This window comes from Hyperolius riggenbachi, chromosome 6 (assembly GCF_040937935.1).
Source record: "Hyperolius riggenbachi isolate aHypRig1 chromosome 6, aHypRig1.pri, whole genome shotgun sequence".
Taxonomy (NCBI): Eukaryota; Metazoa; Chordata; class Amphibia; order Anura; family Hyperoliidae; genus Hyperolius; species Hyperolius riggenbachi.
In genome coordinates, this window is record NC_090651.1 from 357,177,807 (window position 1) to 357,296,132 (window position 118,326).

Consider the following 118,326-nt stretch of genomic DNA (forward strand, 5'->3'; position numbering starts at 1 on the left):
CAGAGCCGACAGCCCCCTCAGCCAGCACAGAGCCGACAGCCCCCTCAGGCCCACACAGAGCCGACAGCCCCCTCAGCCAGCACAGAGCCGACAGCCCCCTCAGCCAGCACAGAGCCGACAGCCCCCTCAGGCCCACACAGAGCCGACAGCCCCCTCAGGCCCACACAGAGCCGACAGCCCCCTCAGGCCCACACAGAAGCGACAGCCCCCTCAGCCAGCACAGAGCCGACAGCCCCCTCAGGCCCACACAGAGCCGACAGCCCCCTCAGGCCCACACAGAGCCGACAGCTTTCTGAAAAACAGCCGCAAACTTCTCATTAAGAAAATGTACATCAAATGGTGAGTACAACATTTCTTATATTGTCGTTTTCTTTCCATTTCCAACACCATGTTAACTGTTACTAGAAAAACGTTAAAAGTTTTACATCGAAATTTTGTATGCATGTGTTCCGGCCCTCGAGATTTTTCTTGATTTGAAGTTCGGCCCTCGGGCCAAAAAAGGTTGAGCACCACTGCTTTAAGCCATGAGGGCACTTACAAGCCTCCTGTGTATCACCCATGCTCCTACCAGCAGGACATGCTGCACTACAGACAAGCATGCCAGAAAATAATTACTAGTAGTAGTACCGTATATACTCGAATACAAGTCGACCTCGCGTATAAGTCGACTCCAATATTCAATCCTCTTAAGCTGGAATTTTTTATTGACTCAAGTATAAGTCTACCCAGCAAAGTTAATGGCTGCACTTGGGGTTAATCACTGCACTGCATACAGTATTGCAGCCATTAACCCCACCTGTCCTTTAAGTGCAGCCAATACCTCCCTCCAGGGCCCCAACTGCTGAAATTATTCACTCCCTTTTATGCAGCCCAGTATTCCCCCCCCCCCCCCCACCACCACCCTTTCCTTGGTAATTGTTGTGGCCAGGACTTTCAGACCTGTGTTTTCTTGGCATTTCCTTTCCTCAAAGTATCACTTACCACTGGGTAAATTGCTGCAAATGGGAATGTCACTATTAGTACACACATTAGTCTGTGATTAGTGTCGTCAGTGACTCGTGTATAAGTCGACCCCTATACTTTTATGAAGCGAATCAGACCTAACTTGAGTATATACTACAAAAATCACAATTGGCAGTAAATTCTAATTAAAAGTAAATTTTTATTAACATTAAATTATAAAGTGGCTTGCTTAGCAATTACAGCTTTTTTCCTTCATTGTATCACAATTTTAATCTGGGTCAAAATTGCCCAGTCAGAATAATTTTTTTTCGATCCCATAGCGGCCAAAGACGCAGCAACTCGCTGATGTAATGTTACCTCGTCCACATGTGGCGAAAACCCTGCTGACGCAATATATATAGCATCAACCTTTAAAGCGGACCCAAACCAAACATTTTTTAAATTCTAAATATTTAGTTGCACCTCTCTGACACATACAAAGATAAATAAACACTCCTTCAAGCCTATGAGCATTTCAGTGCATGCTTTTCACCCTTCTCTTTCCATAACTAGGGTTATACAGGTGGCAGTCATTAGCAATTCCTCCATTGCCGGACACCATCTACTCCACCAGTTTGCCGCATTCTGTCCCGGCAATATGAAAGGAAGGGAGGGGTTCCACCAATAAATGTAAAATATTTTATATTTGTCATCATGCAGCTGAAAAAAAGGGCATTTATTTATTATTATTTATAAAATAGATTTTATTTCTGAAATCTTGTATTTTTCATTTGGGTCCACTTTAACCACATAGCTCATAGAGAGGGTCAATAGCATCCTAATAAATGCAGCTTGCACACATTGTGTGGGCACAGGACGGCTGCAGGGGGCCGGCAGAAGCCCCAGGTAAGTTAAACTTACCTTTTTAAAAAAAAGCAAAACAAAAAACACTTTAGGTTCCCTTGAAGGGGGTGCCCTCATGCTGCACGAGTCCACGTCAGTGATATTGCTCATTGGATTGCTGCGTGTGTGGCCAGCATCATTTATAACAGTTGATTAGTGTGAAATGTGCTAGACAAGACATACTGGCAGTGTCGGTGTTTTGGGGCTGTACGTTGGTATCTGAGGCAGAGAGTCACTGAGGGATCACCATAATCATTGGCTGATAGATTACATCTAGGGATGGCCACTGAGATGCTAATCCGGCAAATTTGATTGGTCCATTTCCAATCTGCATAAAATTAGCATCATCTTGAAATCATTACCATCTCAAAGACCCACCTCTTAATGACAGAGGGATGTTCTAGCGGAAGTAGTTGGGGCAGTCGTGGGCGACCAGATTCCAGGCATTGTTGAAGGCTGTGACCACGGGTGGGAGGAGGGGACCAGCCTCTGCTCCGGCCATGTTCTCTGAAAGCTGCTCCATGCTGGACATCCCCAGGATCACGGCGTCTCCCCGACTCCCCTAACACAACAACAGACTGTTAGTAATGGTATAATGCAGAACTAAGGGTCACACTGTGTTCATTGCAACAGACAATATCATCAAATGCAGATGCAATGATATTCCTATGTGGCTATCACATTGATTGCAATGCGGTGTGGCGGGTTCAGTAGGGATAAAAAAGCGGAATGCAGTGTGTTTACAGGACAATGTGCGCGTTTATGCCTTACCGTATTGTCGCACTGCACCATTAATGCAAATTTTTGGATTGCAACGTGAAAATATGGTCCATTGTTAGGGCTGGTGCACACCAAGAGCGGCTCAGAGCAGTTTATAAAACGCTTGCAAGCTGAAAAGCGCTTGGCTAATGTATTGCAATGGGCTGGTACACACCAGAGCAGTTTGTTTTTTTCCCCAAACGCAAACTCGGGGACTGCAGCATTTTGTAGATTTCTGAGGCGTTTCTGCCTCAATGTTAAAGTATAGGAAAGTGGAAAACCGCTCTGAAAAATGCTAGATCAGAGCGGTATTCCAAGCATTTTTTTGCTGCAGAAGCTGTTCAGTAACAGCTTTCCTGTAACCAAATATAAAATCTGCTACACAAAAACCCTCAAAAACGCTAGGCATGCTTAGAAAGTCTCTCTAAACATGCCTAGAATCGCTCTGAAAAAGAGCTTCAAAAACCGCTAGCATTTGCGGATCGGCTAGCGGTTTTTAGTGTGCACTGGACCTTAGACGTGGAGCAGAAATGCAGACATCAAATCAACAAACGTCGATTCCAGAAATACCTTTGATGACTATTGAATAAAGCTATTTTTTTTTAATGCTGTATTTTATGGCACACATTACCACAAGTACTACCGGTAGGAGCAATTTCTTTCTTCACACAGCTCTGTCTCTGTGTTGTAAAATCATCCTTCAGACACCTACAGTCTACAGATACAAAAAGTGTCAGCTCTGCAGGACAGACAGTGTTTCTGCACAGGGGGGTTGCCATCAACTCCTCAGTGTATAGTCTAGTAATCACCTAGCTAAAAGAATCTTATTCTGGTTGTGGTAAAGCCGTGTACATGCGTTTGACGCGAGTCGACCAATAACGGCACAGAGAAGCCAGAGTAGAAGTATTTGTAAGCTGTGTGAGGAGTGAAGGATGATTTTAAAGCAGACAGAATTGTGGGAATAAAAAAGTGCAGAGCACTAGTGGTAATGTGAACCCTAATACAGAATATTAAAATAAAAAGTTGTTTTTATCGATAGTTGTCCTTGAAGTTTCTTCGTCGAGAAACGTATACAGAACTGGATGAGAACCGTACCTGTAATTCTGTAGAATGCATGAAGAAGAAAGTTAACATTTCGAAACCTTGCAGTAAACCGTGTACAGTTAGTCATCAAAGGTATTACGGGAATCATCGTTTGTTGGATTGAGGTCTGCATTATTGCATTGCAACGTAATCTGCATAGTGTGAAAGGAGACTAAAGTCTGTCAATAGCGCTGTAATAGATGATGTAGCCATGCTAGCGCACTTGTAGTATAGACAAAAACTTTGTGCACGCGATCAAACGCACAACAGAAATCTTATTGGAGGGACCCACCTGCAGCTGGGAGTGGTGGTACATCCAGCGCAGTGCGGCGGAGGTCAGGCTAGGCCGTACATCATCGCTGTACATCTCCTCCAGGGACCGCCGTACCAAGTCTATGGCCTCGAAGTGATACTTCTTCCAATATCTGTTCCACAAGACAAAAGACACAGCAATGCTGCCTCCGTTAGTGTTTGGTGAGATCACAGCTTCATATCCCTGCCTATACCCTGCAGGAAATCCCTATATACTACCGTATAGGTCCTCCTGACCCTGTCCGCTTGTTCAGTGCTGAACAGCGGCAGTCGGGAGTTTTCTGGCTTTCACAAATGGATATGTTGAAATCAAACACCAACACTACCCAGGGCTGCCTGATGTTCCTGGGTAGCGCACATGGATATGCACTGCTGAAAGCAGCACAGTGTCAGTGTGTCCACTCCGTCCATACACCCGCTTGTCCGCAGTCGCCCGAACACAAACGAGGAACAACGGGACGGCCTAAAATCTTTAAAGGGGCACTATGGTCAATCAGGGTTATATCAGTACTAGATAAAATTAAGCAATATATGTGAGAGAAGTAGCTATGGAAAATAATGGATTTGAAAAAAAAACTGAGCTGAACTTCACTTACATAATACAGTGTTCCAACAATGGTAAAAGACAACGATTATCGTCTATGTAGATTGATCCATCATGGCGATTGGTTCAGAAAATAATCTGTGTTCGTTTGTTTTGAAAGATACACAATCTTTCCAAGGAGGCCCATTTTTAAACTAGTATGCTGTGTTGCCACGTGTTATGCTTCCCCGCTGCATGGGCCATGCAAGTCTTTAGAGACTTGCACACTGCACACGATGGAACGCTGTGCGCCGGAAGTATCTAAATTGCTGCATTCCCAATGCAAAATCTATCCATTGGCCTCTGGGGAAGCTTTTTTCAAAGCGAAACAGCTGTCAGGCCTCCCTCACCCCCACTGTAGATCCTGATGTGTCCTAACACCATGGATTAAAAGCATTTCATTTTGCAACCCCAGTGCCTTGCTATTCTTCTTCTACAATTCCCAATGCAAAATCTGCAACGCATTACCACATGATCCATGCCTACCGCACAGATTATGCAGCAAGGCAAGTCAATGGGCGCTGCAGGAAGTGTGAATGACGGGAGCGCGGTGCGACGGGGCGTGCATGTGCAGACTGACGGGAATCCCAGTGACTTACTTCCTGCCCTGGGGTAGCACTCCTATTCACATATAAGCACAGCTGTATTGCGCCTGCATGAAAATGCAGGAAGCAGGAGCCGCACTCGCACAGGTCAGAGTTCTCCCCAAAAATTATTTCCAGCCGGGTGACGTGAAAAAGTACCCGGGTGGAGCGAGATGAGAGAATGCAGGGCCGGTGCTTCTGTGAGCAACTATGCCTACAGCAGAGGAGGAGGTGAGCTGATAACAGCCGGGTGCTCACCAAAACTAGCAGGGTGGAGCACCTGGCTAAAAGAGCCTGGGGAGAACACAGCAGGTGCAGCACAACCACGCTCATACTTAACCACTTAAGGACTGCAGTCATAAAACCCCTTAAGGACCAGAGCCTTTTTTTCCATTCAGACCACTGCAGCTTTCACGGTTTATTGCTCGGTCATACAACCTACCACCTAAATGAATTTTACCTCCTTTTCTTCTCTCTAATATAGCTTTCTTTTGATGCTATTTGATTGCTCCTGTGATTTTTACTTTTTATTATATTCATCAAAAAAGACATGAATTTTGGCAAAAAAATGATTTTTTTAACTTTCTGTGCTGACATTTTTCAAATAAAGTAAAATTTCTGTATACATGCAGCGCGAAAAATATGGACAAACATGTTTTTGATTAAAAAAAACCCATTCAGTGTATATTTATTGGTTTGGGTAAAAGTTATAGCGTTTACAAACTATGGTGCAAAAAGTGAATTTTGCCATTTTGAAGCATCTCCGACTTTTCTGACCCCCTGTCATGTTTCATGAGGGGCTAAAATTCCAGGATAGTATAAATATCCCCCAAATGACCCCATTTTGGGAAGAAGACATCCCAAAGTATTCACTGAGAGGCATAGTGAGTTCATAGAAGATTTTATTTTTTGTCACAAGTTAGCGGAAAATGACATTTTGTGACAAAAAAAAAGGGAAAAAAAAAATTCCATTTCTTCTAACTTGCGACAAAAAAAAATGAAATCTGCCACGGACTCACTATGCTCCTCTCTGAATACCTTGAAGTGTCTACTTTCCAAAATGGGGTCATTTATGGGGTGTGTTTACTGTCCTGGCATTTTGGGGGGTGCTAAATTGTAAGCACCCCTGTAAAGCCTAAAGGTGCTCATTGCACTTAGGGCCCCTTAGCGCAGTTAGGCTGCAAAAAAGTGCCACACATGTGGTATCGCCGTACTCAGGAGAAGTAGTATAATGTGTTTTGGGGTGTATTTTTACACATACCCATGCTGGGTGGGAGAAATATCTCTGTAAATCACAATTTTTTGATTTTTTTACACACAATTGTCCATTTACAGAGATATTTCTCCCACTCAGCATGGGTATGTGTAAAAATACACCCCGAAACACATCATACTACTTCTCCTGAGTACGGCGATACCACATGTGTGGCACTTTTTTGCACCCCAACTGCGCTAAGGGGCCCAAAGTCCAATGAGTACCTTTAGGATTTCACAGGTCATTTTACGACATTTGGTTTCAAGACTACTCCTCACGGTTTAGGGCCCCTAAAATCCCAGGGAAGTATAGGAACCCCACAAGTGACCCCATTTTAGAAAGAAGACACCCAAAGGTATTCCGTTAGGAGTATGGTGAGTTCATAGAAGATTTTATTTTTTTGTCACAAGTTAGCGGAAATTGATTTTAATTGTTTTTTTTCACAAAGTGTCATTTTCCGCTAAGTTGTGACAAAAAATAAAATCTTCTATGAACTCACCATACTCCTAACTGAATACCTTGGGATGTCTTCTTTCTAAAATGGGGTCACTAGTGGGGTTCCTATACTGCCCTGGGATTTTAGGGGCCCTAAACCGTGAGGAGTAGTCTTGAAACCAAATGTCGCAAAATGACCTGTGAAATCTTAAAGGTACTCATTGGACTTTGGGCCCCTTAGCGCAGTTAAGGTGCAAAAAAGTGCCACACATGAGGTATCCCCGTACTCAGGAGAAGTAGTATAATTTGTTTTGCGGTGTATTTTTACACATACCCATGCTGGGTGGGAGAAATATCTCTGTAAATGGACAATTGTGTGTAAAAAAATTAAAAAATTGTGATTTACAGAGATATTTCTCCCACCCAGCATGGGTATGTGTAAAAATACACCCCAAAACACATTATACTACTTCTCCTGAGTACGGCGATACCACATGTGTGGCACTTTTTTGCACCCCAACTGCGCTAAGGGGCCCAAAGTCCAATGAGTACCTTTAGGATTTCACAGGTCATTTTGCGAAATTTGGTTTCAAGACTACTCCTCACGGTTTAGGGCCCCTAAAATGCCAGGGCAGTATAGGAACCCCACAAGTGACCCCATTTTAGAAAGAAGACACCCCAAGGTATTCAGTTAGGAGTATGGTGAGTTCATAGAAGATTTTATTTTTTGTCACAAGTTAGCGGAAAATGACACTTTGTGAAAAAAAACAATTAAAATCAATTTCCGCTAACTTGTGACAAAAAAATAAAATCTTCTATGAACTCACCATACTCCTAACTAAATACCTTGGGGTGTCTCCTTTCTAAAATGGGGTCACTTGTGGGGTTCCTATACTGCCCTGGGATTTTAGGGGCCCTAAACCGTGAGGAGTAGTCTTGAAACCAAATGTCGCAAAATGACCTGTGAAATCTTAAAGGTACTCATTGGACTTTGGGCCCCTTAGCGCAGTTAAGGTGCAAAAAAGTGCCACACATGAGGTATCCCCGTACTCAGGAGAAGTAGTATAATTTGTTTTGCGGTGTATTTCTACACATACCCATGCTGGGTGGGAGAAATATCTCTGTAAATGGACAATTGTGTGTAAAAAAATTAAAAAATTGTGATTTACAGAGATATTTCTCCCACCCAGCACGGGTATGTGTAAAAATACACCCCAAAACACATTATACTACTTCTCCTAAGTACGGCGATACCACATGTGTGGCACTTTTTTGCACCCCAACTGCGCTAAGGGGCCCAAAGTCCAATGAGTACCTTTAGGATTTCACAGGTCATTTTGCGAAATTTGGTTTCAAGACTACTCCTCACGGTTTAGGGCCCCTAAAATGCCAGGGCAGTATAGGAACCCCACAAGTGACCCCATTTTAGAAAGAAGACACCCCAAGGTATTCAGTTAGGAGTATGGTGAGTTCATAGAAGATTTTATTTTTTGTCACAAGTTAGCGGAAAATGACACTTTGTGAAAAAAAACAATTAAAATCAATTTCCGCTAACTTGTGACAAAAAAATAAAATCTTCTATGAACTCACCATACTCCTAAGTAAATACCTTGGGGTGTCTCCTTTCTAAAATGGGGTCACTTGTGGGGTTCCTATACTGCCCTGGGATTTTAGGGGCCCTAAACCGTGAGGAGTAGTCTTGAAACCAAATGTCGCAAAATGACCTGTGAAATCTTAAAGGTACTCATTGGACTTTGGGCCCCTTAGCGCAGTTAAGGTGCAAAAAAGTGCCACACATGAGGTATCCCCGTACTCAGGAGAAGTAGTATAATTTGTTTTGCGGTGTATTTCTACACATACCCATGCTGGGTGGGAGAAATATCTCTGTAAATGGACAATTGTGTGTAAAAAAATTAAAAAATTGTGATTTACAGAGATATTTCTCCCACCCAGCATGGGTATGTGTAAAAATACACCCCAAAACACATTATACTACTTCTCCTGAGTACAGCGATACCTCATGTGTGACACTTTTTTAGCAGCCTAGTTGCGCAAAGGGGCCCAAAGTCCAATGAGCACCTTTAGGCTTTACAGGGGTGCTCACAATTTAGCAACCCCCCCACATGCCAGGACCGTGAACAAAGCCCACAAATGACCCCATTTTGGAAAGAAGACACCCCAAGGTATTCCATGAGGGGCATGGTGAGCTCATAGAAAAAAAATTTTTTTGTCATAAGTGAGCGGAAAATGACATTTTGTGAAAAAAAACATACAACAATTTCTGCTAACTTGTGACAAAAAAATAAAATATTCTATGAACTCACCATGCACCTCACGTAATACTTTGGGGTGTCCTCTTTCCAAAATGGCATCATTCGTGGGGTCTGTCCTGGCATTTTAGGGTCTCTGCAATCATTACATGTATGGCCAGTATTAGGAGTTTCTGCTATACTCCTTATTTTGGGCATACGGGTACTGCACTCTGGGCTGAAAGGAAAAATGACAGTCAATCAATCAATCAATGTGGATGAAAAAATATCTGCCAAAAAAATGTGAAAAAAAAGAGGGGAAGGCGTCTGCCAGGACATAGGAGCTGCCACCCAAAAACGTCCACCCACTCAGCTCGTATGCCCTGGCAAAGCCGATTTATCCATTCACACCGATCGATGTGGATGAACAAATCATTGCCAGAGTTCTTTTTTGATACAAAGTGCTTGCCAAAGCATAGGAGCTCCAACACCACCCCTCAGCTCATATGCCTCGGCAAACGTATCTTTTTTACTGCAGAGGAGAAATCTCGTCCTGCAGCGCTGCATGCACCGACTTGTGTGTAATCTGACAGACACACAATGCTTCTGTCAGGATGCACCATCAGTGCTGCAGCTGGTTGGTCGGTCGGTCGGTCCACCTGGAAGGGTAAAGGATGGAAAAAAGAGAGAAAAACACACACAAAAAAAACAAGCAAGCAGCAAAGCAATAACTTCATTAACATCAACTTTTATAAACTTTAATGAACATTTTTAACCCAAACATTAACATTGGGAACCAAACATTAACTTTTTTGCTTACCTGTTTTTTTTATTTGTTTTTTTTTTTTCTTACCTTTCTGAGGACAAACCTCTCGTCCCCCATGGGACAATATGCAAAGTGCAAATCGCACAGAGATGTGGCGAAGTACATTATGCACTTTGTCCCAAGTGAAAGGAGAGGTTTCTGGCAGCACTGTGTATTAGGGTCTCTGGAAACCTGATGTCTGGGTTCACACTGCATATTGGCGTATCCGGTGGGTCGCGCGCACCGCATCGCCCCAAACAGACCTTCAGAGAATACCGCTAGAGTAGCATTCGACAGTAATCGCATTCGGCCTAGTAAGTAACTGCGTCGCCGTAGACTAACATGACTTCCAGGCCGACCCAAATTGCCACAGAAGCCACCCAGTAACGTAGGCAGTAGGCATGCACTAGCGTTAAGTCAAGCACTTCCGGCGTAGGGGGGGGACCGCAAAGTGTGACTTTCGCTAGGCAATTTTCCCTAACGCATCACGCCAGTGTGAAATAGCACAGAGACCCTTGTGTGCCTACTGCTATGTTTGGAGTTCCCTACTCTCTAAAAGTGTATCTGCTCATGATACCTCTGGAAACACTCCCCTAGGCATAGACCAGGCTGGTCAGGACACATGGGACAGTAAACAGAGGTGTCACGCCTTGTTCCAGCCCTGCTGCAGACACGACAACGTTTTCTTGGGGTGCGTTGATTTGGGCCACACGGAATGGGAAAGGCGTAGTGCCTTTCATGCAGCCGGCTAACTGCATTTTGGGGTTGGGCCACGGCACCTCCTGGATACAGGAGTTCCATAACGATGTCTTCCTGGAATTTAAGGAACGCTCCAGTTCTCCCAGCCTTACTGTAGAGAACAAAGCTGTTGTAAATACCCAATTGAATTAGATAAACAGACACTTTTTTATACCAGCGTCTGGTTTTGCGGGAAACTAAATAGGGCCCTAACATCTGGTCATTGAAGTCCACCCCTCCCATGTAAGCATTATAGTCGTGGACGGCGAGAGGTTTTTCAGTGACCTCAGTTGCCCGTTGAATTTGGACTGTCGTGTCTGTGTGAATGGTGGACAGAAGGTAAACGTCCCTCTTGTCCTTCCATTTCACCGCGAGCAGGTCATCTGTACACAAGGCAGCCCTCTCCCCCCGTGCAAGCCGGGTACTAACGAGCCGTTGGGGGAAGCCCCGGCGACTAGGCCGCACGGTGCCACAGCAGCGGATCCCTTCTATCTTTAAATGCTGATAGAGGGCCACACTTGTGTAGAAGTTGTCCACATAAAGATGGTACCCCTCCTGGAACAAAGGTGACACCAAGTCCCACACAATCTTGCCACTGCTCCCCAGGTAGTCAGGGCATCCGACCGGCTCCAATTTTGAGTCTTTTCCCTCATAGACCCTAAAACCATAAGTATAGCCTGTGGCCCTTTCACAGAGCTTATACAGTTTCACCCCATACCGGGCGCGCTTGCTTGGGATGTACTGTTTGATGCCAAGGCGCCCGGTAAAATGTATGAGGGACTCGTCTACACAAATGTGCTGTTCAGGGGTATAAGCATCTGCAAATTTTGATGACATGTGGTCTATGAGGGGCCGAATTTTGTGGAGCCGGTCATAAGCAGGGTGGTCACTCCGATGACAGGTTGTGTTGTCATTGAAGTGCAGGAAGCGCAGGATCATCTCAAACCGTGTCCTGGACATGATAGCAGAGAACATGGGCAGGTGATATATTGGGCGCGTAGACCAATAAGACCGCAATACATTCAATTTGACTAGACCCATGTTAAGGAGAAGGCCCAAAAAAGTTTTAAGTTCGGAAACTTGGAGTGGTTTCCACCGGTAAGCCTGGGAATAGTACTTATTCGGGTTGTCGGTGATGTATTGTGTGGCATAACGGTTGGTCTCAGCCACAATTAAGTCGTAGAGATCCTCGGTGAAGAACAGATGAAAAAAGTCTAGGGCCGTTACTAGATTATCTGTCTCCACCTGGACTCCAGACTGGGCGGTGAAAGGGGGCAGTACGGGTGCGGCGGAACCAGGGGATTGCCAATTGGGATTTGCCAGCACCTCTGGAAGACTATGGGTAGTACGGGCCCGTTTTCTTGGTGGCTGCGACTCGGGTCTTAATGCACGTGCCACCGAACCAGTTTCAACTTCCCTTCTGGTGCTCACCACTTCACCAGGGTCTACGGAAGTACTGGTGCCAGGTCCAGGAGATGCTGCGCTGCTGGTGTATGCCTCACCATGAAACCTCAGACCAGCGCTAGCACCACTCTGCTGCCCTTGAGGCAGATCCTGCGCCACCTGCGGTCCAGTGACATGGGGTGTGGTACGCCTGGCTCTAGCCGGGACCTCAACCTCGTTATCGCTATCGGTCAGCGAGCCACTGCTGTCCACAGGTTCGTACTCTGACCCAGAAGATTCGTCGGATGAGATGTCCCAATCGTCCTCATCCGACTGGGCCATGTACCTGAGAACCTCATCATCGGAATACCCCTTTCTTGCCATGGTGGGCTGCTAAATTTAGGGGGTATTCCTCTGAGACTACCCAGGAAAAAGAGCACCTACCTAGCAAAAGGGAGTACTTGCGGAGCAGAAAGCTGTGGTCACTGAGTTTTGGAAAAAAAAAAATCAAAACTGATCTTTACAGTGCCACAGCTATTGTACAGTGTTTTTTGCAGTGATCAGAAAAAAAATTCTGTCACTGCGGTGGGGCAGGCTGAACGCAAGTGCAGGCGAACGATCAGGCCTGATCGGCAAACACTGCGTTTTTAGTGGATCCTAATGACCCCAATATAGATCTGTGTGCGATCAGTAATGATCACTTACAGATACTATATAGTACCAATGCTGATTAGCGACAGTGATGACGCTAATCAGCGACTAATTAGTGACTGTGGTGCGGTGGGCTGAGCGCTAACTGACACTAACACAGGGGCCTAGCTAACTGGCCTAACTGTTAACACTAGTGATACTAAAAACACTATTTTTAGATCACTAGGATAGTGACCGGGGGGGGGGGGGGGAATCAGGGGGCAATCAGACAGCAATGGGGGCAATCAGAAACAATCACAGACAATCAGAGGGCAATCAAGGCAATTACAACACAATTAGAGCCAATAAGAGTGATTAGAGGGCAATCACAGCCAGTCAGCGCAATCAAAGCCAATCGCGGGGCAATCGAAGCCAATCACAATACAATCGAAAACCAATCACGGGACAATCGAAGCCAATCACGGGACAATCGAAGCCAATCACGGGACAATCGAAGCCAATCACAGCACAATCGAAGCCAATCACGGGACAATCGAAGCCAATCACGGGACAATCGAAGCCAATCACGGGACAATCGAAGCCAATCACAGCACAATCGAAGCCAATCACAGGACAATCAAAAACCAATCACGGGACAATCTAAGTCAGTCACAGGGCAATTGAGACAATTGGAGCCAATCAAAGCACAATCAAGCGTTACAGACAGGAGATTAGATATACACAATGGCAGGGGGGTGATCTAGGGCAGGGTGGAGTGATCAGAGGGAGATATAAGGGCAGGGGGGAGGGTGATCAGGAGCCTGCAGTGACAGGTGGTGACGGGGTGATTGATAGGTAATTACAGAGGAGAAAATAAGCAAGCAATGCACTGGCGGGGGGTCTGTGGGCGATCTGAGGGTTCGGGTGGGTGATTGGGTGCCCGCAAGGGGCAGATTAGGGTCTAATCTGATGGGTAGCAGTGACAGGGGGTGACGGGGTGATTGATAGGTGATCAGAAGGTAATTACAGGGTAGAATATATGCAAGCAATGCACTGGCAAGTTGATCAGAGGGGGTCTCAGGGCAATCTGAGGGGGTGGGCGGGTGATTGGGTGCCCAAAAGGGGCAGATTAGGGACTGATCTGATGGGTAGCAGTGACAGGTAGTGACAGGGGGTGATTGATGGGTGATTGATGGGTGATCAGTAGGTGTTTAGAGGAGAGAAAAGATGTAAACAATGCACTTGGTAGGTGTTATGAGGGTGGGCCTGTGGGCGATCTGAGCGTGTGGGTGGGTGATCAGATGCCCGCAAAGGGCAGGTTAGGGTCTAATCTGATGGGTGGCAGTGACAGGTGATGACAGGGGGTGATCGATGGGTGATTGACAGGTGATTGACAGGTGATTACAGAGAATAGCTGTATACAGTACAGGGGGGGGGGAGGTCTGGGGGGGGGTCTGGGGAGGATCTGAGGGTGTGGGGGGGTGATCAGGCGCCTCCAGGGGGAAGTTTAGGACCTGATCTAAAAGATAGCGTTGACAGTTAGTGACAGGGGGTGATTGATAGGTGATTAGGGGGGTGATTGGGTGCAAACAGTGCTGTCAGGGGGTGGGCAGGGGGGGGTCTGATGGGTGCTGTGGGCGATTAGTGTGCAGGGGGGGCAGGATCAGTGTGCTGGCATTTGGACTCACAGTGCTGCCTTCCTCTCTGGTGGTCGATCGAGCGCTGTGACCACCAGGGAGGAGGCAGCGTGTATAATACGCTTTGTTTACCTAACAAAGCGTATTATACACTTTCAATTGGCCATTTCAAAAAGTTGCAACCCGCCGGCGCTGCTGATTGGCCGGCGGGTTGACGTCACATGTGGGCGGAGCCTAATGCCGGCGATGCGCGCGCAGTCCGCGCGCGCGATCGCCCGCAATCCCCTCCCCCAGGACCCGACGCCATTCTGCGTTACGTGGTCCTGGGGCTGCCACTTTGCCGCCGCCAATATGAAGTAGGCGGTCGGCAAGTGGTTAAAGACGGACGCTGCCCAGATCTTCTGGAGTGTCCCAGGAAGCGGCGACAGGAGCGAGGAGGACTCGGGAAGCCTCTATACTAGGATCCAGAGGCCTGCCTCTTCTTAGGCATTTCCCTTTTGACTGAAGCTTCAGCTTGCGTTCACTTTAAGTGCAGGGAATTTTGCGTGACCTGCAGCTTCGTCAGGAACACAGAGTCACCCTCCTGCCTTTAGGCTGCTTTCACAGTGGGAGGATACAGGCGCAGGTTAGAGCAGCCTGTAACGCAGCCCAACTCACAGCAATGAAAAATCAATGGGCTGTTCACAGTGCCCATGTTGCGTTACACAGTAACGCTGCACGTTCGTTTGAAGTGCAGCATGCTGTGCGTTCTAGCGGCTTAAGCCGCGTTAGACTGTTTGCACATGCTCAGTATGGGTGTTTTTATTTATTTTGTGGGCGGAGAGGAGGCGGGGAGAGGCCGCTACGTAGCCAGGCACATGGCTACTTTATATTCACTGCACTTGCAGTGTTTACATCCAGGAGCGGCCGCTGATTGGCTGGCGGGACCACGTGATGCGGAGAGCTCCGCTCACGTGGTCTCCGCAGTGCATCCCACAGGCGCACCAAGAGCTGCTTCTAACGCGGCTCTTGGTAGCGTCCTGCTCCAACACCACTAGGCATTGCGTTAGGGGCACGTTATGCGACCATAACTTCTCCTAAACGCAACGTCCTGGTGGGAAAGAAGCCTTAACGTGGACCTGAACTCTTGCACAGGACAGAAGGAAAACAGAGAAAAATGCACCCTGTATGTATTTAGAGAGTTTACCCTGTCTAATTCCCCATCTGTGGCTAATCACAAGCTGTAATTCGATCTCTCAGCTGTGCCAGCTCCGGAATCTCGACAGTCCTTGGCATAGCAGCTGATATCTAAACACAGGATGTTAACCCTTTGTTTGGTTCCATGAAAGCAGGAAGTAGACACACTGCACATTTATTGCAGGAGTTATGTTAGCTGTAACAAAGAACTGTTCTTCTTTAAAGAGAACCCAAGGTGGGTTTAAAGAATGTTATCTGCATACAGAGGCTGGATCTGCCTATACAGCCCAGCCTCTGTTGCTATACCAAACCCCACTAAGGTCCCCCTGCACTCTGCAATCCCTCATAAATCACAGCCGTGCTGTGAGGCTGTGTTTACATCTGTTGTGTCAGTCTCAGCTGCTCCCCCACCTCCTGCATAGCTCCGGTCCCTGCCCCCGTCCCTTCCCTCAAATCAGCAGGGAGGGAAGGGATGCAGGCGGGGACTGGAGTTCTGCAGGAGGCGGGGAGAGCAGCAGACTGACACTATAGAGATAAACACAGCCAGCTCTGACAAGCTGTTTGTCAGCAGCGTGGCTGTGATTTATGAGGGATTGCAGAGTGCAGGGGGACCTTAGGGGGGTTTGGGATAGCAACAGAGGCTGGGCTGTATAGGCAGATCCAGCCTCTGTATGCAGATAATATTCTTCAAACCCACCTCGGGTTCTCTTTAAAGGTTATTATGCTGTTGCTTATATTTTAGAGCAGCAAGGAATTTCTGCGTTCAGGTCTGCTTTAAAGTGAACCTAAACTAAAACAATAAAAAATAAGCAAGTTTCACTTACCTGGCTTCTACTAGCCCCCCGCAGCCGTCCTGTGCCCGGGGGGGGGGGTCACTGAATGATCCTCTGGTTCCCCACAGCTCCGTAGTTTAGATTTGATGCATGGCCAGGGTCCACGCGCCACCTGATCACGCTCCTGTGTATGGGAGCACTCTGCGCATACGCAGTGCGAAAAAGGTCTACTGCGCAAGCACAGAGTGATCGAGGATGCACATGGCCAGAGTAGCACATGCACAGTGGCCCGTTGACTTGCCAGTCGGCTGGCCAGAAGAGGGTCGCTGTGGGGGACTGGAGAAACACTTTGTGACAGCGCGAGCACAGGGCAGCTGCAGGGCGCTGGTTCCTCTTTTTTTTTTGTTTCAGTTCAGGGCCACTTTAACTGGGACAAGATCCTCTATGACGGGACTATTACTGCTGCTTTGCTGCTTGCTGGGGTAACTCTGAGCTATAAAACAAAGTTCTAAGCTGTTGTGCAAGGGGAGAGTCCAGAGAGGAGATGCGGATCACCTGTTCCTGTAGGCTTCAGCCCAGCTGTTCCCAAAGAATCTGCTCGGTGCCTGATCCTTCTCCTTGTCCTCATAATGGTATTTCCCTGTCAGAAGACCCCCTGGAAACAAGCAGAAAGACTGTTCATAAATTCAATGCAGACCCAAAGCCTGCTTGCAAGGGACCGCTTGCCTCTCCCTCCCCTCTCCATAGGGCAGTGCATGCAGTCTCCTGGCTCTCCTCTCCTCTCCATAGGACAGTACATGCAGCCTCCTACCTCTCCTGCTCTCTCCATAGGACAGTACATGCAGCCTCCGGCCTCTCCTCCCCTCTCCATAGGACAGTACATGCAGCCTTCTGCCTCTCCTCCCCTTTCCATAGGACAGTACATGCAGCCTCCTGCCTCCCCTCTCCATAGGATAGTACATGCTCCCTGCCTTTCCTCCCCTCTCCTCTCCATAGGGCAGTACATGCAGCATCTCCTCCCCTCTCCATAGCACCGTACATGCAGCCTCCGGCCTCTCCTCCCCTCTCCCTAGCGCATTACATGCAGCCTCTCCTCCCCTCTCCATAGCGCAGTACATGCAGCCTCTCCTTCCCTCTACATAGGACAGTACATGCTCCCTGCCTCTCCTCCCCATCGCACAGTACATGCAGCCTCCTGCCTCTCCTCCTCTCTCCATAGGACAGTATATGCAGCCTCCTACCTCTCCTCCTCTCTCCATAGGAAAGTACATGCAGCATCCTGCCTCTCCTCCCCTCTCCATAGGACAGTACATGCAGCCTCCTGCCTCTCCTCCTCTCTACATAGGACAGTACATGCAGCCTCCTGCATCCCCCCCCCCTCTCCATAGGACAGTACATGCAGCCTCCTACCTCTCCTGCTCTCTCCATAGGACAGTACATGCAGCCTCCGGCCTCTCCTCCCCTCTCCATAGGACAGTACATGCAGCCTTCTGCCTCTCCTCCCCTTTCCATAGGACAGTACATGCAGCCTCCTGCCTCCCCTCTCCATAGGATAGTACATGCTCCCTGCCTTTCCTCCCCTCTCCTCTCCATAGGGCAGTACATGCAGCATCTCCTCCCCTCTCCATAGCACCGTACATGCAGCCTCCGGCCTCTCCTCCCCTCTCCCTAGCGCATTACATGCAGCCTCTCCTCCCCTCTCCATAGCGCAGTACATGCAGCCTCCTACCTCTCCTGCTCTCTCTATAGGACAGTACATGCAGCCTCCTGCCTCTCCTCCCCTCTCTATAGGACAGTGCATGCAGCCTCCTGCCTCTCATCCCCTCTCCATAGGACAGCCTCCTGCCTCTCCTCCCCTCTCAATAGGACAGTACATGCAGCCTCCTGCCTCTCCTCCCCTCTCCATAGGATAGTACATGCAGCCTGTTGCCTCGCCTCTCCTCCCCTCCCAATAGGACAACACGTGCTACCTCCTGCCTCTCCTCCCCTCTCCATAGGACAGTACATGCAGCCTCCTGCCTCTACTCCTCTCTCCATAGGACAGTACATGCAGCCTCCTACCTCTCCTCCTCTCTACATAGGACAGTACATGCAGCCTCCTGCACCCCCCCCCCCCCCTCTCTCCATAGGACAGTACATGCAGCCTCCTACCTCTCCTCCTCTCTCCATAGGACAGTACATGCAGCCTCCTGCCTCTCCTCCCCTCTCTATAGGACAGTGCATGCAGCCTCCTGCCTCTCATCCCCTCTCCATAGGACAGCCTCCTGCCTCTCCTCCCATCTCAATAGGACAGTACATGCAGCCTCCTGCCTCTCCTCCCCTCTCCATAGGACAGTACATGCAGCCTCCGGCCTCTCCTCTCCTCCCCTCTCCATAGCTTAGTACATGCAGCCTCCTGCCTCCCCTCCCCTCTCCACAGGACGTAGTACATGCAGCCTCCTGCCTCTGCTCCCCACTCCATTGCACAGTACATGCAGCCTCCGGCCTCTCCTCTCCTCCCCTCTCCATAGCTTAGTACATGCAGCCTCCTGCCTCCCCTCCCCTCTCCTCTCCATAGCTTAGTACATGCAGCCTCCTGCCTCCCCTCCCCTCTCCATAGGACAGTACATGCAGCCTCCTGCCTCTCCTCCCCTCTCCATAGGACAGTACATGCAGCCTACTGCCTCTCCTACCCTCTCCATGGGACAGTACATGCAGCCTCCTGCATCTCCTCCCCTCTCCATAGGATAGTACATGCAGCCTCCTGCCTCCCCTCTCCATAGGACAGTACATGCAGCCTCCTGCATCTCCTCCCCTCTCCACAGGACAGTACATGCAGCCTCCTGCCTCCTCTCCCCTCTCCATAGGACAACACATGCAGCCTCCTGCCTCTCCTTCCCTCTCCATACGACAACACATGCAGCCTCCTGCCACCCCTCTCTTCTCCTCCCATCTCCATAGCACAGTACGTGCAGCCCCCTGCCTCTCCTCCCCTCTCCATAGGACAGTACATGCAGCCTCCTGCATCTCTTCCCCTCTCCGTAGGATAGTACATGCAGCCTCCTGCCTCACCCTCCCTTCTCCATAGGGCAGTACATGCAGCCTCCTGCCTCTCCTCCCCTCTCCATAGGACAACACATGCTGCCTCCTGCATCTCCTCCCCTCTCCATAGTACAGTACATGCAGCCTCCTGCATCTCCTCCCCTCTCCATAGGACAGTACATGCAGCCTCTCCTCTCCTTACCACAGCACAGTACATGCAGCTTGACTGAGACAAGCATACATGAACTGTCACTGCCTGCCAGTATTCTGCTGGATGACACAATCACTGAGATACACTTCCCACTGATAATAGTCTATCATGTATAGAAGCCTCAGCAGTGTTGGTGTCTCTGGACAATACACGGTTCTCCAGTGATCCGCTCACCTGCCAGCGGGTTGTATGCGTAGAAGCGGATCCCGAGCTGTCGCAGGCAGGGGAGCAGCTCTGTCTCTACCTGTCGCGTGGTGGCGTTGTACATGCCCTGGGAACACAACAATTACCATTAGTGACACACAAAGGCCACCACCAAGGATCACATGACGTGTCACCTGACAGGAAGCATCAGAGACCTGGCTGGTCAGACAAAGATATCAGGATTTTCTGATACTGTCTGAGGAACTGAAGTGGCCATACATCAAATGAGGAAGGGGGGGGGGGGGGTACTTAAAGGAGAACTGTAGAGAGAGGTGTATGGAGGCTGCCATATTTATTTCCATTTAAGCAATACCAGTTGCCTGTCTATCCTGCTGATCCTCTGCCTCTAATACCTTCAGCCATAGCCCCTGAACAAGCATGCAGCAGATCAGGTTTTTCTGACAATTTTGACAGGTATGTCAAGATTAGCTGCATGCTTGTTACTGGTGTGATTCAGCCACTACTTCAGCCAAATAGATCAGCAGGGCAGCCAGGCAACTGGTATTGCTTAAAAGGAAAGCATGGGGGGGGGGGGGTACCTAGTACACAGTGGGCATCACACAGGTTAGCATGGGGGGTACCTGGTACACAGTAGGCTGCACACAGGTTAGCATAGGGGGGGGGGGGTACCTGGTACATAGTGGACAGCATACAGGTTAGCATGGGGGGGTACCTGGTATAGTGGGCAGCACACAGGCTAGCATGGGGGTACCTGGTACACAGTGGGCAGCACACAGGTTAGCATGCAGGGGTACCTGGTAGACAGTGGGCAACACCCAGTTATTCTGTTTGCAGATGCAGTAGACCTCCATCACCTCCCAGGAAGCGAAGTTAGAGAGACCCAACTCTTTGAACTTGCCCTGGAAGACAAAACAGCTGGTTAGTAGAAAGTCAAACATTAGCAGGTTTACTCCCTAAAGGATACCAGGGATGAAACTATTAGGGGAAATGGGGTGGAGCAGGCATGTAGGGGGACCTGTCCTGATGGCCACCGCACCCCTTTCTCCTCTGCACCCCTCCTTACCTATATCACGATTACAACATGCACAGAGCGCTCCTGGCTGCGGTTGCGCACTGAGGGACGCGTGCAAGCCAGGCTTGCACCTGCTCAGTAAGACCAGACTCCGGTAACCGAAAGAGGCTGCCTTTAGGTAAGAAGAAGGGGGGGGGGGGGGGGGGGAAGAGGAGAACGGGGAGAGCGGTGGCCATCAGGACAGGTTCCCATACATGCCTGCACTCCCTGATTCTCCTAATAGTTTCGGCTCTGGTATCCTTAAAGGGAACCTGAAGTGAGTGTGATATGGAGGCTGTCATATTTATTTCCTTTTTAAACAATGCAGATTGCCTGGCTGTCCTGCTGATCCTCTGCCTCTAATACTTTTAGCCATAGATCCTGAACAAGCATGCAGATCAAGTGCTCTGACTGAAGTGTGACTCGATTTGCTGCATGCTTGTTTGCTGAAGGCAAAGAGATCAGCAGGACTGCCAGGCAACTGGTATTGTTTAAAATGAAATAAACACTAAGGGCCTGTCTCCACTCATCAGTTTTTCTGTGCATTTTCTACACAGGAAAACTGAAACCAATGTTAATCAATGGACTAGTTCAAACTTGAATGCATTTTTATAAGCAGAAAAACAACTGACAGCAATGCAAAACTGTCAGGCAACTCATGAAAAAAACTGACGCACAGAAAAACCGACAAGTGAAGAAAGGCCCAAACAGAATCATTTATAAATGAACATTGTAAAAAAAATAGGCACTTTTATTCATTACATTATTTTCACTACAGTTCCGAATCTGCCAGAAATCTATTAGCCCAACATGTCAATCAAATTTTGATAGATAATACGAAAAACAATCAGAATTATCGATCAGACAAGACGGAAACTTTCTGTTGATTGGCGGTGGGGCAGGTGGTCAGTCCATGGGTCATAGCACTGCACTGCATCCATCAGCGCAACACTACGGTTTGATTGATTTTCAATAGATTGCCTGCTAAAATTGAATAGCGGTGTGGAAAACAATTTAATCAAAATCTGATCATAGAGTGATCGATTGGTTTGCCACATCTGGGAAAAACCTTTGAGTGTATAAATAAAGGTATAAATAATGATGTTTTATAAAATAACATTGAAATAATACAACATTGATCATAATCAAGAACAACAACGTCAAATAAGACATTCCATCCTTCTCCCAACCCACCACCCTCCCACCTATTTATGGGCACAGATGACGGGACATGGAGATCACATAGGTGAGTAAGTGAAGATTGCCTGTGTACCCCAGAGTAAGGGCTGGTGCACACCAAGAGCGCTTCTGAGCTCTTTTAAAGTTGCCAGTGCTTTGAAAAGCGCTTGGCTAATGTATTTGAATGGGATGGAGCACACCAGAGCAATGTGATTTTTTCCCAAACGCAACCGCGGGTCCTGCAGCATTTTTGCTGATTTCTGAGACGATTCAGCCTCAATGTTAAAGAGACACTGAAGCGAAAAAAAAATTATGATATTATGATTGGTATGTGTAGCACAGCTAAGAAATAAAACATTAAGCTCAGATACATCAGTGTAATTGTTTCCAGTACAGGAAGAGTTGAGAAACTCCAGTTGCTATCTGTATGCAAAAAAGCCATTAATCTCTACGACTTTCAAAGTCGTGGAGAGGGCTGTCTTCTGACTTTTATTATCTCAACTGTAAGTGAACAGTTTTCTTTTTATCTGCCAGGAGGAGAGGTCATTACTTCACAGACTGCTCTGAAAGAATCATTTTGAATGCAGAGCGTCGTGTAATCTGCACATATTAGAGAATGATGCAATGTTAGAAAAAAACACTATATACCTGAAAATAAAAATATGAGAATATTTTCTTTGCTGCTAATCTTCTAGTAATTATTCATAGCACACAACCAATTCATTATATCATATATTTTTTTTTCGCTTCAGTGTCTCTTTAAGTATAGGAAAGTGGAAAATCGCTCTGAAAAGCATGTTTGTTACAGAAGCTGTTTGGTTACAGCTTTACTGTAACAAAAAATAAAAAGTGGTACACCAAAAATCGCGAGGCGTGATTAGAAAAATCGCTCTGCACATGCCTTGAATTGCTCTGAAAATCACTTCTACAAGCGCTGAGTGTTTATATGCTAGTGCTATTTGGAGTGCACTGGCACTAAGGCAGAATGAGAGGGCTGGAGGGATTGGGGGCTGGGGAGGTGTGGCAGTGAACAGGGTATCCTAAATGTGGAAATCTCACCTCCAGGTACAGCTGCTGTATTACATTTATGACTGCATGGCGGCAAAAAGCATGTTACCTGTGCAAAGAAAACAGACATTTCCCGCATTTAAAAGACAGTTTTCCCTTTGAAACTTTAAAATCGATTTTCTCAAAAACTATAAGCTCTTTTTGCTAAAAAAAATTTTCCTCTTGTACCCACTCCCAAGGTGCACATACCCTGTAAATTTGGGGTATGTAGCATGTAAGGAGGCTTTACAAAGCACGAAAGTTCGGGTCCCCATTGACTTCCATTATGTTCGGAGTTCGGCTCGAACACCCGAACATCGCGGCCATGTTCGGCCTGTTCGTCCCTTTAAGGACCAGAGCCTTTTTTTCCATTCAGACCACTGCAGCGTTCACGGTTTATTGCTTGGTCATACAACCTACCACCTAAATGAATTTTACCTCCTTTTCTCGTCACGAATACAGCTTTCTTTTGGTGCTATTTGATTGCTGCTGCGAGTTTTCGTTTTTATTATATTCATAAAAAAAGACATGAATTTTGTTAAAAAAATGACTTTTTTGACTTTCTGTGCTGACATTTTTCAAATAAAGTAAAATTTCCTATACATTTGAGCGCGAAAGTTATTCTGCTACATGTCTTTGATTAAAAAGAAAACATTCCGTGTATATTTATTGGATTGGGTAAAAGTTATAGCGTTTACAAACTATGGTGCCAAAAGTGAATTTTCCCATTTTGAAGCATTTCCGACTTTTCTGCCCACCTGTCATGTTTCATGAGGTGCTAAAATTCCAGGATAGTATAAATGCCCCCCAAATGACCCCATTTTGGAAAGAAGACATCCCAAAGTATTCACTGAGAGGCATAGTGAGTTCATAGAAGATTTTATTTTTTGTCACAAGTTAGCGGAAAACGACACTTGCAAAAAGTTTCCATTTCTTCTAACTTGCGACAAAAAAAAATGAAATCTGCCACGGACTCACTATGCTCCTCTCTGAATACCTTAAAGTGTCTACTTTCCAAAATGGGGTCATTTGTGGGGTGTGTTCATTGAATTGTCTATGTGGACTTATGTTATGATACTTTTATTGAAATCGGCCTCACCCACTTCTTATTAAAAAGCCAGAATGTGCTGCAATAAAGGGGAGCTATCAGACTGTCTCGTGATTTTATTTATACAATACAATACAATAACATTTCTATAGCGCTTTTCTCCCATAGGACTCAAAGCGCTTAGGCTCACTCAGATTCAGTAATTAGTAGGATGAAATATTCACACAACAAAAGTTATAATTCTGCAAATGCCAAACTGAACAGGTGGGTTTTCAGTCTGGATTTAAACACGTCCAGGGATGGAGCTGTCCTGATCTGTTGAGGTAGGGAGTTCCAAAACGTAGGGGCAGTGTAATGAACAGCGGAGATGCTGCCGCGTGGTCTAGTGACAGGGCGGCTATCTCCGTGTTCAGACCGGCGGTTTCTGCGCAGCGACGCGTCTGGCTTGGCTGGACCTTCTAGTTCACACAGATGGAGAGCTACGCGTGCGCGCGCCAGGCGACAGGACATTTATACCAGCAGAAGGGGAATCAGCTGATCAGGCCGATCAGCTGATCCCAGCTGGACTCTGGATTGGCTGAGTGGCTCGGGCGGAGCTGCACAGCACTGCAAGTATATATAGATCTTGCTTGTCAGTTTCTGGTGGTCTGCCGTTGCGAATACTTGCGTGTGAGTATTTAGACCTCAGTCAGATCCTACAGTGTGTTAGAACTAGGTGGACCTGGGAATTCACACTTAGCCAGATTACGCTATTGTTATACTGTGTTATACTTTATACCAGTTCCAGGGTGTTGTGACAACGGACCTCACACCCAAGTTTAGGATTACTGTGTCATTACTGTGTTATACTTTAGACCAGTTCCAGGGTGTTGTGACCAAGGACCTCACACCCAAGTTTAGGATTACTGTGTCATTACTGTGTTATACTTTAGACCAGTTCCAGGGTGTTGTGACCACGGACCTCACACCCAAGCTTAGGATTACTGTGTCATTACTGTGTTATACTTTAGACCAGTTCCAGGGTGTTGTGACTACGGATCTCACACCCAAGCATACGATACTGTGTTATTCTTTAGACTAGGTCCTGGGTGTCGAGACCAAGGTCCTCACACCCCAGACTAGGATTGTAATTTTTATCTGTTATTACCATTTGCTCGGGTGTTGCCGACCTGGCCTGCCCGACCCTTCTGGCTGTCACTCATCCCTTGAGTGTTCAGTCTGTCTGTACTACCCGTGACACTATTCCACCAAGTGTCAGTTAGCTGCAAGGACCTCTTGCTCATCAGAGAGTCCTTCCTACAGTACAGCCAGTGGCCTCTCTCCCATTGGAGCCCCTGGCTGCAGTACAGTCTGATTTCCAGTTACCAGGGAATCACTGGCTGCCAGATTATCTCTATCTCCTCTCTCAAGGAGATAATCGCTGCACAGTCCAGGGCCACCTGCCCCTCAGGTGGTTCCTGGCCGAGCTGCCCTTATCGCCCGCCTCTCGGGAGATAGCCTACAGTTACACTTAACACTTATACTTCATTAGGTGTCCAGAGGTTAGCCATACTTGTATTATTGGTGATTCTGCAGATCATCCATAATCAAGTATACATCTGTATTGTTGATGATTCTGCAGATCATCAATAATCAGATTCTCACTGTGTGCTGACACCAATCGTTACAGGCAGCATGACAGAAGGCTCTGGGATCAAAAGTTTCCAAGTGGATTCTGGGTATGACTAGATTATTAGAACCTGTGGATCTAAGAATGCGGGGATTGCTACGCAGCTGCAACATATCTTTCATGTATCCAGGGCCCAGATTATTCAGGGATTTAAATGACCGTAGGCCGATCTTGAATAGGACCCTCCAGGGCCGGCCTTAGGTTTTACAGCGCCCTGAGCGAAACCTGATTTTTGTGCCCCTCTTCACGCATGCGCGCACACACGCACTCACACACACACAGGCCCATATGCAATTCACCTTTTCTCCTGAGATATCTCCTAGGACAGTGGTTCCCAACCTTTTTGACGTCGTGACACATCACGCCAAATGCTCAGATCTCTGTGATACGTCACGTATGTATAATAGGAAAATACTATTAATAACCACGAATGGAGGAAAGAGTGCTTTATCCTGAATATACTTAAAAATGAAGGCTAGAACCTTTCAGGAATATTAATAAATACAGTCAGTGGGACAGTTAGCCCCCCACCCTTCATTTAGAATGATAGCACAGCACCAACAATTTGCACCACGCGTTATAGCCGCAGTGCGCCCCCCCAACTTCCCCCCCCCCCCCCGATCTCATGTGTAGGTGCCCTCAATATAGGTTGCCAAGCATAGGTGCCCCCAGTATAGGAAGTCAGTTGAAGGTCTCCATCGCCCCCATAGGTAGCCAGGCGTAGGTGCCTCCAGTATAGGTATCCAGGTGTTGGTGCCCTCAGTAAAGGTTGCCAGCTATAGGTGCCCCCAGTATAGGAAATCAGGTGTAGGTGCCCTCAGTATAGGTCACCAGCTATTAGGCGCCCCCTTGGAACCCGGCGCCCTGAGCGACCACTCTGGTCGCACAGGTCAAAGGCCGGCTATGGGACCCTCCATTCTATAGGTAGCTAGTGAAGGGAGTGCAGGACTGGCATTATGTGGCAGTGACGGGGTTGGTTGGTTAGCAGTCTGGCAGCAGTATTCTGTATCAGTTGTAGGCGGTACAAGACCTTTTTTGGAAGGCCAGTGTAGAGAGCATTACAGTAGTCCAGTCGGGATGTGATAAAGGCATGGACTAAGGTTGGCATATCTTCTGGGGGGATGAGGTGCTTGATTTTTGCAATGTTCTTCAGGTGAAAATAGGATGATTTCACCACAGCAGAGATTTGAGTTCTGAAGTTTAAATTCCCATCAATTAGAACTCCCAGGCTACGCACATGATCAGAGCTGCGTAGATCCGTGCCTTCTATTCCCAGTGGTGAAGACTGCAAGTTAAGTTGTTTTGGTATCATGCTCTGCCTTCCAATCGGAAGGACTTCAGTTTTGTCTGCATTTAGTTTCAGCCAGTTGTCATTCATCCATTGCTGTAGTTCACGTAAGCAGGCGTTTATAGTTAGAGTTGGGTCTGTCACACCAGGCTTGAAGGAAAGATATAGTTGGGTGTCGTCTGCATAGCAGTGGTATGTCAGGCCATGTTTTTGGATTAGTTTTCCAAGCGGTAACATGTTAATCGTGAAAAGCAGGGGAGAGAGGATTGAGCCCTGGGGCACCCCATACTTAAGTGATACAGGGGTGGACAGGAAGGGCCGCATAGACACTTTGTGGGTTCTGCCACTCAAGAAGGATTGGAACCACTGAAGAACTATGCCTACTATTTCTACTTGCATCAAGCCCGGATTTACATCACAGGAGCCTATAGGCACAGATGTCCTGGCACCCTAGACTTCACCCACAAACCCCCACCAAACCGCACTGCAAGTGCGCTGGCTGGCCTAGCTGTCATCTCTCCCTTAGTTTCCTTGGCCGTCAAAGCTAGCTAGCGTTGCCCTTGACTGAAGAGAGATCTGGTCAGTTGAATGCTGTGACCTGGGTAAATAAGCTCTTTTCCTTATGCCTCCATGGCAGCACTGATGGGTAGTTGCTCCGCCCACTAACCCCATTGGACAGGTAACTAGATAAAATTAACTCCCACCCCTGTACACCAGTCTATGTTTTTCATCCTCACCTCGGACAGGGAAGACTTCCGGTGCAGAGGCCTGCCACAAATGTGGTTATCCATCAGGTTCAGCCTCTCCTGATGCGGACCCTGTGACTACTAAAGGTAGCCCTGTGGTAGCCCCAGTTCTGCTGGTCTTGGGGGGGCTCGGAATGCTGCATGGCTGTCAGGATAGGGGATTAATAATCTCTATTGCGGCATGTCCCTCTTAAAAATTTTCATGGCTAAATGCTATGTGCTTGTGCGGATCCACTTTGTTTGATGTGTAATCATACCTGGGGGCAGTGTTCATTGCTCACGCTGCTCCTGCGGGGTAGCGGGGTGACGTCTGGCGCATGTCGCGCTGGCTGAGAAGTGGGGCGGCCGTTGATTCCTTCAGCGCGTCGTCACTTCCGGTTGCGCTCCGGCAGCCGGAAGTGGTCATACTTCGTCCTCGCGGCCACGCCCACTTCCTTGAAGCTGCTTTTTCAAGCCTGCAGCATCGGCGTTCGGCGTCCATTAGGCAGAATCCTTCTATCTGCGAGGATCTGGACACTGATCGCGGCGCTCAATTGCGGAGGTCGCTCTGGTCGGTAGGTGGGCGTCAGGCTGCGGGTCAGGGGGAAATATAGTACCTTACTTTTTTTTTTTTTCTCTCTGGTTTGCACTGCATTCTTTTTTTTTTCTCTCCTCTCCTCAGACACTGTCAGCAAAATATCTCTAGGGGGGTCAGCATGGATCAGGATGCACAGATCACAGACCAGCCTCAGGATGTAAGGTATGATGCACCAGGTGAGTATTATTATGGACCATACTAAAAGAGTGCGAAGAACTAATAGACACTACTATGTCTCCTGACAGCCCCAGAAGACTACAGGATGCCATCGCCCCTGCAAACCTGGATCATATATATGACGGAAGCTATGCAGACAACGAACAGTATAGGAGCCGGACGGATAAAGACTATGGAGAATATAGAGACCATAGAGATCTACAACCGCACTATTCAGAGAGATCACGCTCATCCAGAAGGGATTACTATTATAGATCCTACTATAGATCTAGGAGCAGATCACCAGGGGACTACCACAGAGAACATCGCCATCATAGACACTCCTCCAAAGGTTGCCGAGCCTGTGGGAAGAGACCTATGCCAGACAAGCTGCTTTGCCAGTCATGCTTTTCACAGATGGCGGCGGAGCAGCAACAACCAGTGGAGGTGTCAGAGCTTATTAGGAAAGCGGTGCAAGACTCAATGGCGGAATACATTGCCAATAGGCCGCAGACATCGTATACGGAACCCCTACCATCTACATCACAGGAAGAGGGACTAGAAATTGAAGAAACAGATGGATGTTTTGATTTCAGTCTGGTAGACCCATATATTACAGCCGTGAAGCAGGCGATCGAATGGGAAGACGAAGACAGTGAACCTCAAAAGGCCACTAAACAGAAGACAACTTACTTTAAACATCTAAAGAAATCGACAGCTACGTTCCCGTTTATGGATGAAATTTCTGATATTATCCAGGAGGAGTGGAACAAGTTGGAGAAAAAGTCGAACCTTAATAATAAATTCTCTAAACTCTACCCGCTTCCAGAAGATAAATGCGGCAGCTTCGACAAGGTACCGGTGGCAGATGCGGCAGTTATGCGTTTGGCGAAGCACGTCCCACTACCCATAGAAGACGCGATCTCCTTCAAGGAACCAATTGAGAGGAAAATAGACGCAGATTTAAGGAAAGTATACGCTGTAATTGGATGCGCCATGAAACCGGCAGTTGCGCTAACCTCAGTGAGTCGTGCTATCAGAGCGTGGGCCGAAAATCTTGAGACCGCTATAGCATCCGATACAGACAAAGAATCATTAATCAGATCACTTCAAGAGTTTAAACTAACATCAGACTTCGTGGGTGAGGCATCATGTGACATTATCCGTTCCATTGCCAGAACACTACTACACTCTGTGACAGCCAGAAGAGCGCTGTGGCTCAGGTCCTGGTCGGCGGATGCCAACTCAAAGCAAAACTGGTGCAAAATTCCCTACGATGGCAATAACCTGTTCGGTGAGAAGCTGGATACTGCAATATCCCGTGTCACAGGTGGGAAATCCGGACTGATCCCACAGGACCGTAGGCAGAGGAAGACCTTTAATCAGCAGGCCCGCTCCCAGCAATCCAGATTCCACAATGCAAGAGCCTATAGACCTGGGAAAGATTATCGCCGGAACTGGCAAGGAGGTCAAGCTAACTTGGCAAGAATAAACAAACAGAAGGCCGCCCCCCGCTACTACAGCCACGTCAAAGGGGTTTTGACGGTGTATCCATCCAGATGAGTCCGGTAGGGTGCAGACTCCAAAAATTTGGGTTCGTCTGGGCGGAGCACATTCGAAATCCCTGGGTGGTGAGAACAATAATGGAAGGACACCGTTGGAGCTTTAAAACGCAACCTCCACACAACCTCTTTGTCCCTATGCGAATTCCCAGTTCGCAAGTGAAACGGTACATATTACATCAGTACATACAAGAATTGACTATGAAACAGGCAATAGTGACGGTTCCGCAGTCACAGAACGGCAAGGGCCTATACTCTCCACTCTTCTTTGTGACAAAAACGCGTACAAAAATACGCGTTGCCGCATATCTACGCGTGCGGAATGCGGCAACGCGTATTTTTGTATGCGTTGCGGTCCGCAATAGTGCTAATTGCATTGGTGAATGCGTCCAATAATACGCATGGCGGCCGGCGACTGGTGAGTCGTCAAAAACGAAACTAAGTGACAGCAGGGATCCAGAGGATTCCAGAGCGGCGCGAAGGGCACAGGACTGCTGCAGGGGGCTGGTAATAGCCCCAGGTAAGTGAAACTCTTTACCCCCCGTTCAGTTAAGGTTCCCTTTAAGTTGATTTTTCTGCACCTGCAAAGTGCTCCCCCTTGTATTTATTTTTCAGCTTTCTAGTCAATTCCCATCAGTGCTGCCATGGAGACATAAGGAAAACGGAAAATTCTATACTTACCTACCGGTAATTTTTCTTTTCCTGATGCATCCATGGCAGCATGGGAGACCCACCCCTTTGCTCGGTGAGGTCGAAAAGGTACTAGACAGGTGTACAGGGGTGGGAGTTAATTTTATCTAGTTACCTGTCCAATGGGGTTAGTGGGCGGAGCAACTACCCATCAGTGCTGCCATGGATGCATCAGGAAAGGAAAATTACCGGTAGGTAAGTATAGAATTTTCTGTTATTTGCACTCTGCTCAGGACTTTGCAAAAGTAAGGTGGGAGTGAGGCACTTGGGAAGGGAAGTCAGCTGCCTTTCCATCATCAGGCGCCTGTAGGCATGTGCCTACAGTGCCTTATGGTAAATTCGGCCCTGACTTGCATGCATGATTGATATTTGATATATTGCTTTACCAATTTGTAGCAGTGAGACTGGTTGGGGTATTGGAGACTCCTTTAACACTATAGTGCTGGTGTTTTTATACTTCGAGCAGACCTGTGTTCCAAATGAGATCAATAAACCAAATGTACTGTATGTACACACCTATTGGGTAATAATGAGGACTTGTCGCTTTTCAGTTTAGATTTTTTTGTGGAGTCGGAACAAAAATCCTCCGACGACGTTTATGAAACCTGTAACTCTGATTTCAGGTACCCACAATTGCTTTTAACGCTTTATCCTTATGGTGCCCATACATGGTAAAAAAATTTACGATTAGATAATTTGTTTGATTATTCCGTTAGATTGAAAATATAAAGATTTTTCCAACATGTCTGATAAGATTTTTATTAAAGAAACAAGATTTTTTTGAAATTTCATTTGAGTCGATCATTTTGGTCAAATAAACGGGAATAAGGAATGTTGTACCATGTATGGGTACCGTGAGTCTGATACTTACCAGGGCTATGGAGTCGGTAAAAAAGTCATCCGACTCCTCCGGTTATGAGACCACCGACTCCAGGTGCTCAAAATTACTCTGACTCCACAGCCCTGTTGTTTTCTATCTCTTGTCGGGTAACAGAAAGTAACCGATAACAATTTATGGAGCTGCTGCCGCTATACATTACCTCATCCGGCCGGCACGACTCACCCGGTTTCCGCTGTCTTCTTCTCCACACTGGGCTTCGGCTGGCTTGAACTTCCTGTCCAGGGAAAGTTTAAACAGTAGAGGGCGCTTTACTGTTTAAACTTCCTGCAGGGACAGAAAGTTCTGTGAAGCTGGAGGCCGGAGCGGAGAAGACAGCAGTGACAGCGGGGATTGGCGCCGGCTGGAACAGGTAATGTATTGCCACTGTATTGCGTCGGTCGTCGGGCATTTTAACACCGCTATGGACGCACTCCCGACCCGCCGGCGATCGAGAAAAAACTTCCGCACGGACGAATCGATGGGAACGATTGATTTTAGCGGGAAATCAATCGTTCTGTCAGCGTTTGTGGGACGATTTCACAGCAGATTTGATCATGGTGATCGAATCTGCTGTATATCTGAGGGAAAATCGTTATGTGTATGGGCCCCTTAAGGGACACTTGCCCTGTGTTTACTTTCCTCAGAGTATATGGTAGAAACAATTCGCCTCCCTGGCATTCTGATAATGCGCAGCCGCACGGCTGTGCATGTTTTTTTTACACTTAATTTTTTTTTTTAATCATGTAGCTAGCCTAGTGCTAGCTACATGATACCCCCCTCCCAGCGGAATCCCACCCACCCTTCCGATCGCCGCCGGCGATGATGGCCTTCAGGAGATCCTGTTCTGAACGGGATCTACGTCAGGGCTTCCCCCGTCGCCATAGCAACGGCCGGAATGACGTCATAGGGAGTCCCGATCCACCCCTCAGCGCTGCCTGGCACTGATTGGCCAGGCAGCGCACGGGGTCGGGGGGAGGCGCTCGTTACGCGGCGGATAGCGGCGCATCAGTGGCGAGCGGCGGCGATCGTCTACAACACGCAGCAAGCAAAGTGCTTGCTGTGTGTTTTAAGAAAAAAAAATTATCAAAATCCGGCCACCAGGGCCTGAGCGGCACCCTCCGGCGTCTCTGGACGAGCTCAGCTCGTCCAGAACGCTAAGGAGGTTAGTTCCCTTAAAATGTTCTTCCTGCTCCCAACAGTCATTTTACCATATGTATTTCCAACTGTGACAAGAAATGTGACTTGCTACTATGGGTAACAAACACATCCCAGATAGGAGGACCTGGACTGCCGCTTTTTCTGTATTACAAGAAGACCCATTCTTGGCTAACTGAAGACCAAGGCCCACAAATCCTGCCACCAGCATCACATGAGCATGAGATGGTAGATATTGGCCAAAGAGGACAGGAACAATTTATGACAAAGCTGGATTTGATTGGTTGAGTCAAGGTGGCCATATATCAGGCGACTTGGCGGCCGATCGACCATCCGATTAAATTATTAGAATCAAATTGGATGAACATCCGTTGCGGCCAAGTGCATGCCTGACCGACAATGTGACCAATTTTCGGTAAGAACGGCCCCATAGGGTTTAATTACACTAGCACTTTCAAAAGCGTTAGCGTTTGAGCATTTTGCCGAAATCGCCGCCAAAACTCTCAAGTGTGAATGGGGCCTAAGGACTGGGTCACACGGTGGTTGCAGCATTTGTCTTTCAAAAATAATCAAGTGCTGTCCATTTAAATGATTGGAAGCTCTTTTTTTTTTTTAAAGTAAATGTGAATTGTAAAAAAATAAATGGGGGTAATAAAAATGAACCACATACTTACCTAAAGAGAGAGAGGGCTCTAGGTCCTTTCGAGCTCTGCTCTAGCGCTAGATCCCCAGTAGCAATATTCAACCTATTTGGTCAAATACTGCTCTCTCTGCTGCGAAGGAGAAGCCTGAGTGCTCCTGCAGACAGGCCACTCCATACTGTGTGAGCGCCCTCACGCACGTGCGCATGCGCAGTATAGAGCCACCTGGCTACAGGAGGACTCTGCTTCCAAAGACTTATGAAGTCCCCCACAGCAGGGGAATACAAATAGGGAAGCCAGTGCTGCAACGAGGGCACCGGGAGAGGAGCAGGAAAGCTCTATAGGACCCAGAGCCTTCCTTTTCCTTAGGTTAGTATCTGGTTCATTTTCTTTTTAACGCTTCCCATTAGCTGTAAACGATAGTACCAACTTTTCTTGTCCAGGTAGGCACTGCGGGTACATCACAACGTCTCGTCGTGTCCAGGATTGGCTATATTCAATGTTTCAGTGTCACTCTAGAGGGTTCAAAAAGCAATGACAAAATGATGGTAACCGATGCTTGACGAGACTCCGAGATTAAGTAATAGAATAGATTTATACATACCTGGGGCTTCCTCCAGCCCCATCTGCATGGATCGCCGTCCTCAGCCTTCTCTATAGCCGGGTCCGGTAACTTTGGCCAGTGGCGGCCAGTTTTACGCATGAACAGCGACTCCATCCCTCCAGCACCTGCCTTACGCATGCGTATGCCCAGTACGGAGGGAGCACGCTGCACTTGCTCAGACTGGCCGAAGTTACGGGACATCTATTATGGGTCTCTTTAATGGCGCATACTCACGGGCTACAATTGTAGCCGCAACATGCGGCGTGCGCGTGTTGCGGCGACAGGTCGCCCGTGAGTATGAGGCACAACACGGGCGCGCGCCCCGAACCGTCACCGCTGTCGCCAGGTGATTGAACCGGTCAATCGCCTAGCGAGTTGCCGCTGCAACTTCGTTGCAACTGTCGCTAGTCCGCGTGTGTATGCGGAGTAGCGACAGCAACCCCATAACCGGCGCACTAAGTTTCCGGCGGGGAGGAGGAATGTCGGCGACAGCTTCCGTCGCGCCACTAGTCCCTCTTCCGCAGTGTGTATGCGGAGGGACGTGGCAACGAGCTGTCGCCGAACTGTCGCGCACATGCTCCTGTGTGCTAGCGACATGCAGTTTGGGTTGCCCGTGAGTATGGGCCATAAAGCTTCTCTGCTTGTTTGCATTAAAGGCTTCTAACATTGCCAGAAGCCCATGTGAGGAAGCCCTAAACTTGAAATGAGAGGGGTATGAAGGCAGCCATTTTTTAGCCTTTTAATCAATACCAGTTGCCTAGCAGTCCTGATGTATTTGGCTGCAGTAGTGTCTGAATAACACACCTAAAACAAGCATGAGCTATTCTTGTCAGAAACATATGAACGCATGCTTGTTCAGGGTCTATGGCTAAAAGTAGGCAGAGGCTCGGCAAGGCAATGTGCATTATTTCATCGTAAATAAATATGGCAGCCTCCATATACCTTTTACTTCAGGTGTCCTTTAACCGCTTCAGGACCAGCATGGTTGGAATCTATGTCCTGCTTGTGGCTGCACGGTTCTGACAGGACGTAGATTTCAACAATCGTCACCGTGTGGTCCCACTCACCCTCAGAGCTCTGTGAGCCGGTCAGGAGCCGATTTCATTGGCTCCTGACCCTGTCATCACTGTAAGCCCATCCCATTGGCTTACATTGATGGACAGGGTCAGGAGTCAATGAAAGCGGCTCCCGACTGGTGCACAGAGCTGAGACGGCAGAGAGAGTTGCCTGTGGCGATGGAAGAGCTGCGATTCGTCGGGAGGCGGTGTTTTACGGTATCAGCTGTCTCTGGTCCTTAACCCATTCAGGTTCCGTGGTTTTCACGAGAAATGTTCACCTCCCATTCATTAGCCTATAACTTTATCACTACTTATCACAATGAACTGATCTATATCTTGTTTTTTCCGCCACCAATTAGGCTTTCTTTGGGGGTACATTTTGCTAAGAGCCACTTTACTGTAAATGCATTTTAACTGGAAGAATAAGAAAAAAATAAGAAAAAAATGGAAAAATTCATTATTTCTCAGTTTTCAGCCATTATAGTTTTAAAATAATACATGCCTCCATAATTAAAACTCACGTATTGTATATGCCCATATGTCCCGGTTATTACACCGTTAAAATTATGTCCCTATCACAATGTATGGCGACAATATTTTATTTGGAAATAAAGGTGCATTTTTTCCATTTTGCATCTATCACTATTAACAAGTTTAAAATAAAAAAAATATAGAAATATTTCATCTTTACATTGATATTTAAAAAGTTTAGACCCTTAGGTAAATATTTACATGTTTTTTTTTTTTTTTATTGTAATGTTGTTTTTTTTTATATAGTAAACATTTTATTTGGGTAGTTTTGGGAGGGTGGGGGGTAAACAATAGATTTATAATGTAAATGTGTGTTGATTTTAATTTATTTTTATTTTCAGTTGTAGTATTACTTTTTGGCCACAAGATGGCGGCCATGAGTTTGTTTACATGACGTCACTCTAAGCGTAACACACGCTTAGAGTGGCGCATCGGAAAGGGAACGGCCAGAAAAGGCGCAGCTTCCGAGAGAAGCTGTCGCTTTTTCAGCGGGGGAGAGGAATCAGTGATCGGGCACCATAGCCCGATACATTGATTCCCTGGCTACCGAATCCGCGGCCGGGAGTGCGCGTGCACGCGCGCGATCGGCCGCGGGGGCGCGCGGTAGCGCACATGGTTCCTGGACGTAGTTTCTACGTCCAGGAACCAAAATAGGCTAAAGGACTTCCGAGGCCAAAATCTGCCCTCAAAACGTAAAAAAAGTTAACTACCTGCAGCTCTAGGGCCAACCCCCCACGTAACAGGCAGCGTGAATCGGAGGGTTGGCCCTAGAGCTGCGCAGCCACAGTAGCGGCTATGCGGACTGCGCAGCCGTGGCCAGCTCTGGCGGCCATCTTCATGCAGGCTGCAGATACCGACCCGGACCATGGGGTCGCAGCCTTTCGGGGGGCTATTGAGCAGAGGGGACCAGGCGATACGGCACGGAGGGCGCGGACGGCGTCCTCCGTGCCTTACAAAGTCATGCAGGTAGTTAACTTTTTGTACGTTTTGGGGGCAGATTTTGGCCTCGGAAGTCCTTTAAGAGGCCAGAGTCTGCCGGTACGGAAGGACTCCTCAGAAAATCAGCTGACCTCCAGCAGAAATGACATCCACATTTATTAGGGATCATTGGCAATAAGTGCCCATCAGCTGATCACTTCCATTGTGGATGCCTCTAACTCCATTTACATTAATGAAATGCAATGAGGTAGTGTGTGCGGTGGGGGTGATGGATTCCTGTCTCACACATAAATCGTCAGCTTGGCTCTGACTTGGGCTATTGCTGGGGGAAATTTTGACACTTGGTGGGGGAATTGCTATATCTGTATTTATTATTTTGTGCACGATCTTCTCCTGACGATGCCCCTTATGGGGGTGAAACAATTGTTGAGAGCACTGTATACACGTTACACTTATGCACCCACTGTATACTTGATACCCCAGTATCCCTTCCGTGAAGGGCAGTTACCTATACCTTTGACCCCTATGGGGTCTCCTGTGTCTGGCTGCCTACAGATATGACCTGTGTGTGACATACATTACCCCAATATCAGGGGGAGACACACTCAGGTTGCAGAAGAAAGTTGTGATTGCTATAGGTTATATTTAATTTGAGGAAAACAGAATCGTGACACAAGCCTTTTTGGTAACACTGGGGAAGAGATAGCTGCACCCAACTGTAATAAGTCGATCAGTGTGTGTGTGTGTGGGGGGGGGGGAGCAGCAAAGACCCTCGTTCCTCAGTGTACGCATTACCATAGACTATCTATACGGTTTATCATTCCTCACAATTTTGTACAGGAATTCCTACACAAATCATGGCAAGAGAAGTGACGGTTTATGTGTGGGACAGGTTAAAAGGCAACCATTGTTTTTTGATACATATGGTCAAGCCCTTTGGGCAAAGTATAATCATTGATTTATTACCAGTACCCCCATTCGGTGGTGTGGCAAGGTGTGATGGACTCACCTGTGCAGGATGGGCCCACTGCATAATTCAACATTGTGACATAATTTGAGGCATATTTAGGAGCTGCAGGTGATCGCGGCTCACAGTGAGTAACATGCCAAGGTCAATACACCTTTGAAGAGGTTAATGGCTCTTCTAGCTGATCCACAGCCTCAGATATCAATACCCCGACTAGGGGATTGATATCTCAGGCTATGGACCAGCTAGAAGAGTCATTAACCTCTTCAAAGGTATATTGACCTTGGCGTATTACTCACTGTGAGGTGTGACCACCTGCAGCCATGCTGTTCCTAAATATTCCTCAAATTATTCACTTACCAGCTCTCAGCATTCCAGTGATGGGATCTTCATCCGCCTGTCCAGTGTCCTGAATCTATGGCTACAGCAGTGCCTTGTGTGACTTGTTACGTGCTGCGGGGTCACATGAGGAGCCGCTGTAGTCAGAGAGGAAGCAGGAAGTCACATGTGGCTGGCAATCCCATCGATATTCTGCTGAGAGCAGGTGGTTGATGCAGTGCCGGTGCAGCACATACCCGGCATCCTGGGGATCATATGCTGCAGCGGACAGGGCCAGATTTGTGACTTTTTTGCCACCCAAGGCCGACTATCACCACACCCTCCCCCATACACAAACACATAATTTATATGTATCATTTCACCTAACCAGTTTACATAATTTAATAGCCACTCCACCCATAGATTAAAAAAAATAAGTTATGATTATGTGGCCAAGGCTACAGTCTAGAGTTACCTGCGCTCAGTTCTACAAGGCGCCCTCCCCCCTCACAGCTGAGTTCAGGGGAGGCGCTATTGTGCAGCGTTAAAACGACGCTGTATCAGGCTTAGGCAGCGACGATTGCGGCGTAGTTTTATCTACACGTGGTCCTGAAATGGTTAAACAGACCACAGACCACAGTGTTATAATTTAAGTAGGCCTCAGTTACTTGGCCTGAGTTTTATGTAAAAGGCTTGTCCGCAGTGTATGCCTTTAAAATAAATAGAGGTTTTGTGATGCAGGCAGAGGCATCTCAGGGTCTGCGTGTAGCAGAGGATACACGCAGATACTGAGAACATGTTCCTAAGAGAAGGCCATCGGACTACTCTGACCTCAACCACAGGAACAGAAAACATTGGCCATGTTTACTAAACATCCACGGTCCTGCATATAGGCCAAATGCCTCATTGATTATTAATCAAGTAGGTGTGTATGATGACACCACAAGTGGGTCCACCAATAATCTGGTCTAGGGGGTGGCAAGATGATGTCATATTTAACTCTTTCCTAGTCGGTATTAAATCTGGAGCGAGCAATGGAGAACTCACTTCTGCTTCTTCCTTCTGCACTAGCTCGCAAAGCCGACTTGGACCTCTAAGCATGTTATTCCTTTCTGTAATCTGATATAATGTATGCTGTACATAGGTAGTCTAGATGTAACATAGAGTAGATACAAGAAGACCTGGGTATATTCAGTAGGAAGATACTCAAGCAGCTGTAACACAACATGGAAGTCTGCTTTGCCAGGAGATGAATGTATCTATCTGTATTCCTGTTTCCTGAATAAATAACGTAAACATTGAAGAAGCCTGAGAAAGTCTATATCCTGTTTGCGGTGTGGAGAGTCAAGTGATCTCACAGTCTGTGAGACGATGGTGTCGAAGCAAGGTGATAAGAACAGTTTATAACAGTGGCGCTGAAACCCTTCCCTGCCTAGCAAAACAGGCAGACGGGGCCGGGGCCGAAGAAGTTTTCAAGATATTCCACAGCAAAACAAGCGGAATAGATGGACGCGGACTGTAAAGCTTATCAAGCTGATACTGATAAGCTGGGGTGCGTGTGTGGGAGCCGAGCACACACGGGCTGCAATTCGAGGGAACCAGCGGCGACACTCGTGGATGTTAAACTTTGACTGTAAGTGCACATCAGTCATAGCCTAAACCGGATCGCAGGTGACTGGAACGCTCCGAGGCCGGCTGGCAGCTGCCGCTGGATATCGATCCGCTGAGCCAGTGTGGGTACACAGAGATGACGCTCAGGAGTTCCAGAGATCCACTCAGTGTCGTGAAAAAGTTGCCATAAGCTGGTCGAATTCGCAGGCTTACGAAGTCCTCTGCTCAGGCAAGTATGTTTTACGTTGTTATGTTGCATTATCTTTATTGTATGAGAGGAGGATAATGTGTTAATGTGTACAGTCTGTGTTAATTGCAGCGTGGAGGCTGCGTGCTTCATTTTTTTTTTGTTCCTCCTATGTTGGTTTTGTTTTTTCTCCCCGTCCAGAGACTGGGAGTGATGCCAGCTGTGTTTTCGCCTAGCAGAGAGCGCCCCGTGGAAGAGATAGGGGGGGGCGGCTGTCGAGCAGGTGGAGGGGGGAGAGAGGGGATAGAGGGAGAGAAGAGGAAAGCGAGTGTCTTTCTGTTTGTGAGATGTTCTGCACGTTTCTCGCATTTCCAGTCGGTGCTGCTGCTAACATGTTTTTTTCAATGTCTGTATTGTGTTGAAGTTCTAGCTGGGATGTTAACAGTTAAAACAGTTACAGTGGTTTGGAGTCGTAAAGCTCGCTTGGGCGGTTCTTAGTTATGGCTGAGATAAGCTGCAGGTGATTTGTGGAGAGAGGGAGTTTTCCACGTCCCAGGGATTTCTCCTTAGGTTTTTACGGACATCCAGGAATGTATGATTTTTTTTTTTTTTTTTACTCTGCATTGTGGATAGATGCTTTGTAATTATGCATAAAATGTTTGTTCTGTTTGTATTTTGTTTTATCTCCTAAGATATAGGAACGAGAGGCTGCTATGGGAGCAGCCATCTTAGCTGGCAGTCCAGGACTCAAAATGGCGGCAGTGGAGAGAGCCCGCCCCCGAGAGTCATGGCCCCCACACGTCATGGCAGGGGGGGAGGAGGGGCTGGGGGATCCACGTCACGTCAGGCTGTGCTCGCGGCTCCGGGCAGAGCAGCTGAAAGGGAGGGGGGTAGAAATACAGAGACATGCTACGGTGTGTCTCGGGTCTCAAAGTATTTCCCCAGAGGTTTTCCCTGAGTCCGTGGAAAGGAATGCCAGGATACGTGCAACAAGCTATTACTGTATGATTAGCAGGAGCACGGATAGGAAAAGTGTCCCAGCTAGGTGCAGGGACACACGTAGCAGTGCAGGTCAGGAAAGTGTCTGTACTGAGTTGCTTACTGGATTATTCCTGTAAGTGGGGCACCTTAATGGGTGGTGCAGCATGAGTTCCCAATAGAGTATAGGGGGGGACTGTGCATCAGGGGGGTGCCGGAGTTGGAAAAAAGGGAGTTGACCAATTCTGGTTTCCGTCGCCGCTGCTGCAGAGTGGTAGCGATTTTTTCCGGTTTTTGTAGTGGACAGGGCCAGAGCTTGACTGGGAGGTCTATGCTGGGCTGGGGCTGTTTTTTTTTGTGCGTTTTTTTCGTCCACTGATTGGTCAAATATGTTTTTTCCAGCTCCAATCAATTGTAGCACAAAGAACAAAAACTGACCGCAGTTCTTGGGGCAATTATACAGATGATAGAATTGCCATGTACAGAGTGACAGTGTATCAGTACGCTGTTTGCCATGTGACTACCTACCATGTGGGCATTCAGGGATCTGCATACAGGCATGCGACGCTGGTATGCTTAGCCCTGCACCCTGTGTAGTTTAAGTGCAAAGTGCTCCTTCCGACAGGGAGGCAGCCGTTTTTTTGTGAAGTCTGGGGGTAGTGGCACGGCAAACATTGGTCAGGGGGTACAACACACAGAACTTCTAGCAGAGCTGGTATCGCGATGAAGTTCTAGATAAGTAAATGCGATAATAAGTAAGAGCATTGCAGGCTCACCTGCAAAGCAGCATCAGGTGTGGCATCCGTAATCTGGGCATGCGACGGCCGCGCATGGACAGATAAGGGGGGATGTGGAGTGAGCTGCAATGGGGTGAGAGCTTCCAAAGGTGAAGCGAGCTTCCAAAGGTGAAGTCCGCGGGAGCATATTGTAAACAGGTAAGTACTGAGGATAGTACTGAGGTAGGGGGGTGAAGTTTAACTCCAATCTACCAATAAGAGTAAACAGAGTTCATGAGAACCATAAAACAACGAGATCAATTACGGTATATATTGATCATTTTAAAGGGTAAAGAGTACAAGCCGCATGGCGAATCCCAAATCATTAATAAGAATTGATTTGTTTGTATTTCGATTTCAGGGGTTTGGCAATATGGAATGGAGACAGCTGCAGTGCTGGCAGCAAAGCTGGAGATGTCAGTCGGATAAGCGAAAGGTTCCAGATGCCAATCTAAGTTTGGAAAAACACGAGATTCCTGAAATTGGAAAGAGACTAAAACACGAGATTCCTGAAATCGGAAAGAGACTAAAACCCGAGATTCCTGAAATTGGAAAGAGACTAAAACACGAGATTTTGGAGATCAGAAAGAGACTAACAAAACTGTCTGAGCAAAGCATAATGCAAAGTGCTAATGTTTTTCTTTCCCAAGGTGGTGCTTTTATAATGAAGAGTACCGTGCTGATGGTGATCCTAGGTTGCCATTTCGTCCTAGGAGAACGAAGAGAGGACATTCTCATGTATAATAAGGGGTTAATGAGAATGCAAGGCCCAAACATGTTGATGTTGGGTGACAAAGGTACTGATCCTTTCACACCTCCCTCTGATTGGCACAGATGGACCATGCAGGGACGGAGGAAAAGAGCACTTGTGCCAGGAGAAATCAAATTTCATGGCACAATGTGGGTGAAAGGTCTGAAGGGTCAGGTGTGCGGGCAGTGGGAATTGAATGGCAGTGTAAATCTGCTATTGAGTACCACACTCCCAGAATCGACGCACCGATCCAAAGGTTTGTTAAAAGGTACATTGCAGTACAATGGGTACATGCAAAAGGTGGAGTGTGTGATTCAGGGGTACCTTGTCTTGGTTATGCAGAGTGAGATGGTTCCAGATTGGAGAGGAACGAGCAGGAGGCGTCAATTCTCTTACCAGAGAGACGCAGGGGACAACATCACACTCTGGAGCCACCAACAGAGAGTGCCTCTGAAACAACTATACACACGTAAAGGCTGGAAAGCCGAGGGTGGGTGGTTCTCGAAACAAGAAGTAAAAATCGAGATCAAGCCACATTTCCAGGTGACAAAGAGGGTGGGGAGAGCGGTCCCGGGGGAGGGAAAGCCCACACAGGGAACCCCATTCACACCACACGGGTCACAACAGGGGACGATATTACACAGTCCATATGCAACAGCTTATCCTCATGATAGTTGGGTAAGTGAAGAGGTACTCTTAATCAAACGATTGCAGAGAGTACAGTCTTCCCGACCTCAGGTACATAGTGTGCCTCAGGACATAAGGGGGGAAGAGGTCCAATCAGGACAGTTGGGGACATATTTTGTCAGCGAGAGATTGGACAAGGGGAGGTATATTAATTTTTCTGGAGAAGGATCTTTTGCATGGCAGCTTCGAGATGTTTGGGTGAACAAAGGGAAACGGTGCAAGATTCCTTTAGGCACCGCTACTTCCTTAGTTCCCACCTCAACCCGTGTCTTACACCAGGACCTGAGAGGTCAACCTTTTTTGGTGCTAGACGGGGAGGTGAAGCAAGTAGAGTTGTCCTCATGCGGGCAATTCTTGCAGAAGTACCTGCGTTGGCCGGGGCAAGTCAAATTTAGTGAAGAAGCCTGCAGGATCAATAACGCAGAATGCGAGGCTACCATTCAAAAGATCCACCCTGAAGCCCAACCGATAGTTCCGGTGGCTGAAGGAAAGGTTTGGTTTTTTAACATAAGTTCTAATGATACATTCAAGGTATATTCTCATAATTGTTCCGATAAGGGGGAGTTTCCAAGGGGAACATATTGTGGGAGCGGAGATCCCATATGGATCCAGTCATCCAGGTTGGATGACGTTGTTTCTCAAATTGTTAAGAGAACTCTAAAGTGCAAAGTTTCACGGGTAGTTCCCGTCCTGAAAGAGAACACGACATGGGACAAAGGGGAACAGGGTTTGATCCAAGACGACCACATTTTGTTACAAAGGTTAAACAAACAGTACGCTAAGTTAGAGGTAAGATTTCACCATGATACAGGTGATCTTAACAAGGTAGAACACAAAAATGAGCAGGTGAGTGCCAGTCCGACCTGGTGGACAAGGGTTCCGGTGATGTTCCAGAGACACTCGGACTGGGCCTCTGCAGTTCCAAAGTTCTTTCTACACCCACTGGTCGTCTGGATGGGGATGACAACTTTAGGCATCATTATCCAGGTGAGGTTGCGTGTTAAAATTACGTAAAACAAATTAACCTGGTCCAGAGATTGGTGCCTCATAAACAATCTCCTGAACCGATATTTTCAAATTAAGGGATATACAGGGTTACGGGTATAGGTTTAGTAGTACCTGTGATGGAGCTGATTGTATAAAGGCGCTCTTTTATAAGGCACCTGGCACTGCTCCCTTGAGTAACAACCAAACGAGTTTCACTTTTCTGTGGTCATGCAAGTTTGTGAGTGATACGGAAGTGACGCAAATGCTGAGCATGTGGTATAGAGGGACTTAGAAGTAGGGCCTCCCCAGAGAGCCTGGTTACAGGAAGACCAAGAGGTCTTGCTCTCTCTCTTCCAGGGGTAACCGCCTAGAGCAGAGAAGTTGTGTGAGCACGAACATCGAAAAGTGAAACCTAAAAGAAAAGAAACCAGGTACTGGGAGGTTCAGACGCTGGGATCTGCGGGTCAAGCCGTTTTAGGGGGGATTGTTATAATTTAAGTAGGCCTCAGTTACTTGGCCTGAGTTTTATGTAAAAGGCTTGTCCGCAGTGTATGCCTTTAAAATAAATAGAGGTTTTGTGATGCAGGCAGAGGCATCTCAGGGTCTGCGTGTAGCAGAGGATACACGCAGATACTGAGAACATGTTCCTAAGAGAAGGCCATCGGACTACTCTGACCTCAACCACAGGAACAGAAAACATTGGCCATGTTTACTAAACATCCACGGTCCTGCATATAGGCCAAATGCCTCATTGATTATTAATCAAGTAGGTGTGTATGATGACACCACAAGTGGGTCCACCAATAATCTGGTCTAGGGGGTGGCAAGATGATGTCATATTTAACTCTTTCCTAGTCGGTATTAAATCTGGAGCGAGCAATGGAGAACTCACTTCTGCTTCTTCCTTCTGCACTAGCTCGCAAAGCCGACTTGGACCTCTAAGCATGTTATTCCTTTCTGTAATCTGATATAATGTATGCTGTACATAGGTAGTCTAGATGTAACATAGAGTAGATACAAGAAGACCTGGGTATATTCAGTAGGAAGATACTCAAGCAGCTGTAACGCAACATGGAAGTCTGCTTTGCCAGGAGATGAATGTATCTATCTGTATTCCTGTTTCCTGAATAAATAACGTAAACATTGAAGAAGCCTGAGAAAGTCTATATCCTGTTTGCGGTGTGGAGAGTCAAGTGATCTCACAGTCTGTGAGACGATGGTGTCGAAGCAAGGTGATAAGAACAGTTTATAACACACAGCATTAAAACTTAAAGAGAACCTATAACAAAAAAGTTCCCCTGGGGGTACTCACCTCAGTAGGGGAAGCCTCAGGGTCCCAATAAGGCTTCCCCCTCTGCTGTAGCTGCAGGCAATCCAGCGCTGGATCCCCCAAAGTATCCTGCAATCCACGCTCGACAAACCTTCCCTAGCTCAAGCGGGCCGCTGTTGCAGCTCTCCGCACGGATATAGGCGAAAATAGCTGATCTCTGTCGAGTCCGCTCCACTACCCAGGTGCAGGAGACTTGCGCCTGCGCAGTAGAGCGGCCTGACAGCGATCACGTATTTCCGCCTATGGAGAGCCAATACTGCGCCTGCGCTGGAGCCGGGAAGGTACATATTTACATTCCTGCTGTTCGGGAATGAGCGAGACCGCCGTGGGACACAGGAGGACGGGGGAAGCCTTGATAGGATCTGGAGGCCTCCCCCTACCGAGGTGAGTACCCCCCAGGGGAACTTTTTGTTGTTACAGGTTTCCTTTAAGCATTAACATACCTTTGTTTGTATGTACGCCACAGGTGCGCTTTAAGCCAAGGGGGAACTTACAAGCCTCCTGTGTATCACCCGTGCTCCTACCAGCAGCATCCTCTATAGCAGGACATGCTGCACAACAGTCGAGCATACCAGAAAATAATTACTACAAAAATCACAAATAGCAGTCAATTCTAATTAAAAGTATATTTTTATTAACATTAAATTATAAAATGGCTTGCTTAGCGATTAAAGCTTTTTTCCTTAATTGTATCACACTTTTAACACAGTGGGGGAGGGGTGATATTGGGTGCACACATTGGGAGAGAAGTATATAAATGGGGACACACAATGGGGAGGGATGATATTGGGGGGCACACAGTGGGAGAGGAGTATCTTATTGGGGGGCACACAGTGGGGTATGATTGGTCATATGGTGATGCACGGTGGGGGAGTAGGGGGGCATACAGTAGAGTAGAAGGGGTGATATTTTACTCAGTAGGGGAGGGCTATATTACATTAGTGGGTAGGAGCTTCTCTTTCACCAGTCGAATTTGGCAGCCTGGTCCTTGTACATAGTTACCTGCTGTCCTGCTTCTTCATACACAGCTGAGTACGCCGCTGTGGTGTCTGATTTAGCTACGTCGTCTGATTTAGCTACCTGTAGCTAAATCAGACAGCACAGTGTGTCCGGAAAAGCTACTCTGTCTGAATTAGCTACAATGGCAAAAAACAAACCCTGTGTATATGCTGCATAATGTTGTTTGCCCTTGAGTGATAGGTTACAGATCTTATTTATGTAATAATTATTATGTTGGATATGAAATAGCCAATGTATTGTTCTTCAAGTTCAGCTCATTCTTCTTATTATTATTAATATTGTTATTATTAGCGCTCCCCATTTTCTATACGCTACGCCTCCCACAGTTTTAGGGGTACAAGCGCCAAACTTTCTACACTTATTCGTCCTGTAGCGAAGTATATTGCTTGTGCTTTAATAAGCGATCCCACCCTCCGTGCCCCTGCGGCGGACCCCGGAAGACCCCTTTTTCCGTGTTGACTTTGACAGGGAAAAATTTTAAATCACTGCCACTCGTACAGTTTTGAAGCTACACTCCCCAAACTCGGGCCACATATTGTAGGTGTAACCCCAAATAAAAATATGTATTTTGGGGGGGTCACCCTGAAGTGGGTGGAGCTACCAGCGGCCAATGAAAATTTGAAGTTACATTCACCAAACTTGGGTCATTTGTTAATGGAGTGAAGCTGAAGCATTCTGTCACATTGGGCTCTATTCTCAAAGAGCCAAAAGTTCCGCAAAATTTTACCGCTATATTCCCGCCAGCGGTAAACTCCGCATTTTTTCCACATTCACTAATATTTTCCGCATGTTTTCCGCATGCGGGAAAAAAGATGCGGAAACAGGCATTATTCATGCGGGAATCATGCGGTAAAAAGGTCGCATGAAAAAGTGTTTAAAAAAAAAAGTTAAAGTCCACCAAGCACAGCCCTTAAAGGGGAACTGAAGAGAGAGGTATATGGAGGCTGTCATGTTTATTTCCTTTTAGACAATACCAGTTGCCTGGCAGCCCTGCTGATCCTCTGCCTCTAATACTATTAGCCATAGCCCCTGAACAAGCATGCAGCAGATCAGGTGTTTCAGTGGTTCAGACTTATAAGTCTGATCCGACAAGACTAGCTGCATGCTTGTTTCTGGTTTTAATCAGATACTACTGCAGAGAAATAGACCAGCAGGGCTGCCAGGCAACTGTCACCGAAACAGGAAGTGGCTGCCGGCGGGGCCAGGAGGTTCGGAGGGAGATGGCGAGGGCACCGGACAGCTGCAGCGGGCTATTGGAAGCCCCAGGTGAGTAAAACTCATTTTTTTGTTTGACTTAAGTGTCCCTTTAAGGACCAGAGCCTTTTTTTTCCATTCAGACCACTGCAGCGTTCACGGTTTATTGCTTGGTCATACAACCTACCACCTAAATGAATTTTACCTCCTTTTCTTGTCACGAATACAGCTTTCTTTTGGTGCTATTTGATTGCTGCTGCGAGTTTTCGTTTTTATTATATTCATCAAAAAAGACATGAATTTTGTCCAAAAAATGACTTTTTTGACTTTCTGTGCTGACATTTTTCAAATAAAGTAAAATTTCCTATACATTTGAGCGCGAAAGTTATTCTGCTACATGTCTTTGATTAAAAAAAAAAACATTCCGTGTATATTTATTGGATTGGGTAAAAGTTATAGCGTTTACAAACTATGGTGCCAAAAGTGAATTTTCCCATTTTGAAGCATTTCCGACTTTTCTGCCCACCTGTCATGTTTCATGAGGTGCTAAAATTCCAGGATAGTATAAATGCCCCCCAAATGACCCCATTTTGGAAAGAAGACATCCCAATGTATTCACTGAGAGGCATAGTGAGTTCATAGAAGATTTTATTTTTTGTCACAAGTTAGCGGAAAACGACACTTGCAAAAAGTTTCCATTTCTTCTAACTTGCGACAAAAAAAAATGAAATCTGCCACGGACTCACTATGCTCCTCTCTGAATACCTTGAAGTGTCTACTTTCCAAAATAGGGTCATTTGTGGGGTGTGTTCACTGTCACCAGAAAATCGCAATGTGGGCAGCAGACACCAGAAAATCATACAGTGGGTAGTGTTGGGCGAACAGTGTTCGCCACTGTTCGGGTTCTGCAGAACATCACCCTGTTCGGGTGATGTTCGAGTTCGGCCGAACACCTGATGGTGTTCGGCCTTTTAAGTTCGGGTTCGACCCGAACTTCTAATGGCCGCCGAACAGGGCCCCTGTTCGGCCGAACAGGGCCCTGTTCGGCCGAATACTGCCCCCCTATGGGGTCGCAGGCATAAGGGGGGGCATGCCCCGATCGCGGGGGGGTCGGAAATTCCCCCCACCCCCTCCGCTAGCGCTCCCCCCTCTGCCCGCTTCCCCATACAAAAATTTCAAGAAGTACCTGTGTCCGGTGGTAGTGGGTGGCTGCCTGGCTGGCAGTGGGCGGCACTATGAAGTGACTGACTGAGGAGGAGGAGTCCGGAGAGTGACGCGTTGAGGGAGGCCGGGCAGCGGGCGGTTCAGCAGTAGTGCCGTACTACTGCTGATCCGCCCACTGCCCGGCCTCCCTCAAAGCGTCACTTTCCGGCCTCCTCCTCCTCAGTCAGTTACTTCATAGTGCCGCCCACTGCCAGCCACCCACTACCACCGGACACAGGTACTTCTTGAAATTTTTGTATGGGGAAGCGGGCAGAGGGGGGAGCGCTAGCGGAGGGGGTGGGGGGATTTTCCGACCCCCCCCCCCCCGCGATCGGGGCATGCTCCCCCCTTATGCCTGCGACCCCATAGGGCCCCTAAAAGCGGGATGTTCGGGGAGTTCGGGGTTCGGCCCGAACATGCTGAACATTGCGGCCATGTTCGGCGAACTTTCCCGAACCCGAACATCCAGGTGTTCGCCCAACACTAACAGTGGGCAGCAGTCACCAGAAAATCGCAATGTGGGCAGCAGTCACCAGAAAATCGCAATGTGGGCAGCATATTACTAAGTACTGTGCATATCGTTCATTGCGGCTTTTAATATTGGTGCTTATGGCAGCCCTGTTTTTCACCTGCTCTGCACCTTACCCCCTGCCCTTCCCCTCATACCATGTGCTATCATTTTTCCACCAGAAAAGTTTGGCCAGTACACCTTAAACCCCCCCCCCCCCTGCAAAGTGGCCAGTATGACTATCCCTCCCAACATCTTATGTGTGCCCCCCCCTCCTACTAATCTAGTGGTCGACTTATTCCCCTATGTATAGCCAGGATCATCCCCCTCCCCCCAAGAAAGAAACTAAGTGGCCAGCATTACTGACCCTCTTCCCTCACCTTCCCCATGTATATTACCTTTCCACAAAGATTGATGTAATTTGAGGCCAGTCTCCCCCCCCCCACACACACTTTCCGTGGCTGACGTCCCCCCCCCCCCCCCCCCTTGCAATGTGTGTGTGCCCCTCCACCTTTGTATGCACAGCAAAGCAGTTTATAACTACATTACACCTTGTCCCCCTCCACCTTTGTATGCACAGCAAAGCAGTTATAATGACATTACACCTTGTCAAGCGCTGTGCATTGCTCCTCTCCTACACTTTCATCAGAGGCGAGCTGCCCAGTGTACTGTGCTTCCCGAGTTTGTCACATGACTGACAACTCAATCAGGAGCTGCACAAATACAAATGTGATTGATAGCAGAGGAGCTCTGATGAAAGCAGAGGAGAGAGCAGGGAAGAGGAATGCACAGCACTAGACTAGGTGTGTGCCAGAGATATACACCGCTCTGCTGTGCGAGGAGGACATACATTGCAGCCTTCAGAGGAAGCAAAGCACGTCAGCCTGAGTGTGGGAGTATCAGGTGCCCTGCGAGTCACGCAGCTGTGTAATAAAGCACAGGAGATGAGCTCTCGGCAAGCCTGCACAGCGGCTCATAGCCACTTCTTCTTTAGCAAAAGTTCTGCACTAGGTTTGCTAGCTTTTCTATCTGTGCGGCAGAAAAGTAGCTATTTTGGACGACCCTCCCCCCTCCTATGACACGCTAATGGATGTGGGCTAGTGTTGTCCGGATCATGAACGATTCGGATCTTTGATCCGAATCTATTTTATGAGTCGATCATCCGAATCATCAAAATGAACGATTCGGATCGCAAAAGGGGCGGGGCCAGGAGCGACACGCCCCCTCTAAGCGGGCAGCGGGGTCCTGGAAGCAGGGATCGCTCTGTTGGATGGAAGCCAGCCTTGCAGGGAGACAGGTAGATGAGAGAGAGGGGACATGGGTGCCACTGCCAGATATGTGTAGAGCACACATACTGGCAGCAATGTGCTGCCCATTATAGGCTGTCTGTTCCGTAGTGCTGCACAGTGATCACATTGGAAGCTTTTGGCTCAGCACAGCTCAGTAACTTTGCAGACACTGTGATTGAAAGGCAATATAATCCTCCTGCACTCAGCACTAAACAGCTGCACTTATCTTCTGGGAATGCTTTCTTTCACTGTGCGACCTTTTCTTTCAAAGTGTACAGATGAGCATATAGGTGAAATATATGTAAAGCATATGACTTCAGCATGTGGGTATTGTGTGCAAACATTTCTGCTCTCTGCTCGTCCCTCCTCCCATCTCTGTCCACTCCCTGCCCTCTGTCCATCTTCTCCCCTTCTCTGTGTGTCCATCCCCCTCCCCTTCTCCTGTCCACAGACCTGTCCTGCTGTTCATTTCACCCCCGAATGCTTCCAGTAGTAAAATGATCCGAGATTCGGATCAAAGATCCGGATCTCTTCAATGATCCGATTCGAATCATCCGGATCATTGAAAAGATCCGAACTTCCCATCTCTAATGTGGGCATGCGCACGCATGCGCAGTGCGGAATGTAGCTATTTTTCGGACGGATAGCTTTTTCAGACGGCACACCGCCACCACACTGTTTGTCTGGAAAGCCAGGCTGAGGAGGGGCGGGTTTATGGGAGCTAGTCTACTAGGGGACCCACCGTAAATCCCCATAGAGAATTTAAACTGTGCTGAAAACGGAACGAATCTCCGCTTTCAGCTCTTTTAAACCCCCACAAGCCATATATCTATGGAAAGCTGAGAATCTGCTCTACCAAATGATGTTACTTTCGGTGAGTAAAAAGTGAAACTCACCGTGTACGAGCCGCCGATCGCGGCTCCGTCGGCCATCTTACATCTCTGCTGCTACTATTTTTCTCCCTCCTCATTGGAGGGATTGTTAGCTGGGGGCGTGCCAGAGGAAAAAAAAAAAAAAAACGTGAAATGTAAACTTCTTCTGTTCGGTAGTTTTAATTTCAGTCGGCCAAACTATTATTTTCTCAGCCCTGAAGGCCGGTAGAGGTGGTAACTTGTGAGTCTTCTAATCCTAGCAATGCCTAGCACTTATTCAGTCTTATTCAGAAGTTGCTGATATTTCCAGGGAGGGAAAGTACAGTCAGTAGCTACTTGTGGGTTTGAGCCTTGTCCGGGGAGAAGGGACAGCACTTTCTGGCACGCCCCCCCAGCTAACAATCCCTCCAATGAGGAGGGAGAAAAATAGGAGCAGTAGAGATGTAAGATGGCCGATGGAGCCGCGATCGCGGCCGTTCGGCGGCTCGTACACGGTGAGTTTCACTTTTTGCTCACCGAAAGTAACATCATTTGGTAGAGCAGATTCTCAGCTTTCCATAGATATATGGCTTGTGGGGGTTTAAAAGAGCTGAAAGCGGAGATTCGTTCTGTTTTCAGCCCAGCTCAAATTCTCTATGGGGATTTACGGTGGGTCCCCTAAAGTAGACTAGCTCCGGGCCGCCTCCGGGTTCTGTACTGTCAGTCAGGCACTGGGAAGGGCAGCCCGGTGGCTCCCAGCATGCAGCGCGGGGTCCTCAGCCTCCTCCACGTGCAGCCGCTGGAGGGACACATGACCCGGAGACACCAACATGCCGAAATCCAAGCGGGACAAGAAGGGTGAGAGAAACCCTCAGCTTGCCTGTATCCTGCACTACTACAACCCCCAGCCTTCCTGTATCCTGCACTACTACAACCCCCAGCCTGCCTGTATCCTGCACTACTACAACCCCCAGCCTGCCTGTATCCTGCACTACTACAACCCCCAGCATGCCTGTATCCTGCACTACTACAACCCCCAGCCTGCCTGTATCCTGCACTACTACAACTCCCAGCCTGCCTGTATCCTGCACTACTACGCTCCTCCCCAGCCTGCCTGTATCCTGCACTACTACAACCCCCAGCCTTCCTGTATCCTGCACTACTACAACTCCCAGCCTGCCTGTATCCTGCACTACTACGCTCCTCCCCAGCCTGCCTGTATCCTGCACTACTACAACCCCCAGCCTGCCTGTATCCTGCACTACTACAACTCCCAGCCTGTCTGTATCCTGCACTACTACGCTCCCCAGCCTGCCTGTATCCTGCACTACTACAACCCCCAGCCTGCCTGTATCCTGCACTACTACAACCCCCAGCCTGTCTGTATCCTGCACTACTACAACCCCCAGCCTGTCTGTATCCTGCACTACTACAACTCCCAGCCTGCCTGTATCCTGCACTACTACGCTCCTCCCCAGCCTGCCTGTATCCTGCACTACTACAACCCCCAGCCTTCCTGTATCCTGCACTACTGCAACCCCCAGCCTGCCTGTATCCTGCACTACTACAACCCCCAGCCTGCCTGTATCCTGCACTACTACAACTCCCAACCTGTCTGTATACTGCACTACTACAACCCCCAGCCTGCCTGTATCCTGCACTACTACAACCCCCAGCCTTCCTGTATCCTGCACTACTACAACCCCCAGCCTCCTGTATCATGCACTACTACAACCCCCAGCCTGCCTGTATCCTGCACTACTACAACCCCCAGCCTGCCTGTATCCTGCACTACTACAACCCCCAGCCTGCCTGTATCCTGCACTACTACAACTCCCAACCTGTCTGTATCCTGCACTACTACGCTCCCCAGCCTGCCTGTATACTATGCGACTACAACCCCTTGCCTGCCTGTATACTGCGCGACTACAACCCCTTGCCTGCCTGTATACTATGCGACTACAACCCCTTGCCTGCCTGCCTGTATACTGCGCGACTACAACCCCCTTGCCTGCCTGTATACTGCGCGACTACAACCCCCTTGCCTGCCTGTATACTGCGCGACTACAACCCCTTGCCTGCCTGTATACTGCGCGACTACAACCCCTTGCCTGCCTGTATACTGCGCGACTACAACCCCTTGCCTGCCTGTATACTGTGCGACTACAACCCCCAGCGCGACTACAACCCCTTGCCTGCCTGTATACTGCACGACTACAACCCCTTGCCTGCCTGTATACTGCACGACTACAACCCCCAGCCTGCCTGTATACTGCGCGACTACAACCCCCAGCCTGCCTGTATACTGCGCGACTACAACCCCCAGCCTGCCTGTATACTGCGCGACTGCAACCCCCAGCCTGCCTGTGTCCTGCGCGACTGCAACCCCCAGCCTGCCTGTGTCCTGCGCGACTGCAACCCCCAGCCTGCCTGTGTCCTGCGCGACTGCAACCCCCAGCCTGCCTGTGTCCTGCGTGACTGCAACCCCCAGCCTGCCTGTGTCCTGCGCGACTGCAACCCCCAGCCTGCCTGTGTCCTGCGCGACTGCAACCCCCAGCCTGCCTGTGTCCTGCGCGACTGCAACCCCCAGCCTGCCTGTGTCCTGCGCGACTGCAACCCCCAGCCTGCCTGTGTCCTGCGCGACTACAACCCCCAGCCTGCCTGTGTCCTGCGCGACTACAACCCCCAGCCTGCCTGTGTCCTGCGCGACTACAACCCCCAGCCTGCCTGTGTCCTGCGCGACTACAACCCCCAGCCTGCCTGTGTCCTGCGCGACTACAACCCCCAGCCTGCCTGTGTCCTGCGCGACTACAACCCCCAGCCTGCCTGCTTTATTGCACTATTACATCCCCCCAGCATTACCTATACTGTACAACTACAACCCCCAGCATATTGTACAACTCCCAGCCGGCCTGTATACTGTACTACTACTACTAGCATGTGCCTAGACTACTACAGCTGTATGAGAACTACTATACTGTATGAGAACTACCATCATGTCCCTATACTGTACAACTATCACCCATACCATGTCCTATGCTGTACTGTACTAGCTCATCTCATGCTGTCAACAACCTGTCCTCTACTGTATTGCCACCACCTGCTAACCCAGGCTCCCTCTGCTGCCCTTTTGATACTGATTTCTGTTTTTTTTTCAGTGTCACTAACCAAAACTGCCAAGAAGGGCCTGGAGGTGAAGCAGAATCTGATAGAGGAGGTGAGGACTGGGGTCGCCACACTGCTCATTGGCTGCGTCACTTGCGGGAAAACTATCCTATATAATAAAACCCTTTTGGGAAAGGAGGAGGACGTGGACGGACGGCTGGCTTGCCACTGTCAGAAATAACGCCAGTTCCTAAACTTAGCCCAGTCTGTCGCTGGGTGAGCGGGATTTATATTCAGGACAGTGGGGGTGAGCCAATCAACCTTCACCTATTGATTTTCAAGGGGAATATTTAAATTGCTGCCATTCTTACACTGTTAATTGCGGAGGCCTCAAACCTGCTACAGCCAATCATAGGGTGACTGGGGTTCAAATGTAGAAAAGGGGGCGGAGCCACAGCCAATCTAGGGTTGTTGGTTTGTTTTTTTTAAAGATAAACTGCTTCCATTGTTACACTATTGATGGCAAGGACCCCAAAGCTTACAAACGTCATTGGGTGACCTTGTCAAGGTTACAAAAAGTGGGTGAAGCCATAAACCACCAAAATTTTCAATGGGAAAATTTAAACTGCAGCCATTCTGACACTGTTAATGGCAAGGCACTAAAACTTGGCACAGTGGGTGACTGGGATTTATATAAAAAAAAAAAGTGGGTAGAACCTACATCAGCCAATCAAGTCATCTATTGATTTTCAAGGGGAATATTTAAAAAAAAAATTTGGCTGGGGCCGCCCTTTCCCTGTGCTGGGACAAACTGATCCTCCGGTCCCCCGCAGTGACGTTTTCTATTCCGCTGACTGAGCCAGTCGCTGGCCACTGCGCCTTGCGGCCCTAGCTGCGCACGTCCTTCATCACGCTCCCGCCGCCAGGAGCAGCATCCTGTGCATGCATAGTACAAGATTTTCTCTCGCAAACGTGACCTGTGTGGTAATATTTTTCCACAACGTATACATTGCTATATAATGGCAGACAGCCCCTCATCTGTGCAGTGCGTACGGCGGACACTGTGCGGGCCACCAGAGTGGACAGCATGTCCATGCTACGCACTAGTCACGTGAATTCAGGGAAGGTGTGCACTAGTAGCTGCCGCTTCCTCCCTGTGCTGCTGATTGCAGAGCCAGTGGCTGAGTGCTTCAGTTTCATGACTGACTGGCTGGAGATTGTTGTTACATGACCCTTAAAGGTGAACATACTGGGGGGGGGGGGGGGGTGCATGGTGGGGCTGTGAGTTGGGGGTACACAGGTATATTTGGGGATGACTGGGAGAAATGGTTATAAAACAAATCTCAGCAAATCAGCTTTAGGAGTGGTCGTTTGTCATTTCTCTCCAGCTACGGAAATGTGTGGACACCTACAAGTACCTCTTCGTCCTGTCGGTGGAGAACATGAGGAACAACAAGCTGAAGGATGTCAGGAACGCCTGGAAACACAGCCGGTACGTGCTCCCACCCTCCCTCTGTCCTGTCAGCCAGTGTAATCTATCCTCATGGACACAGTGTCAGTCAGTATAACCTACCCTGATGGACAAGGGGTCAGTCAGTGTAACCTACCCTGATGGACAAGGGGTCAGTCAGTGTAACCTACCCTGATGGACAAGGGGTCAGTCAGTGTAACCTACCCTGATGGACAAGGGGTCAGTCAGTGTAACCTACCCTGATGGACAAGGGGTCAGTCAGTGTAACCTACCCTGATGGACAAGGGGTCAGTCAGTGTAACCTACCCTGATGGACAAGGGGTCAGTCAGTGTAACCTACCCTGAGGGACAAGGGGTCAGTCAGTGTAACCTACCCTGAGGGACAAGGGGTCAGTCAGTGTAACCTACCCTGAGGGACAAGGGGTCAGTCAGTGTAACCTACCCTGATGGACACAGGGTCAGTCAGTGTAACCTACCCTGATGGACATAGCTGCAGCTAGGTGTAACCTATCCTGATGGACACAGTGTCAATCAGTGTAACCTATCCTGATGGATATGATGGTCTGGTGAGAATAGACTGGTTACCCTGGCAACTATGAAAGAGGGTGCCAGGAGAAGCCGCTATTGTCTGCTTAACCTTTCTCTCGTACTAACCATCACTCTCTACTCCTAACGCTAACCGACCGCTTTCTAAGCCTAACGCTAGCACTCCTTAAGCTAACCGACCCCTATCTAAGCATAAATCTAGTAGCCTATCACTAAGTATAACACTAACCTACCCCCACCTACTCCTTACACGAATTTGTAACTTGCGTAAGCCGCCGCCGATATCTGCAATGCAATCTCCGCTGATTTTAGCTCTTCTGGCACTTCGGGCTACACTCATTGCCTCCCACGCCCAGATTGTCCAATGGGATGCTATTGCTGTTTGTGCGGCGTTCAAGTTTTATTTGGCATGTTAGCATAGAAATGTCCCAGATCGATAACAGACCCTCGGAAACTGGATGGAGGAGGCGTTTGCGCGCATTAGCAATGTTTTTGCATGTTTCAGCTTAGGTGCCTGACTTTAAATTGTGACATTGGTGCTGGGTTTGTGGGTATTGGATCTCCTCACTTACACATTTTAAGAAAACTATTTATAGCTGGGCCATTTATAGTCCAGCTATATTTTTCTTAAATTTGTAAGTGAGAAGATCCAATACCAGTTGTAATATTTATTATTTAAAACTTACAGAAGTTGACTTTTGAACCATTTTCTCTTATGGCCTCCCGTATCTAGTCTGTTCATCAGACATGTGACCAAGTGCTAGTAGTAGCAGCAGCAGCAACAGACCTGTATGCGTCGCTCAGGCAAGAACGTGTGTTTTGTGACAGAAGGGGGCAGGGGTTGGTTGAAATTACAATTGGTTGGCTATGTTGGTGTATTATCTGGCAGATTTGATTATAGTAATCAAATCCACCAGGTAAAACAGATTAGTGTGTGGTCACCTTGTGATCGTAATCAGTAACGTGCCTTCCACACTGTATGTAGGCACAATGGGTATCTTCAATAGAGGTACTGTAATGGAGTGGTTGTGAATCTTACTTAGCCCTTTAGCAGCTAATTTATTTAGAGGCTTGTAAGTACTCCAGGCCAATTTATTTTAGCACTTTTTTTTTTTATTCGTTACATTTCCCTGCTTCTAATTAAACCGCTGTGATGTGTATTTATGGCCACGTGTCACTAGGGGGCAGTGTGAGACAACAGAGGACTTCTGCTTTCAGTTTCTATATTTTCTGCTAGTAGAGAGACATCTAAGCATTCCAAGAATTTACAGCACAAGGAGTTCTGCCGACTGAAGTCAAAAGCATTACTGAAGTAGCCAGCACAGCCCAAAAACTCCTTTCATTGTTACTTGAAATGTTAAAAATGCAACGTTTTGGAGGCACGGAGGGCCCCTTTATCAAGGCGTGTACTGCTCTCGGCAACAATCTGTCTGCCGCTCAAAGGTGGATGCAGCTGATTGCTGGAGACACATCACTGTTAGTGAGTGCAAAGAGGAGCTCAAACTCCCCATCTGACTAAGGCCAATCCACCTCTGAGAGGCGGATAGATGGTTGCCTAGAGCAATTTATGACTTTATAAAGGGGCCCTGCATGTCTCCAAAACGCTGGCTTTTTAACATTGCACGGAATGTACCCGCTACCTGTCTTCTGTTTCACAAGGGGCGTCAACCTTTCCCCCCCCCCCCCATCCCAACTGAAACACACCCATCACAAAAAGGCCCAATCCTATTGTGAGTTGCGAAACCCACCGCAAGTATAGTGAAGTTAAAAGCAGTGCATTTATCTCTAACGAGATAGCTCTATTGAAGTTGCTAATGTGTTAACTATACTCCTCTGCACATGGACTTGACTAATGGTAATCTGCTGGACTTTATGCATTCAGTCTGCAGTCTTATTTGAAATCCATACCTTAGAGAGAACTTGGAAAGGAAATAACTTTTTATGGTGAATACAGAAGTTCCCATTTGAATCAGCATCTTGTTTCCTGTAGGTTATTCTTCGGCAAGAACAAAGTGATGATCCTGGCTTTGGGGAAGGGGCCATGCGATGAATATAAAGATAACGTGCACCTGGTGAGGCCTTGTGTGAGTCCCTAATGTGACCCCTGACCTTCATCAGCCCTGAATTAACCGATTTCTTGTCTTATTTCAGCTCGGCAAGTGTCTCCGGGGGGAGGTGGGGCTGCTGTGCACCAGCCGCACAAAGGAAGAAGCTACAGAGTAAGATTATAATGTGTGTATATAGTATACTATATAATGTATAAATGACTCCCGTTTGTCTATTGAAAAGTTAAAACCGATAAATACACAGAGGTGTACAATACAGGCCCTGCTCTGCAAAACACACCCCAGGGGGGCAGGAGCAGCCCAGACAGCACCACCTGGGGAGACCATCCACAACTGCCCCCACCACCAAGGAGATTACCCACAAAACTACCTCCCCAAATCATATAAAAAACGCACAGTAGTGAAGAGCATTTCCAAGCAGCACCTGCCTTATAAATGGTGTGCAGAAGCCCATCATAAAATTAGAGGTACATTACGTGCATTCAAACTGCAGTACCAAATAATTCAAGGACTGAGCTGACCCCAATAACTCCTCAAAATTTAAGGGAGACCCTCAACTTACACCTAATAGGTTAAACTCTAGTGAAAAGTTCAATAAGTCTATCGAAAGGTTTTATACCCTGGGCTTCCTCCAGCCTGATTGCTCCCTCGTCCTCAGTTGCCTTCTCTTTCGCTTGCTACTGGCCGCAAAAAAATCCTCCAGTCGGCGCAGTCCGGCCAGGTGCACTCCCCCGTCTCACTCCCGTCACCTGGAATATCCTGCACTTGCCCAGGAGCAGAACGGTCAAGGCGGCATGAACACAGCGGGACCGCGCGGCCAGGCCATGCATGCACAGTTGACTCGGAGGACTTTTCGGGGCCAATCGCGGAAAAACTGGGAGTCGGATGAGGACTGCGTGGGAGCGATCGGGCCGGAGGGGGCTTGAGGAAGCCCCGGGTATGTATGTTTTATTCATATTCGCCTATCTCAGGTTCCCTTTAAAAAGGCTTATGCCGCAGACCACTTTGCAACCTAATCTGACCCTCCTAGAGTTGGCAGCTTTGGATAAGTTAAAAAACAGAACCGATATTATCATTAGCAATGCCGGCAAGTGGGGGAGCAGTTGTAATCCTTAATGTAGAGGGCTATAGATCTGAGAACTTGCGCCAAATCATTGTCCCTAAAACCTATACTCCCTTGTAGTCTGATCCTACTTATCATCATAAATCTGACTACAATCAATTTATTTCAATAGGAGAAACTATGGGGGTCATTAACCTCCTTAGCGGTAACCCCGTGCTACACACGGGGCAGCCGCCGCGGAGGATCACATGGCCCCAGGACTTTGAAAAAAAAACCTGGTGCAATATGCTTTAGCTAGCGGTTCGCTAGCTAAGCGTATGCACAAAGTTTCTCCGGGGTCCCCCGTGATCGCCCGCAATTACTTCTGGTATACGTACCCCCCAGCTTTCCCACGTCAGCGCAGCCGCCCAATCGGCTCCAGGCTTCGCGATGACGTAGATGACGTCATCTCTGATCGTCGCCATAGCAACGCTAGAAGCCGATCGGGAAACTGCGCTTTTCGGGGGATCGTGGCCAGGTACGTATAGCCGGCGACGATCGGCGGGCAAGGGGGGGATCGGAGCAAGCTTGTGCATACGCTTAGCTAGCGAAATGCTAGCTAAAGCGTTTTAAAAAATTTTGGGGGGCAAAAAAAAACCTCCTGGCGGACGCAGCCTCAAACTGCGTACCGCCAAGGGGGTTAATAAAAATATGACATCATTTTTGAAGGTGCGTTGTCTAGTCATCCCATTTTTCCACCACCTACCCAAGGTGCACAAGCCAGGCCCCCCACCCCAAGTTAGACCCATTGTTTCTAGTATAGGCTCCCTTGGGGGCATACGTATGAAATCGCCGCCAGGAAACTTGGGCGCAGAATTCAGCTGATATATGGCTTATCCTGCTCCTGCACATCCCGGCGGCGTTAAATACTATTCCCCCTCCAGGTCCATGTGGATGGTGGGGAATGATGTAATTCGGCTTCCAGCGATTGCTGGCGGCTGAATTACAGTGTTTTAAAAGTAGCTTCAGCTCCATCTTCTATGCAATGGGGAGAAAATGAAATGGTCGCGCATCTAACCAAGATGCACCTGATAGGTACTCACTGCATAGGGCTAAAAAGCCTCTTAAAGGCACAAGTGTGCTCATTGCAGTGAAACAGGTGCATTAAGAACTAATGCATCTCACAATACAAACAATGGAAGCAAATCCATGCGTTACACATTATCCGGGGACCTTACCCTTCTCTTATTGAGAGAGACATCTGTTCCACGCTGCAGAGCATGTTAGCAGGGGCGGCTCGTGCAGCCTTCTCTCGGGGTCTCAGCTCCGTCTTCTGACTGCACCGAAGTCACTCACTGTGCGGCGCTATAGCCATAATTCCTATTACGGTCTATGGTGGCGCTGGCTGCACCCAAATCTCCTGCACTGTTATTACAGCGCTCACCCTAGGAGAGCATCTATGGGAATGGCTGGACTCTCACCTTCAGCCCATTGTCCTGAGACTTCCCGGGCTCATAAAGGGCACAAAACATGTCCTCTACAGTTTAAAGCGGAACTGTAGATATAAAATAAACACATTGTTTCACTTCCCCAAGCCCCCAGCAGCCGTCCTGTCCCGAGCCTCCGTTCTCCCGCGGCCAGCTACTTTCGGTTTCGCCGCCGGGCCACTGCGCGGCTTTGGCCATACGTATCCTTCGCGTTCCCCGCTATTGCAGAGGGGAACTTGAAGAAAGGATACGCTTGGAAGGGCTGCACTGGCATCGACGGACGGTGCGGTGGCGGGAGAACAGAGGATCGTGCAGGAATGGCGCGGGACAGGACAGCTGCTGGGGGCTTAGGGAAGCCCCAGGTAAGAGAAACAATGTGTTTATTTTATATCTACAGTTCCGCTTTAAATTCTTTCCAGTGGTGTCCGAATTATTTTTGAGTCCTACTGGCTGTAAATGCCTTGTATTCTTGAATACCCAATAGACTGGCTCTCTGGTTGGAATCCTGGCTAGGGGTCAGTACCTATTCAGTAAGAAGTCCATGGGCAAGACTTTTGAACACTGCAGGGTGGCCCAATTAGCGCACTCTTAGTGCCTGCTGTTCTTGAGCGCTTTGAGTCAGACAGGAGAAAAGCACTATACAAATATCGGAATTATTATTATAGAACTCTGTACACACATTGGATGAAACTCAGCTGATAAATCAGAATCCAATGCGTGTACGGCAGACACCAACCGGTTGGCCAGTGAGTCCTGGCGGGTTACTTTGGCTGAGCAACAGCCAAGAGGATTATTCTCCCCACATAACCCACCAGCCACCTGACACAGTGCTGAACAAGGGCAAACAAAGGGGATTTCTTTCCCTTTTCGGCTGGAAACAGTCTGCTAACCGCGTTCGCGACAAGCAGGCTGATCACGGAGCAGAGTTCCGTGAAACATCGCACAGGCGCGCGTGCTTTCACTGCTAAACTACAGCTCCAGGACTTGACGCCAATCGTTAGGCAGTCCTGGGGCTGCTGCCGTGTTCATGCCCATGCAAACAGGGCGTAGATTTCAATTCACCGCCACAGCGCGCATCCACCATTTTCGTTGCTCCCCGCCGATTTTGCCGCTGTGTCCCGTCGCAGCTCACTTGCTCTGCCTATCTCTGTGAGAGGGTCAGTAAACCAATTTAATTGGCTCCTGGCCGTGTTTATCAATGTAAGCAACTCTCATAGGCTTGATAGACACGGTCAGGAGCCAATGAAAGCGGCTCCTGACCGGCTTACATGACTCTGCCGTCATAGAGACAGCAGAGTGGGTGTCCTCTGGATCCCGGCGTGGACGGCAGTTGCGGCATGTATATGCGGCGATTCGTCTGTATTCCATCTTTATGTTACCAGTGGTCTCTGGTGCTTAAGGGGGCAAAGACTGTTGGTACTTAAAGGGGAACTTCAGCCTAAACAAACATACTGTCATTAAAGAGAGTCTGAAGCGAGAATAAATCTCGCTTCAGACCTCATAGTTAGCAGGGGCATGTGTGCCCCTGCTAAACCGCCGCCATCGCGCCGCTAAACGGGGGTCCCTTCACCCACAAATCCCCTCGGTGCAGCGTGGGAGCGCTTCCTGGTTGGGGCAGGGCTAACCGCCGCAGCCCTGCCCCACGCACATCTGTCAGCGCGTATCTCCGCCTCTCCCCCTCCCCTCTCAGTCTTCCTTCACTGAGAGGGGCGGGGGAGAGGCGGCGATGCGCCGCTGATAGATGCGACTGGAGGCAGGGCTGCGGCGGTTAGCCCTGCCTCCAGGAACGACCAACTTTGCGACCAAGTCTTGCGGGGGTGGGTTTGGGGGTGAAGGGACCCCTGTTTAGCCGCGGGATAGCGGCGTTTTAGCAGGGGCACACATGCCCCTGCTAGCTATGAGCTTTGAAGCGAGATTTATTCTCGCTTCAGAGTCTCTTTAAGTTACATCAGTTATGTTAATTAGAATAGATAGGTAGTATAATTTTTTACCCACCCTGTTTTAAAAGAACAGGCAAATGTTTGTGATTCATGGGGGCTGCCATCTTTGTCATGGGGGCAGCCATCTTTTTGGTTGAAAGGAGGTGACAGGGAGCATGAGATAACCTGTCCTGATAACCTCTCCCAGTTGCACGCGCTAGGCTTACAATTTCAAATTCAAAATGTAAAAAAAAAAAAAAAAAATTGCACCTAAACAGCAGAATGAGAACAACATTAACAGAAATCCCATCATGCTTTGCACAGCATCAGGGGGAAAAATGCCCGGGCAGTTTTCTTCTGTGCAGCTAAGAATGAGGCTTGTATAAGAGAAACAAAGTTCTGATGCTGTGAAACTGTTAAATAAACACCAGGCCTTTTCAGTGCTGCTGAGTCGATTTTTAGTCTGGAGGTTCACTTTAAGTGGTTAAATACATTAGGCTGAAATTATGCACCCAACTTGCCTCTCCCAGAGTTAAAGGACAACTATTTAAAGTCAACTAATTCTAAATGCCATATATATTTCCAGTAATTACTAGCAAATAGCAATGTGAAGGCTTTATTTCATCTTCATTTACATGAAGAAAATGACATTTACAGAGAGCAGTTTTCACTGTGTGTCCAAAATTGCCTCTGACCCCTCTCACCCAGCTCACTCCATCTTCCAGCGCATGCCTTCAGGAGTAAGATTCCGGTCAATCGCTACCAAAACCTCCAGACACAGGAACAGCTTTTTTCCTCAAGCGGTAGCCATACTTAATGCTGAACCACGTTAGAGCTGCTAGGACTTGATAGTAATCAGCACAGAACTGTAAATGAACAATTCTCACATTGCTTACTGCCACTATACTTATAATGTCCTTGACTTGTAATATACACATTGTCTGCCCTTGTATTGTTTTTGTTTGTGTTTGTTAAGCAACTGCCAAGACAAATTCCTTGTAGGTGCAAACTTATTGGCGAAATAAAATTGATTCTGATTCTGAGCACATCCAGCATACAGAAATGGTCCTCACTGGCATCCTGTGACTGAAATGTCTTCAGAACAATAGAAAGCAGATATACAGCATCATATAATGTGTAAATAACTCATTAGCTGCTGCCTGGTTCCTGTGTCTCTCTGCCTCACTCAGTGTAAAGTAAACAGACTGCAGCCAGGAAGAGCTCATTCTGAATGGTGGTTGTAAGCATGCAAGAACAGGAATAAAGTATGGGTCCTTCTCTTTAGAGCCTTTCTCTGTAGTAAAAAAATAAAAAAAAAACCCTCTCAACCACCTCCGCTCATATGATTTGTGAGAAAGTAGCGTGTGTGGGGGGACAGGGCAGAAACAAACCGTAAATCATTCCTTTATGAATAGTGACAGGGAAGTGGCACCTGTCTACATGGTACAGCTCTGGCCTAGACGCCGACTCGTGAAGCAGGGACCTGATAGACAAGGCATTCCCTTCACACAGGCTATGATAGGTGGCTGGATAGTGTAATGGTTAAGGGCTCTGCCTCTGACACAGGAGACCTGGGTTCGAATCTCAGCTCTGCCTGTTCAGTAAGCCAGCACCTATTCAGTAGGAGACCTTAGGCAAGTCTTCCTAACACTGCTACTGCCTATAGAGGGCGTCCTAGTGGCTGCAGCTCTGGCGCTTTGAGTCCGCCAGGAGAAAAGCGTGATATAAGTGTTTGTCTTATGATAAGAGACTTCTGAAAAGCCTATTGTTACTCGCTAATAGCTCTATAGGTATGTGGGGTTTATAGAATGACAGATTGATAGTTGTCCTTTAAAGGGCTGAATTCATTATCTATCACTGTAGTCAGAGAAGAGGCAGGAGGTGTATGATGTATTAATCACATGATCTGTGTATGATGGGCTAATCTCATGATCTGTGTTGCAGATGGTTTGATCAGTTTAAAGAGACGGATTTTGCCCGGGAAATAAAGCCACGTATGATGTGGTGATTGATGCCGGTCCGCTGGAACAGTTTACACACTCCATGGAGCCACAGTTGCGGCAGCTGGGCCTTCCCACAGCGCTGAAGAAAGGTGCGTCAGCAATATCTTTGTCAAGTTGTCACTGTTTTTAAGTAATGTTAGTGCAGCAGGGACAGCCATACTATCCCAGGAAAAAACACATATCAGTAGATAAATACTTGTTCTACTTAACCTCCTTGCCGGTCTAAAAAATCCGGCAAGGAGGCAGCGCCGCACTTTTTTTTTTAATCTATTTTTTTTTTTTTTAAATCATGTAGCGAGCACAGGGCTCGCTAGCCGCTGAGCGGCGGCATCCCCCCACCCACTCCGATCGCCTTCGGCGATCAGAGTATGCAGGAAATCCCATTAAGAACGGGATTTCCTGCAGGGCTTCCCCGGTCGCCATGGCGTCACCGACGTCATGGACGTCACAGGGAATCCCGATCCGCCCCTTAGCGCTGCCTGGCACTGATTGGCCAGGCTGCGCAGGGGCCTGGGGGGTGGGGGGGGGGGCGCGGCGAGCGGCGGCAATTGCGTACTACACGCAGCTAGCAAAGTGCTAGCTGCGTGTAGGAAAAATAAATTATGCAAATCGGCCCAGCGGGGCCTGAGAAATCCTGCGCAGGTTACCCCGAACTGAGTTCGGGATAACCGGCAAGGAGGTTAATATAACCTATGTATTGTACACATTTTTATTTCAGTGAATTTTGTTTAGTAAATAAACTGTTCCAGGCATTTTCCATCTTTACTGCCTCTGAAGCCAATGCTGATGTCCTCTCCTCCCTCTCTCTTTTTAGTCTCTTGGAAACTGCACTGTCATATCTAGCTTGCTTTGTAAACACATGAGCACACCCATATATTGTGCTTCTACAGAGGGGTGAGGTGTATTTCCCTTCTCAGCCCCATGCCACACTGTACTGCCCTCAGCCAAGGAGCAGTAATGTGGGAGGGGATATATAAAGCTTCCCTCTCCCTGGCAATGTAGCAGAATATAACCAGGCGGATGATTTTTGTACAGACTCCACAGCCCTGCATTTTACTCAGGAAGAAACGTACTTCTAATTTGTATGTGTTTACAAGTATTTAAAATTTAACATATTTGTTTTTCGCGATAGTGGTCCTTTAACAGGTAGTCCCTGGTAACGAAAGAGATGGGGACTGTAGTTAGGGCACCTAATAAATAAAGAAAACAGCAGTTTAACTTACCTGGGGCGTCGTCTAACCCCCTGCAGTCATCCTGTGCCCGCGCTATGATTCCACGATCCTCCACTCACCTGCATCACCCCTCTGTCAGCCGGGCGAGCCACTGGCCGCACGCGCCCTCAGTCCCTGCGCATGTGCAGTACACTGGTTTATGTACTTGGCGATCTATGACACCTATTCTAATAGGCCATCTACATAATATAGCCTTAAATTTGGACTTCCTTTGTAACCTAATAATATGATATCCTAAAGATGGGGAACAAATGCCCTTATTCTCCCATGGGGAACATGCTCTCTCTGAACTGCAAGTGCTCCCCATATGGAAGAATTTTGCAGTTAGTTTTACTCAACTGCCACATGCTTCCCACTCACTAGACATAATTTCTGTACTATCTGATGTCTGTTGTATCTGCCCATCAAGCGTGCGGTAATGCCTACCTCAAGCTTCTATGCTTAGAGATTTACACTTCCAAGGAACTCTTGTTTGTTTGATAAAGAAGTAAATGTAACCAGTAATGTGTGTATAATATTTGTATGTGTCTAATTTTTTCTTATGCCATCCATATAGATGTTATAACATATCCTCACTTTTTTCTTTCAATAAACTTAAACGTGAAAAAAGTTTTCTTGTGCTGCGCATGTGCAGAATGCGCCCGTCCATGGGAGCACAATCAGGAGCTTGTGGCCGATACTCAGATATGTTGCTAGATATTTTTGCTATTGGTATACTGTTTATAACCCTGTTGTGTGAAATTTTTGAATATTCTTTCTATAGAAGTACAAGATTACCTTTTTATATAAAAGGATTCTGGTTTAAGACATTAGACCAGAAGTTATTTAATTGGCGATAGCTGTGATACTACAATACATATTTGTTGGTATGACAGTGGCTGAGAGCCCATATCTGACCAACACTAGGAGTACTGACGCTTAAAGCGGTATAAAACCCTGACATAATATTCAATAAAAACATGTTTTCCTACTTTCTATATGCCATACGTTTAGCACATTTGCTTTTGTGCATAAGTATTATTCATTTAGAAATTATACGTTCCTAAAGTACACTTATTTTACTCTGAGAGCTGACTTTGCATTTATTTATAACTGCTTTATTCATCCTCTAACTCAATCAGAAAGCAAGACTTTGTTCAGGGGACCCGGCAGAGTGAGAGAAGGCTTTGTTTCCATTTCTCACTTGATACAATTAAACACAAGATAACATTATGTAAAGTTCGGAAGCCGCCATCACTGCTGGAAGGGAAGTTTCTAAAGCCTGTGTTAACCCTTTGAATGCAGTTCTAGTAAAAAAAAATGCTGGTTGTATATAATATGCTGTAAATATTCTATTAGAGCAAAATAGAAATGCTGGTTAATGATGATTATTACACTCCACAGCTGGTTCACCTATTTTATATAGGCATTAAAAAAACAGAACGTCTGCAGCCAATCAGAATGGTGCTTGCAGGTTCATTTAAAGTTCCATACACACACAAGGCCAGATCTATACTTTTCCCACCCCCAGGCCTAGGCCAACTTTCTTGCATCTTCCCTTCCATGTGCAGCAGCCCCTTCCTAATCCTTCTGCAGCCCTCTTCCATGTGTAACATTCATGTACAGCAGCCTCCTTCAGTTCTGTACAGGTCCCTTGGGCAGCAGCTCTCTATTTCCATGTGTTACTTCTTATTTACAACATTCGCAGCCTCTTCTTCCATATACCGCAACGCCTCTTCCATGTCCAGCCCCCCTCGGCAAGTTTCCACCCAAGCCCTGTGCACACAGCCGATCGGGAGGAGGGGATATGATACTGTTGTGTATGTGACGCCTGGGTTGGCTGATCAGTGATGAGACTCGCATGTTAGCGCTGCCTCATGGAACAGATTATCATTTCTTAGCCCTGACCCGCTCTGCTTTCCCTCTTGCAGGAGTCGTGACCCTCTTGTCGGATTATGAAGTGTGTAAAGAGGGCGACACTCTGACCCCCGAGCAAGCTCGCGTCCTGGTGAGTAACTCATTATCTTACATTGATTGTCCATTGCTGGTCTTAAAGGATACCCGAGGTGACATTATGAGATAGACACATGTATGTACAGTGCCACGCACACAAATAACAAGGCCGTGTTCCTTTCTTTTTATTACTCTGCCTGATAGAGTTAAAAATCAGGTATGCAAGCGACAGTTTGTCTGGGTCGGGATCATGCCGGACTATAGAGTAACCCTCGCTGGTAAGGAATTACAACCATAAAACACTTTCCTGGCAGAAAATGGCTTTTAAGAGCAGGAAAGAGATAAAAAGGGCCAATAGTCCATAGATTTAAGATATAAGTGTTATTTGTCTTGTCTAGTATGTATTTAGAGTCTAGCCTGTCTAATTCCTCCTCATTTGTGACTAATCACAAGTTGTAATTGGATCTCTCAGCTGTACCAGCTGGTTGTCTCAGCAGAGCAGCTAATTTGTAAACACAGTATGTGAACCCTATGTCTGCTTTCATGAAAGTAAAAGGTAGACACACTTCAGATTTAGGGCCTGTTTACACTCCACAAGGATTCTGGATGCAGAAAAACGGACTCCAATGAAAGCCTATGTTTACACTACACGTGATTTTTCTGATGCAGATTTCTCATAGGCATTCATTGGAGTCAGTTTTCTGTATCCAGAATCTGCGTGTAGTGGAAATAGGCCCTCTTTGCAGGATTTCTATCAGCTGTAACAAAGATGTTTTATTTAAAGTTTTTATTATGCTATTGCTTATCTTTTCGAGCAGAAAGGAAGTTCTGAGTTCAGAGCCACTTTAAAGTTTCCCAGCAAGCTAGCACTGCAAATAGTCACCTTACCATATGAAAAGATATTTTCTAATTTGCAGTCTAGACCATTTTGCATGGTGTGAATTGTGGGTTAAGAACAGGACTGGGGGCTGATGGGCTTGGTGAGAGGACAACTGCTGGTAGCGCAGCAAATGTATAAGGAGGGCGGAGCTATGTCTGCTCCCTCAGACAGACAGCTTCTGCAGTGTCATTTATAGTTCATCTCTGCCTGCTGTCATGGGGCACCTGACTGTTGAATGCAGATCGGTTACTTTCCGAAGTTGCCTAATAATGCATGTTTTCTTTTTGTTTCAATACAAAAGTAATTAGTGACAAATGTAACATGATGAACATAATTTATAGAAAATTCTGAGGCATAAGGGTGAGAGAACCCTGTCCTTGTGAGCTTACAATCTAAAGGAAAGGAGGGGGGGGGGGGGGGGTCCAGACAGTAAAGCATACCTAGGTGACATCCTGCAGTGGACAGCAGTGTCACCTGATGTGGAATGTGATTGGAAACCAGCAACTTACTGCTTTCTGGCTTCCATGTGGATGGGTGGTGCCAGCACTGCTCTTCTATATGTGTACCAACAATATTTAACCGCCTGAGCGTTACGCCGCACAGGAGGTGATGCAACTTTGTGCTCCCCTGCTGAATAAATGTGCTGTAATACCTGCAAAACCTTCTGCTAGCACTAGGCTAGCTAGTAAATGTGTCCTGCACCCTCCGCTCCTCCCATTTCCCCATTGGCTGCGCGATCGCTGGATCTAGGGGGGGGGGTGGGGTAATGTATAAACGGGGGGAGCGGAGGGTGCAGGACACTTACTAGCTAGCCTAGTGCTAGCAGAAGGCTTAGCAGGTATTACAGGACATTTATTCAGCGGGGGGCACTCAGGAGGACAGATAGCGGTATACCCCACAGTGTCGGGCATACCGCTAAGGAGGTTAGATGTAGCTGACTGCATCTATAAGTAATACATTTTGTGTCTGGGGGGGCCAGTAAAAAAGCTTCAGGGGGCCACATTCGGCCCATGGGCCTTAGTTTGAGGACCACTGGTTTACAGTATACCTAGAGGGAGTATGTTCTTAGGTTATGTTTATTAACAAGCGCAGCTTGGACAGACATTGGAGGGGGAATGGTCTGAGTTATAGCGTATGCTTGTTGGAAAAAAGTGAGATTTAAAGTAGAATGATGGATGTGTTTTTATAAGGAGATTCCGGAGGGATTACCATGTCCACCTCTACTAGTTACAGGCAGTATGGGAGCTAAAGGGAGCTTTGACTAATAGCACTGCTACCTCTTCTCCTTTCTGTGACTTGAGGCAGTGGGATGGGGAGGCTGAAGATTATGGGACACTCGCTCAGCACCCAGTGCGGCATGAAGGTAGAAGAGGTATAGAGGAGGATGGGATTATCTCTAACTCTAGATCAGGGGTGGCAAACTCAAAATACAAAGTGGGCCGAAATTAAACACTAGGAGCCAGTCGCTTGCCACCCTTAATGTCTAGTGGCCTCTTCCCTTCCTTATAAAGTTTCCGGATGTCTAATGCCCCCCTCCCCTATACAGTTCCCTGGTGTCTGGTGGCCCTCCTCCTTCCCCTATACCAGTGCTGTCACACTGGCAGGCCGCACCCGGCCCGCCAGGCCTTCTGCTGCGGCCCCCCTGCTGTGGCAGTGTTAGCCTCCGTGTCCCCAGAGCTTTTTTTTTTTTTTTTTTTTTTTTTTTTTTTTTTAAACCTTTCCCCCATTCCTCTGATATAATGTAATAAATTACAGCCCCCCTCCGCTAATCTCCCCTAGTTCCCCCGTGCAGCCGCCGCCTCAACTCTCAGACCGGCGGCGAGCAGGAGATAGGAACCAGCTACACCGCGCACGGCAGCCGCACGGGGGTCTTTAAATGCGGGACGTGACCGATGATGTCACTTCCTGCATTTAAATTCACCGCGCTGCTGCTGAGCGCTGGTGTGGCTGGTTGCTATCTCCTACCCGCGGCTGATCTGAGGTGTGGCGGCGGCAGCACGGGGGAACGAGACGAGAGGAGCGGAGCAGAGGGGGGGCTGGAAATATTACATTACAGCAGGCAATCTGACAGCGATTTGTGGGTACATCTGCAGCCAATGTAAGTGCATTTTGTGGGGACATCTGCAGCCAATGTAAGTGCATTTTGTGGGGACATCTGCAGCCAATCTTACAGCATATTGTGTGTCCATCTGCAGCCAATCTGACAGCATTTTGTGGGTCTATCTGCAGCCAATCTGACAGCATTTTGTGGGTCTATCTGCAGCCAATCTGACAGCATTTTGTGGGTCTATCTGCAGCCAATGTGACAGCATTTTGTGGGTCCATCTGCAGCCAATGTGACAGCATTTTGTGGGTCCATCTGCAGCCAATGTGACAGCATTTTGTGGGTCCATCTGCAGCCAATCTGACAGCATATTGTGGGTACATCTGCAGCCAATCTGACAGCATATTGTGGGTCCATCTGCAGCCAATCTGACAGCATATTGTGCGTCCATCTGCAGCCAATCTGACAGCATTTTGTGGGTACATCTGCAGCCAATCTGACAGCATATTGTGGGTCCATCTGCAGCTAATCTGACAGCATATTGTGGTTACATCTGCAGCCAATCTGATAGCATTTTGTGGGTACATCTGCAGCCAATCTGACAGCATTCTGGGGGTCCATCTGCAGCCAATCTGACAGCATATTGTGGGTACATCTACAGCCAATCTGAGTGCATTTTGTGGGGAAACTGCTGCTAAAAATTTTTTTGTCGGGGGGGGGGGGGGTGTTGTCTGCCGGCCCTCCACCATGTGGCCTGGTAAAAAAACGGCCCTCCATGCTCGCGAAGTTGGACAGCACTGCCCTATACAGTCCATTAGTGTCTAATGCCACCTTCCTCTCCTCTCCTATACAGTTGTAGGTGGCTAGTGGCCCCCCTCCCTCCTCTATATAATTCAGTTTTGGTGCTTAATGGTCCTCACTCATCCCCTATACAGTTCCTTGGTATCTCAGGTGTGCCCCCCCCCCCTATACAGTTACTTGGTATCTCAGGTGTGCCCCCCCCCCCCCCCTATACAGTTCCTTGGTATCTCAGGTGTGCCCCCCCCCCCCCTATACAGTTACTTGGTATCTCAGGTGTGTCCCCCCCCCCCCCCCTATACAGTTCCCTGGTGTCTTGTGCTTTCCCCACCCTCCCCATATGGATTCCGTGCTGATCTAGGGCTTCACCACAAATTTAGCTTGTCTGGTGGTCTAGTGTGGGCCAAACATAATGTAAAGTGAGTAAACCACTTGTGGTTGAGTTTGACATGTATGCTCTAGATTAATAAGATGAGGCTGATGATTGTGTTTTTCCATTCCAGAAACTGTTTGGATACGAGATGGCCGAGTTCAAAGTAACTATAAAAGCCATGTGGGCAGCGGAGACTGGAGAGTTCCAGAAGTTTACAGAAGATAAGAACGATGATGTGGAGGAGATGATGGAGGACAATGCAGAGCAGGAAAATGCAGAGCAGGAGGAGGATTAATATTTCATCAATGATCAGAGACCAGAGAGCTTCCTGCTTCAGTACAGATTATAATACCTCGTCTGTGGGCCAGATGCCAGCTCGAATCGTTCCTCTGAGGACCTCTATGTGAGAACAAGCTGGAGACGCTGGCAACAGACTATATCCGTGTTCAAGTGGAACCTAAGAGACATTTACCAAGCAGGGCTGCTGCAGAACCGCTTCCAGTGCTGGTGTTTTTATACTTGGAGCAGACCTGTGTGACAAATGAACTATCGATCAGCCTGATCGGGACTTGCCGCTTCTCAGTTTTTTTTATTTGGCATTCTGTAGATTTTAAAAGCCATGTTTTGAGTCTCTTGTCTGGGAACAGGAAGTTGGTGGCTCTGTGCCCTGCCTTTGCCTTCCTCAGCGTATGTGAGAAAAATGATTGGTTCCCTAAAGGTGCCCATTAATATGATCTCCCAAGCTATCAGATTGGTGACCGATCGGATACAATCTTGGGCAAAAATATAATCAACGGGATTGTTCTGAAAAATGGGTTTACTGAATGATCTGTACATCGATAGTTTGTTGTCGGTTGATTAACACTGCCCAATCTGATTGTATGGTCAATCATTTGGAGTGTACTGTGAATGGGCAACATTAAAATGTTCATCTTGCTCCCAACTGGTTTACTGTACCTTTTTCAACTGTAACAAGAACTGGTTGGTTGCTATGGGCAACAGTCACACATCCCACATAGAAGGACCCTGGGCTGCACGTGTATCTCTCTCACAGGAAAAGCCGTTCTAGGCTAACTGAAGACCAGGGCCCACAAATCCTGTCACAGCATCACATGACTTGAGTCCTTGGCCAATGGGAGCAGGAAGGGGCAGGAACAATTTGACATAAAGCAAATAGTCCAATCGTGTAGAGATGGGAAGTTCGGATCTTTTCAATGATCCGGATGATTCGAATCGGATCATTGAAGAGATCCGGATCTTTGATCCGAATCTCGGATCATTTTACTACCGGAAGCATTCGGGGGTGAAATGAACAGCAGGACAGGTCTGTGGACAGGAGAAGGGGAGGGGGTGGACACACAGAGAAGGGGAGAAGATGGACAGAGGGCAGGGAGTGGACAGGGAAGGGGAGAAGATGGACAGAGGGCAGGGAGTGGACAGAGAAGGGGGGTGGACACACAGAGAAGGGGAGAAGATGGACAGAGGGCAGGGAGTGGACAGAGAAGGGAGGAGGGACGAGCAGAGAGCAGAAATGTTTGCACGTAATACCCACATGCTGAAGTCATATGCTTTACATATATTTCACTTATATGTTCATCTGTACACTTTGAAAGAAAAGGTCGCACAGTGAAAGAAAGTATTCCCAGAAGATAAGTGCAGCTGTTTAGTGCTGAGTGCAGGAGGATTATATTGCCTTTCAATCACACTGTCTGCAAAGTTACTGAGCTGTGCTGAGCCAAAAGCTTCCAATGTGATCACTGTGCACAACTACGGAACAGACAGCCTATAATGAGCAGCACGTTATAGCCAGTATGTGTGCTCTGACTACACATATCTGGCAGTGGCACCCATGTCCCCTCTCTCTCATCTACCTGTCCCTGCAAGGCTGCCTCCCATCCAACAGAGCGATCCCTGCTTCCAGGACCCCCGCTGCCCGCTGAGAGGGGGCGTGTCGCTCCTGGCCCCGCCCCTTTTGCGATCCGAATCGTTCATTTTGATGATTCGGATGATCGACTCATAAAATAGATTCGGATCAAAGATCCGAATCGTTCATGATCCGGACAACACTACAATCGTGTAGCAACTGCAGAATAGTTAGCATCTCACCAACCGTCCATCGCCCTACGAAACACATGGGCTTTTCAGAGCCTCTTCTGCGACAAATGTACTGGGAGTCCTGGAATAATGCAAACCAATAAGAGCTTTTGGTACTTGCGTATTATACTGTCTAGCTAGCACATACATGTCAATTTCTGGCCCGTGGTTAAGGGCTCTGTCTTTGACATGTGAGACCAGGGTTTGAATCCTGGCTAGGGTCACTACCTATTCAGTAAGAGTCCTTAGGCAATATTTTCTAACAGTGCAGGGTGACCCCTTGAGCACTCCCTTAGTGGGTGTAGCTTTTAAAGGAGTTATATTGGTAAAAAACAAAACTTTTACTCACCTGGGGCTTTCTCTAGCCCCTTGCAGCTGACTGACCCACGCTGAACTTTCCGCCGCTGTCCCGGTCTCCTCGCATGATGCGTAGCCCGAGGTACTTGCTGCACCTGTGTGAAGCACGCTGTCAATCATGACCACTTCACGCAGGCGCAGTAAGGACGGCCTCTGCATCGTGCAAGGAGCCCAAGATGGCGGAGTGGTCTGCGTGGGACAGTCGGCTGCTAGAGGCTGGAGAACGCTCCAGGTGAGTAAAGCATTTTTTTTTTATGTTTTGCCTGATGACTCCTATAAGTGCTTTGAGTCTAACAGGAGAAAAGCGCTATACAAATGTTAGGATTATTATTGGCTATTCAGGATTTTCTCCTTGAAAACTGAATACTTATGCCCTGTGAACACTGAATATGTATGCCCCGTTGTGTATTAAATTGTTCACAGTGAATTTCTGTATTAACCTCCCTAGCATTCTGAACGAGCTGAGCTCGTCCAGTGACGCTGGAGGGCACCTCTCAGGCCCTGGTGGGCCGATTTGAATAATATTTTTTGAAACATGCAGCTAGCACTTTGCTAGCTGCGTGTTTCTCCAATCGAGTGGCAGGCAGCGATAAGGGGTGGATCTGGACTCTTTATGCGGTCGATGACGTCATTCCGTTCGTCGCCATGGCGATGGGGAAGCCCTGAAGGAAATCCCGTTCAGAACGGGATTCCCTGATTGGCATGATCGGAAGGGTGGGCAGGAATTAGCAGGAAGTGGGGGGGGGGGGGGGGGTTGTATCATGTAGCAAGCGATAGGTTTAAAAAAACCACACGCGGCCATGTAGAATCAGGACGCCAGGGAGGTTAAACTAATTTTTCCAATGTGAAATTATATACTGTATTTTAATATACTATTTCTAATACACGTTGCATTCATATGAATGTTTCACTTCTTTCCACTAAGAGGCGCCACAGCACCTGTATTGAACAAGAATGCAGGCTGTGTATGAAAGCGAATCTTCAGCCTCAAATAAAAAAAATCCTCCAGTCTCCCTGAAATAGAGAGTTATATCTACCTGAGAAGTCTTGTCCTGCGAAGCCATCCCGAAGTCCCTGCATCACCTGACTTCTGGCGCCTGGCCCCGCCTCCCCTCTCCACAGGGAAAAATGCCAAGCTATTTAGTGCAGTAAAGGGGGAGGCGGGGCCAGGTACAGGAAGTCAGATGATGCAGGGTCTTCGAGATCGCTTTGCGGTACAAGACTTCTCAGGTCAATATAAAACTTTCTATTACAGGATTTTTGATTTGAGGCTGGAGATCTGTTTTACTGTAACTAAACCGGGAACAGAACAGTTGCTGTGTTGTGATCAATCAGCTGTTGAAGAAACATATACACTTTTCCAGGCTGTGTAACTGTCAAACTGTCTTCCTGTGTCCTGCTAGACGATATAATACTTAAAGGACCTCTGTCACAAAAATCTTAATTTAAAATATGTTAACACATACAAGTAAGTTTCTTCTGGAGATAGGCCTGGTGCACACCAGAGGAGTTTTTCTGAGCGTTTTGAGTTTTTAAATCTGCTGCTAATGTTATCCTATGTGTCTGTGCACACTGGAGCAAGGAGGTTTTGTAAAAACCCCATAGCATTACATTGGGAAGAGCTTTTAGGTTTCAAAAGCTCTTCCCAATGTAATGCTATGGTTTTTTTTTTTTACAAAACCTCATTGCTCCAGTGTGCACAGACACATAGGATAACATTAGCAGCAGATTTAAAAACTCCTCTAGTGTGCACCAGGCCTTAACCACTTCCCGACCGCCGTATGTACAATTGGCGGCCGGGAAGTGCACCCCGCAAGGACCGCCGTATTGACAATTGGCGGCGGTCCTTGTAGGGGCATGGGCGGAGCGATCGCGTCATCAGTGACGCGATCCTCCGCCTCCGCCTGGCGCCGCTCACCCGCCGCAACATCCCGCCGGCTATACGGAAGCGCCGGCGGGATGTTAACCCCGCGATCGCCGCATACAAAGTGTATAATACACTTTGTAATGTTTACAAAGTGTATTATACAGGCTGTCTCCTGCCCTGGTGGTCCCAGTGTCCGAGGGACCACCAGGGCAGGCTGCAGCCACCCTAGTCTGCACCAAGCACACTTATTTCCCCCCCCCCCCCCCTGCCCCAGATCGCCCACAGCACCCATCAGACCCCCCCCTGCCCACCCCCCAGACCCCTGTTTGCACCCAATCACCCCCCTAATCACCCATCAATCACTCCCTGTCACTATCTGTCAACGCTATTTTTTTTTTATCCCCCACCCTGCTCCCTGCCCCCTCCTGATCACCCCCCACCCCTCAGATTCTCCCCAGACCCCCCCCCCCAGACCACCCCCCCTGTTTACTGTATGCATCTATCCCCCTGATCACCTGTCAATCACCTGTCAATCACCTGTCAATCACCCATCAATCACCCGTCAATCACCCCCTGTCACTGCCACCCATCAGCCAGCCCCTAACCTGCCCCTTGCGGGCAATCTGATCACCCCCCCACACCAATAGATCGCCCGCAGATCCGACATCAGATCACCTCCCAAATCCATTGTTTACATCTATTCTCTCCTCTAAACACCCACTAATTACCCATCAATCACCCATCTATCACCACCTGTCACTTTTACCTATCAGATCAGACCCTAATCTGCCCCTTGCGGGCACCCAATCACCCGCCCACACGCTCAGATTGCCCTCTGACCCCCCCTTATCAATTCACCAGTGCATTAATTACATCTGTTCTTCCCTGTAATAACCCACTGATCACCTGTCAATCACCTGCCAATCACCTATCACCCATCAATCACCCCCTGTCACTGCCACCCAACAATCAGCCCCTAACCTGCCCCTTGCGGGCAATCTGATCACCCCCCCACACCAATAGATCGCCCGCAGATCCGACATCAGATCACCACCCAAGCGCAGCGTTTACATCTATTCTCTCCTCTAAACACCCACTAATTACCCATCAATCACCCCCTATCACCACCTATCACCACCTGTCACTGTTACCCATCAGATCAGACCCTAATCTGCCCCTTGCGGGCACCCAATTGCCCGCCTACACGCTCAGATTGCCCTCAGACCCCCCCCTTATCAATTCGCCAGTGCAATATTTACATCTGTTCTCCCCTGTAATAACCCACTGATTACCTGTCAATCACCTATCAATCACCCATCAATCACCCCCTGTCACTGCCACCCATCAATCACCCCCTGTCACTGCCACCCATAAATCACCCGCTGTCACTGCCACCCATCAATCAGCCCCTAACCTGCCCCTTGCGGGCAAACTGATCACCCACCCACACCAATAGATCGCCCGCAGATCTGACATCAGATCACCACCCAAGCGCAGTGTTTCCATCTATTCTCTACCCTAAACACCCACTAATTACCCATCAATCACCCCCTGTCACTGCTACCTATCAGATTAGACCCCTATCTGCCCCTAGGGCACTCAATCACCCGCCCACACCCTCAGAATGCCCTCAGACCCCAGCCCTGATCACCTCGCCAGTGCATTGCTTGCATCTATTCCCCCCTCTAATCACACCTTGAGACACCCATCAATCACCTCCTGTCACCCCCTAGCACACCTACCCATCAGATCAGGCCCCAATTTGCCCCGTGTGGGCTCCTGATCACTCGGCCAATCCCTCAGATCCCCCTCAGACCCCCTTCCGATCACCTCCCCAGTGCATTGATTGCATCTATTTTCCCCTCTAACCACCCCCTGAGACACCCATCAATCACCTCCTGTCACCCCCCTAGCACTCCTATCCATCAGATCAGGCCCAATACAACCTGTCATCTAAAAGGCCACCCTGCTTATGACCGGTTCCACAAAATTCGCCCCCTCATAGACCACCTGTCATCAAAATTTGCAGATGCTTATACCCCTGAACAGTCATTTTGAGACATTTGGTTTCCAGACTACTCACGGTTTTGGGCCTGTAAAATGCCAGGGCGGTATAGGAACCCCACAAGTGACCCCATTTTAGAAAAAAAGACACCCCAAGGTATTCTGTTAGGTGTATGACGAGTTCATAGAAGATTTTATTTTTTGCCACAAGTTAGCGGAAATTGATTTGAATTGTTTTTCTTCACAAAGTGTCATATTCCGCTAACTTGTGACAAAAAATAAAATCTTCTATGAACTCGCCATACACCTAACGGAATACCTTGGGGTGTCTTCTTTCTAAAATGGGGTCACTTGTGGGGTTCCTATACTGCCCTGGCATTTTAGGGGCCCTAAACCGCGAGGAGTAGTCTAGAAAACAAATGCTTCAAAATGACCTGTGAATAGGACGTTGGGCCCCTTAGCGCACCTAGGCTGCAAAAAATTGTCACACATGTGGTACCGCCGTACTCAGGAAAAGTAGTATAATGTGTTTTGGGGTGTATTTTTACACATACCCATGCTGGATGGGAGAAATTTCTATGTAAATGGACAATTGTGTGTAAAAAAATCAAACAATTGTCATTTACAGAGATATTTCTCCCACTTAGCATGGGTATGTGTAAAAATACACCCCAAAACGCATTATACTACTTCTCCTGAGTACGGCGGTACCACATGTGTGGCACTTTTTTGCAGCCTAACTGCACTAAGGGGTCCAAAGTCCAATGAGTACCTTTAGGATTTCACAGGTCATTTTGCGACATTTGCTTTCAAGACTACTCCTCACGGTTTAGGGCCCCTAAAATGCCAGGGCAGTATAGGAACCCCACAAATGACCCCATTCTAGAAAGAAGACACCCAAAGGTATTCCGTACGGAGTATGGTGAGTTCATAGAAGATTTTATTTTTTGTCACAAGTTAGCGGAAAATGACACTTTGTGAAAAAAAACTATTAAAATCAATTTCCGCTAACTTGTGACAAAAAAATAAAAACTTCTATGAACTCACCATACTCCTAACGGAATACCTTGGGGTGTCTTCTTTCTAAAATGGGGTCATTAGTGGGGTTCCTATACTGCCCTGGCATTTTAGGGGCCCTAAACCGTGAGGAGTAGTCTTGAAACAAAAATGACCTGTGAAATCCTAAAGGTACTCATTGGACTTTGGGCCCCTTAGTGCAGTTAGGGTGCAAAAAAGTGCCACACATGTGGTATCGCCGTACTCGGGAGAAGTATTATAATGTGTTTTGGGGTGTATTTTTACACATACCCATGCTGGGTGGGAGAAATACCTCTGTAAATGACAATCTTTTGATTTTTTTACACACAATTGTCCATTTACAGAGGTATTTCTCCCACCCAGCATGGGTATGTGTAAAAATACACCCCAAAACACATTGTACTACTTCTCCCGAGTATGGCGATACCACATGTGTGGCACTTTTTTGCACCCTAACTGCGCTAAAGGGCCCAAAGTCCAATGAGTACCTTTAGAATTTCACAGGTCATTTTGAGAAATTTCGTTTCAAGACTACTCCTCACGGTTTAGGGCCCCTAAAATGCCAGAGCAGTATAGGAACCCCACAAATGACCCCATTTTAGAAAGAAGACACCCCAAGGTATTCCGTTAGGAGTATGGTGAGTTCATAGAAGATTTTATTTTTTTGTCAAAAGTTAGCGGAAATTGATTTTAATTGTGTTTTTTCACAAAGTGTCATTTTCCGCTAACTTTTGACAAAAAATAAAATCTTCTATGAACTCACCATACTCCTAACGGAATACCTTGGGGTGTCTTCTTTCTAAAATGGGGTCATTTGTGGGGTTCCTATACTGCCCTGGCATTTTAGGGGCCCTAAACCGTGAGGAGTAGTCTTGAAACGAAATTTCTCAAAATGACCTGTGAAATTCTAAAGGTACTCATTGGACTTTGGGCCCTTTAGCGCAGTTAGGGTGCAAAAAAGTGCCACACATGTGGTATCGCCGTACTCAGGAGAAGTAGTATAATGTGTTTTGTGGTGTATTTTTACACATACCCATGCTGAGTGGGAGAAAGATCTCTGTAAATGGACAATTGTGTGTAAAAAAAATTAACAAATTGTCATTTACAGAGATATTTCTCCCACCCAGCATGGGTATGTGTAAAAATACACCCCAAAACACATTATACTACTTCTCCTGAGTACGGCAATACCACGTGTGGCACTTTTTTGCAGCCTAACTGCACTAAGGGGTCCAAAGTCCAATGAGCACCTTTAGGCTTTACAGGGGTGCTTACAATTTAGCACCCCCCAAAATGTCAGGACAGTAAACACACCCCACAAATGACCCCATTGTGGAAAGTAGACACTTCAAGGTATTCAGAGAGGGGCATGGTGAGTCCGTGGCAGATTTCATTTTTTTTTTGTCGCAAGTTAGAAGAAATGGAAACTTTTTTTTTTTTTTTCACAAAGTGTCATTTTCCGCTTACTTGTGACAAAAAATAATATCTTCTATGAACTCACTATGCCTCTCAGTGAATACTTTGGGATGTCTTCTTTCCAAAATGGGGTCATTTTGGGGGTATTTATACTATCCTGGAATTCTAGCCCCTCATGAAACATGACAGAGGGTCAGAAAAGTCAGAGATGCTTGAAAATGGGAAAATTCACTTTTTGCACCATAGTCTGTAAACGCTATAACTTTTACCCAAACCAATAAATATACACTGAATGGGTTTTTTTTTATCAAAAACATGTTTGTCCACATTTTTCGCGCTGCATGTATACAGAAATTTTACTTTATTTGAAAACTGTCAGCACAGAAAGTTAAAAAAATCATTTTTTTGCCAAAATTCATGTCTTTTTTGCTGAATATAATAAAAAGTAAAAATCGCAGGAGCAATCAAATAGCACTAAAAGAAAGCTTTATTAGTGACAAGAAAAGGACCCAAAATTCATTTAGGTGGTAGGTTGTATGAGCGAGCAATAAACCGTGAAAGCTGCAGTGGTCTGAATGGAAAAAAAGTGGCTGGTCCTTAAGGGGTAGAAAGCCCTAGGTCCTCAAGTGGTTAAAGAGACTCCGTAACAAAAATTGCATCCTGTTTTTTATCATCCTACAAGTTCCAAAAGCTATTCTAATGTGTTCTGGCTTACTGCAGCACGTTCTACTATCACCATCTCTGTAATAAATCAACTTATCTCTCTCTTGTCAGACTTGTCAGCCTGTGTCTGGAAGGCTGCCAAGTTCTTCAGTGTTGTGGTTCTGTGATGCATCTCCCCCTCCAGGCCCCTCTCTGCACACTGCCTGTGTAATTTTTAGATTAGGGCAGCTTCTCTCTTCTCTCTTATCTTTTACAAGCTGGATAAATCCTCCTCTGAGCTGGCTGGGCTTTCACATACTGAGGAGTTAGACAGGCACAGCTGTCTGCACTCTGCAGGAAGAAACAGCCTGACACTTCAGTGGAAGATAGCTTCAGGGGGAAAGAAACACACAAATGATCTCTTGAGATTCAAAAGGAGGGCTGTATACAGCCTGCTTGTGTATGGATGTATTTTCTATGTGTGGACATACTGTACATCAACCTACTTCCTGTTTTGGTGGCCATTTTGTTTGTTTATAAACAAACTTTTTAAAACTGTTTTTAACGACTTTTAATGCGGCAGGGAGCAGCGAAATTGTGACAGAGGGTAATAGGAGATGTCCCCTAAGGCCTAGGTTCTCAACGTGTGGTACGCGTACCCCAGGGGGTACTTCTGATGGTTCCAGGGGGTACTCGGGCTTGATATACTTAACCAAAAATAACACATTTAGAGTTTTAGAAAATGATAAATCTTATTTAAACACCACCAAATCAGTATTTTAGCTAATTAATAGCAATACTAAATGCTTGGAAATTGTTTAGAACCAATTATAATGTACTACGATTAAATATATATTTGTCAAGGGGTACTTGTGATAATGTTTACTATGCCAGGGGGTACTTGATGTGTACAGGGTTTTAAAAGGGGTACATATCAATAAAATGTTGAGAAACACTGCCCTAAGGCACTGGTATGTTTACTTTTGTGCAATTTTAACAATGCAGATTCTCTTTAAAGAGAACCCGAGGTGGGTTCTAAGAATCCTGATAGCAGACAGAGGCTGGCTGTGCATATAATCACCAGCCTGTTCCTATATATCGTCCTTCCAGGACCCCCCTGCGCTCCGTTCTGCCCCCCATAAATCACAGCCGTGCTGTCGACATGCAGAATGTCACCAGCTGACTATTTACAATTGCCTATCAATTTCTGCCACTCCCCCGCTTCCTCCATAGCGCCGGTCCCCGCTCGCGTCCCTTCCCTCCCCGCAAAGTTGTGATCACTCGACGCTGATGCACCGCTTTACAGGCCCCGCCCCCCGAGACCCCTTGCGCAGCCTGGCCAATCACCGACAGGCCGCGCTATGGGGTGGATCGGGACTCCCTCCGATGCTATGACGTCTGACGTCATCCCAATCGTCGCCATGGCAAGCCAAACAGGAAAACAGTTCTGAACGGGATTTCCTGTTTGCTGATCGCCCGAGGCGATCGAAAGGGGTGGGGGGATGCCGCGGCACAGCGGCTTTCATGTAGCTAGCGCTAGGCTAGCTCCATGATTTAGAAGAAAAAAAAACTGCTGCGCTGCCACCCTGGTGATTTTAATAGAATGCCAGGGTGGTTAAAAAAAAGTCAACCTCCATATAACTCTCACTTTGGGTGTGCTTAAAGGACTTCCGAGGCCAAAAAGATGAAAATTACACAATACCTTTTATATATATGAATCCACGGAGGACGTCCAGCGCGTCCTCCGCACCGTACCGCCGTCATTGCTGCGTTTTTCTATCACCCCTGGCTCGGCCCGACCCCACTGAACGGGTCGCATAGGCTTCCACTACTAAGATGGCCGCCGCCTTGAGCCGCGGCTGCGCAGTACGCTCTGCCCTTAGTGCGACTGCGCAGCCTTCAGCCCGCCTCCCGCAGCGTACAGATTCCGTAATGCTGCCCCAGCGTATGTCGGGCGCGCTCACATCACTGCGAGCAGTGCATGTGAGGCCGCGCCCCCTTCACAGTACAGTATACGGAGACACGCTGGGGGAGCGAGCATTACATTCACTATTGCTAGCGTGGAGAAAGTAAGTTATTAGCTTTGTAAAAGTGTGATTTGTGGGGTCTGAATTTTATTTTACTTCCATAAAAATGCCTAAAATCATGTTTTTATTATAAAAACTAGCTGATTGCCCGGCGTTGCCCGGGTATGTATTTGGCTAGTGTTGGCTCCGCCCACTTTTTCTAACCCTAACACACAATTACTCAATGACCAAGTTTGTGAGCTTTGCGGTCTTTGGAAACAATAATTTGCATTGAAATGAAAAAAATCTGATTGGCTGTTTGTGGCTCCACCCCTTTTCTGAATTTGAACCCCAGTCACCCAATGACCAACTGTAGCAGGTTTGAGGCCTGTGCCATTAACAGTGCAAGAATGGCAGCAATTAAATATTCCCCTTGAGAAGCAATAGGTGAAGTTTGATTCACTTTTGTAGGCTCCACCCACTTTTCTGAATATTTAACCCAGTCACCCAGTGACCAACTGTGCAAAGTTTGAGAACCCTACCATTAACAGTGTAAGTATGGCTGCAGTTTACATTTTCCCAGTGAAATTTGCATTTGTCTCCACCCACTAATGACGTGGAACTGCCTGTGTATGTATTTGACCGGTTTTGGCTCCGCCCACTTTTTCTAACCCTAATGCACGAACACTCAATGACCAAGTTTGTGAACTTCGGGGTCTTTGGCATCAATAATTTGTATATTCCCATAGAAATTAAACAAATCAGATTGGCTGTCTGTGGCTGCACTCCTCTCCAACATTTGAACCCCAGTCACCCAATGACCAACTATAGCAGGTTTGAGGCATCTGCTACAGCCCCGTTTCTATGGGTGTGTGATACGTGCAATCGCCCGGGGTGCTTTATTGTGCGGCAGGAGGGGGGGCGCCGGAGCGGGGGAACGGACATAATAGTTATAACTCACCTTCTTCATCCGTTCCCCGCAGTTTCAATATCTTTCCTCTCCCGGCGTCCGTCGCCTGGTAACAGCGCCCCCTGTGATGACATACCGCATGTCATCACAGGAAGCACTGTGACTAATGAGATAGATGCCGGGAAAGGAAGGACATTGAAGCAGCGCGGGTTCGGCGGAAGCAGGTGAGTTATTACTATTATGTTCGCTCCCCCCGCTCCTGCGCCCAACTCATACCGCCCATACCAACTAACCTAAACTGTGGGAACCTACCTAACTAACCTAAACTGCAGGAACCTACCTATTTATCCTACACTGCAGGAACCTACCTACCTAACTAACCTATACTGCGGGAACCTACCTAACTAACCTATACTGCGGGAACCTACCTAACTAACCTATACTGCGGGAACCTACCTAACTAACCTATACTGCGGGAACCTACCTAACTAACCTATACTGCGGGAACCTACCTAGCCAAGCTATACTGTAGGAACCTACCTAACTATCCTATACTGCGGGAACCTACCTAACTAACCTATACTGCGGGAACCTACCTAACTAACCTATACTGTGGGAACCTACCTAACTAACCTATACTGCGAGAACCTACCTAGCCAAGCTATACTGTGGGAACCTACCTAACTATCCTATACTGCGGGAACTTACCTAACTAACCTATACTGCGGGAACCTACCTAACTAACCTATACTGCGGGAACCTACCTAGCCAAGCTATACTGCGGGAACCTACCTAACTATCCTAAACTGCAGGAACCTACCTATCTAACCCATACTGGGGGGACCTACCTATCTAACCTATACTGGGGGAACCTACCTATTGAACCTATACTGGGGGAACCTACCGATCTAACCCATACTGGGGGAACCTACCTATCGAACCTATACTGCGGGAACCTACCTATCTAACCTATACTGCGGGCACCTACCTATCTAAACTATACTGGGGGCACCTACCTATCTAACCTACACTGGGGGCAACTATGCAGGCTACCCTATACTGGAGGCACCTACGTAGCTAACCTGTTCAACCTGTACTGCGGGCACCTATGCCTGGCTCCATGGGGGTGGGGTGGGGGGCGATTTTTACACCCTCGCCCTGGGTGAAATTTAGCCTAGAAACTGCTCTGATCTGCTAATACCAGTGTAAAAATGGCAGCAATTTAAATATTCCTTTTGAAAATCAACAGGTGAATTTTGACTATTTTGGCTATTTTGGCTATTATAGGCTCCACCCACTTCCCTGAATATTAATCTCAGTCACCCAGTGACCATCTTGGCAAAGTTTGAGATCCCTGCCATTAACAGTGAAGAAGGGCTGCAGTTTACATTTTCCCATTGAAATTTGTTTTTGGCTCCGCCCACTTTTTGTAAACTGGACACACAGTCACTCAATGACCATGTTTGTGAGCTTTGGGTCCTTGGCATCAATAATTTGTATTTTCCCAGTGAAATGAAACATCTGATTGGCTGTTTGTGGCTCTATCACAGGCATGGGCAAACTTGGCCCTCCAGCTGTTAAGGAACTACAAATCCCACAATGCATTTGCCTTTATGAGTCATGACTGTGGCTGTCAGACTCCTGCAATGCATTGTGGGACTTGTAGTTCCTCAACAGCTGGAGGGCCAAGTTTGCCCATGCCTCCTCTATCCCCTTTTCTGAATTTGAACCCCAGTGACCCAATGATCAACTGTACCAGGTTTGAGGCTTGTGCCATTAACAGTGCAAGAATGGCAGCAATTTTAATATTCCCTTTGAAAATCAACAGGTGAATTTTGATTGTTTTTTTAGGCTCCACCCACTTTTCTGTATAATAATCTGTGCCATTAACAGTGCAAGAATGGCAGCAATGTAAATATTCCCCTTGAAAATCAAAAGATGAATTTTGATTGGCTGCTGTACACTCCACCCACTTTCCTAAATATTAATCCTAGTCACCCAGTGGCCAACTGTGTCAAGTTTGAGAACCCTGCCAATAACAGAATGGCTGAAATCAATCTAACAAATCTGATTGGCTGTTTGTGGCTCCACCGCCTTTAGTGAATTTGGTCCCCAGTCACCCAATTACTGACTGTATCAGGTTTGAGGCCTCTGCCATTAACAGTGTAAGAATGGTAGCAATGTAAATATTCCCCATGAAAATCAATAGCTGAATTTTGATTGGCTGTTGTAGGCTCCACCCACATTTCTGAATAATAATCCCAGGCACCCAGTGGCCAATTGTATCAAGTTTGGGAACCCTGCCATGTAAAAAATTAAGTTTCTGGCACCGCCCACTTTTTGTAACCTTGACATATAGTCACTCAATTACCAAGTTTATCAGCTTTGGGATCCTTGGTATCAATACTTTGTATATCTGATTGGCTGTTTGTGGCTCCGCCCCTTTCTGAATTTGAACCCCAGTCACCCAGTGCCCAGCTGTACCAGGTTTGAGGCATCTGCTATTAACAGTATAAGAATGGTTGCAGTTTAAATATTCCCTTTGACAATCAAAAGTTGAATTTTGATTGGCTGTTGTAGGCTCTACCCACTTCCCAAAATCTTAATCACATTCACTCAATGACCAACTGTGCAAAGTTTGACAACCCTGCCATTAACAGTGTAAGAATGGCTGCAGTTTATATTTTCCCAGTAAAATGTGTTTTTGGCTCCACCCACTTTGTGTAACCTTGTCACACAGTCACTCAATGACCAATTTTGTGAGCTTTCAGGTTCCTGGCATCAAAATTGTGTGAATGGAAGCAGTTTATCCAGCAAAGAAATCTGATTGGCTGTTTGTGGCCCCGCCCCTTTAGTGAATTTGGACCCCAGTCACCTAATGACTGACTGCAGCAAGTCTGAAGCCTCTGCCATAAACAGTGTAAGAATGGCAGCAGTTTAAATATTCCCCTTTAAACGCAATAGGTGAATTTTGATTGGCTGTTGTAGGCTCCACCCACTTTCCAAAATCTTAATCTTATTCACCCAGTGGCGAAGTGTGGCAAGTTTGAGAACCCTGCGATTAACAGTGTAAGAATGGCTGCATTTTTTCCCATTTAAAAGGAATGGCTGAATTTTGATTGGCTGTTTTATGCTCCACCCGCTTTTCCTGGATTTGTAACCTCGGTCACCAAGTGACCAACTGTGCCAAGTGTGGGGACTCTGGCTTGATTACTGTGAGAATGGCAGCCTTTTACATTTTTTCCATTGACTTGAATGGGTGGAATCTGATTTGCTGTTTGTAGCTCCGCCCAGGTGGGCAGGGGGGCCGCGAGACCCCCAGAACCTATCATCCCAGGTAGTAAGGAACCTGTATACCAAGTTTCGTTCAAATCGGTCAAGGGGTTTTCGAGTGATCGCGGCACATACACACACACACACATACACACACACACACACACACACACACACACACACACACACACACACACACACATACATCCGATTTTATATATATAGATTTATATAGCGCCAACATCTTCCGTAGCGCTGTACATAGTGCAAACAAATAATGGGGAACAAATATACATAAGAAATATAAGACACTGTACAGTCATGACATTGAATAGAGTAAATACAGATACATACATAGTTGATATGTAGTTGGTACATATACATATGTTAAAATTACAGCAGTATGAGAAACACTAGGAGGAGGTCCCTGCCCTTGTGAGCTTACAATCTAGAGGGTAGTGGGGAGGAAACAAAGGGGAAGGAAACACAAGGATTAGTGGGTGAGCCAGTGTGCCTTCAGTGCTGCCTATGGCAAATTATAGGCTTGTCTGAACAGGTGTGTTTTCAGAGTACGTTTGAAGGTTTCCAGACTCGTGGCATGACGAACCGGCTGAGGGAGAGCGTTCCAAAGGAACTCTTTTTTATATAAAAATCGTAATTCAGATTTTTATGTATAATGAACATTCCACTGTAACAGAATATGTTCTGCATATGACGTAGATGACAACGCCACATGGTCACATCATCCCTACTATACTCACCCACTTTCTAGCTATCCATAGTTGCTAGCTCCGTGGCTCGCACTGCCACATACAGCCATATTGCGCACTATACTCACCCACAATGCCTGCACTCTCCTGAGCGCCTGGATCGCACCGCCGCATACAGCAATACTGCGCACTATACTCACCCACAAAGCCTGCACTCTCCTGAGCGCATGGATCGCACCGCCGCATACAGCAATACTGCGCACTATACTCACCCACAATGCCTGCACTCTCCTGAGCGCATGGATCGCACCGTCGCATACAGCAATACTGCGCACTATACTCACCCACAATGCCTGCACTCTCCTGAGCGCATGGATCGCACCGTCGCATACAGCAATACTGCGCACTATACTCACCCACAATGCCTGCACTCTCCTGAGCGCCTGGATCGCACCGCCGCATACAGCAATACTGCGCACTATACTCACCCACAATGCCTGCACTCTCCTGAGCGCATGGATCGCACCGCCGCATACAGCAATACTGCGCACTATACTCACCCACAATGCCTGCACTCTCCTGAACGCCTGGATCGCACCGCCGCATACAGCAATACTGCGCACTATACTCACCCACAATGCCTGCACTCTCCTGAGCGCCTGGATCGCACCGCCGCATACAGCAATACTGCGCACTATACTCACCCACAATGCCTGCACTCTCCTGAGCGCATGGATCGCACCGCCGCATACAGCAATACTGCGCACTATACTCACCCACAATGCCTGCACTCTCCTGAGCGCATGGATCGCACCGTCGCATACAGCAATACTGCGCACTATACTCACCCACAATGCCTGCACTCTCCTGAGCGCATGGATCGCACTGTCGCATACAGCAATACTGCGCACTATACTCACCCACAAAGCCTGCACTCTCCTGAGCGCCTGGATCGCACAGCCGCATACAGCAATACTGCGCACTATACTCACCCACACTGCCTGCACTCTCCTGAGCGCCTGGAGGGCACCGTCGCATACAGCAATACTGCGCACTATACTCACCCACACTGCCTGCACTCTCCTGAGCGCATGGATCGCACCGTCGCATACAGCAATACTGCGCACTATACTCACCCACAAAGCCTGCACTCTCCTGAGCGCCTGGATCGCACCGTCGCATACAGCAATACTGCGCACTATACTCACCCACAATGCCTGCACTCTCCTGAGCGCATGGATCGCACTGTCGCATACAGCAATACTGCGCACTATACTCACCCACAAAGCCTGCACTCTCCTGAGCGCCTGGATCGCACAGCCGCATACAGCAATACTGCGCACTATACTCACCCACACTGCCTGCACTCTCCTGAGCGCCTGGAGGGCACCGTCGCATACAGCAATACTGCGCACTATACTCACCCACACTGCCTGCACTCTCCTGAGCGCATGGATCGCACAGCCGCATACAGCAATACTGCGCACTATACTCACCCACACTGCCTGCACTCTCCTGAGCGCCTGGAGGGCACCGTCGCATACAGCAATACTGCGCACTATACTCACCCACACTGCCTGCACTCTCCTGAGCGCATGGATCGCACTGTCGCATACAGCAATACTGCGCACTATACTCACCCACAATGCCTGCACTCTTCTGAGCGCCTGGAGGGCACCGTCGCATACATCAATACTGCGCACTATACTCACCCACAAAGCCTGCACTCTCCTGAGCGCCTGGATCGCACCGTCGCATACAGCAATACTGCGCACTATACTCACCCACAATGCCTGCACTCTCCTGAGCGCCTGGAGGGCACCGTCGCATACATCAATACTGCGCACTATACTCACCCACAAAGCCTGCACTCTCCTGAGCGCATGGATCGCACCGTCGCATACAGCAATACTGCGCACTATACTCACCCACAATGCCTGCACTCTCCTGAGCGCCTGGATCGCACCGCCGCATACAGCAATACTGCACACTATACTCACCCACAAAGCCTGCACTCTCCTGAGCGCCTGGATCGCACAGCCGCATACATCAATACTGCGCACTATACTCACCCACAATGCCTGCACTCTCCTGAGCGCCTGGATCGCACAGCCGCATACATCAATACTGCGCACTATACTCACCCACAATGCCTGCACTCTCCTGAGCGCCTGGATCGCACCGCCGCATACAGCAATACTGCGCACTATACTCACCCACAATGCCTGCACTCTCCTGAGCGCCTGGATCGCACCGTCGCATACAGCAATACTGCGCACTATACTCACCCACAATGCCTGCACTCTCCTGAGCGCCTGGAGGGCACCGTCGCATACAGCAATACTGCGCACTATACTCACCCACAAAGCCTGCACTCTCCTGAGCGCCTGGATCGCACCGCCGCATACAGCAATACTGCACACTATACTCACCCACAATGCCTGCACTCTCCTGAGCGCATGGATCGCACTGTCGCATACAGCAATACTGCGCACTATACTCACCCACAATGCCTGCACTCTCCTGAGCGCCTGGATCGCACCGTCGCATACAGCAATACTGCGCACTATACTCACCCACAATGCCTGCACTCTCCTGAGCGCCTGGATCGCACCGTCGCATACAGCAATACTGCGCACTATACTCACCCACAATGCCTGCACTCTCCTGAGCGCCTGGATCGCACAGCCGCATACAGCAATACTGCGCACTATACTCACCCACAAAGCCTGCACTCTCCTGAGCGCCTGGATCGCACCGCCGCATACAGCAATACTGCGCACTATACTCACCCACAAAGCCTGCACTCTCCTGAGCGCCTGGATCGCACCGTCGCATACAGCAATACTGCGCACTATACTCACCCACAATGCCTGCACTCTCCTGAGCGCATGGATCGCACTGTCGCATACAGCAATACTGCGCACTATACTCACCCACAAAGCCTGCACTCTCCTGAGCGCCTGGATCGCACCGTCGCATACAGAAATACTGCGCACTATACTCACCCACAATGCCTGCACTCTCCTGAGCGCCTGGATCGCACAGCCGCATACAGCAATACTGCGCACTATACTCACCCACAAAGCCTGCACTCTCCTGAGCGCCTGGATCGCACCGCCGCATACAGCAATACTGCGCACTATACTCACCCACAATGCCTGCACTCTCCTGAGCGCCTGGAGGGCACCGTCGCATACAGCAATACTGCGCACTATACTCACCCACAAAGCCTGCACTCTCCTGAGCGCCTGGATCGCACCGTCGCATACAGCAATACTGCGCACTATACTCACCCACAATGCCTGCACTCTCCTGAGCGCCTGGAGGGCACCGTCGCATACATCAATACTGCGCACTATACTCACCCACAAAGCCTGCACTCTCCTGAGCGCCTGGATCGCACCGTCGCATACAGCAATACTGCGCACTATACTCACCCACAATGCCTGCACTCTCCTGAGCGCCTGGAGGGCACCGTCGCATACATCAATACTGCGCACTATACTCACCCACAAAGCCTGCACTCTCCTGAGCGCCTGGATCGCACCGTCGCATACAGCAATACTGCGCACTATACTCACCCACAATGCCTGCACTCTCCTGAGCGCATGGATCGCACTGTCGCATACAGCAATACTGCGCACTATACTCACCCACAATGCCTGCACTCTCCTGAGCGCCTGGATGGCACCGCCGCATACAGCAATACTGCGCACTATACTCACCCACAATGCCTGCACTCTCCTGAGCGCCTGGAGGGCACCGTCGCATACAGCAATACTGCGCACTATACTCACCCACAATGCCTGCACTCTCCTGAGCGCATGGATCGCACTGTCGCATACAGCAATACTGCGCACTATACTCACCCACAATGCCTGCACTCTCCTGAGCGCCTGGATCGCACCGCCGCATACATCAATACTGCGCACTATACTCACCCACAATGCCTGCACTCTCCTGAGCGCCTGGATCGCACAGCCGCATCCATCAATACTGCGCACTATACTCACCCACAAAGCCTGCACTCTCCTGAGCGCCTGGATCGCACCGTCGCATACAGCAATACTGCGCACTATACTCACCCACAATGCCTGCACTCTCCTGAGCGCATGGATCGCACTGTCGCATACAGCAATACTGCGCACTATACTCACCCACAATGCCTGCACTCTCCTGAGCGCCTGGAGGGCACCGTCGCATACATCAATACTGCGCACTATACTCACCCACAAGGCCTGCACTCTCCTGAGCGCCTGGATCGCACCGTCGCATACAGCAATACTGCGCACTATACTCACCCACAATGCCTGCACTCTCCTGAGCGCATGGATCGCACTGTCGCATACAGCAATACTGCGCACTATACTCACCCACAAAGCCTGCACTCTCCTGAGCGCCTGGATCGCACAGCCGCATACAGCAATACTACGCACTATACTCACCCACGAGGCCTGCACTCTCCTGAGCGCCTGGATCGCACAGCCGCATACATCAATACTGCGCACTATACTCACCCACAAAGCCTGCACTCTCCTGAGCGCCTGGATCGCACAGCCGCATACAGCAATACTGCGCACTATACTCACCCACGAGGCCTGCACTCTCCTGAGCGCCTGGATCGCACAGCCGCATACAGCAATACTGTGCACTATACTCACCCACACTGCTTTCATTTTTGGATGAAATGGCAAAACATTTATTAAAGAATAATTTACTCCATTATGTTTATATTTTGTTTATAAAGGTATGATATTAATATGATTTATTTCTTTTATTGTTTAGACCCTACAGTGATGCCTAATTGCATAATAGAGGGGTGTCAACATGGCACTGGACGATCAAAAAAAACACCAAATATAATTCTTCATGTTTTCCCAAAGGATCCAACCATTATAAAAACTTGGTTGGAAAGCACAGGACAGGCGTTCTTCAATATTGATGCAATAGTTGATACAATATTACAGCACAAGTCAACAGACCTCTTCAGGTTGTGTTCTTCTCATTTTGATGTAGACTGCTATGTGATTAAAGGTACACGGAAAATATTAAAAAAAGATTCAGTACCATCATTGTTTCCTACGGTTTATAAAAACATCTTAATAAATGAAGATAAGATTCTAACATCTGGCAAACAAATGGAACCACAAGTAGGTGCTTCACAAGACGTAGGAGAACATAGCCAATTATGTTCTTCTTGCAAAAAAAAAATTAAATACCCAGACACAGCAACTTCATCGACTCAAACAGATGAATCAGAAATTCAAGAATTTATCAACAATCAACTTTTGTCAATGGTTGTGGAACATATAGATCCTCCAAGTGCAGGAGAATTTTCAACTCCAATTAAGGAAAATCCAGAAGGTGATAAGACTACGGTATGTCAGGAACAATTTACTTCTGAAATTCCAACAACTACTGGTCATTCAGCATTACAGTCACATACATCCGACATATTGATTGCAGACCCATTGGATTGTACAATTATAAATCTCGAACCGTTGGATGTTACTAATGATTTTCCAGACCCCTTGGATCTTACTATCAGTACAATAGAGGAAATAATTTCAAGTGGAGAGGAATTCGACCCAACAGACATAACAATAACCGAGTCTGAAATCAGTCAATTGGAACAAATAGAGGAACCATCAGAATGCCCTCAGACCCCAGCCCTGATCACCTCGCCAGTGCATTGCTTGCATCTATTCCCCCCTCTAATCACACCTTGAGACACCCATCAATCACCTCCTGTCACCCCCTAGCACACCTACCCATCAGATCAGGCCCCAATTTGCCCCGTGTGGGCTCCTGATCACTCGGCCAATCCCTCAGATCCCCCTCAGACCCCCTTCCGATCACCTCCCCAGTGCATTGATTGCATCTATTTTCCCCTCTAACCACCCCCTGAGACACCCATCAATCACCTCCTGTCACCCCCCTAGCACTCCTATCCATCAGATCAGGCCCAATACAACCTGTCATCTAAAAGGCCACCCTGCTTATGACCGGTTCCACAAAATTCGCCCCCTCATAGACCACCTGTCATCAAAATTTGCAGATGCTTATACCCCTGAACAGTCATTTTGAGACATTTGGTTTCCAGACTACTCACGGTTTTGGGCCTGTAAAATGCCAGGGCGGTATAGGAACCCCACAAGTGACCCCATTTTAGAAAAAAAGACACCCCAAGGTATTCTGTTAGGTGTATGACGAGTTCATAGAAGATTTTATTTTTTGCCACAAGTTAGCGGAAATTGATTTGAATTGTTTTTCTTCACAAAGTGTCATATTCCGCTAACTTGTGACAAAAAATAAAATCTTCTATGAACTCGCCATACACCTAACGGAATACCTTGGGGTGTCTTCTTTCTAAAATGGGGTCACTTGTGGGGTTCCTATACTGCCCTGGCATTTTAGGGGCCCTAAACCGCGAGGAGTAGTCTAGAAAACAAATGCTTCAAAATGACCTGTGAATAGGACGTTGGGCCCCTTAGCGCACCTAGGCTGCAAAAAATTGTCACACATGTGGTACCGCCGTACTCAGGAAAAGTAGTATAATGTGTTTTGGGGTGTATTTTTACACATACCCATGCTGGATGGGAGAAATTTCTATGTAAATGGACAATTGTGTGTAAAAAAATCAAACAATTGTCATTTACAGAGATATTTCTCCCACTTAGCATGGGTATGTGTAAAAATACACCCCAAAACGCATTATACTACTTCTCCTGAGTACGGCGGTACCACATGTGTGGCACTTTTTTGCAGCCTAACTGCACTAAGGGGTCCAAAGTCCAATGAGTACCTTTAGGATTTCACAGGTCATTTTGCGACATTTGCTTTCAAGACTACTCCTCACGGTTTAGGGCCCCTAAAATGCCAGGGCAGTATAGGAACCCCACAAATGACCCCATTCTAGAAAGAAGACACCCAAAGGTATTCCGTACGGAGTATGGTGAGTTCATAGAAGATTTTATTTTTTGTCACAAGTTAGCGGAAAATGACACTTTGTGAAAAAAAACTATTAAAATCAATTTCCGCTAACTTGTGACAAAAAAATAAAAACTTCTATGAACTCACCATACTCCTAACGGAATACCTTGGGGTGTCTTCTTTCTAAAATGGGGTCATTAGTGGGGTTCCTATACTGCCCTGGCATTTTAGGGGCCCTAAACCGTGAGGAGTAGTCTTGAAACAAAAATGACCTGTGAAATCCTAAAGGTACTCATTGGACTTTGGGCCCCTTAGTGCAGTTAGGGTGCAAAAAAGTGCCACACATGTGGTATCGCCGTACTCGGGAGAAGTATTATAATGTGTTTTGGGGTGTATTTTTACACATACCCATGCTGGGTGGGAGAAATACCTCTGTAAATGACAATCTTTTGATTTTTTTACACACAATTGTCCATTTACAGAGGTATTTCTCCCACCCAGCATGGGTATGTGTAAAAATACACCCCAAAACACATTGTACTACTTCTCCCGAGTATGGCGATACCACATGTGTGGCACTTTTTTGCACCCTAACTGCGCTAAAGGGCCCAAAGTCCAATGAGTACCTTTAGAATTTCACAGGTCATTTTGAGAAATTTCGTTTCAAGACTACTCCTCACGGTTTAGGGCCCCTAAAATGCCAGAGCAGTATAGGAACCCCACAAATGACCCCATTTTAGAAAGAAGACACCCCAAGGTATTCCGTTAGGAGTATGGTGAGTTCATAGAAGATTTTATTTTTTTGTCAAAAGTTAGCGGAAATTGATTTTAATTGTGTTTTTTCACAAAGTGTCATTTTCCGCTAACTTTTGACAAAAAATAAAATCTTCTATGAACTCACCATACTCCTAACGGAATACCTTGGGGTGTCTTCTTTCTAAAATGGGGTCATTTGTGGGGTTCCTATACTGCCCTGGCATTTTAGGGGCCCTAAACCGTGAGGAGTAGTCTTGAAACGAAATTTCTCAAAATGACCTGTGAAATTCTAAAGGTACTCATTGGACTTTGGGCCCTTTAGCGCAGTTAGGGTGCAAAAAAGTGCCACACATGTGGTATCGCCGTACTCAGGAGAAGTAGTATAATGTGTTTTGTGGTGTATTTTTACACATACCCATGCTGAGTGGGAGAAAGATCTCTGTAAATGGACAATTGTGTGTAAAAAAAATTAACAAATTGTCATTTACAGAGATATTTCTCCCACCCAGCATGGGTATGTGTAAAAATACACCCCAAAACACATTATACTACTTCTCCTGAGTACGGCAATACCACGTGTGGCACTTTTTTGCAGCCTAACTGCACTAAGGGGTCCAAAGTCCAATGAGCACCTTTAGGCTTTACAGGGGTGCTTACAATTTAGCACCCCCCAAAATGTCAGGACAGTAAACACACCCCACAAATGACCCCATTGTGGAAAGTAGACACTTCAAGGTATTCAGAGAGGGGCATGGTGAGTCCGTGGCAGATTTCATTTTTTTTTTGTCGCAAGTTAGAAGAAATGGAAACTTTTTTTTTTTTTTTCACAAAGTGTCATTTTCCGCTTACTTGTGACAAAAAATAATATCTTCTATGAACTCACTATGCCTCTCAGTGAATACTTTGGGATGTCTTCTTTCCAAAATGGGGTCATTTTGGGGGTATTTATACTATCCTGGAATTCTAGCCCCTCATGAAACATGACAGAGGGTCAGAAAAGTCAGAGATGCTTGAAAATGGGAAAATTCACTTTTTGCACCATAGTTTGTAAACGCTATAACTTTTACCCAAACCAATAAATATACACTGAATGGGTTTTTTTTATCAAAAACATGTTTGTCCACATTTTTCGCGCTGCATGTATACAGAAATTTTACTTTATTTGAAAACTGTCAGCACAGAAAGTTAAAAAATCATTTTTTTGCCAAAATTCATGTCTTTTTTGCTGAATATAATAAAAAGTAAAAATCGCAGGAGCAATCAAATAGCACTAAAAGAAAGCTTTATTAGTGACAAGAAAAGGACCCAAAATTCATTTAGGTGGTAGGTTGTATGAGCGAGCAATAAACCGTGAAAGCTGCAGTGGTCTGAATGGAAAAAAAGTGGCTGGTCCTTAAGGGGTAGAAAGCCCTAGGTCCTCAAGTGGTTAAAGAGACTCCGTAACAAAAATTGCATCCTGTTTTTTATCATCCTACAAGTTCCAAAAGCTATTCTAATGTGTTCTGGCTTACTGCAGCACGTTCTACTATCACCATCTCTGTAATAAATCAACTTATCTCTCTCTTGTCAGACTTGTCAGCCTGTGTCTGGAAGGCTGCCAAGTTCTTCAGTGTTGTGGTTCTGTGATGCATCTCCCCCTCCAGGCCCCTCTCTGCACACTGCCTGTGTAATTTTTAGATTAGGGCAGCTTCTCTCTTCTCTCTTATCTTTTACAAGCTGGATAAATCCTCCTCTGAGCTGGCTGGGCTTTCACATACTGAGGAGTTAGACAGGCACAGCTGTCTGCACTCTGCAGGAAGAAACAGCCTGACACTTCAGTGGAAGATAGCTTCAGGGGGAAAGAAACACACAAATGATCTCTTGAGATTCAAAAGGAGGGCTGTATACAGCCTGCTTGTGTATGGATGTATTTTCTATGTGTGGACATACTGTACATCAACCTACTTCCTGTTTTGGTGGCCATTTTGTTTGTTTATAAACAAACTTTTTAAAACTGTTTTTAACGACTTTTAATGCGGCAGGGAGCAGCGAAATTGTGACAGAGGGTAATAGGAGATGTCCCCTAAGGCCTAGGTTCTCAACGTGTGGTACGCGTACCCCAGGGGGTACTTCTGATGGTTCCAGGGGGTACTCGGGCTTGATATACTTAACCAAAAATAACACATTTAGAGTTTTAGAAAATGATAAATCTTATTTAAACACCACCAAATCAGTATTTTAGCTAATTAAAAGCAATACTAAATGCTTGGAAATTGTTTAGAACCAATTATAATGTACTACGATTAAATATATATTTGTCAAGGGGTACTTGTGATAATGTTTACTATGCCAGGGGGTACTTGATGTGTACAGGGTTTTAAAAGGGGTACATATCAATAAAATGTTGAGAAACACTGCCCTAAGGCACTGGTATGTTTACTTTTGTGCAATTTTAACAATGCAGATTCTCTTTAAAGAGAACCCGAGGTGGGTTCTAAGAATCCTGATAGCAGACAGAGGCTGGCTGTGCATATAATCACCAGCCTGTTCCTATATATCGTCCTTCCAGGACCCCCCTGCGCTCCGTTCTGCCCCCCATAAATCACAGCCGTGCTGTCGACATGCAGAATGTCACCAGCTGACTATTTACAATTGCCTATCAATTTCTGCCACTCCCCCGCTTCCTCCATAGCGCCGGTCCCCGCTCGCGTCCCTTCCCTCCCCGCAAAGTTGTGATCACTCAACGCTGATGCACCGCTTTACAGGCCCCGCCCCCCGAGACCCCTTGCGCAGCCTGGCCAATCACCGACAGGCCGCGCTATGGGGTGGATCGGGACTCCCTCCGATGCTATGACGTCTGACGTCATCCCAATCGTCGCCATGGCAAGCCAAACAGGAAAACAGTTCTGAACGGGATTTCCTGTTTGCTGATCGCCCGAGGCGATCGAAAGGGGTGGGGGGATGCCGCGGCACAGCGGCTTTCATGTAGCTAGCGCTAGGCTAGCTCCATGATTTAGAAGAAAAAAAAACTGCTGCGCTGCCACCCTGGTGATTTTAATAGAATGCCAGGGTGGTTAAAAAAAAGTCAACCTCCATATAACTCTCACTTTGGGTGTGCTTAAAGGACTTCCGAGGCCAAAAAGATGAAAATTACACAATACCTTTTATATATATGAATCCACGGAGGACGTCCAGCGCGTCCTCCGCACCGTACCGCCGTCATCGCTGCGTTTTTCTATCACCCCTGGCTCGGCCCGACCCCACTGAACGGGTCGCATAGGCTTCCACTACTAAGATGGCCGCCGCCTTGAGCCGCGGCTGCGCAGTACGCTCTGCCCTTAGTGCGACTGCGCAGCCTTCAGCCCGCCTCCCGCAGCGTACAGATTCCGTAATGCTGCCCCAGCGTATGTCGGGCGCGCTCACAGCACTGCGAGCAGTGCATGTGAGGCCGCGCCCCCTTCACAGTACAGTATACGGAGACACGCTGGGGGAGCGAGCATTACATTCACTATTGCTAGCGTGGAGAAAGTAAGTTATTAGCTTTGTAAAAGTGTGATTTGTGGGGTCTGAATTTTATTTTACTTCCATAAAAATGCCTAAAATCATGTTTTTATTATAAAAACTAGCTGATTGCCCGGCGTTGCCCGGGTATGTATTTGGCTAGTGTTGGCTCCGCCCACTTTTTCTAACCCTAACACACAATTACTCAATGACCAAGTTTGTGAGCTTTGCGGTCTTTGGAAACAATAATTTGCATTGAAATGAAAAAAATCTGATTGGCTGTTTGTGGCTCCACCCCTTTTCTGAATTTGAACCCCAGTCACCCAATGACCAACTGTAGCAGGTTTGAGGCCTGTGCCATTAACAGTGCAAGAATGGCAGCAATTAAATATTCCCCTTGAGAAGCAATAGGTGAAGTTTGATTCACTTTTGTAGGCTCCACCCACTTTTCTGAATATTTAACCCAGTCACCCAGTGACCAACTGTGCAAAGTTTGAGAACCCTACCATTAACAGTGTAAGTATGGCTGCAGTTTACATTTTCCCAGTGAAATTTGCATTTGTCTCCACCCACTAATGACGTGGAACTGCCTGTGTATGTATTTGACTGGTTTTGGCTCCGCCCACTTTTTCTAACCCTAATGCACGAACACTCAATGACCAAGTTTGTGAACTTCGGGGTCTTTGGCATCAATAATTTGTATATTCCCATAGAAATTAAACAAATCAGATTGGCTGTCTGTGGCTGCACTCCTCTCCAACATTTGAACCCCAGTCACCCAATGACCAACTATAGCAGGTTTGAGGCATCTGCTACAGCCCCGTTTCTATGGGTGTGTGATACGTGCAATCGCCCGGGGTGCTTTATTGTGCGGCAGGAGGGGGGGCGCCGGAGCGGGGGAACGGACATAATAGTTATAACTCACCTTCTTCATCCGTTCCCCGCAGTTTCAATATCTTTCCTCTCCCGGCGTCCGTCGCCTGGTAACAGCGCCCCCTGTGATGACATACCGCATGTCATCACAGGAAGCACTGTGACTAATGAGATAGATGCCGGGAAAGGAAGGACATTGAAGCAGCGCGGGTTCGGCGGAAGCAGGTGAGTTATTACTATTATGTTCGCTCCCCCCGCTCCTGCGCCCAACTCATACCGCCCATACCAACTAACCTAAACTGTGGGAACCTACCTAACTAACCTAAACTGCAGGAACCTACCTATTTATCCTACACTGCAGGAACCTACCTACCTAACTAACCTATACTGCGGGAACCTACCTAACTAACCTATACTGCGGGAACCTACCTAACTAACCTATACTGCGGGAACCTACCTAACTAACCTATACTGCGGGAACCTACCTAACTAACCTATACTGCGGGAACCTACCTAGCCAAGCTATACTGTAGGAACCTACCTAACTATCCTATACTGCGGGAACCTACCTAACTAACCTATACTGCGGGAACCTACCTAACTAACCTATACTGTGGGAACCTACCTAACTAACCTATACTGCGAGAACCTACCTAGCCAAGCTATACTGTGGGAACCTACCTAACTATCCTATACTGCGGGAACTTACCTAACTAACCTATACTGCGGGAACCTACCTAACTAACCTATACTGCGGGAACCTACCTAGCCAAGCTATACTGCGGGAACCTACCTAACTATCCTAAACTGCAGGAACCTACCTATCTAACCCATACTGGGGGGACCTACCTATCTAACCTATACTGGGGGAACCTACCTATTGAACCTATACTGGGGGAACCTACCGATCTAACCCATACTGGGGGAACCTACCTATCGAACCTATACTGCGGGAACCTACCTATCTAACCTATACTGCGGGCACCTACCTATCTAAACTATACTGGGGGCACCTACCTATCTAACCTACACTGGGGGCAACTATGCAGGCTACCCTATACTGGAGGCACCTACGTAGCTAACCTGTTCAACCTGTACTGCGGGCACCTATGCCTGGCTCCATGGGGGTGGGGTGGGGGGCGATTTTTACACCCTCGCCCTGGGTGAAATTTAGCCTAGAAACTGCTCTGATCTGCTAATACCAGTGTAAAAATGGCAGCAATTTAAATATTCCTTTTGAAAATCAACAGGTGAATTTTGACTATTTTGGCTATTTTGGCTATTATAGGCTCCACCCACTTCCCTGAATATTAATCTCAGTCACCCAGTGACCATCTTGGCAAAGTTTGAGATCCCTGCCATTAACAGTGAAGAAGGGCTGCAGTTTACATTTTCCCATTGAAATTTGTTTTTGGCTCCGCCCACTTTTTGTAAACTGGACACACAGTCACTCAATGACCATGTTTGTGAGCTTTGGGTCCTTGGCATCAATAATTTGTATTTTCCCAGTGAAATGAAACATCTGATTGGCTGTTTGTGGCTCTATCACAGGCATGGGCAAACTTGGCCCTCCAGCTGTTAAGGAACTACAAATCCCACAATGCATTTGCCTTTATGAGTCATGACTGTGGCTGTCAGACTCCTGCAATGCATTGTGGGACTTGTAGTTCCTCAACAGCTGGAGGGCCAAGTTTGCCCATGCCTCCTCTATCCCCTTTTCTGAATTTGAACCCCAGTGACCCAATGATCAACTGTACCAGGTTTGAGGCTTGTGCCATTAACAGTGCAAGAATGGCAGCAATTTTAATATTCCCTTTGAAAATCAACAGGTGAATTTTGATTGTTTTTTTTAGGCTCCACCCACTTTTCTGTATAATAATCTGTGCCATTAACAGTGCAAGAATGGCAGCAATGTAAATATTCCCCTTGAAAATCAAAAGATGAATTTTGATTGGCTGCTGTACACTCCACCCACTTTCCTAAATATTAATCCTAGTCACCCAGTGGCCAACTGTGTCAAGTTTGAGAACCCTGCCAATAACAGAATGGCTGAAATCAATCTAACAAATCTGATTGGCTGTTTGTGGCTCCACCGCCTTTAGTGAATTTGGTCCCCAGTCACCCAATTACTGACTGTATCAGGTTTGAGGCCTCTGCCATTAACAGTGTAAGAATGGTAGCAATGTAAATATTCCCCATGAAAATCAATAGCTGAATTTTGATTGGCTGTTGTAGGCTCCACCCACATTTCTGAATAATAATCCCAGGCACCCAGTGGCCAATTGTATCAAGTTTGGGAACCCTGCCATGTAAAAAATTAAGTTTCTGGCACCGCCCACTTTTTGTAACCTTGACATATAGTCACTCAATTACCAAGTTTATCAGCTTTGGGATCCTTGGTATCAATACTTTGTATATCTGATTGGCTGTTTGTGGCTCCGCCCCTTTCTGAATTTGAACCCCAGTCACCCAGTGCCCAGCTGTACCAGGTTTGAGGCATCTGCTATTAACAGTATAAGAATGGTTGCAGTTTAAATATTCCCTTTGACAATCAAAAGTTGAATTTTGATTGGCTGTTGTAGGCTCTACCCACTTCCCAAAATCTTAATCACATTCACTCAATGACCAACTGTGCAAAGTTTGACAACCCTGCCATTAACAGTGTAAGAATGGCTGCAGTTTATATTTTCCCAGTAAAATGTGTTTTTGGCTCCACCCACTTTGTGTAACCTTGTCACACAGTCACTCAATGACCAATTTTGTGAGCTTTCAGGTTCCTGGCATCAAAATTGTGTGAATGGAAGCAGTTTATCCAGCAAAGAAATCTGATTGGCTGTTTGTGGCCCCGCCCCTTTAGTGAATTTGGACCCCAGTCACCTAATGACTGACTGCAGCAAGTCTGAAGCCTCTGCCATAAACAGTGTAAGAATGGCAGCAGTTTAAATATTCCCCTTTAAACGCAATAGGTGAATTTTGATTGGCTGTTGTAGGCTCCACCCACTTTCCAAAATCTTAATCTTATTCACCCAGTGGCGAAGTGTGGCAAGTTTGAGAACCCTGCGATTAACAGTGTAAGAATGGCTGCATTTTTTCCCATTTAAAAGGAATGGCTGAATTTTGATTGGCTGTTTTATGCTCCACCCGCTTTTCCTGGATTTGTAACCTCGGTCACCAAGTGACCAACTGTGCCAAGTGTGGGGACTCTGGCTTGATTACTGTGAGAATGGCAGCCTTTTACATTTTTTCCATTGACTTGAATGGGTGGAATCTGATTTGCTGTTTGTAGCTCCGCCCAGGTGGGCAGGGGGGCCGCGAGACCCCCAGAACCTATCATCCCAGGTAGTAAGGAACCTGTATACCAAGTTTCGTTCAAATCGGTCAAGGGGTTTTCGAGTGATCGCGGCACATACACACACACACACATACACACACACACACACACACACACACATACACACACACATACACACACACACACATACACACACACACACACACACACACACACACACATACATCCGATTTTATATATATAGATTTATATAGCGCCAACATCTTCCGTAGCGCTGTACATAGTGCAAACAAATAATGGGGAACAAATATACATAAGAAATATAAGACACTGTACAGTCATGACATTGAATAGAGTAAATACAGATACATACATAGTTGATATGTAGTTGGTACATATACATATGTTAAAATTACAGCAGTATGAGAAACACTAGGAGGAGGTCCCTGCCCTTGTGAGCTTACAATCTAGAGGGTAGTGGGGAGGAAACAAAGGGGAAGGAAACACAAGGATTAGTGGGTGAGCCAGTGTGCCTTCAGTGCTGCCTATGGCAAATTATAGGCTTGTCTGAACAGGTGTGTTTTCAGAGTACGTTTGAAGGTTTCCAGACTCGTGGCATGACGAACCGGCTGAGGGAGAGCGTTCCAAAGGAACTCTTTTTTATATAAAAATCGTAATTCAGATTTTTATGTATAATGAACATTCCACTGTAACAGAATATGTTCTGCATATGACGAAGATGACAACGCCACATGGTCACATCATCCCTACTATACTCACCCACTTTCTAGCTATCCATAGTTGCTAGCTCCGTGGCTCGCACTGCCACATACAGCCATATTGCGCACTATACTCACCCACAATGCCTGCACTCTCCTGAGCGCCTGGATCGCACCGCCGCATACATCAATACTGCGCACTATACTCACCCACAATGCCTGCACTCTCCTGAGCGCCTGGATCGCACCGCCGCATACAGCAATACTGCGCACTATACTCACCCACAAAGCCTGCACTCTCCTGAGCGCATGGATCGCACCGCCGCATACAGCAATACTGCGCACTATACTCACCCACAATGCCTGCACTCTCCTGAGCGCATGGATCGCACCGTCGCATACAGCAATACTGCGCACTATACTCACCCACAATGCCTGCACTCTCCTGAGCGCCTGGATCGCACTGTCGCATACAGCAATACTGCGCACTATACTCACCCACAATGCCTGCACTCTCCTGAGCACCTGGAGGGCACCGTCGCATACATCAATACTGCGCACTATACTCACCCACAAAGCCTGCACTCTCCTGAGCGCCTGGATCGCACCGTCGCATACAGCAATACTGCGCACTATACTCACCCACAAAGCCTGCACTCTCCTGAGCGCCTGGATCGCACCGCCGCATACAGCAATACTGCGCACTATACTCACCCACAAAGCCTGCACTCTCCTGAGCGCCTGGATCGCACCGCCGCATACAGCAATACTGCACACTATACTCACCCACAATGCCTGCACTCTCCTGAGCGCATGGATCGCACTGTCGCATACAGCAATACTGCGCACTATACTCACCCACAATGCCTGCACTCTCCTGAGCGCCTGGAGGGCACCGTCGCATACAGCAATACTGCGCACTATACTCACCCACAATGCCTGCACTCTCCTGAGCGCATGGATCGCACCGTCGCATACAGCAATACTGCGCACTATACTCACCCACAATGCCTGCACTCTCCTGAGCGCCTGGAGGGCACCGTCGCATACATCAATACTGCGCACTATACTCACCCACAAAGCCTGCACTCTCCTGAGTGCCTGGATCGCACCGTCGCATACAGCAATACTGCGCACTATACTCACCCACAATGCCTGCACTCTCCTGAGCGCCTGGATCGCACCGCCGCATACAGCAATACTGCACACTATACTCACCCACAATGCCTGCACTCTCCTGAGCGCATGGATCGCACTGTCGCATACAGCAATACTGCGCACTATACTCACCCACAATGCCTGCACTCTCCTGAGCGCCTGGAGGGCACCGTCGCATACATCAATACTGCGCACTATACTCACCCACAAAGCCTGCACTCTCCTGAGCGCCTGGAGGGCACCGTCGCATACAGCAATACTGCGCACTATACTCACCCACAAAGCCTGCACTCTCCTGAGCGCCTGGAGGGCACCGTCGCATACAGCAATACTGCGCACTATACTCACCCACAATGCCTGCACTCTCCTGAGCGCCTGGATCGCACAGCCGCATCCATCAATACTGCGCACTATACTCACCCACAATGCCTGCACTCTCCTGAGCGCCTGGATCGCACCGTCGCATACAGCAATACTGCGCACTATACTCACCCACAATGCCTGCACTCTCCTGAGCGCATGGATCGCACTGTCGCATACAGCAATACTGCGCACTATACTCACCCACAATGCCTGCACTCTCCTGAGCGCCTGGATCGCACCGTCGCATACAGCAATACTGCGCACTATACTCACCCACAATGCCTGCACTCTCCTGAGCGCATGGATCGCACTGTCGCATACAGCAATACTGCGCACTATACTCACCCACAATGCCTGCACTCTCCTGAGCGCCTGGAGGGCACCGTCGCATACAGCAATACTGCGCACTATACTCACCCACAATGCCTGCACTCTCCTGAGCGCCTGGAGGGCACCGTCGCATACATCAATACTGCGCACTATACTCACCCACAATGCCTGCACTCTCCTGAGCGCCTGGATCGCACAGCCGCATCCATCAATACTGCGCACTATACTCACCCAAAAAGCCTGCACTCTCCTGAGCGCCTGGATCGCACCGTCGCATACAGCAATACTGCGCACTATACTCACCCACAATGCCTGCACTCTCCTGAGCGCCTGGATCGCACAGCCGCATCCATCAATACTGCGCACTATACTCACCCACAAAGCCTGCACTCTCCTGAGCGCCTGGATCGCACCGTCGCATACAGCAATACTGCGCACTATACTCACCCACAATGCCTGCACTCTCCTGAGCGCATGGATCGCACTGTCGCATACAGCAATACTGCGCACTATACTCACCCACAATGCCTGCACTCTCCTGAGCGCCTGGAGGGCACCGTCGCATACATCAATACTGCGCACTATACTCACCCACAAGGCCTGCACTCTCCTGAGCGCCTGGATCGCACCGTCGCATACAGCAATACTGCGCACTATACTCACCCACAATGCCTGCACTCTCCTGAGCGCATGGATCGCACTGTCGCATACAGCAATACTGCGCACTATACTCACCCACAAAGCCTGCACTCTCCTGAGCGCCTGGATCGCACAGCCGCATACAGCAATACTGCGCACTATACTCACCCACGAGGCCTGCACTCTCCTGAGCGCCTGGATCGCACAGCCGCATACAGCAATACTGTGCACTATACTCACCCACACTGCTTTCATTTTTGGATGAAATGGCAAAACATTTATTAAAGAATAATTTACTCCATTATGTTTATATTTTGTTTATAAAGGTATGATATTAATATGATTTATTTCTTTTATTGTTTAGACCCTACAGTGATGCCTAATTGCATAATAGAGGGGTGTCAACATGGCACTGGACGATCAAAAAAAACACCAAATATAATTCTTCATGTTTTCCCAAAGGATCCAACCATTATAAAAACTTGGTTGGAAATCACAGGACAGGCGTTCTTCAATATTGATGCAATAGTTGATACAATATTACAGCACAAGTCAACAGACCTCTTCAGGTTGTGTTCTTCTCATTTTGATGTAGACTGCTATGTGATTAACCACTTGCCGACCGCACGCTTATACCGTGCGTCGGCAAAGTGGCAGCTGCAGGACCAGCGACGCAGTACTGCGTCGCCAGCTGCAGCTTAATTAATCAAGAAGCAGCCGCTCGCGCGAGCGGCTGCTTCTTGTCAAATCACGGCGGGGGGCTCCGTGAATAGCCTGCGGGCCGCCGATGGCGGCTCGCAGGCTAGATGTAAACACAAGCGGAAATAATCCGCTTTGTTTACATCTGTACGGCGCTGCTGCGCAGCAGCGCCGTAAGGCAGATCGGCGATCCCCGGCCAATCAGCGGCCGGGGATCGCCGCCATGTGACAGAAGACAGCCTGTCACTGGCTGCACAGGACGGATAGCGTCCTGTGCAGCCCAGATCTCCCGGGGGAGCAGGTAGGAGAGGGAGGGGGGAGAATGTCGCCGCGGGGGGGGCTTTGAGGTGCCCCCCCCGCAACATGCCTGCAGGTAGGAGCGATCAGACCCCCCCTGCACATCATCCCCCTAGTGGGGAAAAAAGGGGGGCGATCTGATCGCTCTGTGTGGCCGCGGATCTGTGCTGGGGGCTGCAGAGCCCACCCAGCACAGATCCAAACAAACAGCGCTGGTCCTTAAGGGGGGGTAAAGGGTGGGTCCTCAAGTGGTTAAAGGTACACGGAAAATATTAAAAAAAGATTCAGTACCATCATTGTTTCCTACGGTTTATAAAAACATCTTAATAAATGAAGATAAGATTCTAACATCTGGCAAACAAATGGAACCACAAGTAGGTGCTTCACAAGACGTAGGAGAACATAGCCAATTATGTTCTTCTTGCAAAAAAAAAATTAAATACCCAGACACAGCAACTTCATCGACTCAAACAGATGAATCAGAAATTCAAGAATTTATCAATAATCAACTTTTGTCAATGGTTGTGGAACATATAGATCCTCCAAGTGCAGGAGAATTTTCAACTCCAATTAAGGAAAATCCAGAATGTGATAAGACTACGGTATGTCAGGAACAATTTACTTCTGAAATTCCAACAACTACTGGTCATTCAGCATTACAGTCACATACATCCGACATATTGATTGCAGACCCATTGGATTGTACAATTATAAATCTCGAACCGTTGGATGTTACTAATGATTTTCCAGACCCCTTGGATCTTACTATCAGTACAATAGAGGAAATAATTTCAAGTGGAGAGGAATTCGACCCAACAGACATAACAATAACCGAGTCTGAAATCAGTCAATTGGAACAAATAGAGGAACCATCAGAACCAATGGAGGAGCCAGTAGAAACAATGGAGGAGCGAGCACAACCTATGGAAGAGGCAAGTTCAAGTACTCAAGAACCAGAAACTGATCCATTTGCAAAATATGTGAAAGATAGAAAATTTATTATATTTGAGTCTTGTTTAGATGAGCTTTTTACTAAAGTTAGGTGTCAAGCTGATAATACATGTCAAGAACTGGTGAGTTCCTTTAACAAGGAGATGCAAGGTTCGGCAATTATTGTACGTGGGGTTTGTGCAGCTGGTCATCAATTCAAAATTTTTCATTCACAACCAAAAATAAAAAAGTTTTTTGCAGGCAATATTCTATTGCCTGCAGCAATACTTTGTGCCGGAGCAAGCTATTCAACACTTTTGCATTTATGTAATTTATTCGGGTTAGTAATTATTTCTGATCATACTTTTTACAAGTATCAGCAGAATTTTTGCTTTCCAGCAATTCAAAATGCTTGGCAAAGAGAGAAGGAGATTATATTTCAGGAAATTGAAAATACTCCAGTGATTATTGGAGGAGACGGACAGTGTGACAGCCCTGGTCACAATGCAAAATATTGTATTTACACTTTTATGGACCTTATGTCGTACAAAATCATTGACTTTGAGGTTGTGCAAGTGTCACAATGCACTTCCTCAAATGCTATGGAAAAATTTGGTTTTGAAAAGTGCATGACCAGGGCTGTAGAGAAGGGACTAGACATACTAAATTTTGCTTCTGATCGCCACGTCAGCATTAGAAAATCCATGCGTGAGAACTATTCTGACATCAATCATCAATTTGATGTATGGCACTTTGCTAAAAGTATATCTACTAAATTGAGAGCTGTTAGTAAAAAAGCAGGCTGTGCACCACTCAAATATTGGATAGACAAAATTAACAATCATTTTTGGTGGAGTATAAAAAATTGCAAAAATAGTGAGGAGAAACTGATCCGCAATTGGGAATCAGTCTTGCATCATGTGATAAATGAGCACGAATGGATGGAGGACGGAACAGTTTATACATGCTCACATGATGCTTTATCAGATTCTCAAGAGGATGAAGGACACTGGCTAAATTACCAAACAACCGTCTACAATAATCTAAGGAACATTGTACAGGACAAGGCCATTCTAGACGACTTCAAACATCTTATATGGGAGTGCCACACCGGCCCAATCGAAGTCTATCATAGCAATGTGCTGAAATACCGCACAAAACGAATACACTATGGCGTTGATGGTATGGAGGCTCGAACAATTATTGCTGCACTATCAAATAATAATAATACGGAAAGAGAGCAAGCTCTAGTTACCAAACAAAATCTATTCAGTCAAGATATTGGTACCAAACGATTTCGACTTTCGGCTCCCAAAGGAAAAAAAAAATGGGTAGTCAAGCCAGTTTGCAAAAAAAGAAAATATGGATTCATGACCGACATTTTAATTGACACACTACGATTTTCTGAGGGCACTGGACAAACAACTTGGGTGTCAAGGAGCGGAAGCCTGCCTAAAAACATTTCTAAATTACCGAGACCAGACAAACAGGAATTGATTCGCCAGCACAAAACTAGATTTGAATCTGTATCTTAATTTTGTTGTCTATTAGTGAACATTTTAAAAATAGTACAACAACTGTACATATAAGTATTACTGTTTTAAAAAATATAAAATTTTATTTGTAATGTTCTCATTTTATTTTAATGTCAATATTTGTAGTTATGTAAATTACTTTTAAGTACGATAAGGTGTTTTATTTTTTTTTGTAAAATAAAATTTGTAACCTGTTACAATGTTTTTTTTTTTTTTTTAAATATAAATCTTTGATAAAATATTTCTCAAAAAAATATTTTTACATTTATTCAATACTTGATAATGTAACTCACATTATTAGTAGAGATGGGCCTAACCTCCGATTTTAGGTTTGCGAACCGGGTTTGCGAACTTTGGCGGAAGGTTTGGTTAGCGGTAAAGTTGGCGAACCGCAATAGACTTCAATGGGGATGCGAACTTTAAAAAAAAAAAATGATGCTGGCCACAAAACTGATGGAAAAGATGTTTCAAGGGGTCTAACACCTGGAGGGGGGCATGGCGGAGTGGGATACATGCCAAAAGTCCCGGGAAAAAATCTGGATTTGACGCAAAGCAGCGTTTTAAGGGCAGAAATCACATTGAATGCTAAATGACAAGCCTAAAGTGCTTTAAAACATCTTGCATGTGTATACATCAATCAGGTAGTGTAATTAAGGTACTGCTTCACACCGACACACCAAACTCACCGTGTAACGCACCGCAAACAGCTGTTTGTGTAGTGACGGCCGTGCTGGACTGGTGCCCGCACCATGGCGAGAGTGCAGGTTTTGGTGGCTTTACGGCCCATATGGTTCACTGAACAGAACAGGTATGCAGTGGCGGGTTCACTGAACAGTACAGGTATGCAGTGGTGGGTTCACAGAACAGGTATGCAGTGACGGGTTCACTGAACAGAACAGGTATGCAGTGGCGGGTTCAATGAACAGTACAGGTATGCAGTGGTGGATTCACAGAACAGGTATGCAGTGGCGGGTTCACTGAACAGAACAGGTATGCAGTGGCGGGTTCACTGAACAGTAAAGGTATGCAGTGGCGGGTTCACTGAACAGAACAGTTGAACCCACCACTGCATACCTGTACTGTTCAGTGAACCCGCCACTGCATACCTGTTCTGTGAAGAGATGTATGTGAGGAGTGATCAGCAGTCTGTGGAGGAAGGTGACATGAGGACAAGTAAAGAGGAAGAAGAGGAGACATATGTGAGGAGTGACTGATCAGCAGTCTGTGGAGGAGGGTGACATGATGAGGACAAACAAAGAGGAGGAAACTGTTAAAGAGAGCAAAACAGGGTGGAGTCCCGGCATCAGTAACCTCTCAGAGACTCGTCTCTCTGTATCCACAGACTGTACAACGGATGATGATGTCATTGGACAAGAGTCTCCTGCAGATATCCTGGTTACCCCAAATATTCTCCCAGACTCCCCTCACCTGTCTAACCTTGAAGGGCCCCATACCCAGCACAGCTCTCCCCCTGCTGGAGGGTCTCATTCCTGTTCCACATGTGGGAAATGTTTTGTATGGAAATCACATCTTGTCAGGCATGAGAGATCTCACACTGGTGAAAAGCCATTTTCGTGTGCTGAGTGTGGGAAATGTTTTGGACAGGAAGGAAGCCTTGTCAACCATGAGAGATCTCACACTGGTGAGAAGCGCTATTCATGTGCTGAGTGTGGGAAATGTTTTGGAGAGAAAGGAAACCTTATCAGACATGAGAGATCTCACACTGGTGAGAAGCCGTATTCATGTGCTGAGTGTGGGAAATGTTTTGGAGAGAAAGGAAACCTTATCAGACATGAGAGATCTCACACTGGTGAGAAGCCGTATTCATGTGCTGAGTGTGGGAAATGTTTTGGAGAGAAAGGAAACCTTATCAGACATGAGAGATCTCACACTGGTGAGAAGCGCTATTCATGTGCTGAGTGTGGAAAATGTTTTGGAGAGAAAGGAAACCTTATCAGACATGAGAGATCTCACACTGGTGAGAAGCCGTATTCATGTGCTGAGTGTGGGAAATGTTTTGAACAGTGGCTGGTTCACTGAACAGAACAGGTATGCAGTGGCGGGTTCACTGAACAGTACACGTATTCCGTGGCAGGTTCACTGAACAGGTATGCAGTGGTGGGTTCACAGTACAGGTATGCAGTGGTGGGTTCACAGTACAGGTATGCAGCCAGGAACAAGCTAAGCCTAACTAATCTTTCCCTATGAGAGACAGTCTGCAGCAGCTTGCCCTACTCTCACTAACACAGGCACACGAGTGAGCGTAATGGCCGCTGCCTGCCTTTTATTAGGGGGGGGGAGTGGCTCCAGGGGCTAGTGTAGTCTAATTGGCTACACTGGGCCTGCTGACTGTGATGTAGAGGGTCAAAGTTGACACCTCAGGGTGCATTATGGGGCGAACCGAACTTCCACAAAAGTTCGCGAAAGTTCGCGATCGCGAACCACCGAAGTTCGCGCGAACTAGTTCGCCGGCGAACCGTTCGGCCCATCTCTAATTATAAGTCTGAAATATGTATTAGTTAGATATCGTTGGGTAACTAGGGTGTTTATTGCAGGGCACCACGACAGAACCTGTTACCATGGTTCCCTGGATCCTACCCTTGGACCACTTTGAGCGGCAGTAGTTGGCACGCTGGGAAGAGCAGGGATGACAGCGGACACACAGATAATGACAAACTCAACTTCCTTCTCCAATCCATGCACAAATACCATTTGTGTACTACACCTTCATTCAATTTCCATCACCAACGTCCATACTTTGTGTACCTGTCCTCCAGTGATGACATGAGGTTACGCCATCACAGGAGATGCTGTAACCTGGATTGACGCCAGGGGAGTAAATATAATGAAACAAAAGACTTTGTTCAGGGACTGTAGAAGGAAGTAGAATATTTTAATAAATGTTCCCCCGGTCCCCGATGTTACAGGCACCTACCTATATATCCTGTACTGATTAAACCTACCTATGTAGCCAATAATGTGGATACCTACATATCTAATCTATACTGAAGACACATACTTATCTAACCTATACTGTGTAAACCTTGTAATTTAACCCATATTCTGGACACCTACCAATCTATACTATACTTCTGTAAATTAAATGGGCTACTCTACAATGGACGCAAATAGGCCAGTCTACCTATACTGGGGTTGATTTATACTTCACTCCTTTGGGGGTTTTGAATTTTACACCCTCGTTCTGGGTTTAATTTAAGCGACAAACTTCCCTGGCCTTCCTCTGGCAGTGTGCCTGCTCCCATCTGTCTGTGAGCAGACAGATGCGCATGCTACCCGAGGAACCAGGAACACTACAGCACCAGGAACACTACATGTTATTTGTTATTAGGGCTGACACACACACACAACAGAAAAGCTCTCCAAACACAAGAGGTTTCAAAAGCTTATCCCAATTTAATGTTATTGGTTTTTTTGTTTTTTTTAAAAACTTATTGCTCAAGTGTGCATAGACACAGGATGACAGTAGCAGGAGCTTTCAAAAAATAAAAAAGGTCAGAAAAACTCCACGGGTGGGCAGCAGGCCTTAACTTCCCTGCCGTTACGCAGTTTCCATAACTTCGTCCGCGGGAGGATTTTTGCCCCTACAATGTTAATTATATATTTAAGCTAGAAATTTGATACCTCAGTATGCCCACCCAAGTTGCTCCTGTCCAATATGATCACCATGATCGCCGCCGTTTATATTTACCAGTCCTGGATCACGCAATAGCTGCAACTTTTGCAAGGAGCTTTGCTTTCGCTATGGCAACGATCGGACATGACGTCATTGACATCATGCGCAGTCCAGATCTTCCCCATAGCGATGGCGGGAGCTGATTAGTAGGCTGCGCTGTTGCGGGATCCCTGGGCAGTACGTATTGGGACGGGGATCTGCGGCGATCAGTGGGGACCAGAGACACTTGGGGGGCATACTGATCAAGCAAATTGCTAGTTAAAAGAGATAATTATCATTTGTTGTACAAATATCCTCCCAGGGCCATGCAATCCCCTGAGGTGGATTGCCCGACACTGTGTCGGGCATAACGCCAGGGAGCTTAATCTGGCACCAGTCAAAACAAAATAGGTGCCCCTAGTATAGGTAACTGGGTGTATCGGTGTACCCAGTGTAAATAAAAATGCTTTATAGGTGAAACAATGATAGTTACACAGATCTTTAGTATTCCCCATAACAGGTATCCAGGTCTATAGGTGTCACAACAGCAGAAGGGGTAGCAGCGCAATGAAGGTATATAAATGTGCATAGTGTTGTGTAAGGGTTGGGGCATCTCCCCCCCCCCTTCACTCTCCTTGTGACTGCACCTTCCTCGCTCACCCCTCTAGATACAAAGTCCCTACAGCAGGCGTTGTTAGAACACTTCATATTCCTGCGTGGAGGAGATCTCTAACCCGCTGCTCTAATGACATCACTAGACCTGAGCAGCGACGCACAGGGGCGTAGTAATAGGGGGTGCAGAGTTAGCAACCGCATTGGGGCCCTTGGGCCAGAGGGGCCCCAAAGGGCTCTCCCTCAAATACATTATTAGCTCTCCATTGATCCTGTGCTCATACTAATCACTTCTATAGATGCTTTGAATAGCGGTCATCATTAACAAACTGTTCCCCGTCCCCTTCTTGCACCTCTGACACTATAGTTGCCATTGGCAGGTTTTGGTGCGCTGTGTCAATTGTTATGTATAGAGTGCATGGTGGGCCCCATTGTAAAACTTGCATCGGGGCCCACAGCTCCTTAGCTACGCCACTGGCGACGCACAGATGTTTTTCACGTCCAGAATTGACAGTTTTTGGACGATGAACAAAGGTCAAATATGGAGTTTGAGGCAAGGAAGGGGGAGCCCCAAAGTGAGGAAAAGGAGGGGTAAAATTCCCCCCTTTACCGGACATTTGCACATTGTTCATTCTTCACTGCGGTAAGTCTGGTGGTTGGGGGGGGGGGGGGGGTTTAGAAACCAGTCAGCTGTGTCCTCAGAAATGGGAGAAAACAATTTACCACCACAACTGAATGCAATTTAGCACCACAATTGAACTTTGGTGGGGGTATGGGGGGTTTAGAAACCAGTCAGCTGTGTCTTCAGAAATGGGAGAAAACAATTTTGCACCACAACTGAATGCTGTGCTAATGAATTACAGACACACAGGGTACAAACATGCTCCCCAGCAGCACAGTACAAAGGAAGAATCGCAAAATCAGTGGTGCATAATAGATCGTCAATGGAATTTTCACCTTTAACTTATGAACTGTAATATGATTTGTCACAGACTGTCATTCAAATTATAGCCATTGCCCAAAAAATAATGTTGGAGGCATTTCTTTATATTAGTTAAATTTAACTTACATCTATAAAAATGTAAGAAATTTTTTATATATAAAGATTCTTGAAAGTGATTTTTTTAAACTTTTATTGATTCAATAAACAACAAATTAAATATACTATTTTCAACAACTGTAAAACATATTTCTTTCAAAGATTTTAATTATTATAAAACAAGTTATTTATTTTAATAAAATAATTAAATGAAATAAACACACAGTATCAGTCATCTAAAACCATGTACTCTGCAGCATCTTCATTACTCTGTTTAAATCCTGCATACTGTCCCTCCGGGTCCGGAAAAGCTTGTCTTACTTTATTGACTACACAGGATGGTATGGGTCGCCTTTCTCCTCGTCCCAAATAGCCGTGTACCCATCCTGTAAAGGCACGGTAAATTGATTTTCGAAGTCTCCTGAATAAATAAACATATATTAATTTCATAATAAAATATGCATTTTTGTATGTAAACATGACTGAAATATTATATATTAAACTATTTTTATAAATTTCGATTAACTGACTATTGTAAACTTCATTTTTTCTTTTGTATATAAATTAATAAAATTATAAACCAATATATATGAGACACATTATTTTAATATTAAATTTATGTAAAAGGCAGTACTATTTTCTATGATTTAACAATATTACATTTCAGAGTTAGGAAAAAAAAAAGGGTAGTTTTCTTCAAGTCTTTACTAAACTTATTCTTATTATTCATTATAGGGTTAGACTACTGTCTGCTGTGATTATGATAAGAGGATTAAGTGAGATGCTGAATTTGAAAGGCAGTTGGAGCACACATTATCTATGTTTGCTTTTGTGGGTTGTTTATAAAGTTGAATTTTGATATGTACTGTAATGCTGGTAATTCATGGTTTTTTAGAAATTATCTATCGAGTCACTGATGTATCGAATGTTAATTCCAGACCTGTCGGATACCGCAACTGATCAATTCTGTGTTAGATACTGGTGGGGAGAAAAAAAAAAAAAGGGAGATAAGAACTGCCCGTGTGGACGAGCGGGAATCAATCAGGACAGACGCACGTACGAGCTTGCATCGAGCCAGCGGCTTGATTACACGGGTTAAAACAAGCCGAGTATTCCCGGCATTACATCAGTAAATCGCAATGTATTTATTATGTCAATCACTGCCACGTGGGGTGGAGCGGACTACACAGTTTCAGAACTACTGCGCCTGTGCAGTCCGCTCAAGGTCCACGTGGCGGTGATTTACAAGTACACTCAAGCATGCGTAGTACAGGCCGACCTGGAGGTCGCTCTGACGTTATCGCCTTGGACCGAGACAAAGCCAAGACGAACGGCTGCTTGGAGAGCTGCAGCAAGGGAAATGCTGGGAAATTGGGCCTGGAGAAAGCCCCCGGTAAGTACCACTTAAATGATAAATTTTCACCTGATGAATCATTACAATGTATAATACTCAGGTACTTTTTGTACGATTTCTTTGTGTAGTAAAATTGCGTCTTCCACAGTGTAAAATATGCTACTCACTCAAACACATCATAATTTACAATTTTTTTTGGTAATTAACATTTGGATAACACTTTAAAATTAAAAGAATTTTATATTAAACAATAAAACTGGTTTGCTAACCTGTTTCTGTCTTTGTCAGCAAGAGTAATGGCATTATATCCATGAGTCAAAAATAAAAATATTCTGGCCCACTCCTCATTTGTACAAAGCTGAGGTATCATTGCATGGGTAAGTATGCATTGTAAGTTATCCATTTTGGACAATACATTGGGTATTTCTTGGCAACAAATACTTTCTATTCCGGTAGGCATGGTTGTGCAGTTGTTACACGTGCACCAATTTTTGTGTCCAATCCGATCTCTATTGACATCGTCGTAGTGTTCAGGGTTGCTAGGATCAAAAATTGGATTCTCTGGAAAGCTCTGGGTTTCCTCATCCTGCCCATTACGAAAGCGCATTTCCTGACGTAGCAAATCAATCTAAAAAAACCACATGAAAACTTAGGTTACATTTCTTTTATATTTCTTGGTAATATTTTTCTAAAAAATTAATAAATAAAACTATTGAGTGATAAATAACTATAGTGATAAATGATTACTTATTTTTGAAAACTTTAAGATTTTGATTCAAATACTATGTTGAATGTTCCACGCTGGCATGTGCTGATACTGAAGTAGTCTAACTCTTAGACAATAAGATAAGATATAGGGAGGTAGCTGTCTGCTCTGAGACACTGATGCAATTGTAAGAATAATGTAATTAACTGAAACAGTTTGAGTGGAAGGTGTGTTTAGTCTGTTTAATTAAATATATAGTATACACACACAAACACACACACACACACACACAAACAGACACAAACACGTGTGTGTGTGTGTGTGTGTGTGTGTGTGTGTGTGTGTGTGTGTGTGTGTGTGTGTGTGTGTGTGTGTGTGTGTGTGTGTGTGTGTGTGTGTGTGTGTGTGTGTGTGTGTGTGTGTGTGTGTGTGTGTGTGTGTATTTACAGTACATATCTATATGTATAGCTCTCTCTCTGTTTCGAGATATATATATATATATATATATATATATTTTTATTTTTTTTTGAAACATATCATAAGCATTTTTTAACATTAATTTTGTCTATAATGAATAAATACTGACCAGTTGTTCTCG

At 47.1% G+C, this 118,326-nt stretch overlaps 2 protein-coding genes and 1 pseudogene across 2 annotated transcripts in view; 1 reads left to right on the forward strand and 2 right to left on the reverse strand.

The window, feature by feature from the left end:
* Positions 1–1,142: 1,142 nt before the first annotated feature.
* LOC137521884 (aflatoxin B1 aldehyde reductase member 2-like) lies at positions 1,143–51,265 on the reverse strand. Its single transcript, XM_068241741.1, has 6 exons — positions 51,168–51,265; positions 20,439–20,543; positions 19,654–19,750; positions 16,803–16,902; positions 3,980–4,112; positions 1,143–2,407 (listed from the first exon to the last, which is right to left on the reverse strand). The coding sequence occupies exons 1-6, from the start codon at positions 51,201–51,203 to the stop codon at positions 2,246–2,248; spliced, it is 633 nt and encodes a 210-aa protein (XP_068097842.1). The 5' UTR covers positions 51,204–51,265; the 3' UTR covers positions 1,143–2,245.
* Positions 51,266–51,722: 457 nt separating this feature from the next.
* LOC137521883 (mRNA turnover protein 4 homolog) lies at positions 51,723–72,963 on the forward strand (annotated as a pseudogene).
* A 42,933-nt stretch (positions 72,964–115,896) lies between these two features.
* LOC137522253 (uncharacterized) overlaps positions 115,897–118,326 on the reverse strand; it is a 2,490-nt gene continuing 60 nt past the window's right edge. Inside the window, exons 1-3 of the mRNA XM_068242283.1 lie at positions 118,315–118,326; positions 117,292–117,650; positions 115,897–116,089 (exon numbers count right to left, since the gene is read on the reverse strand). The exon at positions 118,315–118,326 is cut by the window's right edge and continues 60 nt beyond it. Coding sequence (XP_068098384.1) covers positions 115,897–116,089; positions 117,292–117,650; positions 118,315–118,326 — 564 coding nt within the window. The remainder of the gene's footprint in view (positions 116,090–117,291; positions 117,651–118,314) is intronic.

What these genes read in the sequence shown, in the direction of transcription:
- LOC137521884 (XM_068241741.1), bottom strand. Translation starts at nt 51,203, where the DNA reads ATGGCCGACGGAGCCGCGATCGGCGGCTCGTACACG. An exon ending in CGCATACAACCCGCTGGCAG is followed by an intron (nt 16,903 to 19,653) that starts GTGAGCGGATCA and finishes GCTTGTTTCCAG; the next exon opens with GGGGTCTTCTGACAGGGAAA. An exon ending in GCTGAAGCCTACAGGAACAG is followed by an intron (nt 4,113 to 16,802) that starts GTGATCCGCATC and finishes CTTGTGGAACAG; the next exon opens with ATATTGGAAGAAGTATCACT.